The 140,671-nt window shown below is 38.2% G+C and overlaps 5 protein-coding genes across 5 annotated transcripts; 4 read left to right on the forward strand and 1 right to left on the reverse strand.

The window, feature by feature from the left end:
• Nucleotides 1–11,404: 11,404 nt before the first annotated feature.
• On the forward strand, nt 11,405–46,939 carry prkcda (protein kinase C, delta a). The gene is made up of 18 exons (XM_033965999.2): nt 11,405–11,507; nt 22,166–22,297; nt 23,086–23,285; nt 24,092–24,158; nt 25,275–25,431; nt 26,825–26,856; nt 26,944–27,029; nt 28,608–28,737; nt 29,275–29,375; nt 29,495–29,588; nt 32,121–32,248; nt 34,636–34,809; nt 35,771–35,862; nt 41,232–41,294; nt 41,950–42,088; nt 43,088–43,276; nt 44,568–44,696; nt 45,247–46,939. Exons 2-18 carry the CDS (start codon nt 22,189–22,191, stop codon nt 45,400–45,402), a joined length of 2,046 nt encoding a protein of 681 aa, XP_033821890.1. The 5' UTR covers nt 11,405–11,507; nt 22,166–22,188; the 3' UTR covers nt 45,403–46,939.
• An 812-nt stretch (nt 46,940–47,751) lies between these two features.
• Nucleotides 47,752–54,354, forward strand: rft1 (RFT1 homolog). The gene is made up of 10 exons (XM_033966000.2): nt 47,752–48,003; nt 48,089–48,174; nt 48,251–48,373; nt 49,120–49,411; nt 49,497–49,631; nt 50,146–50,406; nt 51,347–51,491; nt 51,625–51,730; nt 52,608–52,857; nt 54,012–54,354. Exons 1-10 carry the CDS (start codon nt 47,941–47,943, stop codon nt 54,174–54,176), a joined length of 1,626 nt encoding a protein of 541 aa, XP_033821891.1. The 5' UTR covers nt 47,752–47,940; the 3' UTR covers nt 54,177–54,354.
• Nucleotides 54,355–55,103: 749 nt separating this feature from the next.
• Nucleotides 55,104–58,219, forward strand: mustn1a (musculoskeletal, embryonic nuclear protein 1a). The gene is made up of 3 exons (XM_033966002.2): nt 55,104–55,257; nt 55,327–55,447; nt 57,355–58,219. The coding sequence occupies exons 1-3, from the start codon at nt 55,249–55,251 to the stop codon at nt 57,450–57,452; spliced, it is 228 nt and encodes a 75-aa protein (XP_033821893.1). The 5' UTR covers nt 55,104–55,248; the 3' UTR covers nt 57,453–58,219.
• On the reverse strand, nt 58,217–65,228 carry ruvbl1 (RuvB-like AAA ATPase 1). The gene is made up of 11 exons (XM_033966001.2): nt 64,935–65,228; nt 64,515–64,601; nt 64,303–64,435; nt 63,048–63,199; nt 62,879–62,968; nt 61,529–61,678; nt 60,933–60,996; nt 60,660–60,858; nt 59,875–59,977; nt 59,708–59,799; nt 58,217–58,556 (listed from the first exon to the last, which is right to left on the reverse strand). The coding sequence occupies exons 1-11, from the start codon at nt 65,073–65,075 to the stop codon at nt 58,397–58,399; spliced, it is 1,371 nt and encodes a 456-aa protein (XP_033821892.1). The 5' UTR covers nt 65,076–65,228; the 3' UTR covers nt 58,217–58,396.
• Nucleotides 65,229–65,474: 246 nt separating this feature from the next.
• eefsec (eukaryotic elongation factor, selenocysteine-tRNA-specific) lies at nt 65,475–84,947 on the forward strand. Its single transcript, XM_033967023.2, has 7 exons — nt 65,475–66,078; nt 68,937–69,144; nt 69,593–69,689; nt 70,690–70,854; nt 72,854–73,477; nt 78,505–78,661; nt 84,110–84,947. Exons 1-7 carry the CDS (start codon nt 65,778–65,780, stop codon nt 84,289–84,291), a joined length of 1,734 nt encoding a protein of 577 aa, XP_033822914.1. The 5' UTR covers nt 65,475–65,777; the 3' UTR covers nt 84,292–84,947.
• Nucleotides 84,948–140,671: the final 55,724 nt, after the last annotated feature.

A 140,671-nucleotide genomic window follows, 5' to 3' on the forward strand; every position in this document is an offset into this window, starting at 1 on the left:
AATCCTACTTATAGTATAAAAACTACTGTAATGAAATAAATGATGGATACACTCAGTAACACATTTTTTGTTCATTTATCTTTATTCATACAGACTCTTACATGAGCGCCCTATTTAAATATAGAACAATACAAAAAAAAATAATAATAATAACTACATTTAAAACATAACATTTGCAGGCGATTATACATTTTATCACCAGATTATTAAAGTGCACTAGTGGCACCGAAGTTTCCAGTTTTGCTTGTCCTTGAAATGTATTTTATTTTTGGGAAGCAAAATAATCAAAGAGTTTTTTCCCATTTCAGTTTTGATGCATCCAATTTTTAGATATAGACAATTAAACATTCCAAAGTTCCCATTTCTGCTGTTTGTGTCTCAGAACTGTTGCACCCATGAGTTCAACCTCAACAGATTCCAGTCCTCCTCTTCCACTGGTTCATCCTCCTCCCCTTCCTCCTCTTCTTCCTGCTCCTCTTCCTCCTCTGCATCCTCCTTTTCTTCCTCCTCTTCCTGCTCCTCTTTCTCCTCTTCTTCCTCCTCTGCCTCCTCCTTTTCTTCCTCTTCCTCCCTCCTCCTCTGTCTCCTCCTCCCTCCTCCTCTCATTGACTTTAGTGCGTATGTCTCCTTCTCAGTGACACATACTGGTGAGTTGTTAGGAGTAGATTGTGTCTTGCTCCGGCTCCTTACATAAGAAAATCTTGTTGGGTGGTGTATTCCCTTCACAGCTGTGTGGCCATGTGCTGCATGACCTATTTGAGCCAAACCAACTGTCTCACACAGAGCTGCCGGGAAAAAGGTGTCACAGATCGAATTGATTCTGTACAGATTTTTGCATTACTATGATCAATTTGAATATCTGATTTAAATATACATGTAAATATGGAATGGAGTTTATTTACCATTTGTAGTAGAAAAAACACATTGGTGAAGAGTCCAAGACAACATACAATTAATGCAGCAAAAAGATATAAAAATGAAAGTGTCTGCTGTAGAAAAAATATATATTTAAAGCTGAATAGAACTCTTTTTAAAATCTAATACTTAGGTTCTGGTAAGTGTGTTTGGCTTATTGTTTTAATACCAAAAAGGGCAGAATTTGAATGTTCTACATTTTTTTCAGTAATATTTAGTTTATCCCAAAATCTGTCCATTTTCTTTCATCTTCCATGTTTCTTCCATGTGCCCAGGGCCAGGAGTCTAAGCAGGGACTCCCAGACTTCCCCCACCCTAAACACTTCCTCCAGTTCCTTCAGTGGGACTTCAGGGTGTTCCCCAGCCAGCCGAGAAACATAGTCAATATCTTCTTCCTTCTCTTCTTTTTCCTCCCCCTCCTCTTCTTCTTCTCCCTTTTCTTCTTCCTCTTCTTTTTCTTCCCTTTCCTCTACCTCTTTCCCCTCCTTGTCTTCTTCCTCCTCCTCCTCCTTTTCCTCCTCCACCTCTACCTCTTCCCCCTCCTCTTCTTCCTCCTCTTTTTCTTCCTCCTCCTCCCCTTCTTCCTTCTCCTTTTCTTTCTCATCATCTTCCTCCTCCTCTTTTTTCTTCTCCTTTTCTTCCTCCCCTTCTTCTTCCTTCTCTTTTTCTTCCGCCTCCTCTTCCTCTTCTTCCTCATCTTCTTCACAAAATACATATTTTTACATTAAAATGCTGAGGTAATCAGTTGACTTAATGCTAATAATGGATTAAACACTGTATTTTTCATGCTGTCAAAATCAATCAATGGTATAATATCGTATTAATATTTCTCACAAATATTGCAACACTAAAACTCGACATCACAACACTGCTAATTGTGAATCCTATAGAGTGACATAGAAATGGCTGAATGACCAGACCAGCCCTGACTGTGTGGGTTTAAAGACGATATATTTCACTTTTTTCCAGGCATGAAACTATAATATACATATATGCATTTTGTCCATTGTAAACCGCAATATTTAACCATCTTAATAATAGACCTCATTAACTTCCTCCAAAATTGCAGAACTGGCCTCATTTATTCATTGTGGCATTTCACTGTAACAAGCATACGTTTTTGTATTGTTGAAAAAAGGCTATGTGACATTCGTTTCAGTTCAATTTTATTTATATAGCGCATTTAAAATACAAATTGCTTCACACAGAAGTCAACAAAAACAGCACACAGGCAGAGAACAATGAAACAATAAGAAATGTTTTAACCTTGTCTGACCCCGAGTCTGAATGTTTGGAATAATTGCAAGTACAGAGCAGTGGGAGCGGATAGGGGGTAGGTGAAAACAGCATTCCAGCCTCAAATGCAGAACAATGCAGTATTACTCAAACATACATGCTTCAATTGAAATGCAACTTCTAAACTTACATTGAGAGAACTTTGGTATAACATGATTAAAAGCTCTTTAATGTCGATTCTACATAATACCTCTCCTTTAAAGGCCCTATATTACACAAAATTGACTCTTGTGAGCTTTAAGCCAGGTTAGAATGTTGTTACCTCCTCAAAAATATACCTGGAGGTGTGTTTTGTTTCATTCACACATGTTTGAGTAATGCTGGTAGTATCAGTTCAGTTCAACAGCTCCTTTTACCTTTTGTTCGGTAGAGATTGGAAATTCCAGGTCTTTTTCATCCAAATGATTCTCGTAAAGGTGTATGGAGTTTAAAAACACAGTGGAGCACTTCCTGTATTACCACATGACATCACAAAGTGGAACAGGGTGTTTTGTGTTTGAAGAACTCACCCTAATTATGCAGGATTTGTGTGTTAAACGTGTGAATGAAACAAAACACAACTCTAGGTCTGTTTGTGATGAGGAAACAACATTATAACATAAAACATGAAACAGCATAGTATTGGCATTTTAAGGCTAGTTCAGCGTCCACTCTCGCCTCCTGCCCCTGGAGAGGTTTTGACCCCGATATCTCAAAGTTTTGGGTTTTATTTCTGGGGCTGCTGAAAAGTTGCCTTGTCCTACATAGGGGACACATGATTCATCAACCTCTTCAGACCCACTCCTCGTAGCTGCTCCCCTCCTGTCTGCTAACGCACATTACTACGTACAGGTATGAGGGGAAATGTGAACACACTGCACAGTTATGTTTATTCATTTTTATAGGTGAAAATTGTGCTAAAATGACATCTAATTAGGGCTGGATAGTATTTCGATAAAAATTCTAACTGATATGGTGATTTATACCACATTCATATGTATAAGTTTAATGCAGCTCTATGGTCAAAAACACTTCCCACCACCCACTCCTCCTATTGGTCAGGCTTTATTTTGCTCTGAGTGAGTGACAGCTGGCTTGCTATAACACACTGTAATCATTATTGTTATGACCCAGCTAAACTAGGGAAAGGGGAAGTAACAAAACAAGATGGAAAATTGTGAAACTAAAATTATATTAATTTATTTAAGAGGAAGGCACAAAGACTAATCAAGAGTCACAGAGCAAAAGTGGCATGCTGTTCACTATGAGAACCCAGCAGCCAGGAGTGGCAGGGGGCGGGTCCTTTTAATCCTCCAATCGCAAGAGAGGTCTGACAGTTCAAAATTTGCACAGGGAAATAGGGATCAGCTGCAGGGAGTTGATGTATATGGCTGTGGGAGGAACTGGAGGTCCTTCACTCCATTCTCTTGTAGCCACAGCTGCCCTGGGACACAGGTGAATTGTTTTACCCAAGGACACAATTACAGAACTTGGTCTGAGTGGGAATCAATCCTCTGATCTTCGGGTTGGGGGGGGGGCACTGCTCTAACCACTGAGCCACTGTCGTAATTAAATATCCCAGCCCTGTACGGCTTTCTTCTTCTTTCTCTCCATCTCTCTGTGCATGTATTTGTTTATCTATTTTTGATGGTTAATGAGTCTCGTGGCTGCAGATCTTGAGCACACACGTCTTTGAGCCCGAGGCGTTTCTCCCACATTCTTCCCAAATGGTGTTTTTGTTCTTCTCCGTCTCTGCACCTGCTTCTTCCCACTAAGTCCGTCTGCTGTTCCAAAACTTCTCCCGCTCAAAGTACGATGACGAGGATCGAGTTTTGGATCAGGTTCAAATCTGAGGACAGTAGGATGGAGAGAGGGAAAACTGCCAAGATGAAACAACAGTTACACAAAGAGAGCAACAGCAACTGTCATTTAAACGTCAGAATCTTCTGTAACCATGGCAACGATGAGGCAGTGAAAGTCCAAACTGCAGTTTTAATAGACTGCGAAGGTGGAATTATTTAGGTAAAATCATCATCTGCTAACAATAAAATATCATCTCCAAGGGGTCAAACCATAAAAAGAATCTGCTTATTCTGTGTTTTTGTATGTAAAAAAATATAATTGTATTTATGTAAACAGATTTGAATACTGTGCACTGTGAACTGAATCTTAAAGCTGCACTATATAACTTTTCTGGTGGACACTACCAGCCAAGTTACAGGTCAGATCTGAGAAGAGGCAAGCATGCTTACAGCAATGGTAAGTGATAAATAGATTTTCTAAAATCTTTTAGCAATAACAATATGGAAGACTGATGACTATATTGAAACACCAGTAACTGAATAAATGCAAGACTGATGAATTCAATGCCATACTGTGGAACATAACATCAACTGGAAAAGTGACTTAGCGCAGCTTTTTTTTTTTTTTTTTGAGGAGGTAACAACAATAGGACCTAGAAAAAGTCACTTAATGCAGCTTTTTCATTTGTACGATACACAAAAGCCTACATTATTACTTCATATAATAATTCCATCCTTTTTTGCCAGTTCATCTTTTTTCCTTTCAAAAACTAAAAGATAATGAACGTGCAGCAGTGTGTATAAGAGCCCACAGCCTCTGGCACAAACCGATGCAGAGATGAGCCGATAATCAATCGAACAAGCGATGAACAAACCAGCCATTAATGTGACACACACTGAGCTGATCAATGCCTTTCATTCTATCAGAGACACAGGAACTATTTTTTCTTCTTATATAATTATTTCTATTAAGTTTTATTCTCCTGTAAGTGTAATGTTTTTTGTGTGGATTTCTCTGTAGCTAATCTTAGTCCAAACTGTAAATTCAACAAACCCACAACATCATAACATAGATCTTTTCTATAGAGCGGCGACGCCTCTCAAAGTAAGAATGAATGTTGCAAGTTGTTTTTAGCCATAAAACAATAGACTAAATGTGATATATGTTTGCTGCCATTCTGTGGAACTTTCCCTGTAAAGCAAAAGCATCTCTAAACGAACAGGGGACAGACTTTCCAGAAGAAAAGTTCCATAATGCAGCTTTCATTTTTCTGCTTGTTGATTTGTAATAATGAGATGAGTTGACATTGATATTTCTTTGGCGGTCTAAGAGTAAAAGGTGTGTTTTTGTGGATATCTTGTGTCTTCCTGTGCGTGGGCAGCAGGTACATCTTACATAACAGGTGAACATTTACATAGAGGCATATGGGAAATAGGACAAGGGGACAATGTGTTTCTATTTTAACTCATTGACGTTGACATTTTTAGGTTTGTACTTTGTTCTTAACCTCCTTCAGAGAAAGAGGGAGCACTGCAGATACCATCATCTCCTCTGGCCCAGTTTAAAGTTTTTTACTCTCCCACACGGTCGATAATAGTCCACCTCTCCTTGGTTTTAAATAGAAACGCGTTCTTCAGACAAACAACTCTGGCGCTTGCACCAACTTTGATATCTTCTGGAACATTGAGGCAGGAATTAGCTAGGTTTCAATGCTGCTATATTCCTGGTACACCTGGACTGTTCCACAGTATGGCATTAAACTTATCTACCGTGCATTTGCTCAATTACAATTGTTTTTCTTGCTCAGGCTGCGAGTGGGTTCACCGCTACACAGACCTGACCTGTAACGCTTGATAGTGTCACCTGCTTGTCTCCATGGAAATAGATCAGTTTGATAGCGTACCACGGAACATTTCAAGCTGTATATTTACATCCTTATTGGAAACATGCAGATGGCAGACCCCTCACCAAAAAGTTATATACTTAAAGGTCCTATATTACACAAACCTGTCTCTTGTGAGCTTTAAGTCATGTTATAATGTTGTTAACTCATCAAAACATGCCTGGTGTTGTGTTTTGTTTCATTTACATGTGTTTGAGTAATCCTGCATTATTAGTCTGTAACATCTCCAAAGCTCAAAACGCTCTGTTCCACCTCGTGATGTCATGAAGCTGTAGCACTTCCTGTATTACCACATGACATCACAAGGTGGGACAGAGTGTTTCATTTAAAAGAAGAACGCAGCCTAAATATACATGTTTGTCTGTTAAACATGTGTGAATGTGTGAATGAAACAAAACACATCTCCAGGCCTGTTTGTGATAAAGAAACAACATTATAACAGATAATAATAGATTAGAAAATAGTGTAATATTTGCCCTTTAGTTTTTATCAGTTACTCAGTTTTTGCTTATATTATTAAGTTGTGTCCCTGAGCAAGACACTTCTGCCACCTTGCCGAAGTATGAATAATTTAAGTGAATGAGGTGGTCAAAGAGGTGCAAACTGGCTCCAGGGTCTCTATGCCAGCGATGTTAAAATGCCCTTGAGTGGCCCATAACTATTATCATGACAATATTACACTTGCGCCATGACATACAACACCCGAGGAAGGTCAGAAGAATCGAAACGAAACAGTGAACTAATAAAAGTGAATCAAGAGTGAGATGGTGTTCAGGAGTCTTCTTAAAATAATGAAATACAGTTACCAGGACAACCTGTCACTGGGGTCCAGCCTCAAAGCCCCTGCATCAGAGAGGCTGGGGTAGAGTTGAATTATGCTTCAAGCTTTGACTAATGGAAAAACAGTCTTGAATAAAACATTTAAAGGTGCACTACACATAACTGTCTAATGGAGGGTCCACTTCCATGTCTCCACAGTGAAGTTATTGCTTTGCCTGGAATGTCTCATAGTATGACATTTAACAGTTTTTTGTTGTGTTTTTTGTTTTTCTGTTCTAAAATTTTAAAATGGGGTAAATATTTAAAGAGGGCTATTTTATTTTTATTCTATGGAGTATTAACACGTAACAAAAACCCCTGTTAAGTCAGTCCCCTTTCAGAGCGCTATCACGACACAATCAGCGTGCATCTCACTGAAGAAACTACTGCACATCACATCAGGTTTGTCAAGTTGCTGTTTACTATCATGTTTTTGTATCATGTTTTTGTATATCTATGGAAAATTGTTGTGTGGGAGCATGGGTGACATAGGCTTGTGGGCTGAGTCTTGCACAGATTGAATGTTCAAATAGGGCCTGAGCGAGATCACTAGATTACTCAGACGCACATGGATGACATCTTAAACCTTTACACACATGTTTTTGAGGATTGAACGACGTTATAATATTGAAAGTTCAAACATTTGATTTAGCATAAAGTACATTCACGGCAACAAGAAAGTGGCGCAACCAGGACGTGTTAGAGGTGAATTTACTGTGGAATTATCTAGACAGAGCAGTTACATCTACATGGACACAATCCTACCAGAAAAGTTACATAGTGCACCTTTAAAATAGAAATCGGACAATTTAGTTCAAGATCGTTGCACCTGGTGACACACAGAACTTTTTTCACAAGCTGACCTCAAACCAATGAGTGAAAAACCAGGTCTTTTCATGTAACAGTATCTTACAGTGAGTTTAAAAACATAAAAGCATAAACCTTATACATCTGATGCATCCTCCCACTCAGACCAGGGGCTTCTAACAGAGGGGTTTTCTATTGAGTCGGTCTAATTTTACCTCCGCCCGCTGCTGCATATAGGCTACGTCCCACATGAATCTAACAGAGCACAGACGCTAACACAACCAGTTACTCAGAACAGGAAGAAACAAATGACCAAGATTCAGAAGAATTTCAGACCATTTCTACATAAATGCATTGGTTCTTATGTAATAAACAGATGTGGGTACGGTAGCCAAAATATACTAAATGTACTTCAAAGTAAATGTACTCGTAAAGAAGTATTTGGAGAAACACACTGTAAAAGGCTACTGTCATTTTCACGGCAAGGCAAGTTTATTTGTATAGAACAAAATGTACACGAAGTAATTCAAAGTGCTTTACTGAATAAGAAAGACACTAAAATCACAATACAGCAAATCAAAACATAAATAATCACAAATAATCATAAAATTAACATTAAAAGAGAAGAGGGCAGAATAAAAACCTTTCATTTCATTTTCACAGTACTTTTCTGTAATATGAACAGCACCATACAGTAAGCTTCTTTAACAGTAGGTTACTGTAACTAGCATAGGATTCTGGGAAATTAGTTGGTACAATAAACTACCGTAATATTACAGATAAAGGTAAAATATACAGTAAGGCTACTTTTAATATTTACAGTAAGATAATACATTATTGTAAAAGCTACAGTAAGGTTGCTGCAAATATTACTGTAGAAATAGGCTACAGTGGTACTAGTAGTGGGTTTAGACGGGAAGTTACTGGCAGCTGGTTTACAAACTATTTACAGTGCAACTCAAGTAGTCACTAATTCTGGTGCTGAACATCTGATAAGGATAAAACAGGAAACAATGCATGAGATCTGGTAGTTTCAAACAATGGAAAAAAGAAGAAAAAGAAACACAAATATGTGAACATTTAATATTATCAACATGAAATTTCTGCCTGTTTCTGTAGACTTTCTCACAGTGGAAGAATAACCAAAACCTTTACTCAAGTAAGAGTACTGTTACACTGGAAAAATTTGTAAGGAGCAATAGGGAGGAAAAGTATGGTGTCTGAAAACTATTCTGAGAAGTACAGTTGTAATAATTACTCCAGTTACATGCACATGAATAAATATAAGACCCACACCTCCCGAACATTTCACAAAGGCAACTAAAATACTCCTCCCCAAATAAGATAGTAAGTAAAATAGATGTTTTTTTAATGTGCAGAACCAACGATGTGTGCGTATGTCTGAACATCAAATTTAACACAAACACCACATTATAACTGTCACCAAAAATGTGCAAAATGCTTCCAAAAATAAAACTATAAACTAATGCGTTTGCCCTGGAGTCACACAGACAGAGACGCAGTCGCCAGTTTCCTGTTTTTTTAATGACCTGAAACTACACAAACATACTGGAGATTCTCATTTGCATTTGTAAGTGTTCCGTGAAACAGTGTGTGAAGGTGTGTTGGCTCCTCTCTGTTACATAAGACCAGTCTGACTCAGGAGCCACAGGAAGTCTGCTGTGAGGAGGCTCGCTGTGCAGTGCACCATGGGGCATTTATACAATTCCTCTGAGTGGACTAACAGACATGGGAAAAGTCATGGAAATTTGTGCGGAGGTATATGGTTACATCTTAAATACACAAGTAGAACACCACACTGGCTCAGTAACTTTTCTCCATGAAGTTACTGCTTTGCCTTGAACAGTCCAATATAATGTATAATAACAATATAATATATAATCTGTATAATAATATGAACCAAATGGCTTTACAGACAAGCGAGAGGTGCCACCAGGTCAGTTACAGGTCAGATCTGTGGAAAAGCAACCCTCGCAGTTATGCATGTTTTTCAAGATATCTTTTATAAACATCTGTAATTGAATAATTGCAATAAACCACTTTAATGCCAAACTGTGTCAATCCCACCCGAAACACTAACATCTCCATGGAGTCAAGAGGGTGGCAGGATCTCCAGTGGAAAACTTCGTCAAAATTGTTCCGTGACTCAAACTCTTGTCATTGGTTGGTACATTATTAAGGTAAGTATGAGTTTCCATCAGTCCAGCATATGCTAACAGCTGTAGCTAACAGAAATATCAGTGATGTGATGAATAAATATGTTTTTTTTAGCCAAATAGTTGAAAATACCTCACTCCGTTCATCCCAGTTTGGATCTGTTCCTCATTTGTAGCTTCATTAGCTTTACATGAATAGTGTGTGTAGGCGTAAGTGTGAAATCCACCTTAAAATAATTGATATGGGACATCTAAATCTAAGCCTTTTTTTATATTTAAATGTAATAATATCTCTTGGCAACAGAACCCAGTAATGCCTCTTTTTCACACTCAGAAGTTCAGCACTTTTTGCAAAAACTTTTTTCTTCCTCCACCTGTGAGTTGGCAGGAGCACTGCTGAAAACTCTACTCTGGTTTTTGTGTATAGTTTAATCAGGGTTTAATAATTAAGTTGTGCAGTAGTACGAATACACAAATACACAAGGATCCATAATATACTCAATATGTGGCCTTATTTTGTGTTATTTAGAGACCAAATTTATTCCATCACAGGTGCAAAAGAGGCATTCTTACTTTGAGTAGGTTCACCTCAGCACAGATCTGACACATAACCTAACAGTGGTGGAAGAAGTACTCAGTTTTGTTCCTTAAATAAAAGTAATAGTATCACATGAAAAAATATACTTAAGTAAACGTATTTACAAATGTACTTAAAGAGTTAAAAGAAAAAGTATTTCATGCACTTTTTAAGGTCTTATAAAGCTTCAAATGTAGTGATTTTGATACAGATTTGTGCTGTTTTGTTCAGCAGAAACAGTTGATTGGATAGTTTTTTTCTAGCGTTTTTTTTATTTGCATATTTTTGTTCGCTCAAACTATGAACACGTTTAAAAATAAACCCTCAGCCTTTTCATCATGTCACAAACAATAATAAAAAATACTTAAACTTTTCACTCCAGTAAAAAAATATAGTGGAGTAGAAAGTACAGATACCTGCTCTCAAATGCAGTGAAGTAAAAGTAAAAAGCACCCACTTTAAAACTGGTTTAAATAAAATACAGATACCTACTATTTGTACTTGAGTATAGTACTTTGCCACTTTTACTGTACTTTGCTCCTTTCCACCTCTGCATTCCAGCCAAAGCAATATCTCCATGGAGACAAGAAAGTGGTGATCTGTTGATAAAAGTTATACAGTAAACCTTTTTAAAAATTCTGCTACTCTGCACATTTTTCTGTTTTGTAAATGGACACATGGCGGTGTAATCAGACCTGTGTGCTCCACCTGTCTGCTTGGGGCCTAAGGCAGTGGCCTGTTGCCCTGTTGTTTCTGAAACCAGCTCTATTTCAGGGCTCAACCCAAAAATCCCAGTCCTTATTTTCAGTCATCCAGCCCTTCTCTGAGCGTTTTTAGTCAACAGACAGTTCACAGTGTTTAAATTATATCCGTAGCGCGTGCTTGTGACAGTAGTAAAACGTGCGTAACTGCCCAAAAAGCATGGCCAACCACATTTACGTCACGTTAGAGTTTTCCCTTGAATCTCTTCCCTCTCTTAGACCCATGTCCTGCCCCCTCGCCCCCCTCGCCCCCCTGTCTTTGCGGGTGCCCGTGCATAATGCGCGTGAGCAGCAGGTAAACGTCACGGGCTCGTGCGCAGCGGCGGCGGAGGAGCGGGCTCGTGGGCGCGCTCCATACTTCCTCAAACGACGGAATCAGAGAGTGAAAAACGAGAGCACACGGCAAAACATCAACTTTCAGCGAACCGCGGCCAAAAGAGGAATAAGCGGAGTGTTTTCGGGACGAGAAGGTGAGTCCTGCACTTAACACATCCTACTGCGAGTGGATTTTGTGGTTTAAGTCCAAAAAGTTCATACAAATAAAGTTTAAGACAATGGCTCGTGCGTTTTAAAGCGCTTTAACTCATGCCAATGCGTAACGAAAACCGCCTAGTTGTTCCCGTTGCTGCAAAGCTACTACGCTCCTCTTACATACATCTGTTTATGTTTACACAGCACGCTAAAGCTACTTGTAGTTGTGAAAAGGCCAACAACTTGGGATGCATGGCGAACGTGGCGGTTTATTTTCCAGAAGGAGAGACGTAACCGTACCTGCTGGATGTTAGCTGGCAAGGTGTGGAGCGTAAAAGTGACATTACGCGCTTGGATTGCCTCAAAACGACCCAAAATGCGCGTAAAGTAGTTGGGTAATCGTATAGAGAGATGGAAACATGTTGCAAAATCAGTGTATAGAAGGTTGGGGTGGATGCGAAGTGACTAAAGAAGAATTTGGGTGTTGAAAGTTGACATGTTGAACCAACGGCTACGGGCGGTAAACCACATCCTACCTACACTGATGCGCTATGGAGCTACAGGTACACTGCATTTGTGTGTGAGAATAACGGTTATCTCTGCCACTACGACCTATATTAAACCAGCACTGTGGAACTTTTCCAGTGCTGGGTCTGTCATTTGCTTGTCTCCATGGAGAGGCCAGGAATTGTCCACAGTATGACAGAAAATGAATCCAACTCACATCAATTACAGGTGTCTTTATTACAAAACAACACAAAAACATGCATTCTTTCTGCGAGCAGGGTCTCCACAGATCTGACCTGTAATTTAGTTAGATAGATACGTTTCATACAAGATTTTGGAACATTCTAGGAAAAGCAGTAGAGATGGGGCAATAAACAATAATATCGTTTATTGTGATAAGTTGTTCGTGGGACATTTTATATAATCGCCAACAAAGATAATTGCCGTTATATCACCAGAATGTGTAGGAAAAAAAAAGAAAAAAAAAACTTATCCACAGGAGAGGCAACAGCGGGGGACAAAGGGGTCTGTTGTCTGGGGCCCAGGGTCTTAGCGGCCCAGAATTGGACCCTCTTCCTATTCATTTGTATTACACGGGGGCCATGTGAGACTTATAGCCCCGGGCGTCCAAATTTCAGTTGACAGCCCTGCTCATCCATAATAATCTCTGTTAAAGTTATAAATTATATTCATATCCTTAACAACTTTAATCATGATCGTGATATAAACATTAACCGCAGTTATTTTGGACATGGTAATCGTCACACAAAATTTCAATATCGTCCCAGGCCTACAAAGCAGTAACATGGAAACAAACAGCTGACAGACTCTCCACCAGAGAAGTTACATACTGCCGCTTTAAGCAAAAAAAAAAAAAAAAGCCCAATTTGAACCAGAAAACAAGTGGTATAAGTGACAAGTATGTGGTAATTACATGTTAGTGATGGGCTGTTGGTGCAAAACAAAAGGGTGGACACTAGCAGCAACATTCGTAGTATTTGTGTTGCCATATGAACAATGAAATACAATACTCGGGGTTAACTAATTGTAAGAAAGCATCTGTTATTTTTGTTTGTGAAATGTTTTAATTATGGGACATAATCAGATCTGCCAAGTCCATCACCAACACAGTTTAAGACTAGACTGAAAACTCACCTCTTCTTTCTGGCATTTAACACTATCTAGACAGGATATCTTGGTGTTTTGTTGTACTTTCCCTATGTTTCGTATTATCTGTATATTTGTTTTTTGTTGGCTTTTTATGAGCCCTTTGGACAACTGAAGATGTTTTGAAATGTGCTATATAAATGAACAGGCCTGTCACATAACACATTTTGAAGTCATTATAGACAATAAATGGTAATATTGAAACAAATTTATGCCACTGACACAAAAACCCAAGAGCAGATTTAAACACCAAAAACTATTCTAAATGTACAATATTGTTACAAAATCATGAGCTGCAATAAATAAACAGCAGTATAAAACATTGTAGTACTAAGGTTGCATCTGTAATGAGTCATAGAGGCTTTTAATTCAGATTGTGACAGGCCTATAAATAAATAAATTGAACATCAGTAATTTTAACTTTATCAATGTAATAACCATTTGAACTCTCTGACATGTGCTAAGTAGATGTTCCTTTTGGCACTATCATAATGCGCTTATGTAACTTAACAAAAATCCAAGCTAAAATTGGGTTGTTTTCTACCATATAGCAGCTGTCATTAATAAAACATGAACATTTGAATTGTAGACTAAGTTAGGAGTTTGAGTTATAGTGGCAATATGCAAAATATGTTACTACAAAGAATGAATTTACCAAATAGCAACACTAATATTTTCCATCAGTGTTACAGAATCCTACTGGCTGTGTGTCAGTACCATAGACTGTATAAATGGACATAGCTAACACTCTAGCCATCAGGTTCCAAATAGGAAACGAGCACGGGCGTGCTTCCAGCTCCGTTGACTCTGGCTCCAATTCACTTTACATTGGAAAATTGTTGCCCCTCTCTCTGTAACTGCTGCAATGAACCTCATTATTTTGGCCTTAAAATGTTTGTATTGACCTGCTCTATGTGATCCTGGTTGTCTATAAATCAAGATATGAACATTAATAATTGGCCCAAGGTCGTTCCCACTAAGGTTAGCAACAGGTTTGATTGACAGTGTTGCTAAGTGCCCATTCCCTGCTAAATCAGCAGTGGGGGCGGGAAGAAGATTACCTTCAACAGCTTCACTCCAGATTTTGGTTGCTATGATACTCGTGGTCGGAATTCCAAATATGGAACTCATCTCCAAATTTGCCCCTATAACTGCTCTAGCCTCGATGAGCTTCTTTTGACTGGAACTGAACCCTGTGGGTGACATCACACTCACTTAGGTCGTTTTCACACCTAATAGTCCAGTAGACTCGGTTTGATTCGGGACCAAAATTGAAACATTGTTAACATTTTCAACTGGAGCGGTTTGCTTTCACACTGCTTTTTGTCAAACGAACCAAACCTTTTGAGAAGCTTGTCTAATCCTTCACATGTGGTGGCGCTGTACCAAAAACCATGGAAGGAAACGAGACAAAAAACCATGAAGAAGAAACGCCGCTCGTCTATTGGTCAATACAACGCAACGTCTTTTCCGCAGGGAAATGTAAACAAAATTACTTTTGTCCGACACTGCGCTACAGTGTGGGGGAATCCTACTGCTTTCATTTTTTCACTTATTAATTTATAAACCTCGTTGTTTTTGTGCGTGGTCACGAGTAACTGACATATATTTTCGTCAGACCATATTTCTATGAGGGCTTTTACCTCCTCTTCACTCCACGTCTGACCACGAGCCATTTCTCCGCTCCGCTAGCTTTGCACCCGTGTTTGTTTTGGTTTTATTTACCCAGAATGCTGTGCATGTAATCCGCTTCCTGTCTTTGGAGTGGCCTGTGGTCTGCTTGGCGTTCACATATGCATTCGAACCGTACCAGAGTTCACTTCAACCGGACCGGGACCTAGGTTTTTTGGCGGACCAGAGTTCACTTTTTTGGACCGTATCAGAGTTCGATTGCGCATTCACACCTGACCAAACGAACCGGACTTTGTGGCCAAAAGAACTAGAGTTCGATTAAAGCGTACTAACCAGTGCTAGTGTGAATACGACCTTAGTCCACTTTTTTTATACAGTCTATGGTCGGAATATAAAGGTTTTTGAACACTGTACAGACTCTTATTATTAAAATAGAAATTGAAAATCTAATTCTAACTGCTATGCTTTTCAAAATAAATCACAGTTTTACTAAATCGTTCAGCCCTATTACATACAATGAATACTAATAATTGTATTAGTCAGTGGTAGATTAGAAAAAAACAGCTGCTGATGGGGCAGACGGCTCGATGAAATGGACTGGACAAATCAAAGTTGGACATGAAAAATCAATGCATTTCGTCCTCTGCTCCAAACTGACATCGACCAGTTCTCCAAACCTCATCACAGTATGTCCAGGGTGAACAGTAATTACGAAAGGAAATTAATGGTCATCAAATCGAGTGCATTCACTCCTCGAATGTAGCCTGGTTCACTACTGTTTCTTCTTCACAAACCAGATCAAATTCAGGACTATAACAGGTCTAATCTAGGATTTAACTAGGACTAACGTCGTACTAACAGTGTACTAACAGCGTACTAATGCCGGACTCACGCCGGACGCACGCAGGATTGAACCCAGTCTAAACCAGAACAAACCAGGACTAACTTCAGTCTAAAGCGCCTCTGATAGATGTGACACTACAAATTTGGAAAAAGAGCTGCACTAAACTAGGTCTTACCCAGGACTAAACCACATCTAACTCAGGACTGTCTGTTCTAAACCAGGACTAAACTGGGACTAACCCAAGTTTAAACTGGGTCTAAAACCAGCCTAACCCAGGACTAACCCAGGACTAACCCAGGACTAACCCAGGACTAACCCAGGACTAACCCAGGACTAACCCAGGACTAAACCCTGACTACACCCCTGTCTAAACCAGGACTAAACCCCTGTCTTAACCAAGACTAAACCTCTGACTAAACCAGGACTAAACCCGGACTAAAGCACCATTAATAGATGTGACTTTACTAACTTGGGACAAGATCTGCGCTAACCCAGGTCTAACCCAAGACTAAATCACGGCTAAACCATGGCTAAACCATATCTAACCAGGACAATCCTGTTCTAACCCGGGACTAACCCGGGACTAAATCAGAACTGAACCAGGAGTAACCCAGGACTAACCCAGGACTAACCCAGGACTAAACCAGGACTAAACCAGTTCTTACCTGGGACTAAACCAAGATTAAACCAGGTTTTACCCAGGGACTAATCCAGGATTTAACCATGACTAACTCAGGAGTAAACCAGGACTTAACCCGGACTAAACCAGGTCTAACTCAGGACTAAACCACCTCTAACTCAGGACTAACCCAGAACTAAACCATGTCTAACACACGACTAGCCTAGGAGGACTAAACCAAGACTAAACTAGGACTAAACCAGGCCACTGACATACCTTCACATCTTTTCTGCAAAAAATGATTATCTTTCACCCATTTATTGTACTAAAATTCCCCCTTTTTACAAAAAAATAAAAAATCCTGGACCTGTCCATCTAAACAAAAAAAAACAAATAAATAAAGAGTGCCCCAGAGTCTTGATAGTGTCTTCCTGTAACATTGTTCTGTTCTGGTCTTTTTTAGTCCTGCTTTTCTCTCTGTGGCGGTTTAAGTTGTGGGCGTCTGTCGACTGGAGGGACTGACTGTGAATACCAGCTGCTGCCTGTGTTTAGATTTCAGACATGCTCCGACTCGCTGTGTCTTTGCTTCAGGCAAACTAAAAAAATAAAATCTAAAAACGAGACACTCCAGATACAGGAAGTCACAAACAGGGCCAGGGAGTGTCAACTTCTAAAATGATTACAATCTTAATCAGTTTTTATCACTATTGTTAGTGATTCCACAAACTAGACATTTTCTTTGGTGATATAATGCAACATAAAGCAATGAAAATGTAACTATGAAAAGAGCTGAACAATTTGGGAAAAATATCTAATTATCATTTTCTAACAAGCATCGTGAAAGACCCATCCAGAAGAATTGATAAAAACACTGAAAAATTAACTGACAAACGAATACAAGAATCACTATAAAATAATAGTAATTGGGGACTTACACTTTAATTGAATTTCTAAATACAGTTTTTCTTCCTCTAAAACTCAACTCAACTGTGCACAAATATGTGTTTTATAAATTGCATATAGTTTTAGACTGACGTCATGTTTCGTCCTGCGGTGCAACTGTAACACTTTTATTTAAAACATTCTACATTGAGTCTCTTGTGTCAGAGGCAGTTCATAAAGGTGTTGGCATAAATGTAAGCATGTTAACATAATTTAATAAAATTACACCTTTACCACTACTTTAAATCTAAAAAGGATATAAACAGTTTAATGCTGTAATCCAGAGTGTGTCCTACAGTGTGATATGAAAAATAACATATTTAAAAAGACTACAAGTCAAAAGAAATTATATTGATATTTTTACTTTAGTAAAATTTAACTTTTGTGAAAAAAATTTGAACACATGCCAGTTTGTTGTCCTGCAGTATGACAGCTGTATTTTCAAAGAAAAATACAACTCTAATTGTTAAAATGATATTCTCTAAGATGGGACAGTTACATCATTATTAAACTAGCACTAGAGACATATTAAGTGATTTATTAGAATTTTTGAAAATGGCGAATTTGTGTCCAGTGGGGCAACAGGAGAGTTCACAGCACACTGCAAGTTAAAATGCCTAAAATTAAAACTTGTGATGTTTGTAGCTAAATACAAAATGATTTTCAAAAACAAATACGCTCTACAACAATTGTAAGGTGTGACATACCTTTTCACAAAGGCGTGTCACCAATTACAAATAATAGTAATCCTAATAATACACTTAATTAGTTAAAACTATTAGAAGTACTTCCAACACTACAGCAAACTACCTCTGAATCTGTACCCATACCACTAACACTATTGCTGTATTTACTACTATTATTAATACTACTACTACTACATATACTACACCACATTTACCACTGCTACCACTACTAGTATTACTAACTCTACTACTACTACTATTATTATTACTACAACTGTCTCCACTCATACTGCTGCTTGTATTTGCCCTCAGACGGGAAGTGTAGGGACAGCCGTGCTGTTCTTGAGGTTAGGATCATTTGCATGTTAGTTGCATTTCAAAACCAGAGACTCTAAAGACTCTTCAGACTCTGATTAGACATTTTTACAAACTGTATTAGAAACCATGGCGTTCTGTTTTTCTACATCACTCCTGGTCAACTTACTGTAAATTAACATTATAGTTTTTATTCTAAAGGTACAGTATGTAACTTTCTGGAGGTGGGATGTCACCTTCTTGATTCCATGGAAAAAGAAAGTTAAAACCATATTTGGGAACATTCTCCATGGAGATAGGTATGTTTTATGCCATATATGTGGATTATTATAGCCAAACAACATTTCCATGGAAACAAACAGGAGCAAACAGGATGCTTCTAGTTTAGTCAATTTTTGTTCAAAAGTTCCATACTGTGGCTTTAATTTTGTCCTGTTAAAGGTGCACTATCTAACTTTTCTGGTGGAGGGTTTGACAGCTGCTAGTCTCCACGGAGATGTTACTGTTTTACCTGGAAATTTACAGTTTGGCAATAACCTTCCCTATCAACCATTAGAGGTGAGCAGGTATTCCACTAGGCTGACTGACAGTTCAGATTGGTGGAGAGGCACCGTTTAAAGCCTGGTTTTGTTGTGTGTTAGATCTATAAAGTTTAAAGGCGGTTGTTGCGTGGTCGTGGTTAGACTTGTTCCTTGTTTTCTCATAACTTGGTTTGGTCTGGGGTTAGTCAAGTTTTCCCCTGACTTAGTTCTGGATTAGTTTTTGGTTGAGTCATGGTGAAACTTAGCCCAGCTTTAGTCCTGACCTGGATACAGTCCTTTTGTAATTAGGCGAGCTAATGTTATTAATCTGTATTTTAAAAGAAAAAAAAAAACACACAAGTGCTCATGTTCAGAAGGAGGAAGTAGAGTTATCATTTTCACTAGTCATGTTTTGTGATTCATGTTTTAAAAACCACTGTTTGCGCGACAGAAGAAACTCCCATACTTAGAGGTGAGAAGTGGTTACTCAGCTAAATTTACTTAAGCAACTTTTAAATAAAATTGTAGTTCTCGGGTTGCATACTTTTTCTCCTCTTTGCGTGATATTAAATGATTTGAACATTTGAGTTTCTTGCACTGTTCATTCAGATATGATTTTGTTTATACCATTTTGAAGGTCTATCCTTTGAAAATATCAGTATGTAGATGATTACATGTTTTGTTCTCCCTCTTAACTTCAAATAATAAATGTAATATAAATCACATAATACTTCCAGACAGTTACTTTTACTTTTGTAAATTCTAGGACCACAACATTCTACTTCTACTTAGATAATATTATTAAGAAGTAACTGTTCTCTTAATTGAGTGCAGTATTCGATTACTCTACCCACCTTAGTGTACATTATTCAGAACATAAATTAAATGTACAGTGAATTATTTTCCAGAGGTGCCCAGTTACATACTTGATTCCACGGAAATAGAAAATTAAACCCATACAACCAGGACATTCTTCATTAAGATAAATATGTTTTATGCCATACCGTGGAATATTATAGCCAAAGTCACAACATTTCCATGAAAACGGGCAGGAATAGGCCGGGTTCAAGCCTACTCTCAGTAAGGATGCAAGTTTTTTCAGTGCAATAAACACAACAACTTTTATTTTAGTAAAATTTTTGGCTAAAAATGTATATACCTTGGCTTTAATTTGCACATTGTGTTAATGGATTTGGGCCATTATTACAATTAGATTATAGATTTGATTCACTGCAGAATATTGGTAAATGGTAAATGGTCACATTTTTATATGGCGCTTTTCCACCTTCAAGACACTCAAAGCTCTTTACATCAAGGAACCACTCACCCATTCACACACACATTCATACACCACTGTACATAGACTCTGGGGGCGAGGTGGGTTAAGTGTCTTGCCAAAGGATACAACAATATTATTCATTTGCGGGAGCTGGAATCACACTGGCAACCTTTGGGCCCATGGATCTGATCCCTCAACCAATAATGTTTATGTCGGGAGTAGGATTCGAACCACCAACCTTCGGATCAGTGAAAAACTCTGTCAACTACTCAAATATTATATTACATTTGAAAGCCAAATATTCTCTCTAGTAGCACTTAATATAGGGGGATACTGTGTGATTAGGAGACATGGGCGTGACAAATTCATGAATGCACTGCACAAACTGAAAAGGCTGCTATGGCTGTATTATAACACATGTGTCCACAGTGTATGGGACTAGTGCAACAGCAGGAAATCATGCATGGAGCAGATAGAGACCAGGGCTGTATTGATCCCAAAGCCACATGCCATCACCTCCATGTTTTTCAATGGCCTGGGAAAATCCATATTAAATGCAATCCAATAACAGCAAAGGGGTGAAACTGAGCTCACAGTCACAGTGTGTTAAAGTTGCGTAACTTGAATAAAAACATTTGATTTGTTCTCTCAAAATCAACTTCACATGACATAACTCGTGAACAACAGGCATATCCTCTATAGATTTATATTGGGGTTTATACGAGGCCTGAACGATCTGGAAAAAAAAATCTCCATCCATTCCTCCATTTTCTTCCACTTATCCGGGGGTGGACCGCAGGGGCTGCAGTCTAAGCAGCAACTCCCAGACTTCCCTCATCACAGACATTTCCTCCAGCTCCTCTGATGGGACCCCAAGGCCAAGAGACATAGTCCCTCCAGAGTGTCCTGGGTCTTCCTCGGGGCCTCCTCCTGGTGGGGCAAGCAATGTGATTAGATTTGGGATTTATGTTTAAATAATAAGATTTTGTTCAGATTTTAAACACATCCAGAAGAATTGATCAGAAGACTGAAATATAAACTGACAAACTAATACAAGAATCACACTTCAGAACATGTTTGTGCAGGTCTAAACTACAGGCTTTGTAATTTTTGAAGTACCTTACCGGTCTTATTCTGCATAAAAACTGCTGTGTTTGCGATTTGCGATCAAAGTCTCAAGTCTCTAAAAATCACATAAATCATGGACAACAGGTAAATTCTCCCATAGATTTATATGAGGTTTATACAGGATTCTATGGGTACTCCTTGACAAAGATCAATGGCTATTCTACAGTGATATAGATTTAACCCCAGATGCCCTTTCTGAGCCACACACTATTGAAAATAAAGTACAATATTCTAATCCTCCAGCTGGTAAATCCTCACCAAGATCCCGGGTCAGATCTGGGGAATAGTTCCCTGGCTCCTGTCAGGTTTCTCCAATAGAACTGAAGGAGGTCTCAGTACAGATGTATCTAAAGTTAAATTAACTCTCAAGAAAAAGGTGCAGTAGGGCCAGCCACCTGCTTGTCTCCATGGAGAATTTATTGCTTTGCCGAGAATGTTCCACAGTGTGGTAATAAATGTAATTCTAGGAAAAGCAATAACATCTCAATAGCAGTGAACCCAAAACTAGAATAGATACATCTTTAATATGGCGGTGATATACCTTTAGAATGTCCAGTGTCATCTGATCTCAGAGGTTAAGTAGGGCTGGGGCTGGTTAATATTTGGATGGGAGACAGCCACATTGGGGCATCAGTAACTGCATACTGTTGTTGTGTCCTTGGGCAAGACACTTAACCCACCTTGCCTCCAGTGTTAAAGTATACTGGTGTAAGAATGAGTTGTGCTTGTGAATACTAGACAACATTTATCTTCATTAAAATGCACTGTCCCAACAAAAAAAACCAACACATCAAAAAACAAATAATGAATAATACATAAATGAATGCCCAGCTAAATGTGACGCTCACTGCCACAAAACCCATGTTCCATAATGCTGTGATGTGAATGAATGAACAAATTATACTTAGTTATGCACTGTACCCACCAAATAAACAAGCATTCTGACTGTGTTACTGTGTTATACCCGTAATTCCCAGATTATACAGTCACTCATCTGTGTATTTTTCTTTCCCACAGGAGCAGGTGCTGGGTGATCCAAAATGGCTCCTTTCCTGCGGATCGCATTTAACTCCTATGACCTGGGCGTCCTGCCAGCTCTCGACAATCCACCATTTTGTGCCATCAAGATGAAGGAGGCTCTGACCACAGGTGAGACATTAGACTAATCTAAAGCATACACACTTCTTTAATACTTTATGAAGGTGTGAGTCTGGTCACTGGTGAATCTCCCTGTTTTCAAATGGGCGTGATTGACAGCTGGATTAGCCAATTGGGAACATGCATGGGCCATCTGTGATATGTTTTAAAAAAAAATCACAGGAAGCTGAGAAACATTGTGGAGGGAACCAATGAGCTCCTTTGTTTCACTGGAAAAAAACAACAAAAAAACAAAATCTGAATGCATGATCACCATTTGACGCTTGGCTTGAGACACAACAGAGGGTGTGGGAAGCAGACCAAAAATACAGTGAGAGATCTGGATTTACCAGTCAAACAATATTTCTATGAAAACATTTTAACTTACAGCTAGAAAAATACAAATCTGGTTGTCAGTGCCAGAAGATGACTAAGAGTATGTTCACACTTTCACAATCACCACATAAAAATTTGGACTAAACTATGACTAAACCTGGAACTAAACCTGGAAGTAGAACAGGACTAGACCAGGACCAAACTAAGTCTACATTTAAATTGAAACTGGACAAAAACTAAAGTAGTCAAAATAATCAGACCATTGAGGGAGCAACTGTAGAGCAATCTGCGCTTTGAGAAACATTAAAATAGCTGTAGTCCTGTGTGTACCATTGATTCTAAAATATGAAATCACAAATCTAATGCCAATTGCAACTTTGACTGATAATTTATGGCACCACAAGCAGATTTTGTTGCTTATAAGCTTATAACTATAATAATTTTCTTTTCCTTTGTTTTTTTAGAGCGTGGAAAGACCCTGGTACAGAGGAAGCCGACCATGTACCCTGCGTGGAAGGCCAGTTTCGATGCACACATTTACGAGGGGCGGGTCCTGGAGGTACTTCTGATGAAAACTGCAGAAGAGCCATTGGCCGAAGTCACCGTGGGTGTGTCTGTACTCGCTGAGCGCTGCAAGAAAGCCAATGGCAAAGCGGAATTCTGGGTAAGAAAAACGATAAAATGGCTAAAAGTGCATATGGGGAAATAAGTTGAAATGCACTGTGGTAGTTGTCTGGTTTCAGTTTTAGAGTTTAAGATGGGGAACTGACTTGATGACAGAATGTCTGCCAAAATGTTCTTCCTTATAGGGCTGGGCAATAGTCATAGAAATAAATCTACATTTTTTTATATATATTTAGCATTATATATTACTTACAGACAGTTATTCTATCAATCTGGACAGAAAAGTGTAAAAACATGTCTTTTAAATGTGTTAGCTGAGGTTTTAGTATTTAGAAAGGAGTAAAATTAACCACAATACTGCGGTAATTTACAATATGATTTTCAACATCCATTTCGAAGCAGATCTTGTTAAAGCATTGTTTTTAATTATAAACTATACACATGATATTGAAATTTAGCATTTTCTCAAAACAGCATTCACAATATTTCAGGTCAATCATTTATTTTCAGAGTGGCAAATATTGGATACTAACAACACTGTTTTGTCTTGGTTTATACTGGGTTTTCCCATGGGATTTTACCAGTTAATGGCCAGTTGTACTCCTGATTTAGTCTTGGATTAGTCTTGTTTGTGTTGTTTGTGTTGGAACATTCTTAGTTATATAAAAGCTGATTTTTTTCATTGGTAATCCCCTAGCCATATTGTTAAAAAAGCTACATACAGAACAACCTACAGAACTTTAAAATTCCATTTTTTTAGTATTTTCAGATATTTTCAGAAATTTTCAGATATTTTACTTAGTTTTGAAAGTTGGTAGTTGGATCTTAAACGTTTTATTGTTCCAGGTGGATCTGCACCCGTCGGGGAAAGTGATGATGGCTGTGCAGTACTTTCTGGAAGGAGGAGATGCAGGTAAAACAGATCAATGTTCAGTCTCCTATTGCTGCTGCTTTATCTTAAGACACAGGCTTCAGTGGACTACACCCTCCTGAAGCATGTTTAATTCACTAGCAGTTTGCCCATCTCATTCATTTGATTGAAGCTGTAGTAAGCAGTCATTAAAGTGTTCTGTTATGTAACTCTAAGATATTCAATCTATATTATGTGCTTTTATGATTTACACCCATTTATGACATATGTTTTGTCCTGTTTAAATTCTGGTTTAGAACCGGTTTAATCCCGGTTCTGTCATACTTTGTTCATACATTTAGTCTTGGTTTACTACTGGTTCTGTCCTGGTTTAGTCCTGGTTTAGTTCTGGGTCTGTATCTGAAGGCTTGGTCCTGGTTTGGCCCTGGTGTGGCCCTGATTTGGTCCTGGTTTAGTTCTGGGCTTTGTCCAGGTTTAGTTTCAAGTTTGATGTAGTGATTGTGCCCTGTTTATTTATATATGAAGTCCTGGTTTACTACTAGTTCTACTGTTTTACTTCTAGTTTAGTTCTGGTTTAGTCCTGGTTTTTTCTTGTCCTGGTTTGGTCCTGGTTTGGTTCTAGTTTGGGTCCAGTTCTTTTCCTGGTTTAGTCTTGGTTTAGTTCTGTGTTTTCTCCAGGTTTAGTCTCAAGTTTAATATGGTCACTTTAAGTCTGAACCATGGTTTAGTCCCGTTTCTGCCCTGTTTTTTCATATATGAAGTCCTGGTTTATTTTAGTTCTGCTCTGTTTTAGTCCTAGTTTAGTTCTGGTTTAGTCCTGATTAGTCCTGTCCTTGTTTGGTCCTGGTTTGAACCCAGTTTAGTCGTGATGTAGACTTGGTTTGGTCCTGGTTTGGGCCCAGTTCTAGTCCTGGTTTACTCCTGGTTAGTCTTGTCCTGGTTTGGTCCTGGTTTGAGCCCAGTTTAGTCATGATGCAGACTTAGTTTGGCCCTGGTCTAGTCCAGCTTTCGTTCTAGGATTAGTCCCACTTGTAATCTTTATATAGCTTGAGTAGAATAGTGAACACAGCCCAAGAGTCAGTTATTGTTACTGGTCAGAAGCTCAATTCTTCTTTCCAGTGTTATGATTTAATATCTTTGTCTACATTTGTTTGTCAGAGAGTAAACAGCCGCCCAAAGAGGAGGAGGCCCCCACTATAAACCGCAGACGAGGGGCCATAAAACAGGCCAAAATCCACTTCATCAAAAACCACGAGTTCATTGCCACGTTCTTCAGGCAGCCCACCTTCTGTTCTGTGTGCCGTGAGTTTGTCTGGTCAGTACACAGCATACATCATAACAGACATTAGTGTAAACACTGTGTATCCATTGGTTTTAACTATGTAGTTTAGACCTCTACAAATGAGGGCTGCAACGATTAGTCTAGATTAATTGTGACTAATCAACTATAAAAATAAGCAAAATTGTATTTTGATCAACAGAATAACACATTTCTGAATTTTATCAATACAGTTTTTTTTTTGTAAATTTGCAAATACTCTCTGTCTAGAAGCCTTCACTTACCATACATCAACCTTTATTTCATAAAAAAAAGCAAAAGAAAAAATCAATTTGTATACACTTTTCTGTTTGTTGCTATTTTCAGTGTAGTTCGCTCCTCCCATCAGATAGATAAAAGACAGTGTACACCAGTGATCTGACCAGAACTGAAGAAGTGGCTCGGATGAACAGCCAAATGTCTTCACTCTAAAACTTTTATCTAGTTGACAGAATTTTACTTTTCTTTTGTTATAGATCATGCCTGGACCACTAAGGGATTAACACAGGGATTTAGCAAAAAAATAGAAAATAAATTAAAAAAATCTATATGTACAATAGAAATAAGCAGTTGACTAGCTGTGCTCTGTGTGTTGTGAGTTTGTCTGGTCAGTCCACAGCGTAAACCATCTCAGGATCTGCAATGGGTGTAATTATGTAGTTTAGACCTCCTTAAAATGGCGCTGCAGGGATTAACCAGAGTACTAGTTGATAATTGTAATTGTATTTTAATCATCATAATCGGTATCTGGATTGCACAGACTCTAAAGCACATGTCAAAAGACCTTTTATAACAAAGACAGCAGCATTGTTAAATCAAAATGAAAGAAAACAACAGCAAAAACAACTATTTTGAATTTGTAGCAATAGCACACTTTATTTGTTTTTTTTGTTTTTTTTTTTCAACTAGAAGCCTTAAGTGGGCACATTTTGACCTGTATTGGGTTAAAAATGTATTAAACAAATCTGAATTTCTAATGGAAAATTTGAGTTGTTGCAGAGCTCTTACAGTATGTTGATATAATCTTCTGGTAATGTTAAAAAAATCTAGATTGACTTAAAAAAAATCTAGATTGACTTAACATTGCATTTTTAAAGTATAGAATGAAACAAATAGAATTTTTCTTTCAATATATTATATTTTTGAATGTAATCAAAACAACAAAGTCATGCAATCTGTTGTGTTTTCATGGTAAAAATTCACTAGAGTCAATTAGATTTTTTTTTTAACATAAATCTCCAAGTATTTAGCTTCTATTTCATATTTTGTTGAAAGATTCTGTCATTGGCCACATAGCAGTATACTGTATAGTCAGAAAACACATGTACCAATGTAACATACTTTTGTGATAAATTATTAATTCAAACCCTTTTTCTTTTCTTGATAAAAGGGGTCTCAACAAACAAGGCTACAAATGCAGGCGTAAGTCTCACATTTGAAACATTATTTCTATGTATTATTGATTTGGTGCTTAAATATTCACACAGGCTTTGTTTTACTTTTTCCCAGAATGCAATGCAGCGATCCATAAGAAGTGCATAGATAAGATCATTGGCAGATGCACTGGGACTGCAGCCAACAGCCGGGACACAGTGGTATGTCACAACCCCATATGTCTTAAAAATCTGAGCTGGTTCAAAAATAAGTCCCTCATTCATATATTTACATGGTCAAGTTTTAGGTTTAGGAAAGAATCTTTATAATAAAGGTGGAAAATTGTTCTAGATTTTAAAATTTTTCTTATAATGATAAAAAATCCCAAATATTTGCACATTTTTCATACCCAGTAAAATATGTCTATATAGTATAGGGTTTTCTATATAGGGTGGGTGATCTGATGATAAAAATTTTATTGGGATCAATCTGTTATTTTGGTGAAATCATCATATTGCAAATCACTGCTTTTCTTTTTAATGTAGCTATAGGCTCAAACATACTTTTCCCCACCCTTCAATACCGTGAAGTGAAGAGAACTCTCAGAAACTTTAATCTAGAGCTTGATCGTTTTTCCATGGCTGATGTCGATACCTCCTGTTTAGAACACAGAGAAAACGATAGCAGATATTTTTGGGCCAATTTAGATATGTTTTCCCAAAATATATAATTTAAATTTGCATCTGGAAAATTGCTATTTCAATAACAAAGTATTTATTACCAGTGACCATAGAGTATATCACCTTATTTGACTATGTTTTGACATGCATCAAATGCAAATGGCCCCACACACCCGAGTGAGAAAAGCAGATGGGGTGAGATTTCTGAGGTGTTTTTAATGTGAACAGGACAGATGTCTCATAATGGTGACAGGATATAGATACAAACGTGTGAGAAAGCAATGTTGTTTAGCACTAAAGAGATTTCCTCACACCAGAGACATTTGGTTTTGATTCAGTGAAGTTTATTTTAAAGGACCCACATTACATATTTCTGGTCCATGTTATAATGTTGTTTCCTCATCACAAACAGACCTGGAGTTGTGTTTAGTTTTAGTGATGCAATGTGGTAATACAGGAAGTGCTCCATTGTGTTTGTAAACTCCATACACCTTCACTAGAATCATTTTGATGATTTTAGCCCTGGAATTGTCAATGTCTACTGAACAAAGGAAAAACGAGGTGTTAACTTGAAAACTACCGCTTCACATCACAAAGTGGAACAGAGCATTTGGAGCTTTGGAGATGTGAAGGACTAATAAAGCAGGATTACTCAAACATGTGTGAATGGAACAAAACACAACTCCAGGTCTGTTTTTGATGAGGTAACAACATTATAACTTGGCTTAAAGCTCAAAAGAGTCAGTTTTGGGTAATATAGGACCTTCAACAGTAGAGTAAGCAACAATACACTAGACTTGTCAGACAATGAGCCTATCACGATAATGACTCTATCAACTTATCATTCAGTAAATGATCAATGGAACAATAATTTTTGGGGGTCAACATTTATTGTGGGCACCTTTTCTGTTGTTTTTAATGATATTATGCATTTTAGAATAGCTTTTGGGAGGATGCTTTAGGTTTAGGGTTTCAGAGGCATACAGTAGTTTCACTTTTATTGTTTAGTGTCTATATTTTCTTCACCAATACATTGTATTTCAAAATGTCTTATTGTTAAAGGACTACCCGAGAACACATTTGATCTGAACACAGCTGTTTGTTGATTTTTGTTTTCAGTTCCAAAAGGAGAGGTTTAAAATCGATATGCCTCATCGGTTTAAGATCAATAACTACATGAGTCCGACTTTCTGTGATCACTGCGGGAGTCTGCTGTGGGGGCTGGTCAAGCAGGGGCTCAAATGTGAAGGTAACCAGGGTTATTTAAATATATGAATATGTGTGTGTACAAGGGAGGTGTTTGGGGAAGGCACTTGACACACAACTGGTAACACCTTATTAATGTCTAACTTGCTAATTTGCATACTTGTAAATGGTTTGAAATGTGATGATAATTAGTATATATATATTCTGCTACAAATTAAGCATCTAACATTTTCCCATGAATAAACGTGACATGAGAGTACACTATATTAAAGTAGCTTGGCCCTCGCTATCTAATATCTCACTTTCTTGGTGAACTACGGGAACTGTTAATACAAGATTTCATGATTGTCTACATGAAAAAAACTGGCTGCACCAAAACTGAAATGGGAGAAAAAGGTTTTGGTTATTTTGCTTCCAAGAAATGGAATATATTTCAAGAGCATGCAAAACTGGATACATAATAAGGAGTACATTCTAATTAGCATCACATTAACCACATACATGTATAAACATTAACAGCTAGTTAGATGATAAGAAGTGTACTCAAAAGTAAAGTTTTACTTCATAACTTTATCTGCAGATTGTGCCATGAACGTCCATCACAAATGTCAGGACAAAGTTGCCAATCTATGTGGAATCAACCAGAAACTGTTAGCAGAGGCGCTCAACCAAGTCAGCCAGGTGAGGACTTTATTCATATTTGTTTTAAATAATACCCTTATGTTATTGTAATAATAAAAATAATAACTGATATTTTTATATGATATTTTACTGTATTTTATGATGTTTACTCCCATCAGAAATCCACTCGTCGCTCAGACCCAACTCTGGCTGATCACCCTGACATCGGCATCTACGACGAGATGAACAAACTGGCTGGGCTGGACATACACGGTCAGATATTTTGATGTCACCTATAGGAGGAAAAGAGTGAATAAACTCTGCAATAAACAACACAGCCGATCGCCACTTACCCTGAATAGGACTGTGGACTTATGTCTTGTGTCTCCTGTTGCGCTCACTGCTCCCTTCTGTTGTTTAATCCAGAACAGTTTCATGCTGTTGATCTTAATATTTCAGCTAAAGCATTAGATGTGTAAACAAACAGCACTATATACACCACAGGGCCATGGCTCGGTCCATTTTTTCACCCTTATGTCTATAGCATAGACCAGGGGTACTCAGACTTTTTCAGTATGTGAGCTACTTTTAAAATGATCGTGTCTGAAAGATCTACCACCTAATACAAAAATGTTAAACATATATTTATTTGTAAATGTGTTATGAATTCTTACATGTACAGTGCATTTTGATGTACCTTGCACAGCGTCATGAGATAATACTGCACAACACAATTGAACTTCCTACATGTTCATAATTACTTGTATGATGATTACTGCTCTGATGACTTGCACTGAATGGAATCAGTGAGGGATGCATAGTTCGGGCAGAAGCTTCTGACAGCCAGCCAGGAGTAAAATAGCATTTTTCGTTTGAAAGCGATAACAGAGCTAATCATGTTGATTACGGTTTTGTCTTTTTTTATAGCCATAAAATCATGTTAAACGAAGTATCAGAATTTACTGCATTTTTTCACACAACTACTTCTATTTTACACATCCATCCGTATTTTTTCTTTTACACATCGAATAAATGACTGGGAAAATCCCTGCAGCCCCCCGCGCTCTCATTCGTCACCTTCGAGGGACAACAGAGGCACATTACCGTAATGACGGTAAAATATTTAGACAGCCCTATGTCTCCGCTTTGAGACGCCGTTTGAATTTACATGAGACCACGACTGGGTGCGGAGTTACGCTGCTGGAAAGTCCGCAACCGCGCTCTATCGGCGACGATAGGATCTGACGCTATAGGGTTAAACTAACTCGCGCTTGTTTATGCGTGTGCAGCGTCCATGATGTGACCTAGGGTCAGGTGTAATCTGACTGGTTGTCCTGTATATTAGTCATGTGACTGGATGGATGACGGGACGCGATCTACCCAAAATGCCTTTGCGATCGACTGGTAGATCGCGATCGACGTAATGAACACCCCTGGCATAGACTGTATACTGTATATAAATGGACATAACTAACCTGCCCCTTCTCTGTAACTGCTGCTGTCAGGCTCATCACTTTGGTCATAAATATTCACCCGCTCTACATTAGGGATGGGACGATATCAAAATTTTGACTCACGATTTATGATATTATCACGATAATTATTAATCCAAGGTTTACTTTTTTAAAGTCACTAAAACATCAATTAGAGCGCTCACCTTTATTGTTTTTTGGCTGCAAGCGAAATTAACATTGAATGAATAATAAATGTGTAAATTATATAACTCTTGACTATAAAATGAACACACTAACCAGTCTGAGAAAGCCCCCCAAAAAAGGATATAATAAATGATATGCTGGCATCGCAGCCATCAGCTGTGCAAAATGCTGTTCATTAGCGCTAACCCAGCGATAGCAAAGTTGACACAAACGCGTACCAGTATTCATACATATCCAAACACAAACTACATTCAATAGTTTATTTCACATGGTATGTTACTTATGATGGATATTTTCAGCTCAAGTTTGTCAAATGATGCAGGATGGTTGTCTCACAAATGTGCATGTAAGTTGCTCGTGTTTGCCCTCGGAGCCGCAACTTTTTTTCGGTAGGCTCTGCAGATTGGTGGCTCTGGTCTTGGTCTTGTTTTTCAAAAGCATAATAATTCCACACATCTGATTTCACCTTCTTGAGTGGAGGATATAAATGCAATCCATTGCCCGCCCTCTAGCCATGAGAAAGTTTCATTGTTATGATAGAGAGCCCCATTGTGGGCAAACACCAGAACTAACATCTAAACGTTGTATTCAAACCGGAAACATGAGGCAGTCTGGTGCTGTAAAGGCGATTATAATTGTGTGCGATGATCACGATTATTAAAAAATTCCCCAAACAATTAATTGCGGACCTTTTTGATCGTGATTAGCGATATTATCGTATATTGTCCCATCCCTTCTCTACATGATCCTGGTATTTTTATTTTGCTATTGTCTCAAGATATGAACATTTACGACATCTTCTTTCACCAACGTCGCTCCTGGTAGCGTTAGCAACAGATTTGATTGACAGTGTTGCTAAGCACTTGCTTCTTGCTAAACCAGCAGTGCCGTTACCTTCAAAAGCCTCACTCCAGATTGGCTCTTTGTTTGCTATAATATTCACGGTCGGAATTCCAAATATGGAACTCGGTTCCAAATTCACCCTGATAACCGCTAGCCTTGACTGAATTTGACTGGAACCGAATGCTATGGGTGACATCACGCTCACTTACTACACTTCTTTAAACAGTCTATGGTCTGCAGTTGTATTGTGCTCTATAAAAGTGAGTCTCATTAGTGTTTGATGTTGTATTTTTGTATTTCTCAGACGGTCCGTATGGGCGGCTGTGGGAGGGATCCAGTCCACGGCCCGTGTCCAGGATCAGTCACATGACTCGAATCAGTGTCGACAACTTCATCTTCCACAAAGTCCTTGGAAAAGGCAGCTTTGGAAAGGTACAGATCAGTGAAGGCTGTTAGTTTGAGAACTGCTTTATATCATGTGTAATGTAACCTAAGTCTTTAGTTCTTGTAGCATTTGCTTAAAAGTCCTATATTGCACGAAATTGGCTCTTTATGGCATTTATAATGTTGTTACCTCCCCAAAAGCATACCTGGAGTTGTATTTTGTTTTATTCATATGTTTGGATAACCCTTTATTATTACTCTTTCTGCACCTCCAAAGCTCAAAGCTCTCTGTTCCACCTTGTGATGGTGTAGCAGTAGTTTTCAAGTTAACAGCTCCTTTTACCTTTTGTTCAGTAGAGATTGGCAATTCCAGGACTGCATTTAAACAAATGATTCTAGTGAAGATATATGGAGTTTAAAAGCACTTTCCGTATTACCACATGACATCACAAGGGGGAACAGAGTGTTTTCAGTTTGGGAGAAGAACTAAGAGCCATAAATATGCAGGATTTGCGTTAAACGTGTGAATGAAAAGAAAACACAACTCCAGATATATTTTTGATGACAACATTATAACATAGATTAGAAGATAGATATAGGTCCTTTAATTTATAATGTTTTATCCACATTTTTTTGCACTTTGGATAAATTCTTCATCAGAACTGCTGTTGCAAAGGTATAGAAAAAAATAGGATATTTCTTAAAAACAAGGTCACAAAATTTGTTTAGATCTGGTACCTATGACATAAAAGTGAGTTGTTGCTCAGCTGTATGGAGTAAGATATATAGTCCCATATCATTCACTGTGGGAGCGGAGTCATAGGAGTCGAAAGGAATATTCAATGAGGTACTATAAATTAAAAAAATACAATGAATAATACATATATCTCTTATGAGTGGGTGATATGGCAACAGATTTATTTATGGATTTTCTTAGAGCCTGATTACAATTTTGTTTTCCATAACAATTCATGGACACCTTGCAGTTTTCTACTGCCTTATTAACAGATAAATAATGTCATCTACATCATACCTCTACTTCTTCTGAAAGTTCACTCTTCAGTGTGGTTAAATTCAGCTGTCACTCAGACTTAGAGAATAACCAATAGGAAAAGTGGGTGGTTAAATAAAGAAATATTAGAGGTCTTATATTACACAAAATTGACTCTTGTGAGCTTTAAACCATGTTATCATGTTGTTATCTCCTCAAAACATACCTCGAGTTGTCTTTTGTTTCATTCACATGAGTAATCCTTTATTATTAGTTTGTCTACATCTCCAATGCTCAAAATGATCTGTTCTACATTATGATGTCACAAAGTGGTAGTTTTCAAGTTAACAGCTCCTTTTTACCTTTAATTCAGTAGAGATTGGCAGTTCCAGGGCTGAAATTATCCAAATGATCCTAATAAGTGTGTGGAGACTCAAAACATGGAGCACTTCCTGTATTACTCAATGACATCACAAGGTGGAACAGAGTGTTTCAGTCTGACGGAAGATCTCAGCCTAAATATGCAGGGTTTGTGTGTTAAATATGTGAATGAAACAAAACACAACACCAGGTATGTTTGTGATGAGGAAACAACATTATAACATAGATCAGAATATAGTGTAATGTTGGCTCTTTAAGTTTAAGTTACACGTCATGGTCCTTGTAGAGAAATTTATCCTATGCATTTGACCCATCCTTCAATGCTGCTGGGGCAACGTGTTGGGAACAATGTTGGCTTATCTCCTGATCTTGAGCTAGGCTTGGTCAGGACAAACTTAGCTAGAGGATTTTACCCATTGTGCAGGTTTGGTGTTATGAATCACAATATGACAAGAATAGGATGTTGTCAGAGGGATAAGCTCACTGTTATATATTTTTATCGCTATTCATATCTCCTAGCCCTAATCCTTTTTCACTTGGTTTCAAGAGGGGATATTATGCAAAATAGATTTTTTTCTTTTAGCTTTACCACATTATAATGTTGCGTCCTCATCAAAAACATGCCTGAAGAGGTTTTATGTCATCCATGCATGTTTGAGTATTTTAGCGATCTCTCCAGAGCCCAGTTCGAACCCTCCTTAGGCTTGTGGCGGAGCTTTGCACAGAATTTTACAGCTAACCATATGTCACCCATGCTCCCATACAACAATTCTCCAGAAACATACAAAAGCATGGTACAAAAGTTTACACAGCAACTTGACAAACTTGATGTGATGTGTAGTAGTGTCATTATTGGGATTCACTTTGATTGTGTTGTGCTCTGAAGGGGGAATGAATTAACGCAGAGAGTAAAGGAAGAAGAGTTTGAAAGTGAAACTTATACATGTTAATATGTTTTCGGCAAATATAGGATTTTCTAAACATTAAAAAGTAGCATGGTGATCCAAATGTACTATGTGTTACCCCACAGCATTAAAATACCCCCTCTTTCACTTCTGTGCAGGTCCTGTTGGCAGAATTGAAGGGTCGCGGGGAGTATTTCGCCGTCAAAGCTCTGAAAAAGGACGTTGTTTTGATGGATGATGACGTAGAGTGCACCATGATAGAAAAACGTGTTTTGGCTCTGGCTTGGGACAACCCCTTCCTCACTCACCTCTACTCCACTTTCCAGACAAAGGCAAGTCCTGATCCCCCCACATAGGTTTAATACTATCAGGCCCACACTGATGTCAGGTTTCAAAGGGCTTTAAAGCAGACCTACTGTGCAAAGTTCACTTTTCAGAACTTTTAAACATGTTATAGTTGTTTCGCTTCTCATTTACTCTCTTGAAGTTATATTTTGAGTGATTTGTGTATGTTTGCGCAATCTTTAACGGCTTATTTTTCAGGACACACCATATTTATTATTCGGTGATTTGGCAATGGCGCGTAGTCATTTTGGTACAAATGAAGAAAAATTCGGTAGTGTGATCTGCAGCTCTTTGTTGTGATGATGCTTCACAGTAACGTCAGCTCCTATTGGGCACTGCAGTTTCCTAAAGTAGAAGTGAGCCGACTTGTTACTTTCAGTCATTTTAGATTTAAATTGTCCGACAGTATAATGATCCACAGGAGATTATAACCATATAGCAGACATAAGCACAATAGTTCTTCTTTAAAGGTACACCATGTTTGATTATTATTGCCTTGTCAAGAATGTTCCAGTGTATGGCATTAAACTGATCTATCATGCATTTGTTTTCAAAGTTGAAGACAAATCGAAGAAAAAAATTGCTTTCTTACTATGAGCAGAAGCTATAACTTGTCGTCTTTATGGAGATAGATTTAGGCTTAATGCCATACTATGGAACATTGTAGGCCATACATTAGCATCTCCATAGGACAAGAAAAGTTACATAATACATCTTTAAATCTGTATTATTATTTAATTTGATTTGGTAATACCTGTGCTAAATAAACATATGGTTATACCGGTTAAGAGGCAGTGCTCATCTTGAATGGGACAGGGGGCAATGGGGCAGTTTGTAAAGAGAAGTTGAATTGCGGAAATTATGAAGTAGCCGTGAGTTCTAAATCTGTTAATGCACTGTATAAACAATCATTTATAATATTAATAAAAATGTGCATTGTAACTACAGGAGCATCTGTTCTTCGTGATGGAGTATCTCAATGGAGGAGACCTGATGTTTCATATTCAGGAGAAGGGACGGTTCGAGCTGTACAGAGCCACGTGAGTCACACCAAACACAACAATGAGCCAGGACATTATGAGATATGCAGTTGTTGTCATTTGTTGATTGAGCGATCAGATCTAAGACAAGCAGGTGGGGAGCTCCAACTCAGAAAAGTTACATAGTGCACGTTTAAAACTGACCCCAATTGAACTACCTTGTGATGTTTTAGAAAAGGAAGATTAGAATTTATTGAGTCTTTACTAGGCCTTTACAATATATTTTTGGGGTCAATATCTATTGTGTGTACATTTTCTTTGCACAGTGACACACTTATGATAAGAATTAAGCCATAAAAGGTTGAATAAATGATTTCTATGACTCATTATAGATGCAAACTAACTATTAAAGTGTTTTGTTTTGCTGTTTATTTATTGTTGCTCATGATTTTTACAGTATTGTAGATTTAGAATTGTTTTTTGGGGAGGTCATTCTGTTTTAGGGTTATTGTGTCAATGGCATAAATTAGCCTCAATGTTATCGTTTATTGTCTAAATTTTCTTTATCAATATATCAAACTTCAAAATATCATCGTCATCATGACAGGTCACATCTTTACATTACATCTTGAAATCGTTTTGGAAAAGTTTGTCTGCACACAATACCAAAAGCAGTTTATTAACAAGGCAATTAAACTGTTCAAATAGTTTCCGTGACTGCTTTAAAGATATTGTTGATACTGAAAACCGCCTTCCTCCCCTGTAATAATGTGTTTATTAATTTCTTCTCTTCTGCCTGTGTGAGCGCTTGCTTTAGTGGCTGCATCTGTTCGGTATCAAACCGTAAAAGGAGTTGGCGCGCTTCGTGTGGGGCGTATCCACCCACCGCCAGTGATCACAGCTTTGGGCTTCCTCCAAAAACAAAACAATGGCACAGATTTAGGAGAAAGGACTACATGTTTTGAAGATGGAACAGATGTAGGCAGGAGCACATAATACACAGTTGTGAGTTGTTTTGATGGGCTTTAGTTGTTTTCATGTTTTACAGCTTAAATACTGTATTTTACATGACACAGTCAAATCTAAATCAATTTGTTTTGTCGTAATTATCACATTTCAAAAGCTTCAGTTATTTAAATCATATCAAGTTTTGGCCTCTACAAAAATGTATGGAATTATTGCATTTAGGCCTGTCACTATAATCACTAGGTTAACGTATCATTCAATAAATAAAAGTTGGAACAATATTTTTGGGGGGCTAATATTTATTATTTGTACATTTTCTTTGCACTACTAGGACATTTTATGTTTATTTTTTGGCCATTTGATAAGATTTAAGCCATAAAAGGTTGAATTAATTACTACATACTACAGTGTTTTATTCTGCTGTGATTTTTCAACAATATTGTAGATTTAGAATAGTTTTGTGGTTTAAATCTGGCATAAATTGATTTCATAAATTGCATAAATTGATTTCAATATTATTGTTTATCATCTTTATTTACTTCAGCAATATATCAAACTTCAAAATATTTTATCATGACAGGTCTAATTGCATTAGTTTATTGGCTCATATTTTAGTCTCCTCAAATGCTTCTGGAGTTGTTTAAAAAGTAGGATTGGTCCAAAGTGCACATTGTAGAAAAGTATTGTGAATCTAATTACAACCACAATACGATGCTAGAAACATTTGTTATATTTTTCCCAAAAGTTCTCCAGTATTTGTATGCAAACACAGAGCATACTAACGAGTTGCATCTTGGTGAAGGTAATTTGGAGTCTGAACAAAATGTGTGTCTGGATTTGAGGAGTTGGCTACTTCTTGGATTACCACATAATGACATCATCATTAGGTGGAGACAAAGTAAATATGTAAGATTTATTTTTATTATAAGTGAAATGAAACAAAAACAAGATTTAAGATTTTATGTAACACTGATTTTGTTGTAGACGTGTCACGAAAACATATTTTGAGGTTCGATACATTCCTGAAGTAAATATAGACAATAAATGATATACTGTATTGAAATGATCCCGAAACCACAAAATCTATTCTCAGTGTACAAAAATCATGAGCTGGAATAAATAAACAGAATGAAACACTTTAGTTGCAAGTTTGCATCTGTAATAAGCAGAAGTTACTAATTCAAATGTTTACGGCTTAAATCTATATTAAACATTCCCAGTAGTGCAAAGAAAATGTACACCTGATAAATACTGACCCCAAAAAATATTGTTCCTTGTTTTCACTTCTTATATTCTACACTTCTAAAAGTTTTGGTTTTGCTCTTTGGTTTTGGCTGGCTGCTTTTTTAGACTTTGATCCACCAGGGCAATTACTTGGAGACAGTAGGTCAGTTGTTAGAGTGTTTGTCCAGTGATCCGAAGGTTGGCGGTTCAAATCCCTCTCCGGTAGATGAGTGAGATCCACGTCAGCATGATTTCACTTCCCACTTATCCCACCTGTTTGTGTACACTGGTGTGTGAATGAGTGAGTTGTTCCTGAAGTGCTAATAAGAAATATCAAATAAAATGGCATTAAAACTCTAAATAATAATGTAAATTTACTTTTGTCTCTAGAAAATCACCTAAAATTTGCACTGACCAGATTTTCCACACTATTCCTTTTGTAGGATAAACTGTTAACTTGGCCAAACAGACTCCTCCATAATGTCCTCAAGTAAACAAAAGAACAGCTTTTCTCTCGAATTGATGATACAGCAGGCACATTTTTTCCACTCCCAACTGTTTAAATGTTATCACAAATGAAATATTTTTTGGAGGTTGGGTTTAGACTAAATGCTGAAAACATGATTACATTCAAATATATTAAATAAATGTCCTATTCATCAGGCTGTAGTGAATTGTTTACTTTACATGGCCCCAGGTGTCAAAGCCTTAAGTGACCTTTAACCCCCTGACCCTCATTTAGAAAAGTAGAGTGTAACTTGGCACTGGACTATTGTCTTCCTAGAGCTGCATCAAACAGTCAAATCGAAATAGCAATTTGAATGGACTCAATTAGCACATAACAAACATCAAAATATTCTGTCTTATTCTGCAAAAAACTGCTGAACCTGTAGATAAGATCTGGATAAACATGTTCTGAAATGTGATTCTTGTATTAGTTTGAGAGTTCAAATTTCAGTCTTTTTGTCAATTCTCCTAGACATGTTTAAAATGTGAACTTTGAACAGAATCCTATTATTAAAACATAAATCACAAATCTAATTGCAATTGCTGTCAGAAAAATCACTAATGCACTCGCGTCTACCTATGACTTCTCCAGAGTTTACCTGCTCCTCAGCCTTCATCCCCTCCTCCTATTACTCCTCCCCGTTGCTCGCTGCACCTCCTCTTCGTCCAATCAGCACCCAGTCTGCCCTATTTAAACCCCGTTGCAGATGCACGGCCATTTCAGTTTGTTCCACGCCCCACCTTCTCCCCACCCTCAGCCGCACCTCTACCGCCTCCAGTGTCTGAGGGGAAGACATCTCCTAAACATCATCTAACTGACACGCCCTTCATCGAAATGTCTTCTCCTGGGGTCTGAGCTCCAAAGACAACTGATTCAGTAAAGCGTACTTATACTTTGATATTTTTCCCACATCGTTCAGATCTAAGCCTTACTCTGTTAAAACTACACCTAACCTATGGGGCTGTACACCATCACTGGGTACTTCTGGGATCAAAAAAGTTAAGGTGCACTATGTAATTTTTCCGGTGGAGAGTCCAACACCTGCTGATTTCCATGGAGATGTTATTGCATTACTTGGAATGTTCCACCAGGCCATGTTACAGGTCAGATCTGTAAAAAGATGACCCCCGCTCACCGTAAAAATGCATGTTTTTCAGTGTGTTTGGTCAGCCTTTGTCATGCTCTGAGTGAATGACAAGCGAACCAATAATAAGCTTTTAAAATTCATTGCAAGAACCAAATTATGATAAGTTATAGTGAAGTTTACAAATTAACTTATTGCTTTTGTAAAAATAACAAAATGTATTTATACCTACCTTATATCTACTCAAAAAGACACATCCGATGCACTGGGATTGACACGGGGGCACACGGAGACTAGAGCAGTGCAGCTAAAATAATGTCAGCTAAAATTTTGATATTGGACCAATACCGATATTTGTAAAATCTCCTGATATTGCTGATAATCGATAAACCATCCTTAGAATCCTAGAAAGTACTTTTCCCCTTGTTCCCCATCACTAAATATCACCCCCCTACCCGTCGTGTACGTTATAACCCTCCTCCTCCTCCTCCTCTTCCTCTGTTTGGCGTTGTTCCTCCACAGCTGACGAGAGAAGCAGGTCAGAGAAAGGCTAATCTTTCAGCTCTGCTCCGGTTTCACATTATGAGACCGTTATTCACCTGTGTCCCGCTCCAAACAAATGTCTCCCTCAATAATTCACGCCAAATGAGTCTGCGCCGACACGCGACACACTGCAGTAGTAACAGTACAAGTACTCAAATCTGGAGTAAAAGTAACAGTATGCAGACTTCAAGACCAAAATACTACACTAGTAGTAGTCTACTTAGCACTTTCTAAGTCACAGTGACAAAAAAACACATTGCCATAGAAATGAAAATATAAATAAATAAAATAAATGTTAAAAGAGAAGAGTGCAGAATAAAAACCCTTCAGTCATATGCACAGCTAAACAGGACCATTTTGAGCCTGAATTTAAACATTGTAAAAGTACAGGCCTGTCTCACGTCTTCAGGAAGACTGTTCCAGGTTTTAGCTGCATAAAACTGAAACTCTGATTCCTCATATTTAGTTCTCAGATTGTGAGACGGTTCATATGGCACTAATATGTCAGAGATGTACTATGTAATCTTTCTGGTAGAGGGTCCACCACCTGCCTGTCTTCATTGAAGATGCTATTTCAATGTCCCACAATATGTAATTAAATTAGTAGTTAGTAATAATTAGTGTTGAGTTAGTTAAGTGTTAGTAAGTCTCTAATAAAGACAACAATATAAACCCATATATCTTGTATTTTTCTGTTACTTGTGTTTTCATTGCTGGAAGATTCATTCTGACTGAGCAAAACCGAAACAGTTTAACCTTTAACTTAAAGGTTAAAGGTGCTGAACTAGTGACCAGTGGATTTTTTTTTCATCTGTGCCAAAATGTCTATGCAATGCTGCTGTACCTAAGTGTATCACCGATTAAGAAAATAAAATTATAGAACGAAGTAAGTACAGAGCAGTGGATATGTGCCGAGAGGGTAAACGAGAAGGGGAAACAACTTAGACTAAAAGCTCTGAAAAGTAAATTTTGTTTAATAAATCTGCTTTAGACAATTCCAAACTAAATATACAATTTTTAAATGGTCAAAAGTCCTCAAAATGTAGTCTACATTTTCTATATCTTAGCAATAATATTGTACTAAACTAATATGTTTTTTCTCAGGTTTTATTCGGCAGAGATTATTTGTGGTCTTCAGTTCCTTCACTCCAAAGGAATTATCTACAGGTCAGTCCACAGCTGTTAACACATTTAAATATATTCAGACTGCAGTATGTGCCATGTTTTCCTGTCGCCTTGGTGTAGGTGTAGTGTTAAATCTCTCAATGAAACTTGTGGTTAGGCAGTCCCACACTTACTGCACCTTTTATTTTAATATTAATGTGGTAATGTGAGGACTGTGTCAGTGGTTACTCTGTTGTGGAATTTCTACAAGCAAACAACTAAAGAATAAAATGAACTGAGTGAATACTACATCCCATAACAGCAGTAACTGAAAATACTACTTCCCACAATAGTAGTTAGAACAATGCTAGCAAAACAACAGCCATCACCACGATTTAAATTATACAAAATCAAGTGTTCTGTGTCACATCTGGGTAGACTTGCAAAAAATGTACTCAAATGTGATTACTGCTGCTTAAAAAAATAGTATGCATGTTGAAGTAAAAAAACATAAATCCTAGAACTAAACTAGGACTATGTTATTAACTTAACTTACCTGTCTTTACTGCAGTTTAGCCCTTCCCTTGGCTGCTCTGGCATGCCCAGGCCATCATTGTAAATAAGAATTTGTTCTTAATGTTTTGCCTGGTAAAATAAAGGTAAAATAAATAAATATTAAATGCTTGCATCATTTGTATTTTCTTGTGTGTTTTTGCAGAGATCTGAAACTGGACAATGTGATGTTGGACCATGAGGGACATATAAAGATCGCAGACTTTGGGATGTGCAAAGAAAACGTCTTTGGAGAAAATCGAGCCACGACTTTCTGTGGAACACCAGACTACATCGCTCCAGAGGTAATTTAAACACACACAGGACTAAACCCGGACTAAACCCGGACTAAACCCAGACATAAATAAGGCACTGATGGGACCAAACAAGAGATACATTACAACTAAACCAGGACTAAACCAGGACTAAACCAGGACTAAACCAGGACTAAACCAGGACTAAACCAGGACTAAACCAGGACTAAACCAGTTCATAGCTATGGCCTGTATTTATTACTGGGTCAAATTCTAAATTAATCTAAATCAGGACTTGAACTGTAAAGACCCCATGAGTACTCACAGAAAAACCCAATTACTACAACCTCACTGAGCAGAAAGGCAGCGTTTTTGAAAACATGAATGGTGTATTTTTACCATCAAATCACCCATATTATGTTTGCTATAATCATTTCCTCTAGATTAGATTACTCTCTGTTGTATTTTTTCCTTATAGCAAATTTTATCTGCAATCTGCAAGTCAATGGATCAGTTTATATTATTATGTAACTTGATGTATTTCTATTATATTTTTAATCAATATTGCAGAATCCAATGAGCAAAATAATTAATTTTGAAAAATGTGCAAATAATCTAATTTTAAGATTCAAGATTCAGTCACCTCTAATCGTCAGTCCTCTGTCAGTAAAAGCATCTGGTTTGGAGGAGAGTTCAGACATTTTTTTGTGTTAAAGGATAATTATTAAAAGTCTGTGTTATTTATGTTCAAAATTCAATACTGAAAGACATTTTATGTAACAAAATGAAACTGAAACAGAAATTGAGCAATATGAGATAAAAAAAAATATATAACGCTGTAGGGGCTATGTCTCTTGGCCAGCTGGGAACGCCTTGCGGTCCCACTGGAGGAGGGAGAAAGTGTCTGGGGTGACGCAACCCAGCCCCGAATAAGCAGAAGAAAATGAATGGAAACCATGATAATATTTTTTTTTACATAATCCCCAGCTCTACTTCTAATTATCATTACATACCACATGCCTTTAACTCAGTGTGTATGGTCCTGTTCAGATCCTGTTGGGGCAGAAGTACTCGTTCTCGGTGGACTGGTGGTCTTTTGGGGTGCTACTGTACGAGATGCTGATTGGACAGTCGCCTTTCCACGGAGACGATGAGGACGAGCTGTTTGAGTCCATCCGTATGGACACGCCCCATTATCCACGCTGGATCAACAAAGAGGCCAGAGACCTGATGGAGAGGGTGGGTACTTTTAAATACTGCATAGATGTTTGAAATCCTTCTGTATGTAACAAGCACATTAGACATTATTAATACTGCAGTGATAATAAAGGCTCTTATGTATAATAAAAGGTCATTTTCAACACACACGTATTTAGTAGTACTTTGTGGTCTTATACTAGTTCTGATATAGATCCACAACATTCATAAACTATTCAGGAAGGGTCCACTTCTAGCCTGTCTATGGGATTTTTTTTGAATGTGTATCTTGTATTGATACTAGTTTTGCGGTGGTGGAACATAAAGTAAAAGTAGTACTCTACTGGACAAATTTTAGGTATTTGTACTTCACTTAAGTGCATTTTAAAGTGGATACCTTTTACTTTTACTTTATTGCATTTAAGAGCAGGTTTCTGTACTTTCCATTCCACTTCATTTTTAAACTGGACTGAAAAGTAAATGTATTGTTTATTACTGTCCTGCAGGAAAAAATAAAAGTATCACATGAAAAAATCTACTTAAGTAACAAAATTGAGGACTTCCTCCACCACTGTAATTTTTGTTATCAAGTAGTATCTGGGTATTGTTTTTTTGACAACCCTAAAAAGGAGATAGCTTGAATATAATGCAATTATAGTATTTATTCAGGTATGTATATATTTATTGGTGATTTTTTTCTTCAAATCTAAAATGTAATTTAGATACATTTTTACAATGAAATGATTTCATTGTAAAAATGCTTCCTCAAATGTGTGGAGGGTCATTCAAAATTTATTCTATACTTGAAGTGTATTTCACACAGAAAACAACTAAACATCCCAGTATCATTCCAAACAAAGTATTTTGTCAATTTTGATCAACAGCACATGGTGGTAAAGTGTTCATCTGGGTCTAGAAGTTAATTCCGTATCAGTTCAATTCAATTTATTTTTCTAAAGCCGAAAATCACAACAGCAGCTGCCTCTGAGGGCTCAACAAGATCATTAATTTAACCAACAGAAAATTAGAAAATCAACAATGAAACAGACAAACAACTGAAGAATAGTCCCAGAGCACCCCGTGTTTTGACCCTCCATCTCAGCAAGGAATCTGCAGCCTCTCATGGGCTGCAGATATGTTCAGGACTAACGCGCATCTATTTGCAGATAAAGTTCTGTTGGATCAGCGCTCACTCAAGACAAAGGGACAGAGGGGGACTCATATAGAATAGGGTAGAGGTCATCCTGCCAGAATCAAGACTAACTTGTTTATATAGAAGAGAGAAGGAGTCTTGGATCTGATGATTCTTACTGTTCCTTCTGTCTCGCTGCAGTTGTTTGAGAGGGATCCCAGCCGCAGGTTAGGAGTCATAGGAAACATTCGTCTGCACCCGTTCTTCAAGAGCATCAACTGGACCAGTCTGGAGAGGAGGGAGATGGAGCCGCCTTTCAAACCAAAAGTGGTATGTTTTTATGACTTTTTAATGTACTCTTTCTCTTTCTTCAGTGATTTCCAGTGGGAATCACACCTGCTTTTCTTTCTTTTCATTCTTTGGAGTTCTTTGTAAGTGCTTTTCACAAAAAAAAAGAGGTACAGGACAAAGACCTGCAGTCCAGATCTGTTCTTTCTTTCTGCTTTTTTCTGCTGTTTTGTCTTTGGACTCAGCGCGCAATCTAAACTTTGTTTTATCAGATGTGCATGTCTCTACCTACCAAAAGCGCTCATAAGCTCATCAAGGTGACCAAATAAAATAGAATAGAAAAAAAAGAAAATAATCTACTTTCAATGCATCATATAAACTATCATTGCAAGAGAACTGAAGCAAGACTAAAATGTAGAATATATCCAAGCTTGCTGATAGAGAGCCCTCCAAACCTTCTGCTTTGCTTGGGCAAGGACTCCCCTGACTTCCCTCACCCCAGACACTTCCTTTTAACCTTATAGTCACTCTACTGATGCACTTATTGATCCTATTCATGTAATAATCTGTATTTATTTTAATGTGTTTGCAGAAAGCTCCAAACGACTGTAGTAACTTTGACCGTGAGTTTCTGAGCGAGAAGCCCCGCCTCTCGTACAGCGACAAAAACTTCATCGACTCCATGGACCAATCAGCGTTTGCGGGATTTTCTTTCATAAATCCCAAAATGGAGCAACTGATAGAGTAAAACACATCCTAAGTTACTGTTAACGTGACAAAATCTTGGTACGTTTAGATGTTACAAAGTAGAGCAGGCCCTTGTATTGTATAGGTTGATATTATCATATCTGTGTGCATGCATTATTTGTCCTGAATGTAAAAAGGCCTGTTTAAAAATAATACAATCATAATGTTACAGTCATCTATACTGGTACCACGAGTTGCCTGTCCAGCTATAAGTGTATAAAATTAGTTATTTAATTTGATTTTATGGTCTGGTTGTTCATCTAGTTTTAAAATGTTCAACTATTTAATTTTAGGCAATTTTTTTCTGTGAACATTTGCTTAAAAATGCTTTTAAATAGCCTTTTATACGTGCAAAAGTGAGGAGTTGGGGTATAGGTTGTTACATATAATGTTCTTCAATGGAGCTCAATAGTAATCACCCTCTTAAGTACATTTTTCACTAACTTTTCTCATAGACTATAAAAAAAATGCGTTTGATACTTTCTGGGGCTTATCTGTTATGGGGTAACTAATGACCACAATCTGTGAACCTTGAACACTTTTAAAGATTTTGCTGAATTGTAATTTGAATGTTTTTTTTAGACTTAAAACAACCGCGATATGTACATTAGTTATCACATAGCTGGTTATCCTCATAGGCTATATATAGTCTATATAAATGACATAGCTAACCTGCTAGACACAACTTTCCAAATAGGAATTTATCACGAACGCCTTTCCTGCTCCACCGACTCTGACTCCAATTCACTTTACACTGAAAAATTGTCACCCGTATCTCTGTAACGGCTGCAGTGAACCTCATCATTCTGGTTTTAAAATGTTTGTATTTGGTGTTTTTATTTTGCTTTTGTGTCTTTAAATGAAGATATAAAGATTAGCGCCTGTTACTGCTAGCCTCGATGAGCTTCACATGTCTTAATATATGAATTCTTCAAAAGGTTTATGGGGAAAATTTATGGGAAATGTAGTTCTGGGACCATGGGGGGCTTTGACTGTTGAGCTCCATACTAACAACATTTATACATTTATAAAGTTGCACATGGTTGCTAACGGTAACCAATGAGATATGAGTAAGATTGTGAAAGTTACCTCATATAGATAACACAGCAGAAACACATTGAACACTATACTGTACACTCATTTCAATTACTGTCACTGTCACTTTAGTTGTTGGCTACATGTTCAGATTTCAAAACCTCAAGTCAAGAAATGTGTAATCTCTCAAAAACCTTTAAAATGTATTCATCTGCACAACAGGAAGAATCATAGATGGATACAACTGAAAACAACTGGTTTTGAGGTCGACTTAACTGTGCCATATTAAGAACAAACGTAAGTGGGCTAAGGTTCTCAGCTGGTAAAAATACTGTTAAACTATAGGTACAACTGTTTTAAAAGTGTTAAATGGCATAGCGTCTGTACATAGACATTGTATATGGTTTAACTGTCTAACTTGTATCATGTATATTGGTAAGATAAGGATGTACTTTTTTACTGTTCTGTCTTTTACATCTGATTAAATATCCATTCACACCCAAGTCTTTTCAACATTTTTGGCCTCTACATTACATACATTACATACAATTTGGTTTTATAGCTCAATATGTATAGCCAGTGGGGAGAATGCAACAAAGTAAAAATAGTAAAGTACAGATACCTAAAATGTATAATTAAATCAAATGGATACTTTTTACTTTTACTTCACTACATTTTTGAACAGGACTGAAAAGTAAAAGTTTTTTTATTTTTTTATTATTGTCTCAGACCTGCTGAAAAAGCTGTGGGGTTTATTTTTAACATGGTCATAATTTGAGCAAACAAGATTATACAAATATAAACAGGTAGGGAAAAAATGTTTCAATTGTTTTCATCAAACAAACTCCAGCACAAATCTTTAGCAAAATCGCTTAATTTGAAGCTTTATTAGATCTCAAAATCTGTATAAAATACTTTTACTTTTAATTTTTTAATTATATTTTTAAATGGGTACTTTTACTAAGTAGAGTTTTTCATGTGATACTTTAACTTGAGTTTTTTGCTTTTCTCATTTTTTTAATGCATGCATGATTGTTTCTTGCCTAAAGTTAATATTTTTAAATATAAGATAAAACGGGCTTATTTTCTGTCTCTTCCTAAGTTCCTACACGCTCTGGTCAATGGTATTTATTATCTGATTTTATGATAAATAATGAATTATTGAAATGTGGATTTTACCTACTTAAATTTTTCTTTTTGATTCATAATAACTTAGATCATCTTATTGCGCCCTCTAGCAGCATTTCTAGCAAAATGACACTTAACGTCATCACGCAAAAGCCAACGCACAATGGCCACGTCACCACGCTCTACTGTGTACGGAAGCGGCTGTGCCTTTTTCATCCATCCACTGTCTGCTCAACCATGGATAGGAAAATGTTTATAAGTCGTTGCGGTGTGTTGTTAAAATGACAAAATTATCGTTGTCTGCAAAATACGCGGGGTGTTAACGGGAAAAACACCGTAAAAAACTAAAAAAAAATAATTAAAAAAAAGACACAAAATGAGCACGGAAGATGTATTGAAAGATGCGTCAACTTTGGCGTCCTATAATGTTTTGTTACAGGTCAGTACGTGCTCTATATTGCCAATAATTATTCCTAAGTGTGTACAGAATATTAGATCTATATGTTTTTCCTCTTTTTTTTTAGGTGATGTTTCGTGTGCTCACATTTTTGCTAAATGCATTCACATTGCGGTTTGTATCCAAAGAGTTGATTGGAGTAGTCAACGTCAGGTAAGATGGATAATAACAGCTTTAATCTTCTGTAAAATGTGTTTGTTTAATATTATATCCTGTGTATTTTCCATAGGCTCACATTACTGTACTCCACATTAGTGTTTCTGTCCCGAGAAGCCTTCAGAAGAGCCTGTTTAAGTGGAGGATCAGGGACCAATCACAGCTGGAGACAAGTCATCAACCTGTTATGGCTCACGTGAGTAGGAATATAATTGATAGCTGATTTAAGGGTCTAATAATAAATAATAATAAGGGTCTAATAAAAAAACAAACTGTCCTACTCAGGCCTGGGTGCCAACCAAACTGACTGAGGGAGCTTTTGAGTTTCTAAGGGACGCAAACATAATAGATGCCGGAAATGAGAGTACAAACATTTTTAACTGAGGTTGCAATGCACCCTTTTCAATACCTGTAGACCCGGGCCTGGTCTTACTACTGGTTGTTCTTGTTGTACTGGTCCATTCATGTCGTCTGTTATCAAGATTGATGATCATAGGAGGGAGTTTTATCCTATTTCTCTCTTTTTAAATACATAAATTGCACACAGGTTGTATGATAGGTCCTGTATTTGTAGTGTCTTATTTGGTGCACCTAATCTTACAGAAATAGTGGCTTGGAATATCAATTTTAAAGATTCAGAAGTTCTGTGGAATACTAAGATCACATAAATTGAGAAGATTTTTGTCAAGAAAGGCATGCTGACTAACAATCCTGTGTCTTGATAATAAGCCAATTTAAGTGTTAGAAGATTAATTATTTAATTTAATAATTGCTAAAATAATTCATTTATTTGAGCATTTGTAAAAAGAAAAAGCATACATTAAAAATGCCATTCATTTAGTTCATATAAACATAATTGCTTGATGGTAAAGGAATAATTTTGATGGAATATTACAAATTTGTATTCTGCATAATTTATAATTACTAAAATGTCCCCCTCAGGTTACCATTAGGCATATTATGGGCAGTCCTTCTTGTCAGTGTTTGGTTGTGGATGTTGGAAGTCCCAGATCCCCTCTCTGTGCCGTACTACAGTCCAGCTGTGGTGCTCTTTGCTCTGGGAGGAGTCCAGGAGCTTCTGGCTGAACCGCTCTGGGTCCTGGCTCAAGCTCACATGTTCGTTAGACTCAAAGTGATTTCTGAAAGTTTAGCCATGATCGCAAAGTGCAGCATCACAGTGGTTTTAGTGGTGTTTGCCCGAGAATGGGGACTGTACATCTTTGCAGCAGCTCATGTAAGAAATGAACTATCACTGTTTTTATCACACTTATACTTGGCAATAACATATAATCATTAATAATCATTTTATTGTATTTCAGTGTGTATATACAGGGTTTCTGGTTTTATGTTACGCTGCCTATTTTATCCGATTCTTGGGCTCCAAAGAGGCATCAAAGAAGAGTTTTCCCCTGCGAAGTGTCAAAGAGCTGATTCCACACAAAACTGATGGAGAGGTAAAATAAGTGAAATCAACCATCCAACAAGGAGACATAAACGTATACCATAAAGGCCAGAAATTGTTATTACATTTAACATTTAATTTAAAAAAAATCCCCACCATCACCACCAGCAGCACACACACACACACACACATCATACTAAGCAAGTACTAACCAGGCCCAACCCTGCTTAGCTTCTGGTTCTGTTTAGCTGTGCATATGACAGAAGTGTTTTATTCTGCACTCTTCTGTTTTAGTGTTAATTTTATTATATGTATTGGCGATTATTTATAATTTGCTTTGTTGTATTGTTATTTTTCTTATTCTGTAAAGCACTTTGAATTACTTTGTGTACGAATTTTGATATACAAATAAACGTGCCTTGCCTTGCCTTGACAATGCCCTCTAACTCAGGCTGTCTAGCTATGTATAGTATTTGGGACAAAGGCCTTGGCATTAGTTACACATATACATACATGTCTTTGGATAATTTTAATAATGATAATTGTCTTCTCAAATTATTTTCTAGCCTCTGATTGACTGGACTCTGGCTCGTCTCACCTGGAGTTTCTTTAAGCAGTCTTTCCTGAAGCAGATACTGACTGAAGGGGAGCGTTACGTCATGACTTTTTTAAATGTTCTGAGTTTCGGGGATCAGGGAATTTATGACATCGTCAACAATCTGGGCTCAATGGTGGCACGCTTCGTCTTTCTGCCCATCGAGGAGAGCTTCTACATCTTCTTCGCCAAAGTGATCGAGAGAGGCAGAGACGTTAAGAGCCAAAAACAGGTTAGAAGAAAGAAATGTACAGAGAACATACTAAAATATACAAATCTGGCATATTTAAGGGGTTTTGGTTATTAAAAAAATGTAAAAAGATTGAATAAATTTTAAAAATCCATGGGTTTCAGAAAAATTTATTTATACAGTTTATTTACTTTTGAATGGGAAAAAGTCCTCAAAATGTTCCAGATAACATGAAGCTGAAAATCATGAATATAAGGTATTTTTATGCTATTCAACTTTTAGAATAGTGACAGTATAAAAAGATTTTTCTACAAACAGCTCAATTAAACTAACTCCATTTTTTTCTTACAACTTGTTGATGTTTCACCATCTATGGGACACAATCATGTCACATGTCACAGAAAGCAAACCAAAGGATACATTACTGGAGAAGATACAAACATAAAATGCCTGAAATTTTAAAATGTAATAAAATAGTAAAGCTAGACAAACATAAAAACACAACTGCATGTTTTAGGATCTTATTAAATCCATATCATTCATTCATATCATTGTTTTATCGAGCAGTTGGACATATTTAGAAATAATTTGGTCCCCAGTGTAATTTACAAACATACAGTACTGCAAGTGTTACGTTCATGATGTCATAATAAAGGACTTTAAAGGTCCTATATTACACAAAATAGACTGTTATACTGTTGTTACCTCCTCATAAACACACCTGGAGTTATGTTTTGTTTCATTCACACATGTTTGAGTGTTTTCCATCTGAGAGAAGAACTCACCCTAAATATGCAGGGTTTGTGTGTTAAACATGTGAATAAAACAAAACAAAACTCCAGCTATGTTTGTGATGAGGAAACAACATTATAACACAGATCAGAAAACATGTGTAATGCATTTTTCACAACATGCCATGGGTGTTTCTTTTTGTGTCACTCATGGTTTGAGCCGTATAAGAGTATTATTATGTATATTGTAGGAGGAAGTGGCGATTGCTGCAGAGGTCCTGGAGTGTCTGCTGAAGCTGGTGCTGGTCATCGGTCTCATCATCACTGTGTTTGGATACGGATTCTCACATCTGGCCCTGGACATTTATGGAGGCTCTCTGCTCAGTAGTGGAACAGGTGAGGGACAAAACAAGCCCCATGCTGGAGTCAGTTTCGGTCAGATTATACTGAAGTTATTTATGTCATCAGCTCTTAAAAATATCTTTGTTGTATAGTGCTCAAAAGTAAAAATTCATATCATTTCCCCAAGGACCCAGTCTGCTCCGGTGCTACAGCGGCTATGTTCTGCTCCTCGCTGTGAATGGTGTCAGTGAATGTTTTGTGTTTGCCGCCATGAGCCAAAAGGAGGTGGACAAGTAAGTACAACCCCAGCATTCTCAAGAAAATTCTTATACATAATTATTTGGTAACATATGTTCTAATAGTTATGATATTTTAGGGAAAAGGGAAACAGGTGCGGAAGAGAGAGCACATCTACAAGTAGCCAAACTTTAAAATGTTTACTTACATCACCAGTGATTTTATTTACAACAGTGGTAGAAGGAGTACTCAGTTTTGTTACTTAAGTAAAAGTACAAATATGGGAGCAAAAAAAGTTAGTAAAAGTAAAAGTGTCACGTGGAAAAATCTACTTAAGTAAACGTATTAAAGTACATGTTTAAAAATGTACTTTAAGAGTATAAAGTAATTGTAAGATCTAATGAAGCTTCAAATGTAGTGACTTTGATAAACAATTTTATTCAACAGAAGCAATTGAACCGATATTTTTTTGTAGCTGGTTTTATTTGTATATTTTTGTTTGCTCAAATGGTGAGAAGTAAAAAGTAAAAAGTATCCACCTAAAAATGTACTTAAGTAAAGTACAGATACCTAAAATTGATACTTAAGTAAAGTACTTTTGACTTTGTTACGTTCCAACACTGATTTACATGATAGCAACGTTGGTGTTTGTCTTTAGTATCAAGCCTTTTTCTTCATATCTGCATTTTTTTTCCTAGACACAACATCACAAACACAAGGACACAAAGACACATACATTCACATTAGAGATGGACTTATATATAGGTTGGCCGACACCTGGACGGTTCAGGACAGACCTCTTAAAATTATAATCATTGTTGTTCTTTTATGGATTAAGTTTGGAATTTGAGTATCATGACACTTCGAGCCATCGCACTGAATTATTCCAAACTTATTTTGAACTTGCCTCACTGTGTTCTGTCTTGTCCTCAGATATAACCTGGTGATGTTGGGGCTGTCTGTCTCCTTCCTCCTCCTCTCTTACGCTCTGACCTGGTGGGCCGGAGGAGTGGGCTTTATTTTGGCCAACTGTCTGAACATGGGGCTTCGAATCCTCCACAGCGTCGTGTTCATTCATCACTACTTCAGCTCGTCTCCATGGAAACCTCTGCGTGGCCTGGTCCCGTCCCCACTGCTGATACTGGCTCTGCTCATCAGTGCAGTGGTCACAGCTATATCAGAGGTGAGGTTTAAAGCGAAAACATTATGATATTGTCTCTTAATTGTGTTACAATGTGATATGTTTTCCATCAAATATATATTTTTTGTAAAAAATATGTAACTAACTTAAATCAGAACTACGAGCAGTGGTAGTAGAGTATGTGCCCACTAACCCAATGGTTTTGAGTTTGGTCTCAGCCAGTGAAGACTGTTTAATGACCCACTGATGTATAAATGACTGTAATAACAGGGTAATAGGATGGAAATGTGTTATTAGGCAAGGCAAGTTCATTTGTATAGCACAGTTTGTACGCAAATTAATTTAAAGTGCTTCACAGAATAAGAAAGACATGCTTTTTTTGCACATGCCATTTCATTTTGTTGGCATCAATTTAAAGAGTCAAAAACAAAATAATCAATTAACATAAATATAACTGATGTACCTTGACATTATTGGCATGAACAAAAGAAACAGAATCTTATAAACCCTGCTCCTTTCATAGACCGTTAAAATAAACATTTCTTTCATAATCGTTGCCCAGCCCCCACATGTTTACAACAGCCTCTTGTGGTTTTCATTAACTTAAATATTTTTCTCATTTATATAGTCTGTAATCCATCATTATGTTGTCCTTGTGCTTTTTTTTTTTGTTTATAAAAACTAGTGCAACAATTGAAATCATAGGAAAAGAAAAAAATCTAATCTGTCAACTGGACAAATCGTTGTAGAAGTGAAGATGTTTCTCTGCTCATCCAAGCCACTTCTTCAGTTCTGGTCAGATTACTGTTGGACACTTCTTTATATCTCTCTGAAAGGAGGAGCTGAGCACTGAAACATCTTCACTCCTACAACTTTTTGTGCAGTTGACAGATTTGAAGTTTTCTTTTACTATGGGTCAGACCTGGACGATTGAGGGATTACACAGACATTTGAAATCATGATTTTATGAATTCCATAACACATAAAACTACAATACAAACAAATCAAAACTTAAATAATTATCATAAAATTAACATTAAAGGAGACGAGGAGAGAATAAAAACGTTTACATTGTAGTTACAGGGCATTTGTTACTCCGCTCATGATTACTAACTTTACCAGAACATAATAACATCTTCATAATACACCATGTTCACTCCAGTCCTGACTTCCTCCTCTTGTCCGTCTCGTTGCAGTTTGCCTTCTGCTGTGAGCGCGGATGGTTCTTCAGGCTGCTCCATGTGTCTGTGGGCGGAGTCTGTCTGTGCTTCGTGTTTCTCACTGTTTACGTCACAGAGACAAGACTCATTCAGTTCGTCCAAACACAACTGCTGCCTCGATACAGGAAAAAACATCACTGACATCAATGAATTATATAATAATTATAATAATAGTATCTCTAGTTAGACATGGGGTTATCACAAAGTATACCACTGATGGGAACCGCGTTATGAATGTATTTTAATTTAACAAATGTGTTTATATAAGGTAACGTATGAATGTTTGTATGAATGAAGAATCAATAAAAACATTGATATAAGAAAAAGTCATTGTTTTGTTTGTGAAGATATATAGACCCTGTACAATGTAAGTCGCCTAATGGGTTGGGTTTATTCATGTTTTGATTGATTTGATTTCACAATTTCAGATGGAGACAATGGTCCGTATAAATCTATGGGTGTGGCAGTGTTTTTCAAAGTCATCTCCAAGTCGTCAGGTCCACAAATATTTAACCTTGTTGTTAGGGATTTGGTTCTCAATAGCATTAAAGCTGCACTATGTAGCTTTCCTTGTGGGGGATCTGCCACTTTTGCTTGTTGTTCATGGAGATACTATTGTTTGCATAGAATGTTCTAAATTAGGTTTTGTTTTTTTGGGGGTTTTTTTGGCAATAATGCAAGATAGCCATATTTAATGCCATACAGTGCAAAGTGTTACTCACACATGTGTGAATGAAAAAAAACACAACTCCAGGTCTGTTTTTTGATGAGGCCACAACATTATAACACGGCTTAAAGCTCACAAGAGTCAGTTTTGCGTGATGTAGAACCTTTAACAAAAAAATACTGGTTTTATAATTTTTTTTTTTTTAATAGTGACATATAGAAGATTATCAATACAGATTATAATGTGTATCGTAAAAGCAATCATGACTTTCAAGTGATTCCAAGTGATTCCCAGTGATTCCCTGTGATTCCCAGCCCTAATCCTAGTAGCAATACCTCTAGTGATCCCTATTTCCCTACATCTGGTTATGAGGCAGTGATTGGGACAGCAGCCCATGAGATTCCCAGAGGAAGGGCGGAGGAGGAGCAAGTCTGAGATTACATCATTAGTTGGACATTTTTATTGCCCTGGGTCAATAAAATTAAACAAGCTTCCAACAAGAACACTGAGCTCACCAGACCACGTAAACCTGCATTTCAAACCAAGATGTCTCAAGTAAGTTTTATATCTTTTTGAATAAATTATAACTTTTAGCCATCAGTAATGTGTTGAGTTGTATTATAGCAAGAAGATGAACAAGTCCAGCGTCCAGAGTTGACAGAAGAGGATCTGGCTGAGGGCAGGAACAGGCTGGGACTGACTGGACCGGCTAAAAGCAAAACATTTGAAGTAATGGAGGAGTGTGGTGAGTACAGAGTTAAAAGGACAATGTAAATACTGTTTTTAGTAGTTTCTGGTAGTATCTAGTATACTTGAGTACTTAACACTATTGTACTTCTCTGAGTATTTTTCAGATACTTTTACTTGAGTCATATTTTTCACAGTGTAACAGTTTGGCTAGTCTTTGTGAGTAAGTCTGTAGTGACAAAAGCTGGGAACATTTGTGTTTCTTGCACTGCTTTTTCCAAAATATAGTTTCTCATTTTTGTGGTATATTCTTTTAAAAGTACCTAATTGTATGCATTATATCCCCCAAATTATAAATAAGATATTACGTTCTAACAGTTACTCTTACAATTAGTCTTACTTCAGTAGTTACCCAAATACTTTTTTACTCTTACTTGAGAAATTTCTTGAATCACTACAACTGTGTCTACTTCTACTTAAGTAATATTATTTTGAAGTAACATTAACAACAACAACTTGAGTAAAATATTTGGCTACTACCCACCTCTGTCTAAATGTCCTTGGAGACTGGAGGAAGTCAGAGGCATGTTCCTGCTGTTGTTGAACAAGTTTCCTGTCCATATATAGAGAGAAGAGGCTAACAGCAGAGGGATTTAAACAGAGATTTGTCTCGGTCAAGAACATGCAGAGTCATCGAGCAGTTGCAGTGACCACCTGTTCCTTTTTACATGTCCTGAACAACCATTAGAATGTTCTTCTTTTTAATTGGTGCCACGTGACTTGTACAAAACATTAAAGGTCCCATATAAAGCAAAATTGACTCTTGTGAGCTTTAAGCCATGTTATAATACTGTTACCTCCTCAAAAACACACCTGGAGTTATGTTTTGTTTCATTCACACATGTTTGAATAACACTTTATTATTAGTCTGTCATCATCTCCAAACCTCAAAGTCCTCTGTTCCACCTTGTAATGTCATGAAGCGGTAGTAGTAGTAGAGATTGGAAATTCCTGGGCTGAAATGATCCAAATGATTCTAGTGAAGGTGTATGGAGTTTAAAAACACAGTGGAGCACTTCCTGTATTGCCACATGACATCACAAGGTGGAACAGAGTGTTTTTTGTTGGAGAGAGAAAAACTCAGCCTAAATGTGCTGGGTTTTTCTGTTAAACATGTGTGAATGAAATAAAACACAACTCCAGGTCTGTTTGTGATGAGGAAACAACATTATAACATAGAAAAACATCCGAAAATAGCTTAGTATGGGCCCTTTAAACCACATTGTTACATGGAATAAATATTAACTTTTACTTAGCCTTGATTCTGTCAGTCTACCCCAGAGAAGCTGTGGTTAAAAACGGTAACAGTTAAGTGAATGAACAATGCAATGTAAAGTTTTGTTTTGTGTAGGTCTACATATAGAGAGGTGGTTGTCCTATAATCTTAATACATAGGCCTATTTATTTATTTCACTAACAAGGACCACCACAACAATGGCATATGATAAAGATATTCATTGATATTATGAACAGATGTGGAGTGGCCCAGCCGATTCAGGATGCCCTCTCTGTAGATGGTGAGGTCTTCGGGCTTAAAGATGGACAAGAAACATGGGAGAGGAGGGAGGGGTGGAGAGAGCCGAGAGGGGTTGACTGGCCTAAAAGAGCCAGTCTTTTGAACGGCTCTTTGAAATGAACAGATCCAAAAATTTAAGATCCCATAAAAGAGCTGAAAGTCCCATCACTAGTGTTGCTGGGATAGGCTTGTATACATAGGGCTTCTGGGTAATTAGAGGTGTGGTTGAGGTGAGCTGTGGTTCACTGGAGAGGAGCAGGAGGAGGTTGAGGCGTGGTCCTGCTCCTGAATCTCAATTAATCATACCAACTCCATTTATTTTCTCTAAATCATAATGTTTTAGGATTTAAGATAATTTTGTGACTGATCATACGTTTGTCCTTTCACAGAGAAAATGGGTAAAACAGCACCGTCTGTGTTCAGTCAAGTGCGCTCAGGAGGAGAGACGGTCCTCAACACACGCTCGACTCGACCAAGGAAGAAGTAGAAGAACATTATCCTGACTGTGTGAAAAATGTAACGGCTTATTTTGCACTGCGCTGTGCTGGAATTCACTTTTTATCATTTGGAATATGGCTTTGAGGCCACTGCAACATGATGCATGATATTAGATTAGATTAGGAATAGCTCTTGCCTATAGTAGACTGAGATAGATTAAAAACTATATTATGGAAAGATTTTTTTTCTTATATGATTCTGTGCTTTTGTTAAATTGAAGATTGCACCTTTATTGTCCTTGAGTCTTGAAAATAATATGTTGATTTTGAGAGTGATGGAATGTAACGAAGTACAAGTAGTAAAGTACTGTACTCAAATATACATTTTACATACAGTACATTGTTAAGTGGTAGTAGTTTTACTTTACTACATTTTTGAACAGGTAAAAGGTAAATATTTTTCATTACCGTTTGAGACCTGAAAAGGCCAAGGGGTTTATTTTTAACACGTTCATAATTTGAGCGAACAAAAATATACAAATAAAAACAGCTAGCAGCAAATATTTACCAGTAGTTGTTTCTGTTGAGCAAAATTCAAAACAAATCTTTAAAAAAATTACTAAAAATGTATCTTTTTTTGATAAACGGGTACTTTAATACTTTTACTCAAGTACGATTTTTTCATGTGACACTTTTACTTGAGTATTATTGTTTTGCCCAAATCAAGTACTTCTTCCACCACTGGATTTTGATAACACATTTTGTCAAAACTGTTGCACAATTTAGTTTACAAAATAAAAGAGGTTGTCAAGTCAAATATTTGTTTTCTTTTATTAGGAATAATTTCCCAGCTGTAACAAATAAAACTAATTCAACAGAACAACATATGAAGGAAACAGAACAGAAACATTGGGTGAGTGATGAAAAGTTGCATAAATATACTATGCAGAGAAATGCTTTCGTCTATTGGCTCAGAATAAAACTGGATTTGTGTTCATTTCATAAACTTGTGCTGTTGGTCCTGGAGAATTTTGGCCGAGGATTTTGCGTCGTAAAAAAGTTCGTTGATTTCTTCTACTTGTTCTCGCTCCACGTTTTCTTTGCCCTGAACACGCCCCAAAAGGCTGGCCGGGGTCAGCAACTGCACTGCGTATCTGAAGAAAAATTTAAGGATTTAGAAGGAGATGGGACAGATTTATAGAAATTTGAATACATTTCAATGAGACCAGATGATTTCATAAACAGACAACAACATCCAATCATTATAAATAAATAAGCAAAACCCCATACATATTATAGTATCTAACTGGACTTCACACTTCCATATTGTTTTGTCTCTAGTAGGGATGAGACAACAATAATATCGTCTATCATGATAAAAAGGACATTTTATATAATCGTGATAATCGCCAACAAAGATAGTCACCATTATATCACCAGATTGTGTAGAAAGAAAAAAAACACTTATTCACAGTGGAGTGAACGGGGGGGGGGGCAAAGGGGTCTGTTGTCTGGGGCCTCGGGATCTTAGGGGCCCAAAATTGGACCCTCTTCCTATTATTTTGTATTACATGGGGGCCATATGAAGCTTATTGCCCCAATCCTCCAATATTTCAGTCGACAGCCCTGCTCATCCATAACATTTTCTCTTATAAAGTTATAATTATTCATATCCATAACAACTATAATCATTATCGTGAATCAATCACAATGATTTTGGCCATGATAATCGCCACTCAAAATTTCAATATCGTCTCATGCCAAGTCTCTAGTTGCTCATGTAAACAACGAAGAAAACATGCAAAGACTTTAATCACTTTATTATTCAGTTTTAGATGATTTTGAGTTTTCAGTTTTTAGATTAATCACCCTCTGTCAAACCTGTGAAAGGCCATGGAAAAGCCTTTAGATAAAACCAGTAGAAGTAGAGTCAGACAAGAAGTACTTTCAAAGAGATTACATTTTATCCAACCAAAGGGGTTTAAGATGACATGAGCTGTTGACATTTAGTTGATTAATTGGTCAGTGGTTTTGACCAAAATTTGTATTAGTCATTAGTCGTTTTATGTAGATTATAAAGATTTCTATGGGACAACTGCACAAAGGAGAAGTTTGTGAGTTAGCTGAAGGTTTTGGATTTTTGTTGTTGTTGTTATGTGTTAAAAGGCAGATTAAATTCAAGATTCATGCATTTAATCTGTCTGTGTATAAATTCATTGTTTCTTTTTACTCTCTGTATAAAAAGTAGTTTTTGCATGTACTCCTGTGCACCTGTAATCTTATGAGTGCAGTTTTAGGTCTTTACCTGAGTGTAGTTTTTGAGCCGATCTCTGCCAGATGTGTGAGAGCCTCTTCACTGATGTTGATGCCTTCAGTCTGAGCACGAATCTTAATAATCTAAAACACAACCGTGGCATTAATATTGAGTGATAAAAATAAAATAATTCCAGGTTTAAAGAGATTATAGCTGACCTGCTTCATCTCCTGTGGTGTGTACATCATGGTCCTGATGATCATGACTCGGTCCAGCAGGTCCAGAGGGATGCCATGAGGAGAGCTGATGTCCTCTGTCCCTCTGAGGAGACAAGACAATGATATTAGCAATTATTTCCCATTTAAAGCTATTTGTATATAAAAAACAACAACAACAAAAAACAAAAGACCCCAACCCCCCCAAAAAACACACACATATTGAGGAGGATTTTGATGGACTATAGAGCTCCAGAGCAAATAATTATAAAACTGATATATTCTTATTCTAGTTGGCTCCTGAAAAACCCAAGCGTCACCCAAGTGTTTTTATAAAGCGCATTTAAAACAACTTCAGCTGACCTTTAGTGCTTCACATAAAAGTCAACAAAAACACAAAAGCAAATATGCAGATAAAATGTTACATAGGAAAAGTACAATAAAACACCAAGATATCCTGTCTGGCTCGTATTAAATCACTTTAATTAGTTTATTTCTAAAATGACTAGTTTCGTGAATTGGAAAACTTGGGCTCATTTTTAATAACATTTTGGTTTCATAAAAAGGCACAATAAAGAGTCTGGCATGGTCTCTATGGAAAATGATACAGGGAGAGTCTAGTCTGGACCAAGACACTGAATTCAAAAACTGCATTTCACATTCAAGAAAACAGAATTGATGTTATTACTATAAGAAAGAGGTGTACGAGTTAACCAACGTTACATGAGAAATTATTTTTATTTTTTCTAAGCGAGTTTTCCGAACCCTTCCTCTATACTGGTGCTGACCTGATGAGGCAGTTTCCACGGTTGGAGGCGAACACGACGATGGGGGCGATAGTGCTCTCCAGTGCTCGGTGGAGGTACGTGAAGCACTCGATGTCCAACATGTGAACCTCATCCACAAACAGAACCCCCGGCACCAGCTCCGCCACACCCTGGTCTATGTACCGGTTTACCACTTTGTTTATCTCTGCACGCAGCTTATCTGGGGAAAATACCAACTGTAAGATACTACTGTACTTTTGTAGAAATAAATATCGATTGTAGCTTTTGATTTACCTGTAATTTCTGTCTTTTTGGGTTTCATTAACTGTCCCATCATAGAGAGAATGTCCTGTCCTCCCTGAAAGAAGCATGTAGGTTTAAGTTTAGTAAAGATTAGAAAGTCAAGACATTTTTTTTAAATGAAGAGTGAAAAATGGCTGACAAAATGACAATAATCAGCATTTTGGAGCACAAACTTCAAGTGAGACTATTCAATTCTATCTCTAGTATATATCCCAGTGCATATATACTATTGTTGTGTCCTTGAGCAAGACACTTTTGCGAGCTGGAGTATGTCATTGGTAGTGGTTTGACAGCCATACTACAGAACAGCTTTGACTATTCATTGGTTTATTGCTTCGTATTATGTGGAGCCATTTTGAGGGACGGTTGACCATTCAAAGATATATTTTGTTTTGAATAGGTAATTTATGGCAACAGCCTCAACTTCTTATTGTCTTGAAACCCATGAATATAATTGCCTTGCAATCACTGTGTGTAAAGAGTCAATGAAATGTATTAACTTAGTTTGAAGTTCCACAAAAGCATTATATAATTTTCATGATTTAACATAATTACACCGATGATACTCCAGTTCTCCACGCCCGTACCTGAGGCCTTGCGTTGGCCACATCCAGATCGTGCAGCGTCACGTCTTGAACTATCTCCTTCTTCTTGTGGACGTCTCCTTTGGGCAGCGGCACGTACTCCTCTGCCTCCAGGTCGAACTCAGTCGCAAATGTGTCACAGCGACCTTGTCTCTAAAAGATAAGTTTGGGTTTTCTGTTATTGGTGATATTGGAGGAAGTGCAGAGATATCTGTATTGACATTTTAGCCGATATTTGGCACTGATATTCTAGGATAGTCTGCGTGTCCCAAATTGTATCAGATTTGTCTTTTTTTTTTTTAAACAGACCCACGAGTAAAAATGGAAAAAGAGCAAATAAGATATAACTTTACTATAAAAATTCATTTGTGGTCTTTGCTATACATTGAAAAATCTAAATATTGAAATCGCAACAACAGCAAAATAAATATTGGTTATCAGAATTGGCTCAAAAAGTGTTGGACCATGCCTAAAAAAAAAAAAAAAAAAAAACTCCACCTCCATTAATTACATTGATCATTTTCAAATCAGAGAGAGAACAAAGGACAGCCAGTGCAGAGGGGAGCAGGTGTGTGGTGACCCTGTGCCAAACCAGATGAAAGCGTTGAATCATCAGGTTATGAGGTTGTCAGCAGTAACAAATGTGGCTCTGAATACAAGGCTTATGTGCTCACGGCCCACCAGAGACGACTAAAGGGGGTCTTATGGCAGGTTTTCAACGCACGCCACAAGCCCCCGGAGCAGCGCAGGAGATGGAGAGATATGGAGACGTGAGGAGGGGCAGGAATGACCGGCTCGTGCCCCAAAAGGAGGGAATGTACAGCAGCTTCACAGAGGAGAATACAGAGGAGGGCCGTAGAGGACAGAAAGGTCACTGGAATTATGGGACTATAGATTTAACATTTATTTGAAAAGAACATATAATTTTTCTAATGAGAATGCGTCCGGTGATGGTTTATGGGCTTAAAAACTGTGTAGAAGTCTGTATTTTTACCTGTGATGCAACATCTGAGTAAAAATATAAACTGAGCACTCAGAGACTACTACACAAAATGTTCTGAGACTACTTTGGATAAAAAAAAACTAAACGTCTTGCTTTTGTACACTTTCCTTAGAAGTTATTTTGCCCTTTTTATTTATAAAGAGCAGTTTTGACATGGCACAGTGAGATTCGTAAAGTTCTACCTTGTCTTAGTCCTGGTGTGTGGTACTGACCTCCTCTCTAACTGTGGTTAAATTTGCCTGTAAACACCAGATCAATGTCTTCTCCCCAGCAGCCATAAATGTACAAAACACAGCTTCCCCACCAGATTCACTCTTCATCCCCCAGACAGACTGAAACAGGCTTATTACCTTCACGGCTCCACTGTTGGCCTCGATGTAGATGACGTCTCCCACTTCAACTCTCTCCTTTTGAAGACTTTCATAAATGCTGGGATCAAGCTAGAACACGCAACAGCTTCTTGAGCACAATGAGGTCTATGAATGCCGTTTTATTATTTCTCTATCGGAAAATCCTCACCTTGAGCTGCTTGGTGCCTTTGGCAGTCTTCAGACCGATGATGACGTGGCTGATGGTTTTGCCATATCCGCCCATGGGGTTCTCCGTCTCACAGGGAGTCAGCTCTGTCACCTCTCCTTCATACACCTCCTTTGTTTCTTTGATACGCAGGCCTAAATGTGCACACATACAGCAACACAAAACATTAAAATATAAACTTAATTGTGAAGTTTAAGCATTCAAAGCAAGATTAACTCTTGCAATTATATTTGTGATTGCTACCGTTCAATCTGGAGTTAGCCAGAGTAGCATTTTATGGGGCTTGGAAGGGAGTCATATAAATCACCAAAATATGCTCTTTTGTGTTTAAATGTTGGGTACATTCACTTTTCATGCAATTCTTGGCCCTCAAGGAAGACTTGTATAGGGACGTTTTAACAAATTTATGGTGGCTTCCAAAACTGTGATCTGCTTATTTTTATCAGAAGAACACAAAAAATATCAATAGCCATTTTTCATTAATGATTTTTTAGAACAATAAACTAATAGTATACTTTTTTTTTTACTTAAAAATTGTCCTCCCAAACATATATTACCTGTACCTAGCAGTATGTTAATTACAGAAAACCCTGCACTTTAAAAATGGCTACTTGTACAATTAAAAGTAAGCTGATCCTGGTCCATTGGGCAGGATGCACACAGGTGGCCGATTCATACATAACTGTTCTGGACAAGGCGACGACAGACTCAGAATCTGACTCTAAACTTCAGCAGATCAGGTTCTGTGGGAGGAGCACAGCCCCAAAAGCCCAGAGGGAATGTACTGCACTTCCTCCTCTGTGACGGGAACTATCAGCATCCAGAATACGACCCTCACCCTCTCCCTCCCTCCCTCTCCTCCTTCATTGTTCTGTCTCCCAACAACTCAAGCTTTACTTAACAAATTGGGGCATCTACTGAATGGCCTGTTAAATAAACAAATGTGATGTGGGTCAAAAATAGATTAGCCTGGTGTTACAACTGTAAGAAATCAGATATATTTTTATATTTAGTTTCTTTATTGAGGACATTATAATTAATTAAAGATTTTTTGGGTCAACTAAATCTTTTGTAAACTGTTGCTGTTAATGCTAAATATTGCAGGATGTGTAAAAATACCAATAAAACATTTACATAGCATCAAATATTTGAGCTTTGGAGATGGATTAAAAAAGATGTTCAGATGAATAGTAAAGCAGTCTTTTCATAGTGGAGACATATGACATATAATACTCACCAATGGCTCTTCTGAAATTCTCCATCAGCACTTCTGTCTTTTTGATCTCTGAGGAGTAAACTTCACTGCCAACCATTGGACAGAAAGGCACCTTGTTTCCTAACTCCTGTGCCACAGCCAGCGCTAAAGCAGTCTGAAAAGAGAGCGAAAAGACCTCTTCATAAACCATAATGTAAGCAAGTATACTGCATTACGATGCGTTTTTACATTACCTTTCCTGTACCTGGTGGCCCTGCTAATAATACTGCTCTTCCAGCCATCTTCTTTGAACGGATTAGCTCCACAATGATACCACAAGCCTGAAAGCAATAATAAGATTTATTTATTTGGACAGGTAAAGCTAATTCAATTGAAGCATTAAACTTCCATAGGCGCACTTTTGGTTATTTTAGGCAGAAAATAATGTTAATTATAATTCCGTTACATATTATAAATCCACAAATGTACAGTTTGTAGTTTTATTCTTGACCCGGTTGGAAAACAGCGACCCCACTGTCCATGCTAGCAAAATTAGCATGTCCTGTTAACCGGTCTAATTGCCTGTCTCTAAATGGCAACAGACCTTCCAATCATTCATCAAAATAAATTACAGATACCAAATAATTATAATAACAACAACACTTTTATATTACCTCTCTTGCAGCTTCTTGCCCCACCAAACCACATGCTGCCTGCTTAGCATTACCGGCCTCATCCAGTCCCAGTCCTTTGACGTGACTGTGAGATGCGATACGCTGGGTTTTCGTTGTGCTCTTCACCTCCTCGATCTTCATACCTATTGTATCTATGAAAACAAGCACTAATAAAACCACAAATTATTCCTGTAGGTGGAAAACAGCCCAAAATCCGTAGAGACTGTCTTGCCTCCACAAAAGCCGCCGAAACTCAAAACACAAGGAAATTGGTTACCATGTGGGTTACTAGGGAAAATGAGCGGAAGTGTTTCTCATAAATCCCGCCCACTACATTTTAACTTTTTGAAAACAAAGGTAGAATTAAAATATTACTTCACTAAAATCGTGTAACTTGTTAGCGTATTTATATTTATTCACTATTTTACTGTATTCTCATTTAATAAAAATTACAACTTTCTCTGCCGTTCAAGACCAACATATTCATTGGCTGAAACATGCGTCAATCAAGCTCTAATCCCCGCCCATGTATATATTCACTTCCGCATGTGTCTTGCTTTTCTCATGCTAGTAGAAACTGCCAGAAACTTATCAGTGAGTAAACTATACCGTATTTTTTACAGAAAACTAAGTGTACCAACATCTAGATTTATAGAACAATTGGATGCGACACTAAAACTGTAATTATAACTTAATGATGACGCTGATTAGACATTTTAACGATTGAAATATCCAAAGTTAGCAAGCTGTCACCATAGGCAATCATTTGGAGTGGAGTTCAATGTCCACCTCAACATAAAATAAAGCAAAAATCTTTCATAGTCGCCTTAAACTGATTTGAAAATGTCGGACCAGTCAGAGCACCGCACCAAAACCTTAAATTTCAACGTGGGAGTGCTTGGGCATGTTGACAGTGGAAAGACTTCCCTGGCTAGGGCTCTGAGTAGCACCGCATCCACCGCTGCTTTTGATAAGAACCCGCAGTCCAAGGAGAGAGGTATCACCCTGGACCTGGGATTCTCCTCCTTCACGGTTGAGCTCCCAGATCACCTGAAGGAGAGCGCCGGGGAGCAGTACGACAGCCTCCAGTTCACCCTAGTGGACTGTCCCGGGCACGCCTCCCTTATTAGGACTATCATTGGAGGTGAGTGAAGGTTTAAAAGCTCATATGTGGGGTTTCAGATTACATTACAAAGTTTTATAGACCAGTAATATAAAATACAGATGTGAAATGTTCATTTTTAAAATGCAGATCTTTGTTGAAATACAGTGAGTTCTTGGGTCTAGTCACTGATAGAAATGATCAGGTTCAGCATTAGTAAATTTTCCTTTTGAATTTCATGGCAAAATACAATAATAGGAATTATTAATAGGAAACATCTGAGTATGAAAAAAACACAAATTGTCTAGTCTAGGTTGGAAGGACCTAGGTGTTGGCCAAATCAAAGGTGCTTGTTACCTCAAAATTATATAACTTTAGAAAAGTAAAAGAAGAGATATTACAATTACAAAATTGCTATATGACATTTTTTAACCCTAAATATATGGCTTTAGGGGTTAAATTAATAATCTTAAGTAAGGGGGAAGGTGAAAATGTTTTTATTTTTTTACAATATTGAGGTAATCATATTTAATCCTCAGTATTTTATTGAGCAGTAGTGACATTTATACTCCAAAAATTGTAATTGTAATAAGGATTGTCTGTGCCACCATAGTCTCAGTAATTAAAGCCTCCCTGCCTGTAACTCATATATAATTCTTATTTACCCGTGCGGTCAATATCAATTTCCAGTGATTAAACTCTTAAGCAGTGGCACCAGGTGTCCTTCCACAGGGGTAAACACAGCATACATAAAGCTTGGATATTTGATCACTATCCCAGGGCTCTGTTCATCTAGCTCACAGTGATGGCTTCAATTAATTAGCTTCATTCAAACCTGCTTAAGCTCTCATTTTATATTCTGCAGCTCTCCCATCTCATATATTTTTAAAGACTCTATAAAGACTTCTATACTCTGTTAAGTATCAAGGGAGTGCCGGAGTGCTCATGTGCCCATGTAATTGAAGAGTGTGATGTCTTAATTTAATTACTAAAACACTCCAATTAATTTGTATTTCTGTCATGAATATGGAATTAAGATTACAACTCTAAATCGTTTTTATTGTTTGAGACAAGCGATGTCTTTTTTGACATATCCAACAGAGGGCACTGTTCTCTATGGCATCAGGCTTGATAAGACACTGCTCTATAATAGGTGTTTTGTATTCCTAAAGACAGTTGTTTTACCATTAATCTCTTAGGACCTGGCGTCCACATATGTTGACAACACATTTTGGGTTGTTTTAGAAGAAAAAGAACAGCAAAAATGTTAAATTTAGAGTTTAGATATTCAGAAAAAATAAATAAATAATAAATAAATAAATATAAATATATAAATATATAAATATATAAATATATATATATATATATATATATATATATATATATATATATATATATATATATATATATAAAATTGTATTTATTTTTTATTTTTTTGTAAAGGCATATGTCTTCCTGCACCTGTAAGCAGCAGTTCACATGAGCCACATTGTTCCAAGAGGCACAATTATTGTTTCTCATTCTGTTTTTACACTCAGGACAAATGTTGCTGTGTTCAGGCACTTAAATAAATAGTTTTTGCAAATCATTATTAATGTTTTGTCAAAATTATTAAAATGTCCACATATGAGGACATCACTTTTCTCAGAAACTTTTACACTCATCAGGTCCCAATCAGCCTAAATAACAAAGAGAAATGAATAAAGCATGTCATGCAAGAGCTCGGGTCTTAGGAGGTTTTAACTATTACGCAAAAGTTTGTATTGAATTATGGAAATGATGAGAAAAACTCCTGAGTCCCATACATTTTAGAGGAAAAAAGAGAAATAAAAAATCTATTTTACAAAATGAACAAACAATATAGGCACCTAATGCTGTACCTAATCAATCAGAGAGTGTGATGAAGATGTTAAAAAATGGTAATTTAACAACAACTCAGACAAGTTGTTTTTTTGTTTTGTTTTATTTTTGCAACTGATGACATAGCACTATATATTTTCAGTAAATTCCTTAAGTCTGTATGTAAGTCCTACTCTGGAGGTGGCACATGCTGTGGATTAAGCAGGAAGGAGAGTGTGTGGATCAGAGTTTGTTTTAAACTTCCTCTTGACTCCCAAATGAGGAGCTCAGGAAAGAGGCGCAGCCAAAAGAAGGACCCAGGACCCAGAGCAGATCTGGTTACAGCCTCTGGTCCTGTAGGCTCCTTCAGTCCCAGTGCCGCAGTGGACCGCTGCTTTAGTTCTTGTTCTTGTTTGATTGTTTTCTTTGGAGAACTCTGTCTGTTCCTGTTTGTTTTTCCTTTTGGAAACTGGAGTTTTTTTACACCAGCCATGTGACGCCTCAATGTCTCTTGCTGTTAGCACATGTTACATGTTTAGTTAGGTCATGACTCATTATTGCACAGTATTGCAAATGATTTCTGCAATTTTTCCAATTCCAGTTGATGATTTCGAACTGCCCTTAACATACAACAATCCAATAAAAGCAGTCAATTAATCCATCAATCAAACTTTATTTATAAACGTTATTTATAAAGCACTTATATAAACGTTATAAAGCACTTGTCATACAAAAAGAAGTAAGACAAAGTGCTTTAGAGTCTATTAAAACAATCCTGTATGCTCGTCGATCCAACATTCAATAAATAAAACACTACTATTTTGTGTTTATGTTTTTGAATTTTGGTCCCGTTTGTTAAAATGCAGTTTTTTCTCCTCAAGTTTTCAGTTAAATGTCCATTTTACACAGAATTTTGCTCTATCTGTGTTAGATAATAACTAGCTAATAACTAATATGGGAATAAATATAAAAAATGTTCTATGTGGAGCAATAATGATTTTCTAATGATTTGTGTAAGGTATTTTTATAATCATGATATTCTTGTATGTGTTGTGTGTCAGGAGCTCAGATCATTGACCTGATGATGCTGGTGGTGGATGTGGTGAAGGGCGTTCAGACTCAGACCGCAGAGTGCCTCCTGATCGGGGAGCTCACCTGTCAGCGAATGATCGTCATCCTCAACAAGACCGACCTGCTCCCCGAAAACAAGAGGCAGAGCGCTGTAGAGAAGATGACCAAGCGGCTGCACAAGACACTGGAGAACACAAGGTCTGGAAGTTCTGTTGGTAATGCTGATTATTAGAAAAAAATTTCTATAAGCATAATGCCCACAGGAGGTGCAACAATTCAGATGAAGTTGGAAAGGAGTTGGATTTAAGCTAAAAATATAGGCTATATATATAAATGGACATAGCTAACCTGCTAGCCACTGTGTTCCAACTAGGAACTGATCATGGGCCCACTTCTGGGTCCATTGACTCTGGCTCCAATTCACTTTATATTAAAACATTGTCACCCCTCTCTTTGTGACTGTTACACTGAGCCTTGTCATTTTGGTCTTAAAATGTTTGTCAAATGTGTGTGAATGAAACAAAACTCAACAATGAGATTGATTAGGAACAACATTATCTATTATCTTTTAAAAGTTTAAAAAGTCATCTTAGCATAAATTGAAACCTTCAAATGGAACCATAAAATATAACATTTTTTTCCCCAGATTTAAAGACTGTCCCGTGATTGCCGTAGCAGCGAAGCCCGGAGGTCCAGAGGCTCCGGACACAGAGGAGCCACAGGGAGTGTCAGAATTAATACAGGTAAAGGCCTTCAAAAGTGCACCAGTCTGTAACTAAAGACTGAAGAGCTTATCTGATGAAAGAACATGACCAGTGTACTGTTGTCAAATTTAGCTTTTATGGTATTTGCAAATTGCAAATTGCAAATTCCTAAAGCAACAACTTAAAAATACCTAGAAAATAACCCCAGGGAAAAAATCTCTATAATCTAATAATACCAAAAGCAATTGCAATGTACTGTTATGAGGAATACTGTATGACCATGTTATTATAAAAATACATTTCTCAGTTCTTTGAGTTCTGATTACATACTTTCTAATTGAAATAAGATACACAATTAACAGCATTTGTGTCACTGAACCTGACTATATATGCCACCATTTTGTAAGAAGAGTATTTTAAAAGTTAAGCAGTAGTGAAGCCTTATATCTGTTTCCAAGAGTTTTAAAGTTCTATATTACACAAAATTGCTGCATGTGAGTTTTAAGCCAATGTTGTTACCTCCTCAAAAACACACCTGCAGTTGTATTTTGTTTCATTCACACTTGTTTGAGTAACCCTTTATTATTAGTCTGTCTACATCTCCAAAGCTCAAAATGCTCTGTTCTACCTTGTGATGTCACAAAGGGGTAGTTTTCAAGTTAACCTCTACCTTTTACCTTTAGTTCAGTAGACATTAGTAATTCTAGGGCTGAAATCATCTAAATGATTATAGTGAAGGTGTATGGAGTTTACAAACACAGTGGAGCACTTCCTGTATTACCACATGACATCACAAGGTGGAGCAGAGAGAGGAATTCAGCCTAAATGTGTGAATGAAACAAAACACAACTCCAGGTGTGTTTATGAGAAGGAAACAACATTATAACATAGATCAGAAAATAGAGTAATATGGGACCTTTAACTTTCAAAGCATTCTGTAATCACTGTAACCTGTTATTCTGTGGTGTGGAAGTTCTTGCTGTTGTGGTTTTAATAAAATTATGCATGTATTAATGGTATTGTGTTTGTGGTGCCTCAGCTGTTGAAGAAGCAGACCTACCTCCCTCAGAGAGACCCGGGTGGAGACCTCCTGATGGCTGTAGACCACTGTTTCTCCATCCGTGGACAGGGCACCGTCATGACCGGCACCATCCTGCAGGGGGCGCTGGCCATCAATGACACTGTGGAGATCCCAGCACTCAAGGTATCTGCTGTTTTTAAATTTGAGATTTGCGTGACAAGATTTATTATCCCAATATATTTATCCAAACACAAATACAGCTGTAGGGCAGTTGATAGAGTGATTGGAAGATTGGTGGTTTGACTCCCACTGGTGCATACTGTCATTGTATCTTTGGGCAAGCACTTGACTGACATCACCTTTACTGTTCTTGTACACTGTATTAGTAATGAAACATACAAAACAACTACTCAAAAGAATACAAAACAAAAATCAACAAACAAAAAACATACAAATATCTGAAAGTCTATCGCATCAATTTAGGCATTTTCCACTTTGAATATCCTAAGATTTCCGAATTTTGTAACTTTAATCCCAGGTTAATAATAATTCCCATGTTTTTCTAATGTTGGATTAATTTGTCTTTCTTAAATGGTAATGATCTGAAGCTTTTTTCAAATTAAATTAAATCTGCAAAAAATAAATATTTCATGTCGATATTATACAAAAATCTATGAGCCCTATATATATATAACCCTTACCTATACTGCAGCAGTAGCTTCACAGAATGGTCATAACCTTTATATTTACACTTTTATATACACACTTGTACCATTCCTGAATATATTTGTATAAGGACGTTGAGTTTTCGGATGTTGGGAGGAAGTGGGATGGTGAGAGGGTTCGAGGATGTGTCAGTTTAATGTAAAAGGCTCAGGGTCGGTGGACAGAGCAGAGGAGGCTAATCAAGAACAGATGGAGGGGGTTTGGAGAGGCTGAGAAGATGCAGTTCCAAATATGTCCTCTGGGTGGCACCATACGTCAGGGATAAAGGTAACAGACTTTTACGCAAATAACTTGTAATTTTGAATGTCAGTTGTGTAATGGTTTTATGGATTCTTTGTATCTTACTTTACTAAACTAGTTATGTGGTGAGATTGTGAAGCACTTTGGCTTGCTTTATGTTGTCGAGTATTGTCTATGAGAAGCATTTGATTGAGTGATTGATTATAGTACTACAATAGTAGATATTATCATTGAGTGTGTGTGTGGGTTTGTTACATAATTTATTTGTAGTTTTTTATCAGACTAAAATAATAGCTGCTAATAGGCCTATCCCAATAATAATAATTATGTCAACTAATCCTTTGCATGAAACAGTCATTTTTGGGGGTTAATATTTATTTTTGTGCTAATGGAGGAGTTTTTGTTATATTTCTGTAGTACGTAAGATAAGGTTTGAGCTATAGAGAGTTGACTAAAATAGATACAAACTCACTAAAAAAAAGTGTTTCATTCTGGTATTTATTTATTGCAGTTTTTGAATAATATTATGGATTTAAAATTTTTTAGGGTTTAGGGTTATTGTGTCAGTTGCATAGCATAGTTTCAATATAGTCATTTTTCTTATTTTGTTCAGAAATATATCACAAAAATTGCTAACATCAAGGTTGGAAATTTTAGTGGTGAGGGTGATTTCTGAAGTTGGGGTGTGTTTTGCTCATAATAGGGACAAAAGGAGCAGGATTTATCAAACATGAATGAATGAAACAATGTATTTTTTTGATGAGGGAACATCATTAAAACATGATTAAAACCATGACGATGTCAGTATTGCATAAGATTGTGTAAAGGTGTTCTATCTAACTTTTCTTGTGAGTGCCACCTGCTCTATGGAGATGCTTTTCTTTACCTAGGATGTTTCAGAGGATGGCATTAAGCATAATAATCTCCATGGACACAAACAGGTGGTGCTACTTGGCCAAGTTACAGGTTACATCTCTGGAGACACGTGTCCTCTCGTTGAAAGAATGCATGTTTTTCAAGATTCTGTTCAGCAGTCAAAGTACCTGTAAATAAATGCAAGATACATCAAATTACTGTCACACTGTGGAACATTTCAGGTACTGCAAAGACATGGAGACAAGCAGGTGGCAGATCCAGTAGCAAAAAAGTTTCACAGTGCACCTTGAAATTTCAAGATGTTTGTTGTTGATGTTGTTGTATGTCTTGTTTGTTTCAGGTAACCAAGAAGGTGAAGTCCATCCAGATGTTCCGTAAACCCGCCTCCACGGCAATGCAGGGTGACCGCGTGGGTGTGTGTGTGACCCAGTTTGACCCTAAACTCCTAGAGCGGGGCGTCATTTGCACCCCTGGGTCCCTCCGCATGCTTTACGCTGCCGTCATCACCGTCCATAAGATTGGCTATTTCAAAGGTGCCCTGTCCACCCGTGCCAAATTTCACATCACCGTTGGACACGAAACTGTTATGGCAAAAGTGTCATTCTTCGGGCTGCCACCAGGATCAACAAGCTCAAATTCTCCACAGAAAAATTCACTAGAATCCCCTTTTAATTTTGATAGAGAGTATTTCTATCAAGATGAATATTTAATTAGTCCAGCAGAGGGCAGCACTGGGAGCGATCCCGAGCAGTGGGCGCTGTTGGAGTTTGAGAGGCCGGTCACATGTCCCTCTCTCTGCCTCGTGATTGGTTCAAAGCTGGACACGGACATTCATGCCAACGCGTGTCGTTTGGCCTTCCAGGGGCAACTTCTGCAGGGATTTGAGGATAAAAACTACATAGAAACAGGACTCCCCAAACTCCGGATCTACAAGACCAAACAGAAGGAGGGGCAAGTGGAGCGGGTAAGTCAGACCACATTTTGTTTCTCCAAATTTAAGAATAATGAACAGTGAACCGCCGTTCTAATAAAATATTGTCATTGGGAAAATGACAAATAATAATCATTGAATTAATGGACCTATTGTCATTATTAAACCCAAGGATTACAAAAAAACATACTTTAGTAAAAACTATTATTTGCAGTAAGTAGTGTGTCTTTTTTTCTTGAATACGATCATAAGCACCTGCACTTTGGGCTTGAGTAATCTGCTCATTCTGTTCATTTTAAGAACCAACCTCTCTGTGTGAATACTTGTTTGAACAGTTGTGATTTCTATTGGAATTTAAATTATTGGGATTACACCCCTAATTGGGATTAAGGATGCAAGATTATTCACAAATTGATCAAAATAATGTTTGAAATGGTAGGAATTTGCAAATCTTTAAGGCAGCATTGTTTTTTGTAATGAAAAATAAATATCCCGTCTCCGTGGAGTCTTACTGTATATAAAACCGGCTACAACTCTTTAGTTTTGGACTTCTACATACATGCGTCTGATTCTTGTAGTAATTCTTCTTTCTTCTCTTAAAAATGTTGCTTAATTTTTTGTTTTTTATAATATGTTGTTTCAGCAATTTGAATTTTGAAGAACAAAAACAGAAAACCATTGTTACGATATAAGGTTTTTACCTAAAGTTGATGGATAACAGTGCGGTATTGGAAAAAAAATCACATGCTAATTGCTGCTCTTGTAATGACTCCCCCGGTGGTGACCTGTAGACGTCTCATTGCCTCGCATTCGTTTGTTCTTCTTCTCTGGATGTTTCTCATTTCTGGTAGCAGTCGGAGCGTGCCGCAGACAGTGCCCCTATTGTGTTTTTATAAACACATGTACTCACAAACAGGCAGCATCACAAGCTCACCGTACAGAGGAGCCAATCATGATGAGACGGTTTGATGCGTGTGTGTGTGTGTGAGAGTGGGTGTGTGGCTGCAGGGTGCCTTGGTGCGTGGGTGGCCCCCCTGACGCCACCATCCTGTCTCCTGGACAGGGGTTGGCGCTGTTTGGTCACACCTGACTGCCACAGGAATACTCACATATAATACAAGGGGAGGAAGTATGCAAAATATGTTTTAAACCAGGAGCCTGTGTCTGCTAAATCAGGTGTAATTCTAACTGTCATCAGCAAATGTACTTATTTACATTTCATAGATATTTATAATTTACCAACAATGTCTATGATCTGCGAGTACACCACTACCACAATATACGATTTTGACTAATGCTACTTATTTGTAATTTCTAATAATACTCTTTAGTAGGGCTTCAAGATTAATTACAGTCACATATAAAAGTAATTTCAATAGATTCACGTAATGCCTTAAGGTAGTATCCACACATTAAAGTACTTATGTAGGAGTATCGAGTTACTTTACCTGTGCCCACAGTCACCTCAGTATGTCTCTAATTCTTCCTGATTTATGTTTTGGTTTTGGTCGTACCTTAAACCTTTATCTGATCTGCTTTTCAAAATCACTGCGCTTAGGAATAGTGAGGAACACACTTTGTGTTTTGACTTCAGTGTAAATGGCCTTTGAACTATTATAACTACCTTAACAACAGCAGAAAAAATGCACTTATTTTATCATAAAAAAAATAAGGGTAAGGTTGAAAGTTACCCTAAAACTTGCTATATGTTTGTTAACCCATATAATTCTGAAAATATCCTCTCCTAAAGTGCTTTTCTTTCAGAAAACTTCCTTCCTTAAACGTACTCATAAATATTTACTCAAATGAAAGTGAAAAGCAACTTATTTGTATCATATTTAAGAATGGGAGAATTTATCAGGGATGTGTCAGCATGACAGCATCAAAAATTTAAATAAAATTACAGAAAATGTCGACCACAGATTGTTTTAGAAGAGAAATAAATGCTCCCTTAACACTGTTCTACAAGTCAGGGTGGACGACGTAAAAAACAAATATCAAAATTCACTCTTGGCTGTGATTGGTTAAATCCAGCTGTCACATCCTCAGAGGCAGAGGGCAACCAATAAGAGAAATGTGAGGGAACATTGTCTGTATCAGCTCAGGCTTTATTTAATCTGATCTACATCAACAGAGGTATAATACTCCCTACAACAGAATGGACAATACTCACACTGTCTCGAGAGTTCCAGTCTCATGGGTCTTCTTACAACTCGTGGCCTACTTAAATTTACAATGCTGTTTACTTTTAATGTTTCTACGGTGAAAAAAATGGCAACTCTGCAGCCTGTATTTTACCACTAGCTTTAATAAACTTTTAAAAATTCTTAATTATAGTTTCTGTTAATTCTAAAAGTGGAAATCGGTGTAAAGGGTTTTAAAGTTCCCACTGTACTTTATATAGTGAAATTCAGGCAACTGCATAAATTTGATGGAATTTTCTTAGTGAGTGTATTAAGTGTGCTGTACCTGATTTTTATTGTCTTAAAAACTTGAAAAACAGAACTAGTTCATTTTAAATAGTTTGCAGCGGTGTGGCGCAGAGTGGAGCTTTGCTGAAACGTTAAAGTAAACAACCATGATAACGCACATTTCATGATTAATTAGATGCAGACAGCACACAGCAGACTTACTTTGACCTCAAGAGCTGCTTATACAATAGATCTATACTGGGGAAAGACATATTTCACAGGGTCCCTGATGATTAGATGCATTACAGGGCTCATGATAAGAGAATATCATGATATGGCCATATGTGATCATCGATATGTAGCACATGGTATCACAGTTTTTAAGAACTGCATCCATTTTAACAGCAGATTTTTTTTGTTAAACCACTACCTGTACAAGCCTAATATGAAATACACACATTATAAATTATATTATTAAAACAGTGAATATGTCAAATGTATTACATAAACATGATTCCTTCCACTAAATAAACAATCAAACAGTAGCACTGTCACAACATTTTTTACTAAAAGATACAAGAATACCCATGATAATGATACTGTATCACCAAATTTAGTATCACTATATCGATGTTTTGATATTTTTGCACAGTCCTAGAGCACAGGGCCTTTAAATGGAGAAACAGTGACTCATGAAATAATGATAAGTCACAGATCATCTCAGGGATGAGATCTTTACTTGATTTGTATCACCACATCACCACGCCCCAACTCCCACAAACCAAAATAATAACATACATGTCCCTGGTACAGCATAGCATGAGTTTGCACCGTGTGGGGTCAGTGTCAGGCTAAAGGTGAACTGTGTTAGCTAGCTTCCTGCCATTAGCGCCTGGGGCCGGTGACAGCTAAGACTGCTGGGGTCATAAACTGGTCATGTGATGCCTCCACCAGAACGCGATGCTTGTGTTCTGAGGATTCCTGAAGCTAAAGCAGACACATAACTAGCATTGTTCAGATGTTCGTCAGCCGAGTGTAAACCTCCGTATTTGTGTCTATAGCTGCAGAATAGTCACGGTCTCAACCCGGGTCAAATGTTCAGGCATGAATGGAGACGCGGGTGACTAGGAGACAGAGCGGTGCCCTGACTGTTATCAGATTAGCAGCGGGTTAGCGATGGATGATAAGCAAGAAATACAAACAAATGTGGCATAAAATGTGCAGGAGGTTGAAAGACAGTTGAGAGACAGGCAGGCGACAGCGCTAAAAGAACGTGACACAGACAGAGCTGAAGTGCACGAGGTCTCACATAAAAGAGGAGAAATATGAATTATTGTCTCGTCTAAATATATCTGCAGCTCTGAACAGGGAGTCAGTGTTTGTGCTCTGAAGTTTTTCTTTTATTTTATTTAAGTTTCATTTTAGTATTCAAGCATTGTTAACATAAATAGACAGGTGCTTCAAGTTATATTATTCAAATACAATAACAAATCACAAATAAAACTATTAAATTTAATACTCTCCAAAAAAATTAAAGAATATGCTGCCCTGTCCCACTCCCTCCACCCCCACAAGTCTGAGTATAGGAAGGATTTGTTCCGTTACATAGTGATAGACCAATATGGCCGATGATGTCTTCCGATATTTTTGGACTGATATTTTGTAAGGGCTATTTTGATAATCTTCCCCATATCCTGTTATTTAAATTGACTAAAACTTCATTCATAGACTATAAGTAAAAAACTTTCATACACACACATGCGTGTGTTTTTAATTTGTTTATACTGACAGAGCGCCAAGTGAAAAAGAGAGCCCTCATTGCTCTCATTGGGTTCCCCTGTATGAATAAAGATAAATAAATAAAATAAATTGCCAATATGCCAAACACTCCTAATATCTGTCCATCGCTAGAATCTTTATATCTGAAACTGTTATATATCTCTGTATATCTGTATCGGCATTGTTATTGTTTTCATATTCTTTTTTTGTTGTTGTTTATCTGGATAAGCTAAACTTTTTTATGTAACACAGCTGAAATTTTTTGCAGGTTTGATAACTAAAATAATGGTTTAAAGGCTCTACTTTTAGTGTTTTAAGAAAGTATTACACTTATTTATTTATTTTTTTTAATTTAATCGTTTGACACATGACAAAAACACCACCTACCACCATATTGGTTCTTGTTGCTAAACATTAACACACATTAAGTACTCAAAAGGAAAAAAAAATCTGTATTAAATCTGTTTTTGAGCTTTCAGGTCATATAAGAAGAAATAGTTATTAATTTAAGTACGTGAAAAGCCATCAAAATGCTGTTTGATAGATCTACTATGCCATCCACTGCCCCAATGTCTGTGCTGCCTGCCGTGTTTTATGTTAGTTTGAAAAAAACAATTATAGGCAAACCGTGATCAAGCCAGACATGAGTTCTCTGTATATTCTGTGTTACCTTGGTTTAAAATGGCTGAGCTAATTGGCAGAGGTCCCTTATTTTACACAATGACTCAATTTGTTTATTATCTTATCAACATAATATTAGCTTTTTCCAAATCTTGTTTATTGTTACGACTTGTATTTATTTATCATGGGCTAATCCACTTGTAGATAACTGTAAATCTAATAATGCTTCATCTGCCCATGTGGACTCAGGTCACAGATGACTACACCGTGATTGGCCGCAGCCTGTTTAAGAAAGAGACGAACCTGCAGCTGTTCGTGGGGTTAAAGGTCACACTGTCGACTGGAGAGACCGGAGTCATCGAGGGCGGCTTTGGGCAAAGTGGAAAGTTCAAGATCAGAATACAAGGTAAACACAGACAATTCACTTAACCTAACTGCTGCTGTCAGGCTCGTCATTCTGACCTTAAAATGTTCGTATTTACCCGTTCTGCATGATCCTGATATTTTTATTTTTTGTTATTTTTTCCGTAAGATCAAGATATGAACTTTGATAGACAAATCAGGCTTTTTTTTCCCCGAGGTTGTTCCTGCTAGCATTAGCAACAGATTTGATTGACAGCGTTGCTAAGCGCCCGCTCCCTGCTAAACCAGCGTGTGCGGATGGGAAGGGATGTTACCTTCAGCAGCCTCGCTTCTGATTGGCTCTTTATGATGCTATGAAATCATCAGATTCACCCCTATAACTGCTCTAGCCTTGATGAGCTTCACTTGACTGGAGCCGACCGCTGGGGGTGATGTCACCCTCCCTTAGTTCACTTCTTTATACAGTCTGTGGTGTACACACTCACATCATGGGGTCCTGAATTTTTTAAAGAGGACAAATATAAGGTCCCGATGACATGAAACGTTTATTATTAGATCAACAACATGGTTTAAAGTTCGGATATGCGTAAAAATAGGTTAAGATTACAAGTAGTGGAAGTCAATGTAAATTCCCTAAAAAGGATGAAAACCCAACATGTGTGAGCAGGAGAGTGTGTAGTTTGGTGTTGGTTGAAGAGAATCTATGAACTGTAGTGGTTAATGATAATAACACTCATGCAATTAACCCCATAAAGTGCACTGCTGAGTCACATTATTAAAACTATTTTATGTGGAAGGGCATCCGGCTTCCTTTGACCTCTAGCTGAAGCACAAATACAGAGAGTTATCTCTTTGCTCTGTACATCGATTTCTCTCTCTCCCTCCTTCTCTCTGTTTTTCTCTCACCCCTTCATCCTATTCACAGTAGCGCCCTATTTTCTGCATCACTCGGAGAAAAAACTAAAACACAACCCTTCCTTCCTCTCTCACCCCTCTCTCTGTCTCCCTCTCTCCTTCTCTCCCTTCTCTCTCCTGCTCTCACCCTGCCAACCTCTTTCCCTTCTCTGTTTGTTCCCTCCCGCTCCCTCACTGTTTTTCTCTTCTCCCCTTTTCCCTCTCTCTCCTTCTCTCCCTATCTTCCTCTCTCTCTCTCCTTCTCTCCCTCTCTCTCTTGTACAGTGTTCAGGATGTGGTCAGATTAGGTCCGAGCTCCTGGTCCACATTCTCAGGATTCCTCAGGGAATGGCTCTCGTTCCGGGGGAAGTCTGCGCTGTTTATTTTACCTTCTGTTGCTCCAAACCCACCGCTCCGCACCAGGAGGGACGAGAAAACAAAAACATCACGAAACATAACCTACATCCTCTCTTTACATTCAACAGGCCGATGTTTTGGACTTAACACTACCAGAGAGTTCATAATATCAGACGAGTGAGTGTTGAAAGAGGATGTGGGTGTCAAAGTTAAAAAGTCTCAAAGTTTTATAGAGAATAAGGACGTAACAATAAGCACTCCAATCAGGAAGTTTAGTTCAAAGGGCAAGGCTAGTCCACTGAAAAGAGTGTCGTACAAAAATACCATTACCTTAGCTATACCTACCTTTAAAATAACTGTAAAAGACAGAATAACCCAAATAAACTCAACTTAAAATAATCATTTGAAGATGAACAATTTATTATTACATCACTGCTAAACATATCGGCTGTTATATTGGCTATCGGCACTACAGACCCTTACATCAGTATCTCCCCAAAAAATCCAAATCAGGCCCTAGTTTTGTTGCAGCAATAATGAAAATAGATAGAGCTACATATGGTTTTTGGACACTCAATGCAATTTATGTTGCATTATTCATTTACTCCACACACTCTGGTGATAAGCTCCTATTGTAGCCACAGCTGACCTGGGGCATACAGGTGGACGCGACACTGAGAATCTTTGTAAGGCAGGTGAAGTGTCTTGCCTAAGAACACTGCATTATTTACCCCTTTTTTAATTTGCCTGTTGGAACATGTATGAAATGGGATGAAGAGCTGAGAGAGACATCAAGCTATCTGTTGGAGTTAAAGTGTAATTGAATTGTACTCTGGACTGGCTGAACTATTCACATAATTGTCTAGTCTGTGTGAATGTGTTAAAAATCCCATTTTTAAGTATTTTGGTAGATTTAAAAGTAATTTGTGAATATTTAAATATGCAATAAAAGAGAAATTTTGAGTCTACATAATACAATTTTATGAATTTAAAAAGGAAAATCTATTGATGAAAAGGTTAATCAGCAAATTAATCTTCATTCATTGATATATTTTCTTGTGTAAAATGTCAGTAAATATTTAAAAGTTACACCCTCCTCTGACAATAGCTCTTGTCTTTGAAAGCTCCTGTACATTTCCCTGGAATGCCAGTGGTAATGATTTGTTTACTGCTGTTGTGCGGGTACATGCAGGTTTGGTTTAGATTGGTGATAACGTGATGAGCTTTTCTGCCGTTAACCAAAACAACCCTCACAGTAACTATGGAGATAAGACCAAGGAACACAGGCGCCGCATACGTGAGCCCTGTCAGACAGCGTCAGGGCATAATTTGAGCTGGAACAAGCCGGAACAGGATCCGGCAACTGTTTTCTTTGATCCGGTAACTAGACTGGAGTTAAACCTTTATGTTTAAGATTTTGAATAATATAAACACAGACGTTTGTGTTTTAGACGAATTAAGGCCACATTTTTGCGAGCCATAGGCTATGTCTCATCTCCCCCGCTCTCACAGCACATAGCTGTCCTACAGCCTGATCCCGAGGTCGAGGAGCGAGCCCGTGGGAGGGTAAACGTCAGACTGAGCGTCAGCCTTGTGTGAATGAGCAGATTTTGCACCAATCCAGATCTGTTCTGTACTGTAGCAGAGTGAGACTGAGCTGATACAGGACACAGGCAAAGGGAGGGCTGGGCTGTGACTTGAGTCAGAATAAAATGTCCTTTTATGTGTTTTAGAAGTGAGTAAGATGGAGACAGATGCATACAGTCTATGGTGCTTATACTCACCCATTGTGTGTGTTCCAGTAAAGTTTTGACCTTGTATGGACACTGGTCCCAAAGCCATTTTTTGTTCTGACAATGTCTCATTTACAGATTAGAATAAGAAAGACATTAAAATTACAATACAACAAATCAAAACATAAATAATCACAAATAATCATCATAAAATGAACATTAAAAGAGAGGAGTGCTGAATAAAAACCTTTCAGTCATATGCACAGCTAAACAGAACTGTTTTGAGCCTGGAATTAAACATGGTCAAAGTAGAGGCCTGTCTCACATCTTCAGCAAGACTGTTCCAGGTTTTAGCTGCATAAAACTGAAACTCTGATTCCCCATGTTTAGTCCCGACTCTGGGCACCAGCAGGAGGCCTGTCCCTGAAGTCCTCAGAGTGTGAGATGGTTCACATGGCACTAACATGTGGGACATGGCGGCTGGATTCCCTTAACCCAATGAGAGAAAACATATAACAAATATTGGCATTTTGGTATTTGTTATAGATGAAAAAGGTTGAGGTAAAAACAAAATGATAAATTATCATTTAAAACAAATGTATTAGAGTAGTCTAAGAATTGAAATGATGATTTCAAATACCAAGACGGCTGACACAAGATTGTAAAGTAATTCCTAAAGTAACTGATAACTGATTGTAATAATTGATAAAATGAGATTTGAAAGCCTGTGTAGCTTCTTGAAAGAGTTGTAAGGTAAAATTGGATGATTGTAAAAAGTTGTAATAAATAATAAAATGTTCATATTGAATGTAAAATTGTTGAATAAATGTTTTAGCGCTTGTGAATTAATATCTAAGCCACATGTGTCAAACTCAAGGCCCGCGGGCCAAATGTGGCCGTCCACATCATTTTATGTTGCCCTCAACAAGGTAAATTAAAAGGAGGACTCAGGAGAGACACAGTTACACAGCCATATTTTTACATCTAGGCAAACGCATATGCAATATTTGTAACTTGAATAAGTAGTAAATACTGAAACAGGGAATTAACAAGATAAAAAAGTAGGTAGATTTATTTTACATCTGACCCTTTGAGAGCAGCCATTTTGCTGATGTGGCCCTCGGTGAAAATGTGTTTGGCACCCCTGATCTAAGCCATTTAGTAATAATAATTGTAATTTCTTTACTGATAAATGTAATTGTATTTTTCTGATGTCATAAAACAAAAACTCTTTCATGTTTGAAGTTGCCTTTGTCAGTCCTTAACTGTGAATAACCCGTAAACCTAGACTATTATGAGACAAAACAGAGGTCAGTCCATATCTCTGATCAATAGACACATAACAGGAAACAATAGTCTTATGACAGCACAGATAGGATCTAACAATGAGGAGATTAACCTGTGAAGGAGTGTTATGTCACACTCCACATAACTGAAAAAGTGACCTACGAAACAAGTTATGTCATTGTTAATCAGAACAAATTAATACATTATCATTTGCCAGCAATGTATTTTCTTTTTTCAGTTTTTGTCTTTTTATTTATTTATGTTGTTTTAATCATTGTTAGGTCATTTTAAACAGTCCAAACTTATCCCTCACTTTTACACATTCCAAGCAGTGCAATTATTCACGGTGATGAGTTTATAAGCTTGTTCACAACTTTCAAAGACAATTTTTACACATTTATTTATTGAGTTAGTAGGCATGGGACGATATTGAAATTTGGTATCACGATCGCCATGGCCAAAATAGTTACAATTAACGAGTATATCATGGTAATGATTAAAGTTTAATATTATGAATTAGTTCTATATTTAAACAGCTGTTATAGTTTTGTACTTTGTCTTAAGTAAAACGAAGGTATTCTGGCAGTTTTTAAAGTTGCCACTTATGGATACATTTCATACAGCTCTGTTCTCTTCTAACAACCCACTGTTTCATAGAGAAAACAGTGATGTGTTTCCAATCCATCACCTGTAATGAAACGAAGGGGAGAGTGAAAGAGCGGATCTAACAGTTTCATAGCAGAGGCCGAGGTCTGCATGTACGATCTAGAAGAGAACGTCATGTTTTTTCTGTACATTCGGGAGGTATAATGGCGATAATCTTTCCTGATAACTCTCAAGATTGTATGAAATATCACAAAAACGATTATTGTCGACCCTTTTTATCACGATGAACAGTATTATTGTTTATCATCTCATCCCTGTTAGTTAGAGGTCCTCAGATCCTCATAACTAAGATCACATTTTATTAAAGATTTTTTGGCCTGTAGACAGAATGGGATATTCATAATATGGGGCAAAGTGCTGGGAGAGACATTCCACCGTCTGAATAAGGAAAGCGATTTCATGATGCTGAGGTTGGCAGTATTGAATATTGACATTGTGTCCTTGGGCAAGCCACTTCACCCACCTTACAAGTTTTTTATTAGTTAGTGAGATATTTATCTAGTTAAGTTTTTAGTTATTTATTTATGACATATAACTGTACTTGGTTCTTCTAGAGGGCCTGCTTCCAGAGACGAAACAGCTGCTGAACTCCACCTCAAAGAAGAAAGGTAAATCTGGATCTAAAGGACAAACCAGTGAAGAGGAGCCAAAAGCAGAGTCCACTCAGCCTGTGTCCATTCACCTCAACTTTAAACGCTACGTGTTCGACCCCCACAAGAAGATGGTACAGTCCTGACAATAGATATCTGACAACTTGATAATAATGATAGGTGATTTGCATTGTTGTGAGGGGCATTTCATGTGTTTTATTAAGAAAATAGGCTGCAAATCTTATGTTGAGAATGTGAAAAACAAAATCGCTGCTTATGAAATGGTCTAAGTTTTTGTACAATGTTCCTATTCACCTCAGTACATTCAACATCAACATTTAATAGCTTTATGTTACATTTTGGTCAAGTAAAAATGTTCTGTTTAATGATTTAATACATTTCATTCTTTATAAAACATAGATTGTCTGATGGGTGATGTAACAATAATAAAATAATTTAGTGATCTTACTGTTAATTTCACGTGCTTGCTCAAACACAGTGACTTTTCTCCACCCACTCCTCCTGTTGGTCACCGTCTGTCATGTTCAGAGTGAGTGACAGGTGGCGTTAACCAATCATAGTAAAGTGGGAACGTGCAAAAGAAGAAGATGGTTTTAGTTACCTCTGAAAAGCAATGCAAAGTGTACAAGAATCATGAGAAAATTATGATGATCAAGGCTAAATCACAATATGATTTTTTTGTTTGCCTTATCGCCCTCCATTACTTTGTTGCCAAATGTGAAATAAAGCAGCATTTAATCATGGTTTGTAACTGAAAAGTGATTCAAATCTGAACCCTGGGGAACATATTTTTGTGTAGTTCGGTTATGTTGCGCTTATGACAAGTTAGCTGCATTTTAGTGAAATCTGTAAATCTGTAACCTAAGATATTTGGTAAATATTTTAGCAAAAAAAAATAATAATAATAATTTTTCCTGGGTTTGACAATTGTTGTGTTTTTTACTTTTTTGTTGTTTTGTTAATTTTTTTATTTTTTTTTACAAATTTTGCCTAATTTAAACAATACATAAAACATGAAAACCTGTCGTATGTACAAGTTATCGTCACTAAGCACGATTCTATAGCAACAAACTAAAAATATGTAAACAGAAAGTTCCTGACATGTTCATCAGATTCTCCCAGTGAAAGTGCATTCCTCGCACCTTCATTTACGTCACAAACACAGTCCCATTACTGTGACTTTAAACATGAAAAGTCCAGACGAGGGGATTTTCTGATGTCTGTCCAGAATCCATTGGTCTCGTCCACACACTGCTGTTTGCTGTGTATTCAACAAGAACCTGCAGTGGACTGAGAACTACTGCACTGCTCTATAATCGAGTTAGACTGTACTAATATGTCAAAGCAATGCTACTATTTATATGTAACATCTTAGAACTGTCCACTGGCCTTAGTTTAGTTACTCCTCAAAAAATAGACTGAATCTATGTTTTTCAAACTACTTATTTGGCCTGTAGGTGAATAAATGATAGATTACAAAAAAGTTTAATGCCATACTGATGCACTGATCCAGCCTTTTCGGTTCTGATGCCAATATTAATAGTTTGACTTTAAATATCTGCAGTTGATTTTAACCGATACCAGCGTAGGAACCACAGACTGTATATATAAATGGACATAGCTAACCTGTTAGGCGCCGCACAGGAAGTGATCATTGGCGCACTTCCAGCTCCATTGACTCTTGCTCTAATTCTCTTTACATTGAAAAATTGTCACGCCTCTCTCTCTAACTGCTGCAGTGAGCCTTGTCATTTTGGTCTTAAAATGTTCGTATTTTTATTTCACTTTTGTGTCCATAAATCAAGATATGAACATTAATAACAGATGAATCAGACACCTTTAATAACAGTATCAGTATCGCACATCCCTAACTGTGGACTACTCCAGGCAAAGCAGTTACAACTCCATGAGACCAGAAAGTTCCACAGTGCACCATTAAATGTATGTGTTGATATACATGTGACCACTACTAGCATATTCTTTAAAAAGGGATGGGCTGTAAATGAGCCTCTGGCAAAGAATAAGCTCTGTGCACAACAGCGCCCGGCAACCTCACTGTTAGAGTCACTACTTCCTGTCCAGTTGTATCTCTATGAGATTTTTGCGAAGTCATGCTAAAATGAATAAATTTTAAATATCAGGCAGTGGACAGGGAGCTGCAGGGTAGATCTCAATGACAACATGTTAAAAACTATACAAATAAACACAATACTTCACCGGAGGACTCTTTTATGTTTAGAAAGAGAGATGTTTGTGTCTCAATGCTAACACGAATGCTAATTTTGAAGATTAAAACAACACCACAAACTGAATTCTACATATAAAAATACTTGGGTAGTCTTTATTTTAAGTAATTTGAATTTTAATAGGTTGTTTATTTTATGTTTTTCGATTTTGAATACAAGTGACTGTTGCTTTGCGACGCAATGAGCTAGCTAGCATGCTATTGTGCTACTTTTTGGGCGGCAGTGTTTAATTGCACTGTTCCGGTGAAACAACAACGGGTTTCACCATAGTGAGGTTTGAACTGGCATCCCTGTGGTTGCTAACCTGCCACTTTTGCTCCTTTTCCGTTATGTTGATCTAAAAAAAAAAAATAAGCAAAATTTTAAAATAAAGAAAAATGACTTCAAGGTTCTAAAATCCAAAAGTAATAAAACAAAATGAGATACTTTTTATATAATCGCCAGTGAATGCACATCTCCGAACCTAATAAACTGCCCGCCTTGTAACAGTGTTTTGTTTAGTGAGGGTCTGTGATGATGTCAGCCTGCTCCTCTCTATCTCTGCTCCGATCTGTGGAAATTGGAGAGACTCGGAGCAGACGGGAGCAGAGGAGGAGGAGGAGGAGGAGGAAGAGGAGGAGGGGACACTGTGCGGATTGTTCCCTCTGAGTGACAGTCCTTTTAGCCTTATCTCTCCTCGTTCCTCTTATAGAAAACCAGACGCAGACCAGAGAAAAATCACTGTTTTTTTTTAACTCCTGTGTCTCTCCAATTTCTCATCTGCTGAATCCACTACATCCATTTTGGTTTGAAATTTGTATTCGCTTGGCATTTAATAGAAACTCTAGTTATATAATAGATTCAAGCTGGACATTTTCTGCTATTTGTACATTCTTCATGGTAATGGCTTATATATGGCTTATATTTTTTTATGCAGACCGTCTTGAGTAACTGCAGGGTATATTTAGAGATATCAATTTGAAAAAAACAAAAAACAAAACAGCTCTATGGTTTGCCTGAATACATTCATTTTGTTGACATATACGTTACAAAAAGTAAATACATAAAAAAATACAATAAATATATCTTATTTCTTATTTGTGCAAATTACTGAAAACTGGTGCAAAATGTTGATTTATATTAGCCTATTATATATAAATCTTGTTAAGTAGTAGTAAGTCTAGTATAAGTACCGGTAGATGGTACTTTATGAGGATGGAAAAATGAATTTTCATAGAACTGCCTTGTAATTTACTGTGTCCCATATAAATATATAGATGTAAGTTGATTAAATATAATAATTAAACACATTTTGGTGAAGTGACATTTGATTATAAATATTTCTAATGCATTTTTCTTTATTTGGAGCCTACACAATACTGTACATTGCCATCAAAACACAATTTGCGTTGGCCCATTTATCAGTGTCATAGATGGTAAATTGTCCAATAAAAAGCACAAAATATCCTGTCTTTTTAGAGAATTTTACTTCCTTATAGTTGATTTGAAAAAATTATCCCAAAGCTCAGGAGCTATCTGTAACTATCTTCTCAATGAACCAAAATGACATGTGGTGCTGCTTTGTCACCTATGTCTCCAATTCTCACTTGGGACGTTCCCCTCGTCCCTTTTCCCTCAGTGGAGCTTAAACAGTGTGTTAATCCTGTTGTATCTGCGATTATTTCAGACTTAACTGCACTGGATTTGCTCTAATCTGCTTTTAAACAGTTGTAAGATCTTTGTCCACTGAAAACACCAACATGGGACATTATGGTTTTGTGTTCTCACATCTACTTTCTCTCAAGATTTGATAAGATGTTTTCCCTTCATCAAAAGCATACCTCTGCTTCTGAACTAACTAAAATGACCTGGGTAAACAATTGAAACCATGTGATTCTTTTCTGATAATCTCTTTCTTAGCTCCACGTTGGAAATAGCCATGCTGCTAAAAGGCATTTTCAACATGCTCCATTCTATAGCGTTGCCAGCAGGGGTCGACAGAACTCTCTACCAATTTGAAATAGTGCTTCAATGGAACATGTACTCCGCCTGTTGTGTCAATATTATGGAGGAAGACTAAACTATGTATATTTTTAAACCGTGAAAGAAGAAAGTACCGAAGATTTAGGGGAACGACAGTAACTCTGTTGGTGGAGTGTTTGTCCACTGATCCAAAGGTTGGTGGTTCGAATCCCGCTCTCGACATAAGCATCATTGGTTGTTCGGTCAGACCCACTGACCCACAGGTTGGCAGTGCAATTCCAGCTCCCACAGATGAATGTCATCATCGTGTCCCTAACCCGTCTCATCCACAGTGTCATTTTACAAAAAAGAAGTAACCCAACTTTTAATATTAAGATTTGAAGATTCACTATGTAACTTTTTTGGTGGAGGGCCCACATACATCTTGTCTTCATGGAAATGTAATACACCTTTAAGAAGTTGAATAAATATAGTAACTGGCAACCAATATATACATTATTTTAAAAAAATACCTCCGCACAGCCCTCCAAAACCCCTGCGCAGATAACAGCCTGTGTAAGCTTTAAAATGTGGTATGTGAATCCCCATAGACCTCTGTAATATTCCTCTGTTGCTGTTGAGATAAGCCCCTCCCGATAGCTTCCCTCAATACCACTGTCCCTTTTCAATGCTTACATTTTCCTGGGGTCGCGCTGGGGTCGTGGGGGTCAAAGTTTGAGCTACCGAATGTTTACCCATCGATGGGAGATAACAAACAGCCGATGGAAAGCAAAAGAAACGCGAAAATGCAGAGAGAGGAAGAAAAGAGGATGTGCTGGTGATGCATTGTGGGAGATTGGATAATTGACAGAAGGAGAGGGGCGAGAAAAGGCTTCAAAATGTGGCTGAAAAAAGTAATTAACGACGTCGGTCTGATAATGGGCTAGAGTTAATTAACTGTTTAACCAGTGGGGATGTATTTGCTGACGCATTCTTATTCTCTCGTTCTAGTTTAAACAAATTGCTTCTCTATTGTTTCATTTCATATTTTATTTTAGCGTAAAGGTACTTCTATATTCTACTTCTAAAGTACTTCTATGGCTGTGTTCTAACCCAGTATTAGTGTAATTTATGTTTAGTAAAGTGATGTTATGGTATACTTATTACTGTCTTTGTAGGGAAATTTGTCTTCTGCATTTGACCCATCCTTCAATGCCGCTAGATCAACCCGTCAGGAGCAGTGGGACCCATCTCCAGATCTTGGGCTTGGTCAGGACTTTAAAGGGCATGTACAATTTTGAACCGTGAGGTAAGAACATGTTTAGGATGGGTTAGCCACACCCACTTACAGTACTCCCTTCTATAAATCTGATATTGAGTCATGACAAAGAAACAGCGATCAGTCTCTGGAAGTTGTTTCCACATTCCACATCCAACAAACTTACTTTTAAAATGTAGGGAATGACTTCTCCTCAAATACCTGCTTTTACAATCCTGTATCGAGTAAAATACTTTTCCTATAGAAGAAATATAAATTGGGGATAGGCCCACTATTTAGGACGCCATTTCACAGATCATCTCCTGTTTTAACTGTCACCTGCACACACCCACTGCTTTGTACTTACTTTGTTCTCCAAGTTTATTTTCTTAATCGATGATATGAGTAGGATTTAGCAGCGCTGTCTCGTCATTTTGATACAAATGAAAAAATCCGTCAGAGGAAACGACAGCTGCACGGCTCTTTGTTGTGATGACGTTTAAGGCAACGTCAGCTCACATTGAGCATCTTAGTCATTGGGCACGGAAGTCAAGGACGTGTTTCTTTTTTTAACTCGTTTTGCATGAATACTGCGTCCAAATTATAACATAAATATCCACGTGTCATAAATTATCACTATATAGCATATAACCCAAGCACAATATATCTGCTTTAAGGCTAACAAAAGGAAACCTCTGCCATTCACAATTTCTTCCTTCATATTTCAACAAAATAACAATAACACAAGAAAATAAATATATATTTAAAGGTCCTATGTTACGTTAGACTGACTCTTGTGAGATTTTAGCCATGTTAGAATGTTGTTACCTCCTCAAAAACAGACCTGGATTTGGGTTTTGTTTCACTCATTTTATTTCAGCCTATACGTTACTATGGAAACAAACTATATCTGTTGTACATATTGAGACAGACACTAATGTTACGAGAGACTATATTTTCAATTCACATTCTTCAGTAAATATCCTTTGGCAAATATAGCTTATAATTTGTAAAGGTCATTAAATGATGCTCAAATGCTTACAGTGAAATCTATGCAAAACGCTACAATCCTGCTAATTACTTGTCTGTGCATTTGCCAATTTAAATTTAATTCAATCTTAATTACCGAGGGTGATATACGACCATCCTTTGTGTGCGTTGTTTTTGTCATTTACACAGCCGTACATCAGGCCCAAACAAGCGGAGTGACGTCTGAATGTGATTGGTCGAGAGGAGATAAGCAGAGCAGGAAATGGAGAAGGGGCCCGCGGAGGTATTAATTAAACAGTGTCCATTTTAATCAGGACTAATTATATTTTCAGTGTTGGAGAAAGCGCTGGGCTGATGCTATCTGCGACGCTCATTAGGAGAAACAGAGCCAGTGTCTGTCACGGGAATCTTCAATATAAATCTAACAAGCATGAGTGCGATGGAGAGAAAGGTACAAATCAATAATAACACGTGCGCCGTATGTTTCAATATACTAAAAGAAAACCTCAAATCTGTCAAATGGACAAAAAGTTGTTGGAGTGCAGACGTTTCGCTGCTCATCCAAGCTGCTTCTTCAGTTCTGGTCAGATTGCAGAACTGAACTGCACCGAAACACCATTTAACACACCTATTGTTTACAGATACTTCAAACATTTGCATTGCGGTGGATCACAAGGCACTGAGCTGTGGCTGAAAGATGAATTGGAAGATATCATTTTAAAATTAAGATACGTTTTAATGTCTTTTTGTTGGACAGTATTGACCTTTTTCAGCCAGCCCCGCCCATTTTTGCCGTAAATGCTACTGAACCGTGCTTTCTTTGTGGTGGCACTTCTGGTCTCTGAGTTTGAGAGAAGTTTTGCTGCTAAAATCTGATATAAAGTATGTTGATTTGTGTAAAACGTCACCACTGCTCCGATTCTCTGGGAGGCTTAAAAGCGGCTCTGTAGTCTGCATAAAACATACTTGCGGTCAAGATCGGCGGCCCCGTGTAAAATAATACAACCCAAATGACTATGGCAGCGCCCACGGCAACGTCCAGAATGAGGTGAATATTTTTACGAAATTAGGTCAAATAACACAAACTAGCCCACTGCAAAATGAAACTGACATCTGTAACGATTTCATATCACACAAAAATTTAATCAGGTTAAATTTTTTATTTTGGGAGCCTAGTTATTTTTGGGTGGCTCTGTCTGAAAAGTTTGACGACCCCTGCTCAGTTGCTTGGGTAGACTAATCGAGATGAAGTGTCGTACTGAAAGAAACAACAAAAACAGGCTCTGATTCGACCGTTCAACCTCTGCGTGACATTAAGAACGTGATATTAAGAAGTCGTTGTAACTGTCATATCCTGATCACATTGTTTCTATAATATCATACGTATTCAACCATTTACCAAATACCTTAATCTAGTCCTGTCCTGGGAAAATATTGTAACATTTGGTAGCTTAGACTAAAGTCATAAACACTGAAAAAGGTTATCAACTGAATAGGCCAGTTTTCAAATATTAAACATGATATTATGACGTCAAACATAAGGTAAAAATTAACTCAGATTTTGTCAAATTGTCTTGTTCTCAAATGTAAACTTTGACTAAACAAGCGTGACCATCGGGGAGAGTAGACCGATTTTTGACGTTTCCTATGAGGTTAACCTGAGCAGAGGGTTTTCACATGAACCCTTTAGATCTCCCGAATTGGAGTTTTCAACCTAAAAACTCCTCAACAGTAACACAACACTGCAGAGGGAAGTGCTTCAGGCCTTTCCATCAAATTTGTTATTTTAAGATAATCCGATTCATAAAAGCTCTGACCGAACCCGAGCAAGCGAGAGGTCTACAGGTAGAAGTGTAAGTTTTTAGATTCAAAGGAAATGTTCAATTAAACCAAATCAGTTTAAAAGAAGAAATACTGTTATGGTCTTATCCACATTATCCACATACATGCTTTCTTACTGTAACTTACTTGTCTCCATGGAGATATCTAAGTTAAAGATCCTATATTACACAAAATCGACTCTTGTGAGCTTTAAACCATGTTATAATGATGTTAGCTGCTCAAAACACATCAGTGTGAATGTAACAAAACACAACTCCAGGTATGTTTTTGATGAGGAAACAACATTATAACATACAATAGATCAGGAAATAGCGTAATATGGGCCCTTTAAATGCCATATTGTGCAACATTCTAGACAAAGCAATAACATCACCATGGAGCGAGGCAGGTGGTAAACCCTCCACCAGAAAAGTTCCATATTGCAACTTAAACATACCTTTTAAACTATCTTAAACCTTTATGTTGCATTATTGATTCATTCTCTCTGCTCTCAATGAAGGTAAACAATATTCTGTTGCCGTAGTAACTGACCAGGGGCAGACAGACAGAGACATGGCTGCCAATCTGTGCCGTGGACGATTTAACCACCACAAAGATTAACTGGATAAATACAGGGACACACCCGGGTTTTGAAAAAAACAACTTCCTTACATTTTCCGAGGTGATGCTGCCCTTTGCCCTCTGACCTTCAGTATAGTGATTGTTATTATTGGTGGTATTATTGGATCTTCTCCTGTCTTTCCCTGTCTGTCCAGATGTCATGTTCCCATAATGCACTGCTCCAAGACACAGCGACAGGGTGGACACAGGTTTTTAATACGACTGTTTAAAAGGTGACAGTTTGATTTGCATGAGTTTCCCTCTGTGACGTGAATGAGACAAGAATAAATATTTAAACAACTGGAAACAGGAAGAATGGTGCACTGGGAAAAAATGCCCCTCCCTGGTTTTGTTGATGAACGTATTACAATTATTATTTATTTATTCATTTATTTTGTTAAGGAGACAAACAAATGAACAAACACAGATATTTAAATTTGTAGAAAGCATTAAATTATCACAACATGTAATGTTTATTGCACTACACAAATTAATAGTTATAAGGAAAATGTAATGGGGAATCAATTTTAGTTAGCAATTTGCACAAAGAAGCAGAAAGCCAGACAACATTTGTACCTCTTAATGTAACTATTAGAAAATGGTATATTATAATACACTGTCTGGCAAAAAAAAATAGGTCCTCTCCTCCTGCAGTTGGTCAGGTCTAGGTTCAGCATCAGTCTATGCTCAAAGAATGAGGTCAGCTGATGGATTTTTTCTTCCCTGATGGCACGGGCATATTCCAAGATGACAATGCCAGGATTCATCAGGCTCAAATTGTGAAAGAGTGGTTCAGGAGCATGAGGAGCATGAGACATCATTTTCACACATGGATTGTCCACCACAGAGTCCAGACCTTAACCCCATTGAGAATCTTTGGGATGTGCTGGAGAATCTTTGTGCTGCGTCAGACTCGACCATCATCAATGCAACATCTTGGTGAAAAATTAATGCAACACTGGATGGAAATAAATCTTGTGACATTGCAGAAGCGAAATCGAAACAATGCCAGAGTGAATGCACACAGTAATCACAGCTAAAGTGTGTGACTTTTTTTTTGGTGGCGATCTTTTTTTTGGCCAGGCACTATATATTGGGAGCTTATTTTGCTTGTAAAATAAATTAATTAGTAAGGAGTAGTGAGAAAATATATCTTAAAACCACATAAACAAGGAGAGGCTGTTAATATAGTATATAATAGGCTTGATTCTAAAAAAAAATATTCGCATCAGCAGTAGGACCAACAGCCTCCGCAGCCTCTCCATCTTCTCCTCGTCATCCACAAGAGTGAACAGGGAAATATTGGGGGAGACAGTAGCTCAGTTGGGAGAGTGTTTGTCCACTCATTTGAAGCTCTCAACATAAACATCACTGGTTGAGAGGCCACTGACGATTCCAGCTCCCACAGATGAATGCTTTGTTGTGTCTTTGGGCAAGACACTTAACCCAGCTCTCCCCCAGAGTCTGTGTACACTGGTGTGTGAATGTGTGTGTGAATGGGTGAGCGGTTCCTTGATGTAAAGCGCTTTGCCTTGAATGTGGAAAAGTGCTATATAAAAATGTCACGGTTTACCATTCACCATATTCAAAAATAACTTTCTCTTTAATACAGGGTCCAAACATCAAAATTTCAAAACACTCTTCATCAATCTCTCAATCATTTGTATCAGTTTTAGTCTTTGCTGGTTGAAATATTGTGAACTAAACCAGTACTTAAAGATCTCTGAATGAGTTTCCTCCAAAAACAGTTCTTTGTTTTTCTTCTTTTTTTTTTGGTGCCCTTTTCTCCTTAAACGTTGGATCCAAACTCGAGCAGAGCCGAGAGTACTTGGACTAATCCTCTCCTTCTTTAATTTGATTCCTCCCCTCTGGTTAATGAGCTCTCCTCCCTGCAGAGCGCTCCAGATACAGGGCTGTTGACATGAACGCTGCGGCACCAACTCAAACCTATTAGAATTTAACTGTTATTTTTCAGCCTATTGTTTCAGCTGCTTCGTGTTTTAAGTGGCCCCATTTACAATTTTTATCAAGTCTTTATTATTCCAACGTTATGTCAAATCCAAACCTCCACAGTTCATGTATTTATTTATTCATAAGCTTTATTAGTGAGCATCTGTGTCAGTGAAGAGTGGGGAGAGACATTCAGGAAATTGTCTGGCTGTTTTTTGTTCTGAATACCTCAGCTGAATACATTTTTCTTTTCTTTTTCTATTTATTTATCAACTTTTTCAGAAGAGGTCCGCTGTTTTGCATCCAAATGATTCTAGTAATTTTGCACCATGGTTCTCTTTTGCCTGCAATGTTCCACAATATGGCATTAAACTCATTTAACTTGTATTCATTCATTCCACCTGCTGAAAAAATAAAAAATAAAAACATGCATTGTTACTGTGATCAGGCTCATCTGCTCGTTTCCATGGAGATCAATGCCACAGAATCTAGGTAAAGCAATGACATCACCATGCAGATGAACAGACGATTTACCCTCCACCAGAAAAGTTCCTCAGTGAACCTTTAAACTGTAACTTGAGTATGGTGGTGTACTTTGTATATATTTCACTTGTCCATAATCCTCTCTTCTCTCTCTTCCCTCAAAAGTTCTGCAGTAGAAGTTCACATTTCAAAAATTCAAACTGTTCTTTCCTCTCAGCTCAGATGTTCCCAGAGGCGCTGCGTCGTTGTGTTTACCGTCTTTGATTGAAGGTCCTGTAGCTCTCACTGCGAGCGCTAATTAACCTTCAAATGGAGAAATTAGCCGGCGCCCATCTCCTCTCGGAACGCACACTTTTGGCAAAAACAATTCAAGACTTTAATTCCTTTCATCTCAAATCTCCTTCCTCGGTATTTTCAACATGCATTTGTCTTTTAATCACTAAACACAGCAATTTTGTACATCTGTGAATAAACTTGACAGGATACAGTCCCATGCTTTGGGTAAATTGTCTTTGGGTAAATTGTCTCCATGGAGATAGCAAAAGACAAAGTTTAAATCTGTCAACTGGACAAATCGTTGTAAGAGTAAAGACGTTTCGCTGCTCATCCAAGTTGCTTCTTCAGTTCTGGTCAGATTACTGGTGGACACTGCCTTATATCTGTCTGAAGGGAGGAGCTAACTGCACTGAAACTGTAAACAGCTATTGTCTCCAATTCAGCCTTTAACGACCCTGCTATTGCTCTCATTGTTTGGGTCTGAGGATGGAGTTACAGATACTACTATATTACTACATCTACTCCTACTACTAATAATAATAATGGCTTACACTTGTAATGCCCTTTTTCAAAGCCTCTCAAAGCGCTACACTATAGTCATTATTCATTCATTTCCACACTGGTGGTAAGCTACTACTGTAACTTGGTCCGAGCGAGACTCGATCCTCCGACCTTCAGGTTGGGGCACCAACACTCTAACCACTGAGCCACTGTCGCGTACAACTACTACTGATACTATTACGACTACTACTACTACTACTACTACTGTCATTTTATTAGGATGAATCACATGTGATTTCTTCTTCTGCTCCTCTGTCATTCTACCTCTCATGATGTTTTGCTCACATGTCTGTTACAACATTTCCTTTGTTGATTCAGCCTCATTAGCGTCCTGGTTTAATTAAACATCTCATTCATATGAAAATACAAATCGGTGAAGATTATCTCCATAGCAACAATCACTAACCATCACTGCAACTTTTATTAAGAAACACGAGTGACTGACAGTGAAACAAAAGACGACATGCATCCTTTAGTGAGACATTGTCAAAAATCCACTGTAAAAGATTTATTAATTAATTACAATTAGAGTTATTCTTTTCTGATCTTCATTTAAAAGCCCATTGTGTAAATTTTCTGGCCACCTGCTTGTTTCCACGGAGATGTTATGCAATATGCCTAGAATATTGCTGCAATATGGCATGAAGCTTCTGTTAATAACACCATGGAGAAGTCGATTACACCACCAGACGAAGGTACGGGTCAGATCTGTGGAGTGGTGACCCTGCTCACAGCAAGAATGCATGTTTTCCAAGGTATTTTCTTATTCATTATAATAACACCTTTAATAGAATAAGATAAGAAAAGTTACATTACACACCATTAAAACAAAATATATGCATATAGGTTTAACACCATATTGTGGAACGTCCAAAAAAGTTACACAGTACACCTTTAAAATGACCTTGCTCGTATTTTGTTAGTTCACACCGGGACGCTCTATAGCTCCTGTGTACTCCCTCTCTTCGTGTCTCCTCTCCTCTTTGTGCTGTCGCTGCTCTGATAGGTTAATTCATGCAGTGTTTGCCCTCCTCTAAGATTCCCATCAGCCCTTGCTTCACCTCGGGTTCTTCTTCTGCATTTTAAACACTCAGGTTGGTGTCCTTAACTATACTCTCTGACACTGGACAAAGAGAAAGAGGGCAAAGTAATGAGTTGAGTGATCAGAGGAATTTTTAAATTAATTGTACCGCTTAATTAGACAATATAATTTAAAAAAACATAAGTAAAACTACTACAATACCTTTCCTGTCTAAACCACGACAACATTAGTACTTTTCACTAGGACTAAACATGGCGAATAAGTACCTGAATGTATCTGGAACAGTCTTTTTGAAGCCTGAAGATGTGAAACAGCACAACTCAAGTCTGACAATGTTCAAATCTAAGCTCAAAATAGTTGTGTTTGGAGTATGACTACTACAAGGACTTTATCTGAACGCGTCTCTTTTAAATACATTTCATTATCATATGTATTTTATTGATTTTATTGATTAAATATGGTCGCCCCTCTCTCTGCAATTGCCACTCTGACTCTCGTATTTGTGACCTTAAAATGTTCGTATTAACCCTTTTTACACGATAATGGTGTTTTTCACAATTTTATCCGTAAATCAAGATATGAGCACTGATAACAGACTCCTGCTAGCATCAGCAACAAGTTTGATTGACAGCGTTGTAGCAGCAGTGCTGTTATCAGACTTACTCATGATTCGCTCTTTGGTTGCTATGATACACATGCTTGGAATTTGGCTCCAAGTTTGCTTCTCCTTGACTGGCTTCATTTGGCTGCAGCCGAATGCTACGTCATACTTGCTCAGTCCACTTTTCTATACAGTCTATGTGTATAGTTACTTTAGAGTGATTTCGACACACTCTAGTTCTGTAAAGTACTTTGAATAATATGAATTGTGCTCTACATAAGCATTTGCAACATTGACAGGGAGAGATGTATTTCTCGTACGTTGCCCGAAGACATTATAGAGCCTGTTTTTTATTGTTTGGAGTTCAGAATTTCAATATAAAAATGTAATGTTAGCTCATGTTTTTACACATATTTTTTAGATTAACTTACAAACTTTTTAATGTTATTTTGACAGTAGCAGTATTTGCTTGAGTACAACTACTACACTAATATCTGCTGAAGAGAGAGGCAATGAACTTTGAGATGACCACATGAGTATTTTTTTGTCTAATATCTGGAGACAGCTCTTAACAGGCATCATGATTAACAACCACACTTCAGACGAGATGAATTAAACCAAGAAACTGTAAGAATCAGCTTAGAAAATGAAGACACTGTTTGGGAATTGGGATGGAATGAGTGATTATGCAGCAGTAAATATTTATTTTGTTATACTGAATGTTATTTTTTATATATCTTGTCTTGTCAGTTGTTCAAAACATGGTCACAAGGGTTGATAAACGTAGAACATGATGACTTTTTGCTCATCTTATTCCCAACACAAAAACTCTCTTTAACAAATGTATTGATACAAAATATTGTTTATATGGTATAGATTCACTTATCTACAGGCTACATTTACATATGCTATACTGGCAATGTGTTGAACATGCAGAATGGTGTTTTATTTTATTCATAAAGCAAAATGCAATGCTGGGTGTACCTCAAGGGTCTGTTTTTGGGACCTTTAATATTTTCTATCAAAAAACTAGAGCTAATAACTCTTAACTGACTATCTGGAAACTCATTTGATCTTGATTTCTTTTGGTCTTAAATTTAAGAGAGGGTCATCTTAGTGAAACGTGATCTTCCTCCTATTTGGGTAAATGTAGCATTGTTTTGATTTACAAATGTGTTTTTTTTTTAATTCCTCATTTAATAATTTCAGGGGTTTTTCTGGGTCTTTATTCAGCATCAATCTCATTTGAAGTCTAGTTTAACCTGTTTACATTTGATTAGGTGTGCCTCAGGGCTCCATCCTTGGGCCCCTTATTTTTATTTATATGGGCTCTACCACTACCTACAAATCAGTTGAGGTCAAATCTGTTTTATGAGCTCTGTTGAATCTGAATATTAACCTCACAGACATGGATCAGTTGTAATTACTTTTTCAGTCAAAGTTAGTGAGAAGACATGAAAATATATATATATATATATATATATATATATATATATATATATATATATATATATATATATATATATATATATATATATATATATATAAATAAATAAATAAATAAATAACAATCTTCATTCATTTTGTAAAGATCCCAAGACCACATGAACCCACCATAAGCCCCCGGCCGACACACACAAGCCCAGGCTGGAGCTGCGCAGATGGGCTGATACTGAGGTGAGGGCTGAGGAGGAGAGGTGCTTTTCTTTATCAGACAGGACAAAAAACGGATCGCAGACGAGAGACGACTTTGATTTGTGATCCAGACGGAGAGATGGAGAAACAGCACGTAAAAACAGATAACGCCAAAACCACAACAAAACAATCCACTGTCTGTAGGTCTATTATGTCTCAGAGAAATAAAGTCAACAATTCAGGCCCTCACTGTAGAAAACCTCACGCGATAAACAAGACACTTTGGCTGTTTTATGGGCAGTTGTGTAAGTTGTGAAATTAAAACTCCTTATAATTGTAAGAAATATCCCAGGATACATGCCTTTAGGTCTTTAGGTAATGCTTTTATGATTCTTTCTGGTAATGGTGTTTTATCACTGAATTGAGTAAAAATAAAAATAATAATTGTGAGCCAGGCAAAATGTTATATTGTATATATTTTAAAATAAATGTCTTGCTAAGTTTTATGCTCTTGTTTGATAATATAATGAATATCAACAACACTACATAGAGTTTTGTCATTGAATTGTGTAAAAATAAAAAAAATAAAAAATAAAAAAATGTGGACAAAGGCAAAATATTTCACATTGAACTAATTAAATGTCTTACTAACCTTTATGTTCCTTTTTGATAATATAATGAATATAAACAACACTACTTAGAGTTTTGTCACTGAACTGAGTAAAAAAAAAAAAAAAAAATTAAATAAAAATAATTGTGGGTAAGGCAAAATGTTTGATATATACTGTATTTCTCATTAAATTAATTAAATGTCGTGCTAACTTTTATCTTTATTTTTGATAAAATAATGAATATAATAATACTACATATAGTTTTGTCACTGAATTGAGTAAAAATTCAAAATAAAATAATGAAAACATAATTATGGATAAGGAATAATGGTTGGTATATATTTCTCATGAAACTAATTAAGTGTCTTGTTACTCCAGTAACTCCAGCATAGCTACAGTACATTTTTCAGTTAGGTTCGGTATTTTGTATTCTTTGCCAGCTGCATCTGCTTCACTTGTGTTTCTGTATAAACGCAAACACAAACAGTTTTGCTACTGTCTGTGTATCTTGTAAATCTCCATCTTCAGACGTTCAGATCTGAGCTTGGATTCGGACGTCATCTGGTCCGTTTGATAAAATGTGCGGTAAATTTGAAGCTTTGGTCTCAGGACATTACAGAAATATTTGGTCCACTCATTTCTTTGATTTCTTGTTGAATGAATGACTTTCTTTATCTTGTTGCTTTGAAATACATCTTTTGTGATTTGACGATGAACTCAATGCTTCCCTCTAAACCCTTATTCGATTTTTTTTTTTTTTTTTTTACTGTTACCTCAATATTCACATTCGGGTATACAATCAATGTAATTATCGACAATTTTGTACTGTTTTTAGAATTTTACTTTCAATTACACCACATACGTTTTAGTTTAGTAACACTTACCCCTGGTTTACATTGGCCTATAATTTGTGTTTGTTTTATTGTATGATGTTTGACTTGTACAATCTTACACATTTAACTATAATAATCACTGCTAATGGTTACAGTTTGACCAATAAGTCCCCTATGGACATTTCTATATAAATATGAATGAATGCAATTTACCCCCTGTATGTTTTCCCTGATTTGAAGATAATTCCTTCTGATTTGTCTGAAAACACTGGAGGCTAGTGCTAAGTGCTAGTGGCAGCTCACGCATTAATGCTCTTGTTGCTAATTGCGAGCTCAGACACATGTGGACGTTTACAATCAACTGGACCTGCTTTGATCCACTGTCAAGGGCCCAAAGGCAAACCACATGTTTAATGAGGCTTTTCTGATGGTTTTTCTGTGTAATATCAAGTTTTCATGGTGTAATGGTTGACGCCGTGGCCATGATTTCACACACAATTGAATTAATAACTTAAGTCAGTGGCTCAGTGGTTAGGGCACTCATCTACTAACCAAAAGATCATAGGATTGGTTCCTTCTCAGAGCAGTGTATATGATAGTTGTGTCCTTAGGCAACCACCTTGTCCAGTATGAATGTGTATGAGTGAGTGTACGGTGGTGGTCGGAGGGGCCAGTGGAGCAGATGATCAGCTTCACTTCGGTCAGTCTACCACAGTGAGTATGGAGTAAATGTATAATACAGTGGTCCCTCATTTATCGCTGGTTACGTTCTAAAAATACCCCGCAATAGGCGAAATCCGTGACACTTTATACACTTTTCTCAGACAGGCATTAACATTTTCTCACACTTCTCTCTTGTTTAAACTCTCTCAGTTCAAACCTTCGTAGACGCCTTTGTTGGTGCAGAACGTTTCATCGACGTTGTGGGTTTTGTCGGGGAGAAAACTTGCAATCATACAGCACTTCAGAGTCACACTGCGATCCAACATTTATGTAAATTTGGCTTAACACAGGAGACACGGCACGGAGGAGACTGATGGACAATGGTCTACAGTCCCTTAGCCAATCAGGACGCAGAACACAATACGCTGTAAAAAAAAAACCCAAAAAAAACCATGTAATATTCCACTTGAAAAATCAGAGAAACAGCAAGACCATGAAAGGTGAACTGCAATATTGTGAGGAACAACTGTAGTTTTTCCTCTTTTGCACTTGTATTTGGTAAGCCTAGTAGATTCATATGTTTAATGCCTTACCATCATAACATTCCAGTTAAAACAATTACATCTCCATGGAGACAAAGTGGTAGACCCTTCACCAGAAAACCTACACAATGCAGCTTTAAGTCTTTTGAAATCAGCAATAAATTTTACATCTCCTCGACATCTCTTGACTCTGTTTCTTATGGAGAACGGGTGAAACTGTGAGATCAATAGAGCCAGAATGGAGGATTGATTGGAGCTGTTAGATTGTGGAGATTAGCAACTCCATTACACTCAAATACAGAGCCTTATTCATGTGTATAGCAGCGACTGGACTTAATGCTGATATAATTACATCCAAACTCCCCACGTCCCAGAACACAAGGACTGGACTGAGACTGGACCGGGTTTTTGCTCCTTGGTCTTGACGCCGTCTTGATTAAGTGAGCGGCGTTTCAGCTTTTATTGGTGAGACCCTCGACAGTGCCATTGTGATCTTATCAGGTCCAAGCCAGAATGAGTTTTCTGAACAAGTGTCTGACCTGGACAATGGAAGTCTGATAAAGATGGGTTTAAAATACTATGCAGGCAAAATCCATATGTTACCGGATTGTAATAGGTTTGAATTAAGCTGAAATGTCATGTCTGAACTCATGCTGTCACAACACCAGCGTTTGTAACTTTATTTAAGGAACAGATGTGATACTGTACACCACATTTATAAAAGTCCCAGTAACACATGCTAGGGTAGTGAGTCTTTTTATGTTTAAACCAACTAGATTTCGTCACCATTACAGTTGTTCAGTAAATTCTCTGATTGATTTGAATGTGTTTACCTTGTATCTGGGGACAGAGCTTACGGAATTTAAACCCAAATCTTACGTACAGTTTTTAAACAATAGGACGTGCAGGGTAAAAGTTCATGTTTTCTTGCTCTTGTTGGCTAAAAACTGCTATATGGCAATTTAAGCAAAATGCCTTGTCTATTATCAGCTATTGACCATGTTCTGCCCTGCCCACTTTTGTCTCGAAATGCTACTAAACTGCAATCTCTTTATGGTGGCACTTCCGGTTATGCAGAAAAGTTTGAAGTTTTGCTGCTAAAATCTGATATAATGTAGGTTTATTTGTGTAAAATGATCAAAGTTCATCTGCACTAACAAGTCAACACTGCACCATTTCTCTCGGAGGCTTTAAAACGGCTCTGTAGTCCACATAGAACTTATTTACTGTCAAGATCGGCAGCCCCATGTCAAATAATACAACCTCACTGACGATGGCGGCGCCCATGGCAACGGCAACTTCCTAATAATGTGAATACTCCTGCTACTATGAGAACTACTACTACTTCCTCTAATACTACTACTATGGGCTAATATTACTGATGTTTTATTGTGTCGAAACATGCTACTCTTATGAGCTAATACAATTTCTTTCTTTTTTTTCATCAAGACATTTTTTTTTTTCTTAGCGCCTAAATTAAGGTTAATTGAGTTAATAAGATGCAAATATGGTCAGGCCTAGAGACAATGCGTGAAAATCATTTAAAGACGTCTGTATCTGTCTTCTAGGGATCATACTGCGGTCTTATCCTGCGCTCTCTGAGGAGAATAATAGCTCAAAGCTGCAAAAATAATTAACTGCACTATTTATTCACGTGCTTTAAATTGACGGAGGAGCTTTGTAAACAGTGAAAAGGCGTTCCTCATGCTAATTCTTGCTCCAAGTGTTGTTTACTAAATATCTGTGCATTGTGGGTAAAGGAAGACTTACCAAATGGCATTTAGTAGAAAACATCTGTGAACTAAAATGGCGGCTGAAATGTGAGCTGAGCGTTTAAATAAATATGTTAAAGGGCCCATATTATGCTGTTTTCCCATCAAAAACATACCTGGTGTTGTGTTTTATTTCATTCACATGTTTAACACACAAATCCTGCATATTTAGGTTGAGTTCTTCTCAGAAAACACGCCGTTCCACCTTGTGATGTCATGTGGTAATACAGGAAGTGCTCCACTGTGTCCATACACCTTTACTAGAATCAAGTGGGTAATTTTAGCCCTGAAATTACCAATCTCTACTGGACTAAAGGTAAAAAGTCGCTTAAAATCTACCACTTCATGACATCACAATGTGGAACAGAGCATTTTGAGATGACGAGAGACCAGTAATAAACATGTGTGAATGAAACGAAACACAACTCCAGGTCTGTTTTTGAGGTAACAACATTATAACATGACTTAAAGTTCTAAGAGTCTATTTTGTAATGTAGGACCTTCAAAATATTTCACTCTCTCATGTTAGCATGCTAGTTGTTGTTACAGTCATGACAAAACTCCACTCTAGTCTAGAAAAGAGAGTTGCGAAATACACTTATAAACTCATTGTGGTGAATAATTAGCATGGTCTGATGGAGAAGGTAAGTGAGGGAGAACTTTAGACCACTTCAAACTGTTTAAAATAGAACTAGTTTTGTTAAGATTACAGACTAAAACTGAGTTTTAGTTCTTTTATAGAGTGTGATTGAATGATTATTTAGCCTATTAGCAGCATGTCAGGAGCTATTATTAATACTCTGGGCGGCGGAAGGGCCTCACGTTACTCAAATTAAATGGCAAACATCATCACTATTACAACTACTACTAACATAATCGTCCTAATAGCCATATCCTGACCATAACCTCATCTTGTAGTAAAGTGCAGTCTGTCAGTCTGGCCCCACACAAGGTTTTTGGTTCAGTGTAATTCAATCAATTCACACTAACTCCCTCCCATACTCCCCCACACCTCCCTCTTTCTTTCTCTCTCTCTCCCTCCCCCTCTCTCTCCATTCCCCCCTTTTTATCCTCCTCCGTCTGAACTTTGGGTCATGTTCGAGACTCTGAGTTGGGAAGTCCCACTAGTGTCTGGACTTGGTCTCTACGGGAACAGATTTTTCTGCTATTTTTGTCTGTCTATTCTCCTGTTATGCTAGATTCAATTACATTAACTATGACTAAACCAACATTAAATCAGGATTAATATAACTGGGCTAAAGTCAGGACCAAACCAGGATTAAGCTGGACACAAAACACATTTTAGGCTAAAACAAGACTAAAGCCAAGTAATCTGAGAAGAACTGGGGCTAAACCAGGACTAAACCAGGACTAAACCAGGACTAAAAAGGACTAAACCAAGACTAAACCAGGACTAAACAAGGACTAAACCAGGACTAAACCAGGACTGAAATAGGACTTACTTAATCAAAGCCTAAACCAGATCTACTAAAACCAGGTCTAAACTGTGAATCAAAGAATGCAGAATGTGGACTAAACCAGGACTAAACCAGGACTAAGCCAGGACCAAGCCAGGACCAAGCAAGGACTAAATCAGGACTGAATCAAGACTGAAATAAGACTTAATACTTAATCACTAAACCAGATCTACCAAAAACAGGTCTACACTGTAAATTAAAGAATGCAGAATGTGGACTAAACTGGGACTAAACCAGGACTGAAATAGGACTAAAATAGGACTTAATACTTAATCACAGCGTAAACCATATTTACTAAAACCAGGTCTAAACTGTGAATCATAAAATGCAGAATGTGGACTAAACCAGGATTAAACCAGGACTAAACCAGGACTAAACCAGGACTAAACCAGGACTAAGCAAGGATTAAACAAAAACATGTGGTGCAGTCACTGTTTCAACTTGGTTTGAGCCCAGTTTAGTCCTGATGTTGACTTGGTTTGGTACTGTTATAATCCTGGTTTTGTTCTGATGCATAAAGTGTAGGCTCACCACAAATCACTCTGCTAACCCAGGTTTAAATTGGAGAAGTAGCATGCAAAGCCGGGCATAAACCAGGACTAAACCAGGACTAAACCAGGACTAAACCAGGTCTAAATATTACTAACTTGTTTTGTCTGTCACTGCTTCTCTCCTTTCACTTTTACACTCTTTTCCCCTGGTCCCGGGGCACTTTGTAGCCTGTATTTATTTTTGTATCAGAGGCGGAAATGGAGTCCCACCCATGGACCAGGGAGCAGGGTGAACTCTGGGTGACTCAGGCGGGACACATGTACTACAAACTGTGTGTGAACAGATAGGAGCCAGAGAGCGCAGAGCTATTTTTATTTTTGCATTCTTTATATATTACATTTGTCCATGTTGGAGAAGAAAAGTAAAATAGGCCTATATAAAGGGTGTTTTTTTTACTGTAGTGATGACCGGAGCTAAAGCTTAAGCAGTTGACATAACGGCCCCTTTTAGTAAGTTAATAATGTAATAATACGCTGTAGTATTGTTTGCAGGATCAGAGTGAATTGTGTTTTTGACAATAATTATAGCAAGCTTTTTAGATGTTAAGATGGACATCATTTTCTATAAACTATGTAAAAGTAGCAATGACATACAAGCAATAGAAGCAAGTTTGTTTGTTTTTTATCCACCCGGAGCTCCCTGTCCACTCCCTCATTTTTAAATATTTATAAATTTTACCGTGACTCTATGAAAACCTCGTAGAGATAAAATTGGACAGGAAGTAGTGACGCTAACAGTGAGGTTGCCGGGCGTTGTTGTGCACAGAGAAATTAGTAGTAGCAGGAAATATACACTGCATTAGAGAAACATTTCAAATTTGTATTAGGCTAATTACTTAAAGACCTATTGTGTAACTTTCTGACCAATAAAAGCGTGTTTATTTTTATTTTGGATGTTCTTATTACACTGAAAAACATGTGTCCTTACTCATGTTCCTTTGGTTTTATGGATTTACTTTTCTATAGTCATTGAATCATGTGAGTGTTGAGCCACAAAATTACACAGTGTTGCTTTAAAACAGTTGTCAGTGAGTCACCTCCATCCCCCGTCTCTGGATCTTCTTCTCTCAATGTCATCTTTCACTACATAAATCCCCTCTTTGGTCTTCCTCTGTTTAGTAAATCCAGTCTAAGTGTATATATACAGATCTGAAGGACACTCCATAGTATGAATCTAATCAGGAATCAAGACGGCATTAATCATTGTTGTAATACTCAACTTTATCTTGAAAATCTTGTGGTTTGAAAAAATGGCCAAGGCGTTTTAGTGGAAAGTACCTCAGTTTCTTTCATTATGACAAGTTTTCAAGTTCAGACGTCTGACTTCTAACTTTTTCAACACTGGCTTTTGAGCGGGACCCGCGGCTCCTCTCACGGTCTCCATTATTTTGACTGTGAAGTGGTAATGACCATTATAAAAGACCTGTGTGAGGATATGTCTGCTGAATCAAAAAACAATCACAGTAGTATCTCAGTACAAGAACAATGTGTTGATTTAGTGTTTGATTTAAAGTCATGGTTAAAGGTCCTATATCACGCAAAATTGTTTGAGCTTTAAGCCATGTTATAATGCTGTTATCTCATCAAAACAAACCTGGAGTTGTGCTTTTCATTCACACATGTTTGACACTGAATCCTGCATTATTAGTTTGCATCTCCAAAGCTCAAAATGCTTCGTTCCACCTTATGATGTCATGAAGTGGTAGTTTTCAAATTAGCTGCTACTTTTTACCATTTGTTCAGTAGAAAATACCAGTTCCAGGGCTGAAATTATCAAAATGGTTTGACTGAAGGTGTATGGAGTTTAAAAACACAGTGGAGCACTTCCTGTATTACCACATGACATCACAAGGTGGAACAGAGTGTTTTCAGTTTGATCTTCTCTCTGAAAACAATAAATATGCAGGGTTTGTGTCTTAAACATGTGTGAATGAAACAAAACACAACTCCAGGTCTGTGATATTGAAACAACATTGTAACATAGCTCACAAATGCATAATATGGACCCTTTAAAGGTACACTATGTAACTTTTCTGGTGGTGGGTCTGCTTCCTGCAGGTCTCCATGGAGATGTTATTACTTTGCTTGGACAGTGCCACATTATAATAACGAACTTTTCTATCTCGCGTCTCTTCAATTATATTAAAAAATCTATATATTAAATAAATAAACATGCATTTTCACTGCGCATTGCCTCTCCACAGATCTAGCCTGTAACTTAGCCCGGTGCTGTCACCTGATTGTATTGGAGTAAATAAGTTTATTGCCATACTGTGGAAAATTCCAGGCAAAGCAACATTTGGAGACAAGAAAGTAGCCGAGAAAGTTACGTAGTGTACCTTTAATTAGACCTATATATTTACAGTGTGTTTTACTAAAAAATGTTATATATGAAGAAAAAACAAGATGAGTTACTGAATGCTGATTTAACCTTAAATTGTTTCATCATTACACACACACCTGGAGTTGTGTTTTGTTTCATTCACACATGTTTAACACACAAAACCTGCATATTTAGACTGAGTTCTTCTCTCAAACAAAAAAACATTCTGCTTTGTGATGTCATTCGTGGTAACACAGAAAATGCTCCTCTGCGTTTTTAAACTGCATACACCTTCACTAGGATCATTTGCGTCATTTCAGCCCTGGATTTGCCAAACTTTGAAGTCATAGCTATTGTTTTAGCCCCATTTAAACTACTTCACTCCTGGGTGCCCCAGCCTTTGTAAGAGACTTTCTATTGACAACTTAACTGAACAAAAGGCAAAACAAAAATATTCATAATTAAAAGCAACAACTTAAGGTTTGTATTGAAGAGTAAAGTGGTTCAAAAAATATATATCTGTTAACCTTAAAACTACCACTAAATGACATCACAAGGTGAAACAAAGCATTTTGGGCTGTGGGGATGTATACAGCCTAATAATCCAAGATTACTCAAACATGTGTGTAACAACATTATAACATGGCTAAAATATGAATCAGTTCTGTGTAATATTGGACCTTTAAACCTTGTACATTTTAGCGTTGGAATGCCCCAAATCACTACATTTGTTCTCACTTTGAAGTCAAAGTATTTTCCAATCTACCATTTTCTAACTGATCTCTAGTTTAAACCAGTCCAGATGTCAAATACTCACTGTTCAGAACATGCCTGCTTAAAAACCTCATCCTTTAACTTAAAAAAATAAAAAAAATAAAATGTAAAACGACACAAAGCTAAGAGGCCAGCCATTAGATGAAAAGTGGAGATTACACTGCGCACTTCCTGGCTTCTTCCTGTATTTGACCTCTTGGTGACTTTTGGGGGAGTTTTTTGAAATGAGGACCCAAAATGGAGTCCGTGCCAGAGCTGCGTTAGCCTCAGAGAATGCTATCTCCACCATCTCGGCTGCTGGCTCGCTCGTAATTGCACGCTTTTCATTTGATTTCAAAGCACTTTCGAATGTTTGGCCCCTGACTTCTGTCACAGTTCAAAAATCCAACTTCTCGTCACTGTTGTCAGTCGGCATGGGGAAAGACTGCACCAAAATGAAGCTGAGAATGAACTTGATATGTTTGATATTTGTAGAATTCAAAGCATTTCTTCTGTTAATTTTGTAGGGCCAGTTTTCTGATGGTGTCTTAAAGAAAACATACTAATGAAGTATTCTGAAGCTGTTAAAAATCCATGTTATTTCAGTAAACATTAAAATAGTTGTTGTTTGGCAATACAAAAACAATAGAAATGTAGATCCTATTTGGATATATGATCACTTTTTTTTTCTCCACATAATGCATTTAGATTTTAAAATGATCTGTTTAAAATATGTTAATTCAACATAAAATCTATGAAAATAAATACAAGAATCACAGATATTTAAATAAACATGTTCTTATTTTTGTGTATTTGTTTTGTATTAAACCAAAACTGACCAAAGTCGCCTATACATAATTATCACTTAAGAAGAACTAGTATCTTACAAGTCATTCCTGTACACCAACTGTTACAAATGGCCAGCTAAATAAATATTAATTAAGATAAATATTCATTTTGCAATTAATTTTGACCCATTTCGAAAGATCAATATTCTACATAACAGCATATATTAGAAATTATTGTTTTCAAATAGACAAATGCCTAATAAAATTACAGATATATTACAGATAGTTATAATATACATACTGTAAATAGATTTTTAGAAACATTTTAGAGTCAAAATGCTGGTCCCCAAAATGGCGTCCAACCCACCGTCCTCACTCCCCCTCACTCCACCACACACCTCTTACCGTAAAAGTATTTGCATGTGTTTTGCATTTCTCCTGTCTGTGTCCCAGGTGTGTTTTGTTATCTCTCCGCCTCCTCTGATTGGCTCTTATCAGTCCCCCGTGTTCTCATTGGTCCCTTATCTCTGTGCTGAGCTCTGATTGGAGGATTCATAAGCCCATTGCGACAGCTGATAAGACACAAAACCAACTCTGATAAAACCATGTGCAGTTATGTGGGTTTGAAACAGGGCTGTGCAATTAGTCCAATTTTAATCACAATCGAGATTCAGTCATTTCTAATTCTCAATGATCAGCTGGTCTTTTTAATGGAGAGGTCCACAGTCCATCCTCTGCCAGTAAAAGCATGTGGTTTGAAGCAGACTTTGGAAGATGAAATTTGACTATTTTTTCAGTTAAACTCCAATGATTAGAAGTCTGTATTGTTTATGTTTTAAATATATTTGTATTTGTAAAGTCAGATTAGGGTCATTAGGTCTTTTGTTATGATTAGACTTTAGATTCTTATGTACAATATTTATTTTCTCTATATATTCTGATTTTGGCATTGTCTTCCCACTTGGAGCAGTAGATTGGAGCAACGCTAAGGTTATAGGGTCCAAGAGCAAAAAGTACCATTGTTGGATCAGGGAGGCCATCCAGATCCGGAAACATGCCCACCAGACTGTGAATCGGGATGAGGGGGCATATCGACTTCCTCACACCTGGGATACATAGAAGTCACTGCAGGTGACGTTGTTGTACTACTGCTCCAAGTAGGAAAACAGCATCAAAAATCAGCTGACCATACACAAGTACCATAGACTTTTTATATAAATGGGTATAGCTAACCTGATACGTGCTGTGTTCCAAATAGAAAGGGATCATGGGCATGTATCCAGCATCATCAACTCCAATTCACTATACACTGGAAAACTGTCGGCCCTCTCTCTGTAACTGCCTCTGTCAAGTTTGTCATTTTGGTTTTAAAATATTTGTATTAATCCGCGCTACACGATCCTGGCATTTTTATTGTGTCCATAACTCAAGATATGAACATTAATAACAGACAAATCATGCGCCTTCTTTCCCCAAGGTCACTCCTGCTATCGTTAGCAACAGGTTTGATTAACGGTATTGCTAAGCACCCGCTCTCTGCTAAACCAGAGGTGCGAGCGGGAAGGGGTGTTACCTTCAACAGCTTCGCTGTTGAAGGTAACACAGAAAATTACACAGAAAAATTACACAGAAAATTACACAGAAAAATAACAGAAAATTTGCTGTTTACATCCACCTCAAAATCACTAATATAAGCGATTCTATCAGCGGCCTTGCACTTGAGAGGTGAGCGAGGGGTCAGAAAGGGTTAAAGTTCAAAGCAGGGTCAGGAGATTTCTAAAGGTGGTGAACTTCTTGAATGTTCATGTGTATCTCGTTACACTGGAGCGTGATAGCATCTCTCACAATAATATTTAGCACATGCTGTGGCTAATGAAGCGCTAAAATCCCTGCTCTGGAAATGAGAACCAGCCCAATACTGTCAGATATGTGACTTTAGACAGGCCGTTTAGTGAGGAGATCTTAAGACAAAAGGTGAACAACACTTTGATTTTGTAGGCTATGTATTGTTAAGTAAATAATATAACCAATATAACAAACATAAACAACACCACAACTGAATTATTACTTAAGCTATACTTGTGCTACTATCCACTTGACTCATTAAGGTTTTTTTGTTTTTTTAAACAGCTATTTGATTTGAAATATTTAAATGTATTACAAATGTAAACACCTACTGTTGTTGTTGTTGTTGGGGGTGTTGTTGCAGTTGTTGTTGTTGTTGTTGTTGTTGTTATTGGGGTTTTTGTTGCTGTTGTTGGTGGTGTTATTGTTACCGTTGTTGTTGTTGTTGTTGTTGTTGTGTCTCTGTAAAATACTTCATTGCATTGCCCACTTCAGTCAAGGTAGTGGCAACTGAAAAAGAAAAAAAAAAAAGACAAAATCACAAAATGAGTCGATATTATTACCAACTATTTGGACCCACTGGCCAATAAGGTCTGTTAGTATTTAAGGCTGATAACTTGGGCCGATTTAGATTATTTTATGCCCTATTATCAGCCGTGGAATGTAACAAAGTAAAAGTAGTAAAGTACTGTACTTAAGTAAAAATTTGATTCTTTTTACTTTTACTTCACTACATTTGAGAGCACGTATCTGTACTTTCTACTCCACTACATTTTAGAACAGAGTTGAAAAGAATACATAAATAAATGATGGTATGAGACCTGGTGAAAAGGCTGAGGGTTTATTTTTAACACATAGTTCATAGTTTGAGAAAACAAAAATATCTGTGTAATCCCTCAGTCGTCCAGGTATGATCCATAATAAATGAAAAACTCAAATCTGTCAACTGGACAAAACATCACAAAAATATACAAATAAAAACTCCTATTGAAAAAAAAAAGTTGTTTCTGTTTAACTAAATTCACCACAAATCTGTATCAAAACACTACATTTGAAGCTTTATTAGATGCTATTTTAAGTAAATTTTTTCATTTGATGCTTTTACTTTTACTTGAGTATTTTTTGCTCCAGTATCTTACTTAAGTAACAAAAGTGAGTATTTCTTCCACCACTGACTTATTGCACTATTTGAAATTACCCTAAACCCAGTTAGTGCAAAAATAAGTTTACTAATACTTGCATTATCTTTAAAAGTACTAATATTTATCTTGGAAATTGAACAGTTATTTTTATCTGCTCTTGCTGAACTGGTCAAACAACAGAGAACTGATAACTGTATTGTCATATTTCCAATGCAAATGTAGTGTCAGTTACAGGCAAATTCATGGCTTCAGTGGACGAGTCTCAGATAAAGTGCTCATCCAAAATAATCCCCTCATTTATGTTTTTATCACCCACTTTAACTTTTTTTTTTTACTGAATTCTTTTACTGTTCCTTCCAAATTCAAGGTCACAAACATTCCATTATTATTTGTGAAAAAGTAGTTTTCAAACATTTTGATCATGAGTTCTCCTTATTTTGAACAGAGCTATTTTAAACTGTGGCTCCAACTCGTTCTTATGACTTGTGGGACAACACACTTTTATTTCGACAAATATTTGCTTTTATAGTATTTGAGGGCACAAGGAGAAAGTATGTGGCCTTGAACTTTTCTGAAGGGACCATTCTGCCTTCCAATTGCTTTAGCTAAAATGTCCCTGAGTATGGCATTAAACTTATCTTTCTCTATTGAGAGTAGGTCGGTAGGTACGCAGCAGCTTTATGCCATATTACCGGTCCGATATGTAGATGCGAGTCCATGCACTCACAGTGAGAAGGTATGTTTTTTAAGCTACAAGATCTGTGGAGAGGCGAGAGCAGCTTACAGTAAGAATCCATGTTTTCAAGTATTTCTGAGCAGTAAACACACCTCCCATACTGCCACATGCCATACTGTGGAGCATTCCAGTTTTCCCTCTACCAGAAGCAAGTTCCTTCCTCCCTTCCAAACCCACACATTCACAGTGCGAAGGCATGTTTTTCAAGGCAGATCTGTGGAGAGGCAAGGCCTCCTCACAGTATGAATGCATGTTTTTCGAGGTATTTTTGAGTAGTAATGAACATTCAGGTAAAGCAATATATACCAGAAAAGTCCCACAGTTCATCTTTACAGTCAAAATGGACTTGTGAGCTTTAAGCCATGTTATAATGATGTTACCGCTCCAAAACCTGGAGTTGTGTTTTGTTTCATTCACACATTTGAGCAATGCTTTAATATGAGTTTCTCTACATCTACAAAGCTCAAAATGCTCAGTTCCACCTTGTGATGTCATGAAGCAATAGTTTTCAAGTTAACTGCTCCTTTTACCTTTGGTTCAGTAGAGATTGGCAATTCCAGAGCTGAAATCATGATTCATGATTCTAGTGACGGTGCATGGAGTTTAAAAACACAGTGGAGCACTTCCTGTATTACCACATGACATCACGAGGTGGAACAGAGTGTTTGAGAGAATAACTCAGCTTAAATATGCAGGGTTTGTGTATTAAACTTGTATGATTGAAACAAATACAACACAACTCCAGGTCTGTTTCTGCTGAGGAATCAAAATGATATCATAGATCAGAAAATAGAGTAACATTGGCCCTTTAAGTCCCTTCTTCCTCTCTGCAGTTTAACCAGAGTTTGTGAGGTCATGTTACAGCTGTGAGCCCTCATTAGGTCCATAACTGTATGTTTGGGTGAATCTAAAGTGCAAATGAGCCTTAAGATGGCGCTGATAACCACAGGCATCTGCATTAGTGGAATTAGAGGCACATAAAAGCCCCATTAACTACTGCGGACCACACTGGCTGCTCAGAGCTAAGCGTCCAACATAAATGAACTTTTACAACCACGCAATAAAACGTTCAGTCTTTGTTTAGCTAAAGAATCATCTGCTGCTTTATTGGGCCTGATTTCAGTCGCCGGGCGGATAAACGCACAGATCCTTTTTCAGTGAGGAGGTCTCTAAATAGGGAGGGCGAAGTGTGTAGTACGAGACACAGACAGAGACAGAGACACAGACAGAGACAGAGACAGAGAGGCAGGGCTAGGGTCAAAAACCACCTGCTACACATATAAGGATGAACTGGGATGCATAAAACGACATGGGTGTTTTAAGTTTAAATTTATGATGAAAATTGGGGTTAATTCATCAGTGGTTTATCAATAATAAAACAATAAAATAATAAAAGTAGAGACAAACTTGAAGTAGGCTACATGTTCAGTTGGAAGTAGTTGTGCGAGGCTAAATTAGCAATAAATTATCTTACAGAAACAACAACTTAAATGGGTGTTTACTTTTAAATTTATGACAAAAATAGGGTTTAACAGTGGAACAAAAGTGCAAAGAACATGAAGTAAGTCTTAATTTCGGTCAGTTAACAATAAATGAACTTGCAATAGACTAAATTGGTATAATAGGCCAGAACTGTTGGGATGGGTACTAAGGGTTACATTCATTTGAGTAAAGTTTTGTTTATAAAAAAAAAGTTTCAGTACACCCATTTTTATTTGTACTTTTCTGGTCCAGGGTCCACCACCAGGTTATCTCCATGGAGATGTTTTTGCTTTTCCCACAAAGTTCCATAGTATGGAATTTAGCATGTCTAAAATGGCTTTCTTATCTAATCTCACAGAGAAGTTCGGTCATAGTTTTGTTTAGTTGTTTTTTTGGCCTGCAAACCTGTGTCTCACCAACAAATATTGACATTTCTCAATTTCTCTGAACTCAAACAATATCTCTCAAATGAAAAGAGTGGATATTTAAAGGGCCCATATTCCAATGTTTTCTGATCTATGTTATAACATTGTTTTCTCATTAAAAACATAGCTGGAGCTGTATTTTGTTTCTTTCACACATGTCTGACACACAAATCCTGAGAAGAGAGAGAGAAAACACTTTTCCACCTCGTGATGTCATGTGGCAATACAGGAAGTGCTCCACTGTGTTTTTAAACTTCAAACACTTAAACTTCATTAGAATCACTTGGAGAATTTCAGCCCTGGAATTGCCCGTCTCTACTGAACTAAAGGTAAAAGTAGATGTTAAGTTGAAAACTACCACTACATGACATCACAAGGTGGAACAGAGCATTTTGAGCTTTGGAGATATAGACAGACTCATAATAAAGTGTTACTCAAACATGTGTAAATGAAACAAAACACAACTCCAGGTATGTTTTTGAGAAGGTATCAACATTATAACATGACTTAAAGCTCACAATATAGGATCTTTAAAAAAAGACAAAAGACGAACCTAAACATTGTCATAAAATGGTCGGATGCACAGAGCTGAGAGGATGAGGAGGATTTTTGGAGCGGCACGCGACTGGCTTCGCCTCCTGTCAGCTGTGTTTGTGCAGCTACACACCAGAAGAGAGGGACGGGAGGGGCCAGGGGCAACGGGACGTCCCATAGAAAAGAAAGAAACAGAGGGGGCGCGTAAATCATCCTGACAAGAGGAGAGGGGTGGGAGGAGGGAGAAGGGGAGAAGAGAGAGGTAATAGAGAGAGGGAGAGAGAAAAGAGAAGGGGAAAATGTTTCAGTCTTTTCTAGTGCACTGTTGTAAAGTTTCTGTTGTTGGAATGATGATGTAAATGTTGCAGTAATTAATAAAAAACAGAAGGGAAAGGAAGAAGGGAGAGAAAGGTAAGAGGAGAAAGAGAGAGGGGACGGGGTGAGAGAAGGAGAAAGAGAGAAAAAGAGAGGGGAAGAGTAAAGAGAGAAGTGAAATTGAAGCTGTACGGGGAGGAGACAGTGAAGAAAGAGGGGAGGGAGGGAGGAGAGAAGGAGCGAGAGAAAAAAAAAAGCAAAAGAGTGCGGGGAAAGGGAGGAGGAGAGAGGAGGTGAAAAAAGAGAGGAGAAAGAGGGGAAAGAAAGCAGAGGAAGGAGGGTGAAGGGTGAGGGAGGGGTAAGAAAGAGGGAAAGGGAGAAGAGGGGGAAGGAAAAGAGTGAAAGTAGAGTGAGAGAACTAGAGAGAAAGGAGGGAGGGAGGGAAAGGAGGAACAGAGTGTGGGGTGAGGGAGAGCAACAATGTGGATTCTGTGATAGTGCAGGTGCTGCTGTGACACAGACCAAATAAGGCCAGTGCGTTTGGTGATTTGCATGTGGCCTTTAGACAATCAGGAAAATAAAAGGAGAAGATGGTATCTGAGAAGGGACAAAAAGGTTTATTTACTTTTGAGCTTTTTGCCTGCGGCGTTTATTGATACTGTAACATTCTGTAGACAGACAGAAATCAGCTGTTCACTCAAGCAAATAACTTCATAGTACTTTTTTATGCTAATTGCAGATACTGTGATCAAAATTAGCTTAATAGTTTGGCACCGCCTGTCACCATTTTGTACCTGGTTGCTAAAGAAAACCACAGCGTTTTAAAACAGCAAGTCATTTCACGGATTATTCTATCTTTAAATGTCCTATATTCCAAAAATAATGACTCTTGTGAGCTTTAAACCATGTTATAATATTGTTACCTCCTCAAAAACATACCCAGAGTTGAGTTTTGTTTCAAGTAATCCTGCGTTATTAGTCTGTCTACATCCCCAAAGCTCAAAATGCTCTGTTCCGCCTCATAAAGCAGTAGTTTTCAAGTTAAATGCTCCTTTTACCTTTAGTTCAGTAGAGATAGGTAATTCCAGAGCTGAAATTATCCAAATGATTCTAGCGAAGGTGTAATATTGTGGATCATTATAAATCTCATTATAGAATTTTTGTCATATTTCATCCAGTCCAAACATATGCTCCGCCAACAAAACCAACCATGTTCCTAATTGTCTGATTGACAGGTGTGAAGCCACGCTCCCCTTGTTTTGCCTGTCTGAAAGTTTTAATTTACGCCTGTTTTGTTACAAAGTTGAACAAACAATTTTTTTACGCACAGGTTTTTGAATGCGTGACCTTTGACCCTTGTGGCTGCTGTTTGTGCGCTGAGAGTTAGGACACTATAAAGCTGTAATTATTCACTATTGTCATGGAAAGGCTCTGCTGGTGACAGACTAATGAGAGGTGTTGTTGAAACGTGTGCTGCCTGATGCACTTTAAACTAATATTTTTGTGTGAATTATATGTTTTAAAGAAGACTAAAAAAAAGCTTTGAAAGTAAAATAATTGAAATTTGACCCACCAATGCCGTTTTTACAATATTATGCAGTACTGTTGTCAGTTATGGATGTGTTTACTCTGTCCAAATCCTGGAGTGCAGCTGTCTCCTCATTTCCTTTCTTCTTATCTCCTCTCTCCTGCTCTCCTTATGTTCTTGTTTCTCCAATTCTCTTTTTTTAACTCCTCTCTCTTTGTGTCTTCGTCCCTCTTCTCCGCATCTATTTTCCTCCTCTCTCCTCGTCCGCTCCCTCATTGTCTCCTTGTGTCCTCTCTCTTCTTTCTTCATCTCTTCCCCTTTGGTTGTCTCCGCTATCCTTGTCTTTTTGTCTCCCTCTCTCCTCATCTCCTCTCTCCACTTCTCCTCATCTCCTTCTCTCTCTGTCTTGTTCATCCCTCCTTGTCTCCCTTTTCTCTGTCTCCTGTCTCCTCCATCCTTGTCTCTTTTCCTCCTTTCTTCACATCTCCTCTCTCCTCATCATCTCTCTCTTTCTCTCCTGTCTCCACTTCTACTTGTCTCCTTCTTTCCTCTTTCTGTCTCGTCCCTCCTTTTCTCTTTGTCTCCTTTTTCTCTGTCTCCTGTCCCCTCCATCCTTGTCTCTTTTCCTCTCACTTCCCTCTCCTCCTTTCTTCACATCTCCTCTCTCCTCATCGTCTCCCTCTTTCTCTCCTGTCTCCTCTTCTACTCGTCTCCTTCTCTCCTCTCTCTCTGTCTCATCCCTCCTTTTCTCCTTGTCTCCTTTTTTTCTGTCTCCTGTCTCCTCCCTCGTTCTCATTCTCACGTCTCCCCTTCCCTCTCCTCCCCTCATCTCTTATCCTCCCAATCCCGTCACTTCCCCTCACTCATCTCCTCTCCTTATTTCGCCTCTCTTTCTCTCCACTTCTCCTTGTCTCTCTGTCTCCTTCATCCCACCTTTGTCTCCTCTCTCCTCATCCTCCTTTCCTTGTCTTCCTTCTCTCATTTGCTCCTCAGGGTTAGTGTTTTTAGGGTCTGGCAGCTCTCTGGTCCAGGGAGCAGTGTGGTCTTATCTCTTTCTCTCAGATGATAATCTCGGCTCCTGTCTGTTACCAGTTTTTACCCCAGGGCCCTCTCTCTCTCTCCATTTACATTTTTTTGAGCAATAAAAACACCTGTAATTAAACAAATGCAAGATAAGTTTAATGCTATACTGTGGAACATCCCTGGTAAGCGATAACCATGGAGGCAAACAGGCATATACTCCGCCATAGTGGACCTTTAAACAGGGTGATTAGTGGCTTATTCATCTCTGATCTTGACCTTACCTGCACTTGTCTCTATAGCGCTCGTCTTCCTCAGTGAAACCCAACCCTCCACAGCTCTTCTTCTTCTTCACATAGACCCAGCCTGATGAACTCATGTCTGGGGCTCCTGTGTCTCCAAACTGTGTGAATGGGGGTCTTTTGTGTTCAGCGTTTGGGACGTTCTGGATGGTGACCTCAGGCTCTGGAGGTCAGGGGGGGAGAGGGGCGGATGAGAGAGACCTCATATAATTGTAGCAGAAACACAAAGGCAGCCGACCACAGGCCCCTTAACGACGCTCCTCTGCAGACGAGTGGTGATAAGCTCGACGCATTTCCTCAATTTCAGACTTTCACAGGTGACTGAAAAAACAGGGTGATTATCAGAGCTTAAAGGAATTTTAGCTTTGTAAGTAAATTATTTGGTTTACCCATATGATCCAGGCTAATCTGTTGTTTCAGTGTTTATGAGTTTCTGTTGGTTGAATCAGCAATTTTGCGAAGCCCTGTGTGGTGACTGCAGTTATTGTGATTTTGGGCTCCACAAAATTAAACAAGGTAATGGTTAAGGTTAGAAAAGTGGTTTGGTTTACTTAACACATTAGCCATAACGTATTAAAATACATTTATCAACTACTAGCCATATCTCAACTTGCCCCATATAAACATGTAAAACTGTCAAAAATATAACAGCTAAGTGGGTTCATAACAGTAGAAGTTAAAACTTTACTATGGTAAGACTTGATCCGGGCTAGACTATCTAGCACTAACCATCTTCCTCCCACAAAAAAATAAGAATAACTCTGGACCTATAACTGACCCTTGTGTTACCCCACTTGACAATAACACTATGCTAACTTATTGAGTTCAGAACTTCAGATCAAATAATAAACAACTTTACTTTACTGATGACACAAAGGGAAAATACAATGAGGGCCTGAACACTGAGCGTAGTGAGGGTGAAGAGGACAAGAGAGAGTGAGGAAGGAGCTTCTTTTACTGCTGCGATGGAGATGTGAGGGTTGCAGCACATAAATGAAATGACAGTATGATAGAAAAAATTTGTAGTTAAAGTAATTAGAGTAGGAGGGTTCAAAATAACATGATTAGTAAGATAGGTGACTTTACATACCATAATGACGATGTCCTTCCTGTATTCTTCTTCACATTCAGTTCCCATTTCAGACGTCCCATTGGCTCGTGTTGATTTGTCCCTCTGTGTCTGTGGTGTGCTGGGGCGGGGGACAGGCGGGCGCACATCCGCACCTGTCTGTCTGCCCCTCCCCTGCCTCACCTGTCTCACCTGTCACCCCTGTCTTTCTCTTGATACAGAGCTGTTTGAAGTCTGCAGGAGGAGAAAGAGCCTCATTCAAGACCTGAGCCTCCACACTCCACAGTTTGGACAGTCTGTTAACAGCTCAGACTGCAGCTCAGAGCGGGGCAGACAGGGAAAAGAGCCAATACCTCCTCAATACACCTGCTCATGGGTTTTGTTTTTCAGTAAATGACATTAGGTTTACATATGACTTTATTAGTTAAATGTGTAACTTTTCTGGTTGATGGTACACCACCTGCTTGTCTCCATGGAGATGTTATTGCTGTTACGCTTCACAGTATGGCATCAAAGTTATCTTCTTCTAGAGACAACCACAGAACGCTTTCAGGCCAGTTATGGGTCAGATCTGCGGAGACTAGAATGGCAAGCAGTAAGAATAAGCTACATGTATTTCAAGGTGTTTGGTTTAGCAATAAATGATAAATACATACGCAGTTATTAGACAAACAGACAGATTTTGTGCGTGGTATGGTCGCTCTTTCCTCTGCACAGATGTGGTGTGGGTTTATCTCTCAGATCAGGTGCTGACAGAAGCTGCAGTTTGGTTTCTGACCCTCTCACCAGCCTTTGTCCACTGCCCCGGGACGCTGCTGGAATGTGGGGCAAACACAGGTGGAGCTGCCCTATGCCGGGATGTCCACTAATACCAGTCTGTCACCTCCGCTGGCTCACCCTCCTCCTCCTCCTTCCCCTCCTGCTGCTGTCCCGATCCTTCTCTCAGTGCTCTAGCCCCTGTTAGAAAACTACACATGCCTCCATCAAGACTTAAAAGTTCCATAATAGGCTGTTTTCCCTCATCACAAACAGACCTGGAGTTGTGTTTCGTTTCATTCATTTAAAACACAAACACTCTGTTCCACCTTGTGATGTCATTTGGTAATACGAGAAGTGCTCTACTATATTTTACAACTCCATACACCATCACTAGAATCATTTGGATGCTTTTAGCCCTGGAATTGCCAACTCTTTAGTAAACAAAAGTTAAAAGGTAGCTGTTAACTTGAAAATGACCACTTCATGACATCACAAGGTGGAACTTCTCTGAATGAAACAAAACACAACTCGCTCATAAATTTTATAACCCAGTCTCTTCATAAAAACTCTTCTACAGTCTCACATTTTCTTCATTATTAACATATTTTAGCAAACATATATAAGTCTATTCATATTTACAAAATGAGAAATACGTTTATTGCACATTTTGGAAACTAAAATCCAACCCAATTTGTATTAAAAGAAGCTTAAAAAATATGGGAAACTAATTTAAAACAAAATGTTTATATATTTTTGTGTTCACCATCATTTCCCTTACCCTTCTTTTCTATTCTTTATTGAGAACTTTTTATAGACTTTTCTTAATGTATTTTTGTCTATTGCTCTGAGCCAATCACAACCTGCCGTCTTATTATAGTCGGCTGTATCGATGGTTATGTAACTTACTCACTTCATACCAGGCACATGTTCCCAATTCAAAGAGGTTTGGAGGTTTTTCTAATAATGTGTGTTTATGAGAGCCAAGGCCCAGTGCAACTTTCAAATAAGCTTTGATTTTCCACGCTTCTTTCCCACTTTACCTTCAGTGAGATGTGTATTTTTGTTCGGATTAAACTGGTAAAATAAACCTCCACAGGGATCTGGATGGAAAAGACAGTCTCTCCTCTTTCTCTCTTTCCCTCTCTTTTTCCCTCCCTCTCTTTCTCCCTCCTTCCCGTTCTTTCTCTTTCTCCCCCCTTTCTTTCTTTTCCCCTCTCTCATCCCCCTCTCCCTTCTCTCTCTCTTCATTATTTTGCTCTCTCATCTCCTCCTTCTCTTTCTCTCTCTTGTTCTTCTCTATCTGTTTCTCTCTCTCTCTCTCTCCAAACTCTCTCAACCCCTCTACCTCCCTCTCACTTCCTTTCTCACCCTCTTTTCCATCCCTTTCTATCTCTTTTCCTCCCCTTCTCTCTCCCTCTCTCCCTCACTCCCTCTCTCTCAAAACTCTCATACCCCCCTCTTTCACTTTCTTTCTCTCTCCGGTCCTCCTTCCCGCTCTTCCTCTCTCTCTTGCTCTCTCTTTCCCTCTTTCTCACTCCTTCCCTCTCTCTCTTCCTCTCACTCACTCCTTTTCACTCTTCTCTCTCTTTCGCCACCTCCTCTCTGGTGCCTCCTCTCTCCTTCATCTCTCTTTTTCTCCTTCACTCTCTTACTTCATCTCTCTAACCCCCTACTCTTAATTTACTCACCCCCTCTTCCTCTCCCTTGCTCCTTATCTCTCTTCCCTCCTTCTCCGCCTTCTCTCTCTCTCTCTCTGCCTCCCTCTTCCTCTCCCCTCTCTCTCCCTCCCTCTCTCAGATCTTTATCATGTCTTTCTTATTGCTTCATGCAGAGGCCTGGCTCCTCTGTATTATCCTCCCTTGTGTTTTTGAATACACTGTACCGCCAAATTATTCCATTTTACATCCAGCTAACTCCTCTAACTCTCTTTATCTGACACTCTCTGTTAAACAAGTCATAAAACAGTATAAATATGCACAGTATTTGGCATTAAACATATCTATCCTGTCCAAACTACAGGTCAGGTCTGTGGAGAGGCGAGCCCTGCCAAACACTGAGATTTAGGATATAACCTTGTATGGGACAAGTTATGGACATATTATGCAAAATCTACTTTTATGAGCTCAGTCACATTGAAGGAGCTTGGAATAGAGCTACTGCTCCTCCACATCAAGAGGAGCAGCTGAGATGGCTCAGGCATCTGTCAAGGATGTCTCATGGACGCCTCCTGGGGAGGGCATGTCCCACTGACAGAGCCTCTTCTGTCAGTGGGACATGGAAAGACCCAGGACATCTCTCTGCTGGCCTGGGAACAACTTGGAGTCCTACTGGAGGAGCTAGAGCACATATGTCAAACTCAAGGCCCGGGGGCCAAATGTGGCCCTCCACATCATTTCATGTGGCCCTTGACAGGGTAAACTAAAAGGTATGATGGTCTTAAAATGCAATTTTATCAGGAGATAAGCAGTTACACAACCACATTTTCTAGGCAAATGCTTATGCAATATTTGTAACTTGAACAAGTAGTAAATACAGAAACAGTTAATTAACAAGTTAAAAAAGTAGCTAGATTTATTTTACAGCCAGCCCTTTGAAGGTAGCTATTTTGCTAATGTGGCCCCCGGTGAAAATATGTTTGACACCCCTGAACTAGAGGAAGTGCCTGGGGTGAGGGAAGTCTGGGAGTCTCTGCTTAGGCCACTGCCTCTGCAACCAGACCCCATATAAGCGGAAGAAAAAGGATGATTGAAACTTTTATGAGGTTTTAACATATTACAATACTATTCCCTTGAATACTCTTAATACTTATTCTGAATACTTTTTTTTTCACCTACCCCCTGTCCTCGCTCACTTCTCTTACTAATTTGTGTTAATTATTTATTTTTTTTAATAGACAAGTAAATAATATCTCCATGGAGACAGGTTAGTGTGTCTTTAATACATGCACTAGTAAGATCACATTGCATTCAAATTGAATTACATCTGTTTAGTGACAGTGAGTGACTCCCCCCCCCCCCCCCCCCCCGAGGCTCCTCTCTGCCCCTTCACTACCCCTGCCCCCCGCTGTCTCATAATTGGATTGGTCCACAGTTCACTCCATTATTTTTCTGCCACTTGATATTTTCACATTGTTGTCAGTAATTTGCTCCTATTAGCAGCTTTTACGGAGAATCCACAGCCGCTGTGTAAACTATGGGTCAGACCGGTTTTGGGTGTCCTTTTGTCAGTGTGGAGTGTTTGTTAGGGAAAGGGAGAGATTCAATTTGTTAAATTTAATAAAATACACAGCAGTCTTAAGGGCAGTGACAGTGGAAAGGTTTGACAGATCTAGTTACTGAAGAGGACAGAGACAGAGAAGAACAAAATAAACTCTATGGGTGAGCTAAAATGTGTCATATTCTGTATTTTGTTGCGATTACGTTAAACGTATCAGAAAAAAAATATATTTTATGTAAATTGGGATTGAATTCTCCCTATAGCATGATGTCACCAGTGTGTTTTAGAACTCTACTTTCTGTCATTTTCAACATATTTTTCAACTTCTCTTCGCAAATTGCTTTTTAATTGGTGTAAAACTATAATTTATATTTACAGCAGGCATTATCCCACCAGATTAAACACAAATTAGAGAATCATAAAAACCTACATACTCACTTTGCTGGTCCACACACACACACACACAGATGTTGGATTTCCATGATTGATTAAAATAGATTTCCTAAAGACTGCTCCTAACCTTAGATACTACTTGCCTAGCCTTAACCTATTTTAACCATAATCATATCTTAATTTCAAATCATGCTGTTGATCTAATAAGAACGTATTTGCATCATGGGGATTTATTGCAAAAGGTGCCCATAAACTAACTGCATGTACCTCACACAGTGTGTATATAAATGGACATAGCTAACTCACTAGTCACTGCATTGCAAATAGGAAGTGATCATGGGCGCACTTCTGGCTCCATTGACTCTGGTTCAAATTCACTTTTCATTGAATAATTGTTACCCCTTCCAAATATGGAACTCGGCTCCAATTTTTTTTGCTAGCGTCAATGAGCTTCATTTGACTGGAGCTGAACACTGTGAGTGACAACTCCTTTAATCCACTTCTTTATACAGTCTATAGTGTAGCTATTTTAGTCCCCACAAAGTCATAAATATCTGCCACACAAAATAGCATCATAAAAACATTTAGCGCAGGTACTAGGACCTGGCTTCATTAAGACCCATAAAACAGCATCTCTAATTCCTTCTAAACTCTCTCTTTCTTTCTCAATCTTTTTCTCTCTGCTTGTCTCCCTTTGTATTTTGTTCTATCTTTCCCTGTTTCTCTGTCTCTCCCTCTCTGTCTCTCTCTCACTCTCTTTCTCTCTCTCTGTTTGTCTCTCCCTCTCTGTCGCGCTCTCTGTCTCTCTCTCACTCTCTCTCTTTCTCTCTCTTCGTCAGCTCTCTCTTTGTGTCTTCTCTGTCTCTTTCTCTCTCAATCTCTCCCTCTCTCTGTCTCTCTCTCTGTCTGTCTCTCTGTGTCTCTCTACCTCTCTCTTTCTCTCTCTTCTCTCCCCCTCCATCTCTCCCTCTCTCAAAGTGTCAGTGCTTCTCCTTTAAGTCCTCTCCACAGGTCAGAGGGACCGATCACTCTCTCTCTGTCTCTCTTTCTGTCTGTCTGTCTCTCCGTGTCTCTCTCTCTCTCTGTCTCTCTCTCTCTCTGTCTCTCTCTCTCTCTGTCGGCTCTCGTTTCTCTCTCTTCTCTCCCCCTCCATCTCTCCCTCTCTCTCAAAGTGTCAATTCCTCTCCCTTAAGCCCTCCCCACAGCTCAGAGTGACTGATCGGTTTATTTCCACAAGATTCTGCCCTGGAACATTAGACCAAAGAGAAGTGGGTGATTGAGGCTTTAATTGAGCACTTTTCAGGTTAAGGACGTGTCTGAGGAGGTGAGGAGGGCGGCCATGTTTGTTTTTGTTCTGGTTCGGGACACACATTAGGCAGGAGCTGACCCCAGGGTCGCTATGGAAACAGACAGAGGTCAAATGGGGCTGACGTCAGGAAATGTCGGAGTAACTCAAACCAGGTTTAACAAATCAACACGAGGGTTCAAAGTCGTAAGCCTAACTCACTTGAACTTTGATTTCTACCTTAATAAATGGGAAATATTCAAACAGGTCACTGGTTCATAGAGTCTTGATAAAGTTGACCAAAGATTTTTATTCCTTAAATTTGTCTATTTGAATGAATGATTATCATCCCTACTCAAACTACTCAGATTAACAAAATTCCTCAAATACAATCCTACTCACCTCCTCTCTTTACTTCCCCTCTCCATTACTTTATCAGTCCTCCTCTTCTCCTTCTCCTCTCTCCTTTTCTCTCTCAGTCCACTTCTCCTCTTCTCTTCCTTCTATTTCTCCCTCCTTCCTCTTTCATCTTTCCAATCTCTCTTTCTCTCTTGCCGTCTCTTTCTGTCTCCCTCTCTCCCGTCTTCCTCTCCCTCCTCACTATTGTGCAGCCCCCCCCTCTTTTTCTCCCTGTCTCTCTCTCTGTCCCTTCTTTCTCTCCCCCCTCATCATTATACCAATCCTCCCTCTCTCTTCCCCTCCCTCTCTCTCCTTTTTTCCTCTCCTTCCTCACCATCATACCAATCCCCCTCTCTTTCTCTCTATCCATCTCTCTCCCCCTTCATTCTCACTCTCTCCTCTGTCACAACCCTTTCTCCCTCTCCCCCTCTCGTCTCTCTCTATCTCTTCTTCCTCCCTCTCCTTCAGTACTACCAGTCCCCTCTGTCTCTCTCTCTCCCCCTCTTGCTCACTCTTTCTTCCATTACTACCAGCCCCTCCCTCCGTCTCACCCCCTCTCTTCTCTCTCCCCCTTCTTACTCCCTCTCATCCACTACTACTGACCCCTTCTCCCTTTTCCCATTTCTTCTCTCTCTATCCCTTCTTCCTCCCTCCCCTTCATTACTACCACCCCCCTCTTCTCTCTTCTTCCTCCCCCCTCCATTACTATCAGTCCCCCCTCTCTCTCTCCCTCCCCCTCTCTTCTCTCTCTTCTTCCTCCCTACCCTCCATTACTACCAGCCCCCTACCCTCTCTCCCTCTCCCCCTCTCTTCTCTCTCTCCCTTCTTCCTCCCTCCCCTACATTACTAACAGCCCTCTCCCCTCTCCCTCTCTTCTCTCTCTCTCTGTCCTCTCTCCCTTCTTTTCCTCCATTCCCTCCATTACTATCCATCCCCTCTCCTCTCTCTCTCTCCTCTCTTGCACTCTCCTCTCTCCTCAGTCCTCTCCCCTCTCTCCTCCCTCCTCTCCTCTCTCCTCTCCTCTCCTCTCTCCTCCCTCCTCACCTCTCTCCTCTGTCCTCTCTCCTCCCTCCTCTCCCCTCTCTCTTCCCTCCTCTCCTCTCTCCTCCCTCCTCTCCTCTCTCCTCTCCTATCTCCTCCTTCGTCTCCTCTCTCCCCTCTCCTCTCCTCTCTCTCTCCCCTTTCTCCCTTCTTCCTCCATCCCCTCCATTACTATCCATCCCCTCTCCTCTCTCTCTCTCCTCTCTTGCACTCTCCTCTCTCCTCAGTCCTCTCCCCTCTCTCCTCCCTCCTCTCCTCTCTCCTCCCTCCTCACCTCTCTCCTCTGTCCTCTCTCCTCCCTCCTCTCCCCTCTCTCCTCTCCTCTCTCCTCCCTCCTCTCCTCTCTCCTCCCTCTTTTCCTGTCCCCTCTCTCCTCTCTCCCTTCTCCTCTCTCCTCTCCTCTCTCCTCTCCTCTCTCCTCTCTCTCTCCCCTCTCCCTTCTCCTCTCTCCTCTCCTCTCTCCTCTCTCTCTCCCCTCTCCCTTCTCCTCTCTCCTCTCCTCTCTCCTCTCTCTCTCCCCTCTCCCTTCTCCTCTCTCCTCTCTCTCCCCTCTCCCTTCTCCTCTCTTCCCTCTCCTCTCTCCCTTCTCCTCCCCTCTCCCTTCTCCTCTCTCTCTCCCCTCTCCCTTCTCCTCTCTCTCCCCTCTCCCTTCTCCTCTCTTCCCTCTCCTCTCTCCCTTCTCCTCTCTCCTCTCCTCTCTCCTCCCCTCTCCCCTCTCCTCTTTCCCTTCTCCCCTCTCTCTCCTCTCTCCCTTCTCCTCTCTCCCCTCTCCTCTTTCCCTTCTCCTCTCTCTCTCTTCTCTCCCTTCTCCTCTCTCCTCTCTCCCCTCTCCTCTCTCCCTTCTCCTCTCCACTCTGTCCTCTCTCCCTCAGGCAGCCCAAACTTCATTTACTCAGACATGTTTAGCCAGCGCAGGAAGCAACCCATGGCCTTAACAAAATTACCGTCCCGTCCACGAATGCACCGCCGGGCTCATCTGGAGGGACCAATCAGAGCTGAGTCTACCCTCCGCCATTTCCTCCATGAAAGCAGGAATCGGTTGGGTTGATTTTTAATATCTCACCTCTCCGTTAAGTACTCAGCTCGTCTCTAATAGACTCTGAATGGTCCGATTGAGCAGATAAAGTCAGTATGATGTAATGGGAGCAGACACAGATGTAAAAGTGCTCTGATGCTATCGGAGCGGCGCCTCACTCATTTGAACTGTATTAATGTCCCTCTAGCTTCCTGGTTCTCCCTTATACCTGTTTATGTGTGCTCCAGTTGAGGTCGTTCATTTGGTTCATTATTTAGACAGGAATATTACAGTGTTTATAATGAAGAAACAGAGAGAGAGAGAGAGAGAGAGAGAGGTTTAAAGAGAGTGGAATTGGGAGTCGGAATTTAACAAGCTCAACAGATTTCATTGTTTTATGCAATTTTGCCTAAGAATGATTATTTCTATTGTGAAATGAGACTTTTGTCTGTCTCTCTCTCTGTGTGTCTCTCTACCTCTGTCTGACTCTCTCTCTCTCTTTCACCGTCTGTGTGTTTGTCTCTCTCTGTGTCTCTCTCTCTGTTACATTTCTCTCTCTCTCTGCCTGTCTGTCTCTTTTTCTCTGTTTCTCTTTCTTGCTCTCTCTGTCTGTCTGTCTAGCTGTCTCCCTCTCTCACTCCCTCTCTCTGTTGGCTCTCTCTCTGTCTTTCTGTCTCTGTCTCTTTCTCTGTGCGCGCCTCTCTGTCTCTCTCTCTCTCTCTCCCTCTCTCTGACTCTGTCTTCCACACTTTCTGTCTGTCTGTCTCTCTCTCGCTCTTTGTCTGTCTTGCTGTTGGCTTTCTCTCTGTCTCTCTCTTTGTCTCTGCTTCTTTCTCTCTGTCTGTCTCTCTTTGTCTCTCTGTTGGCTCTCTCTGTCTCTCTGTCTCTGTCTTTCTCTCTGTCTCTCTCTCTCTCTGTCTCTCTGTTGGCTCTCTCTTTCTCTCTCTCTTTGTCTCTCTGTCTGTCTCCCTTTTTCTCTTTGTCTTTCTGTCTCTTTCACTCTGTCTGTAAGCTCTTTCTCTCTCTCTGTTTGTCTCTGTGTCTTTCTCTCTCTCTCTCTCTCTGCCTCTCTCTCTGTTTGTCTCTGTGTCTTTTTCTCTCTGTCTGTCTCTCTCTCTCTCTCTCTCTGTCTGTCAGTACAGTATGTAACTTTTTGCCCCCTGGCCCTGTAAGTGTAGAGAAGCAAACGTGCCAAGAGTAATGTTTTTCAGTGCAATAAACACCAAAATTTACTGAAAAATTACATAACTTGGCTTTAAAAAGATTTTAAACTCGATTCAGGTGAAAATATGTTGAAGAAGAAACAATATTTATAAAGAAAGTGTTGCTAAATAAACTCATTTTCTTTTTTGGCCTTTTGATTGAATAATGCTGTGGTGTTGTTCTCGTGATAAAGCGTCGTTTGACATGTTTAGTTTAGAGACAATATCATCCAGATAAGAAGTGACGCTTATTAAAAATCACTTCACTTGTTCCAATCAGCCCTCAATCTCCCCCTCTACCTTTTCCTCTTTCCCCACCTCTCTCACCCCCTCTTTTTTTCTTTCTCTCCCTATTTTTCTCCCTCTCCTCTGTCCTCCCTGCTCTCTCACCCTCTTCATTTTTGTCCTCCTCACTGTTCTTTCTCTCTCCATACCCCCTCTCCCTCTCTCATTTTTTCCCTTTTTTCTCTCCTTTTCCCCTCTCCTTTTTTCTCTCGCACCCCCTCTCTTTCTCTCCCTGTCCCCACTCCCTTATCCTCCTCCCTCCCTCTCACCCTCTTTATTTCCCCTTCTTACTCTTACTCTTGCTCTCTCCATACCTCCCTCTCCCGCCTCCCTCTCTCTCTTTTTCTCTCCCCGTTTCTCCTCACTCACTCTCTCACCTCTCTCTGTACCCCCTCTCCTCTCTCCCTCTGTATCTCTCCTCTCAGTCTCCTCCTCATTCCTCCTCTCTCCTCCCCTCTCCTCCCCTCTCCTCCTCTCTCCTCCTCTCTCCTCCTCTCTCCTCCCCTCTCCTCCTCTCTCCTCCTCTCTCTTCCTGTCGTTCTCAGCTCTGTGTGTGTGAGTCCAGGTCAAGTGTTAAGTGTTTGTGAAGAGGGCCATTTGTTCCAGATCGAGTGCTTCCACAGACCAGAGCACTAAAACACGGCACTAAAACCGCACTAAACACAGCACCAACAAAACTCAGGGATCTCAAAGTGTTTTTTAAATCCTGTCTTTTATCGAAAACGCACTCCGCCAACAGCTAAAAAAGATGGAGCAAAGGGAGAGGATATTTCATTTCATCTCAACTGTGCATTTAACTGATTCATTTGGTCTAAAAATGTTTAAGTTCATTTAACAGTTTATGCAGGGAACATCCAATTTGAATGATCTATATCAAGCAATGACATAAAAAAACTCAAGATATAATGCTGGTTTGTGTTATCGCAATAAATTAAAAAGCAGATACGATGATATTCACCACTCCCAAGTTGTTGAAACAGCCTGACATCATAGGCTGGGGTGACAGTAGATCTTGACATAAACATAACTGGTTGAGCGGTGAGATTCACTGACCCATATGTTGGCGGAGTGATTCCAGCTCCCACAGATGAATACTGTTGTTGTGTCCTTGGGCAAGACACTTAACCCACCTCATCCCAAGTGTTTGTGTACACTGGTGTATGAATATGTGTGTGAATGGGTGAGTGGTTCTTGATGTAAAGTGGTTTTGGTATTAGGTATTAGCCACATGCAGTATATATACTGTAAATGGGCATAGCTAACATGCTAGCCACTGCTTTCCAAATAAGAAATAAGCATAAGTTCACTTCCGGCTGCATTGGCTTTGGCTCCATTTCACTTTCTATTGAAAAACTGTTGCCCCTCTCTCCATAACTGTTGCAGTGAGCCTCGTCATTTTGTTCTTAAAATGTTCATATTAACCTGCTCTAACATTCAATTCATTTTGTTTTATTTTTCTAACGCCCTAAATCACAGCAACAGTTGTCTCGAAGGGCGTTCATGTTTTGGTTGATGGGGGAAACCGGAGTACCCGGAGGAAACCCATCCAGACACGGGGAGAAAGATGCAAAACTCCACACAGAAAGGCCTGGCGACCCTGGGATTGAACCAAACCTTCTTGCTGTGAGGCATGAGTGTTGCCACTCAGCCACCGCGCTGCCTACACACAAACATCATCTTGGTATTTTTATTTTGTTATTGCCCGTAAATCAAGATATGAACATTGATAACAGACAAATCAGGCACCTTGTTTCGCTGAGGGCGCTCCCACTGGCGTTGCTAAGTGTGGGCTCTCTCTCTTTGTCTCTCTCTGTCTCTTTCTCTCTGTCTGTCTCTTTGTATCTCCCTTTCTCTCTCTGTCTCTCTGTTGCCTGACTCTGTCTCTCTCTGTCTCTCTGTTGGCTCTCTCATTGTCTTTCTCTGTCTTTCTCTCTGTCTGTCTCTTTGTATCTCCCTTTCTCTCTCTGTCTCTCCGTTGCGTGACTCTGTCTCTCTCTGTCTCTCTGTTGGCTCTCTCATTGTCTCTCTCTGTCTCTCTTTCTCTGTCTTTCTCTCTGTCTGTCTCTTTCTCTCTGTCTCTCTCTCTGTCTCTTTTTTTCCTCTCTCTGTCTCTCTGTCTGTCTCTCTGTATCTTTTTTACCCTCAACAACCTCACCTCTGATTGGCTCTTTGGTTGCTATGGTACTCGTGGGCAGAATTATGGAAAATATGGAACACGACTCCAAATTCACCCAATAACGACTCGCCTCGATGAGCTTCATTTGACTGGAGTGAGTATGGGTGATGTAACACTCCCATAGTCCACTTCTTTATACACTTTATGGTATCAGCCCAAATATCGGTATCAATATCTAGACTGAAACAGCTGGATCAGTGCCTCACAGCAGTCACAACATTACACCTCGTAAGTGGCCTTTTCTCCAGTCTCCATATTGTTATAACTCTTCAGGCATGCTCCTTTCTGCTCTATAGCGTTAAATAGAGGGTGTGTGTCAATCCCGCTTTTGTCCCGTCCATAGACAGAGGTGTAAAAGGAGGAGGATCTGCACTTTTTGTCCCAGGACACTTGATCCAACCTGCACCAAAAAGGAACGAAGGATCCATTTAAGAAATTCACACCAACGTCTATGTGAGCCGGAGCCGCCGCGGCAGGTTTCATGACAAAAATGATTTAATTTGAAACTGTGGCCAATTGTTGGTGAAGTGGCAGGGCTGAGGCGCGTGGACAAAAACCAGAGGAAACCGTAGAGCGGGTTTTGTGTTGAGAGAGGAGCAGTGATGAGACGGGTTTAAAAGATCTGAGCGCACCTGAACGCACCGTTAGACAACATGACCCTCACGCACCATTCAAGATACTGAAAAAGAGAGCGGGATTTTGGTTGATCAGCGTACTCTGTGAAAATATCGGATAGTTCAAATACAGTGTTGTTCAGTGTTGATACCAAAGGCAGATCAGATTTACTTATAATATTTATGTAATGAATGATGCAGAAAATAGGGAGCCACTGTCTGTGTGAATGCTCATGTATGGTAGTGTAATATTTTTGTTATTTTTATAATTTGGAAAAATATTATGGTGACTCAAACCCAACACATTTTTTTTTTTTTTTTTTTTTTTACTTTTTAAATATTAATATTTGCACATTTCAGTACAAATAAGCTGTTAATTGTCAAGGCTACATTTGGGTTGGAAATGAGCACACACTTGCATTAACTGGTTGTGGTTGGAGCTCAGTTTACTCCTGATGTTGATCTTGGTCCTCTTTTAGGCCTGGTCTGGTCCAGGTTTAGTTTCAGCTTTAGTCCCAGTTTAGTTTGGTATTATATATTGGTGTAGTAAATGCGCAGGTGAATACACTCTCAGACACGCAACAAAACTGGGATTAAACTCAGAAGAACTAGACCAGGACTAAACCAGGAAGTCCATTGGCGCAGACTAGCTTCAAATCAGGACATAACAGAACAAGTGAACGTGCTGTGATGATCTGTTTATTTGATTTTTCACATTTTCTTAAATAAAACCCATAACGTGAGTATTACACAGTGAATGTATTAAGTCCTGATTGGCCGTGTCCATATGTTCTGTGGTGTCTGTGTGTGTGACGTGGTGTCCTGGTTTCCTCTGGATCAGTTTCCTCTCTCAAACAAACAGCGCTGTGCCACTGAGGCTAATTAGAAGATTAGGAAAAGTAAAGCATCTAATGACGTACTTCAAGATGAGACCTGTTCAACTATGGTCTCACTACAAACGTATCCATCATTTTGAAATAATCACAACCAAACCTTCTAAAAACAAAACAATAGAAATGTTAATACTACTTCTGTTTTAAAATGGAGTTGTTTTTAAAGCTGCACTGTGTCACTTTTCCACCACATGCTTGTCTCCATGGAGATTTACCTGCAATGCACAAGACTGCATAAAACCTATCTCTTGCATTTATTCATACATATTTTTTTTCCACTATATTCTAATTTCTGTTTCATTTTTTATAATTGTCGATATTTTACTGTCAAAAATGACGGCGTCTCCTGCTTGTCTCCATGGCAACAGATGAGTTTAATGGCACAGTGTGGAACATTCAGGCAAAGCAATAACATGGATTCAGACCCTTTAGAAAATGTGCAGTGCACCTTTAATATAAGTTCAGGTCTCATTATAATGTTTATAAATATTTAAATTCCTACTTTTGAGGTACAATTCTTGGGTCTATCCCGCAATAGTAAACAATCACGCTTGCCCTATATAACAATACAAGATTTTTCAGTACATTCTAATTTCTATTCCATTTTTTTCTAATTGTCGACATTTTATCTCCAAAAATGATAACAATGATGATCATGGGCGCGCTTCCAGCTCCATGGACTTCAATTCACTTTACATTGAACATGGCTGCCCCTCTCTCTGTAACAGCTGCATTATGGTCTTAAAATGTTCGTATTAACCCACTCTACATGATCTTGCCTTTTCTTCCCTATTGTGTTTGTAAATCAACTTATGACCATTAATAACAGACAAATGAGATGCCTTTGCTCGCGTTAGCAACAGGTTTGATTGACAGCGTTGCTAAGCGGCTGCTCTGTGCTAAATCAGTGGTTACTTTCATCAGCCTTTCTCTGGATTGGCTCTTCGGATGCTTTGATACTCGTAGTCGGAATTCCAAATATGGAACCTGGCTCTAAATTCCTTCGCTGTAACTGCTACAGCCTCGACGGGTTTCATTTGACTGGAGCCAAACGCTGTGGGTGACGTCACACTCACTTAATCCACTTCTTTATACAGTTTATGTGTAGAACATCCAGGCAAATCAGTAACATGGACAAGGTTTCAGACTCTAATGTTAATAAATATTTACATTTCAACTTCTGAGATACAGTTCTCGGCTCTATCCCGCAATAGAAAACAACCACGCTTGCCCTATATAAAAATACAGCTTCCTCATCCCTCTAGAGTTACACATTGTTATGAATATAATATCATTACATGTTTATATTAACCTGTTCTCCTCTCAAACAGTAGGTTGCTTTGTCTCGCCTTCATGGAGGCCGCAGTTCGTTCTAAGATTACCCGCTTTAGCCCGGTAGCTTTGTTAGCTCAGACAAAGACCAAGGAGCACTCAAATAACAAACTACAGCAGTTCAATAAAACAACACCTCCCATAAAAGGAACAGTTGTGTCCCGTGTCCGGTATATCGACGCTTTGTTCGCCACTTTCTGCTACGTTTACTATTGGGTCAAATCACTTTAGATAAAACAGGGAGAGATCAGTGAATGTGTATCATGAAGTGAACAGTGATGTAACCAAAATAAACCTAGAAACACGTGGAAGAAACTTGAAGTGAATATGACAGGACATGTTTCATCATTAGATTTAACGTTTTGTTCAAAATCTAGTCGTTTGGTGAAGGTTATAATCAGTGGTGAAGTACTCAATGTTGTATAAGTAAAAGCACAGATACAGTATCACATGAAACAATCTACTTAAGTAAAAGTATTCAAGTACCTGTTTTAAAAATGTACTACAGAGTAAGTACTATAAGAGTATAAGTATTTCACACAAATGTATTTAAAGTTAAAGAGTTGTTAAAATTGTGTTAAGTTCAATACAGTGATATTGATTCAAAATGATACATATTTTGGTCAGCAGTAGCAATACTAATCAATTTCTTAATTTTTCTTATGAATTTTGTGTATTTGCTCAAAGTCAAAGCTTGTACTCGCAATTTTAAGTCAGGATGTTACCATGAACATGGTAAAAATAACCCCTCAAATCATATATAAAGTAGTTTTTGCTTTTCAGTCCAGTTCTCTCCAGTCTCTCAAATGTAGTGAAGTAAAAATAAGAAGTATCCATTGTAAAATGTACTTAAATAATTACGGATACCTAAAAATTTGACTTCTACAGTACTGCTTTGTTACCTTCCACCACTGATTATAATTTAACTTCCTGGTTGGATACAAGCAGCAGATACAATGTACATAGAGGTATAGCAACCAGCAACTTGTCAAAACTTCTCTAAATTACAAAATAGTTATGATTTGACAAATAAAAATAAATGTTAACACCTTAATTTTGTTAAGTCGATGTTTAAACAGTCAGAAAAATAGCTTCCTTGTGCACACATTGTCCTGGATTATTCTGAAGGTTATCTATTTTAGAGTCCACTGCTTCCTGTATTTTATAGCTTTTTGTTTCCTACTTTTTTCACAAACTGCCACTTGACTGATGTAAAATTCTGATAAATATTTACCTAAAACCAACCAATAATTTCAAAAAAATATAAGGATTGGTCCAATGCCCTAAACTAAAGGGATTATTTAATAGCCTGGCATCCAAACCGGAGCTCTCTGTACTTTATAGGATGTGAGTCTTGTCTCTACACTACTACACCTGTACTTTACTCTGTTGTGTTTGATTTCACATTAATCGACTATTTCTCAGATGGTTAATCCTATGAGTCATGCCCATTGAAACTCTGGGAGATTCTGGGGTCCAGACTATATGTTTTGGTAAAGTCCAAGAGAAAGCAAAGCATGTAGTCTTGGTCAGGGTAATTACTGAAGGCTTTTTAAACAAATGCTGAATATTTGGACTACTTAAAATAGACTAAAATAAATAAAAAAACAATAAAAATATCTCAGTGTCCGTGTTGCCAGCAGAGAGCGAAAGAACTCTCCTTACAGACATGTTGGACAGAGAAGCAGCGTAAATAAGGTTAAAAATATTGATCGCTAATATTAATTTGATTTGTATTGTGGAAATTTGAAAAATAGTCCTGTGACGGTGTGGGTTTTACAAATACTGAGAAGCGAGTATTTTGAGGGACAACCTGATGTCCGGTGACGCAGCGAGCCTGGCTTTTTGAGTTCTGAAACATCTAAACCTAAATATGAGCAATATTAGCATGTACAAAAGATAAACATTAATCTATTTTTGATGACAATACAAGAGTACCATTTTAAAGTGTCCCCAATTTAAGTGATGTGTCCAGTCTAACAGGGTTCATTTTATTGTCTTCTATCTTTATTCAGCCTCTGCATTAGACATACCAACCAAGTGGTATTTTGCCTGGCCAGCCAAAATGATTTACTTCACTTGTATGGATTTTATATGAAATACACAGAGGAAGTCAGATGATCTAACAGGCAGAGTAGTGTTAACTTTTGATTCCTAAAAGACAGCAGCTTTCTCTGGTCTTAAATCTATCGGGTGACCAAAAATGCCTATCAATATACAGCCAAGAATATCTCAAAATTCTGAAAACCTGTGAGACTGATGGTTGAATGTCTCACCACGTTCGTCCGGTTTAACCCAAAGTTGCCGGTTGCCAGGAAGCTGCAGAGCTGGTCGTCTGACTGCAGCGTCTTTAGTAACTGAATGAGGTTCGCATCACTCATTTACACTGACAGATGCTCAAAGTGTCGTTACAAAGTGCTCCCAGGAGAACGGGACAGATAACACACGGACATGTAAGAGGATGCTAACCACGCTAACGGCTAACTCCTCAAGACACAGAGGAGCCTCTGTGGATCACATAACCATACTGTCTTCATCTTGCGTCAATCACACCTTGTCTCAAGCTGATTGTCTCAATAGTAGTGTTTAGTTTGTGGAAAAGTTTGTGTCGTTTTGTTGCTCTCTTCTATCTTTAAGTGGCCTGTGTTTGGTATAATATTGGTCTGATGTTCTTTGAGTGGGATTCTCAGGACAGTTGGCTAATTTCACTCCATTATATTATTATCACAGTAGGCTGTTCTAATAAGAAAAAAAATATATGCTATATTTGGACATGAGGTTTATCTCCCAGAGTTGAGAGCAGATGGGCGTGACTGACAGGTGGATCAGCCAATCAGGAACAAGCATGGTCTGTCTGTTCACTGCTCACGAGGAAAAAACTGTAGACTTACAAGGGACAGAGGCATCACTAAACATTATTAGTCTGAGATCAGAGAAATGTGATTTTGTTCTAAACGCTAGACAACCAATGAGCTCCTTCATTTCCCATGTGCCACTGAAATATAAGCACCCGATTGGACGGTTTAGAGTTTCGCTAGAGGGAATATTCAGAGAAAACCAATCTGGATAGAATGGGTAGAATTGATTTCAGCGCCAAACTGCATTTAACTTAAGGAAAATAAACAAAATAAAACACAGGTTCTAAATTATGTTGCCATAGTTACGTCCACTGACTCTAACTGGATTTGTATTAGACATAAGGAGACCCAAATCCACAGAAACAGTGTTAGTACCTGCAGACCTATCTCCACTGAAGCATCGTCAATTCACATCCATCACCCACGATCCATAGGTTTGACTGTGATAAAGACTTTCAAATGAACGGGGATTATCAGAGCTTTAGTGTAAAGGGTCTCGTGGTTAAACTGGACACTTGTGCAGTAGTTACAAGGTTAGTATTGGATTGTAAAGGCTATTGTAAATCAATGAGTGAAAGACAGATGGAATCTCAACATAAACCTGCTTTTCATTGATGTTGTTGTTTTTGTGCAACAGAAGCGAGATTTGTCCCAAAATGTTTCTGCAAACTTAAAACTCGGAGAAGGCAGGATATGAAATGTTAGCGTTACGATTAGTGATGTGACATTTGTGTACGAGTCGGCTCTTTTGAACGGTTACTTAACTTGAACTCTTGGATCCGGATCTCATTTTTTAAGGAGTCAAATCTTTTTCTTACTAATTTGTCTTCATTTTTATACTGATGAACACTGAAACGACACAAGAATCAGCACAGAAGCAGATCAGGTGGCACTAGTGAGAGATTTGTGCACAAAAACACATTTGGCATCGTAATAATAGTTAAGTTGAAAATTATTATTGTAGTGAAATGTTTTATTTAAATTGTGCATAATTTCTTAGTTTGAACAATTTTAAACAGATCTGAGCTTGGTCGCTTCTCTCTATGATTACTTTGTAGTTAAATAAGTTCTCACATTGACTTCTGTCGTATAAATAAATTGTAAAAAAGTTCTTTGAAATAAACAGATCCAAAAGATTCGAATCCCATTAAAGAGCCGAAAGTCCCATCACAAGTTACGATTGTGAGAAAAATCAACTGAAGATTTACTCATGCCATGCCACGTAATATAACTTAATATGAGTGAACAGTTTTAACAACTAGTGTGCAAATTAAAATTTCAGTATGTAACTTTCTGGAGTTGGCACATCACCTGCATTAATCCATCGAAATATATGTTAAAACCATGCTTACATTCTTGATACATTCACCATTGAGCCATTCTGAGGAACATAATTGCAACATTTCCATAGAAACAAGCAGGAAAAGTGTCAGGTTTGTGGAGGTGCAAAAAAATAAAAAAAATAAATCTATCTATATCTATACTTACCTTATCAATTTATTTTAGTCTATTTTTTGGCCAAAAAGTACTGCAGCTTTATGTTAAGTCTCTACTTCTGTACATTACAGAGGCTTCATAAAGGGATTGGCACATGACCAGTGTGTCCTGCTGTACCTTTTATGGTAATAGGCAGGTCCTGGGGCACTATCTGGACACATCTCCTTTAAGTGCAGTGAGCAGAGGAGCGGGAGATAACCTCAGTGTCCGGAGAGTGCTCTGTCTGAGGAGCCATTAGATTAACAATACAATTACACTGCACAAAACATCCACTTTGACAGGTACAATGTAAATCATGACTTCAAATAGGTGCTGTATCTCAGTATTTAAGGTGTGTAAGGTGTAACTTTTGTGTTTACCTGGAATGTTCCACAGTATGACATGGATCTTGCATTTATTCAATTACCAGTATGTTATGGCTGAAAGTATACCTTGAAAAACACGTATTCTTACTGTGAGTGAAGTTGTCTCTCCGCAAATCTGACCTGTAACTTGGCCTTGTGATCTTCTGCTCGTCTAAAGGGAGATAGATAAGTTAAATGCCATATTGTGTAACATTCCAGGCAAAGCAATAACACCTCCAAGGTTGTAGAATAAATTGAAGAAGAACGAGAGTTAAAGAGAGTTCTAATGCAGGAGAAAGTTATTTACCAGCAATGTTGTCCATTCCAGTCTAGAGCAGTCTAGTCCGGCTTTGCTTCCATTGTAGGGAGTATTATATATCTGATGTAGCCTCCATCCCTCAATGAGAAAGTTACATAGTGCACTTTTAATGTTTTTAAATCACTGGGGCACTTTTGGGCTGTGTGAATGACATAATTTCAGATATTTGACAGATCCCAAATATGTTAGGCCTATTTGAATCCTTCACACAAAAATGAGGCCTATCCAACTTGTTGCTTTGCAGTGGTCTGTTGAAATAAAAGTAAAATAATTGCATGGGATCCAAGGAAAGTATGGTGTAAATAAATAAATAAAACCGTACATATGCTAAATTATTAAAATCAATCAAATCAAAATCTATCAAAAAACACAGTTAGTTGTTGCATGGGACTACACATTTAGCTGTTATGCTGTGGCTAAACAATACATTAGCATAAGAAATGTTGCTTTAAAAACTATTAAACCAAACACCTTATGGAGGAAGCTAATATTAACACAGTGAAACAGTCTGGTTCATTTGAGTGGAGATGGATCGCAGCCACTGAGAGAAACCCCTTTTAATTTGACCCTGGTGCGCTAATTACATTTCAATTCTCTGCGCTCGCTAAGAGGAACGAGCCGCGGTAATACAGTTAGCCTGAGTGCGCAATGCTAGCACAAGGGAGGGGCCCGTTAAGTGGACACAGCTCTCACTAATGCTGTTTATTGTGGTCCGAGCTCTGTTTTCAATGCATTAGTTA

Source organism: Periophthalmus magnuspinnatus, chromosome 5 (assembly GCF_009829125.3).
Source record: "Periophthalmus magnuspinnatus isolate fPerMag1 chromosome 5, fPerMag1.2.pri, whole genome shotgun sequence".
Lineage (NCBI taxonomy): Eukaryota > Metazoa > Chordata > Actinopteri > Gobiiformes > Gobiidae > Periophthalmus > Periophthalmus magnuspinnatus.

Coding starts and splice junctions, on each gene's coding strand:
- prkcda (XM_033965999.2), top strand. CDS start 22,189: ATGGCTCCTTTCCTGCGGATCGCATTTAACTCCTATGACCTGGGCGTC. Junction 23,286..24,091: donor ATGGCAAAGCGGAATTCTGG/GTAAGAAAAACG, acceptor TTATTGTTCCAG/GTGGATCTGCACCCGTCGGG. Junction 29,589..32,120: donor GGCTGGGCTGGACATACACG/GTCAGATATTTT, acceptor TGTATTTCTCAG/ACGGTCCGTATGGGCGGCTG.
- rft1 (XM_033966000.2), top strand. CDS start 47,941: ATGAGCACGGAAGATGTATTGAAAGATGCGTCAACTTTGGCGTCCTAT. Junction 48,004..48,088: donor CCTATAATGTTTTGTTACAG/GTCAGTACGTGC, acceptor CTTTTTTTTTAG/GTGATGTTTCGTGTGCTCAC. Junction 51,492..51,624: donor TCTGCTCAGTAGTGGAACAG/GTGAGGGACAAA, acceptor CATTTCCCCAAG/GACCCAGTCTGCTCCGGTGC.
- mustn1a (XM_033966002.2), top strand. Junction 55,448..57,354: donor TGAAGTAATGGAGGAGTGTG/GTGAGTACAGAG, acceptor GTCCTTTCACAG/AGAAAATGGGTAAAACAGCA.
- ruvbl1 (XM_033966001.2), bottom strand. CDS start 65,075: ATGAAGATCGAGGAGGTGAAGAGCACAACGAAAACCCAGCGTATCGCA. Junction 64,602..64,934: donor GGCAAGAAGCTGCAAGAGAG/GTAATATAAAAG, acceptor TATTGCTTTCAG/GCTTGTGGTATCATTGTGGA. Junction 61,679..62,878: donor CCAACAGTGGAGCCGTGAAG/GTAATAAGCCTG, acceptor CTTATCTTTTAG/AGACAAGGTCGCTGTGACAC.
- eefsec (XM_033967023.2), top strand. CDS start 65,778: ATGTCGGACCAGTCAGAGCACCGCACCAAAACCTTAAATTTCAACGTG. Junction 69,690..70,689: donor GAGTGTCAGAATTAATACAG/GTAAAGGCCTTC, acceptor GTGGTGCCTCAG/CTGTTGAAGAAGCAGACCTA. Junction 73,478..78,504: donor AGGAGGGGCAAGTGGAGCGG/GTAAGTCAGACC, acceptor ATGTGGACTCAG/GTCACAGATGACTACACCGT.